The sequence below is a fragment of the Protomyctophum bolini genome, assembly GCF_963924005.1.
Source record: "Protomyctophum bolini genome assembly, chromosome: 19".
NCBI lineage: Eukaryota > Metazoa > Chordata > Actinopteri > Myctophiformes > Myctophidae > Protomyctophum > Protomyctophum bolini.
In genome coordinates, this window is record NC_137880.1 from 12,145,759 (window position 1) to 12,272,921 (window position 127,163).

At 43.2% G+C, this 127,163-nt stretch overlaps 1 protein-coding gene across 1 annotated transcript; it reads left to right on the forward strand.

The window, feature by feature from the left end:
• Positions 1-14,172: 14,172 nt before the first annotated feature.
• On the forward strand, positions 14,173-72,094 carry syndig1l (synapse differentiation inducing 1-like; the record flags this gene model as incomplete). Its single annotated transcript, XM_080790386.1, has 3 exons — positions 14,173-14,691; positions 59,622-59,759; positions 71,936-72,094. 3 exons carry the CDS (start codon positions 14,173-14,175, stop codon positions 72,092-72,094), a joined length of 816 nt encoding a protein of 271 aa, XP_080646512.1.
• Positions 72,095-127,163: the final 55,069 nt, after the last annotated feature.

Here is a 127,163-nt window from a genome sequence, read left to right on the forward strand (position 1 = left end):
GGAGCTGTTAAAAGCACATTTAGATAGCAGGTAACGATGTGGGGATTCAGAACTTGGCAGCATGGCTGCTGCTTTTTGAAGTCCTTTCATTTCACTTATGCCACACAGGCCAGACTGTTGTCATGGTTCACATTAACCCCAGTGAGAATGTCCTCAAACCTCCACAGAGTATAATGACCCTCATTTAACAGTAGAGATAAAAGCCTGACGAGAGAATGTCGTTTTCATTAAAGGAGTTACGACTCATTAATCAGACACACAACACCTTGCTTCCTGTTGAGTCCTGTTCTTTCGAAAGCACTGATGGTGGTTTGATAGATTTCATCATAGCTTATAGCATCCATAATGCATGTGACAGATTTACATTTCTGTTTATTTGCTACTGCGTGTGAGTGTGCAGTCGAGTGTGCCATCAGTACCTACTGATGTGTGTGTGTGTGTGTGTGTGTGTGTGTGTGTGTGTGTGTGTGTGTGTGTGTGTGTGTGTGTGTGTGTGTGTGTGTGTGTGTGTGTGTGTGTGTGCGTGTGTGCCTGCGTGCATGTTATCGTCCAACCAAGTCAATTACCTTGCATGTCTAAACACACTTGATCAATAGTATTGATTCAGACAGCCAATCCTTATTCCTGTGGTCCCCAGAACAATGATCACAGCCACATGAACAGTGCAAATAAGAAATAGGCCTATATAGCAAAGATGTCTGTTTTGTTTTCATGCTATTTTCAGATTGTCAGATATCGTAATCTGCTAATGGTGCTACCGTGGAGCGCTGATTCCATTTGACAGGTACATTTTCAGACTAGAGGACCTTCAAGACATGCAGTAATAAATTGCCTTGCCTTCACTTTTCATCCGCCCACATGGCAGTAATAGGATTTTTGCATCGTCATCCCAAATTCTGGCAGTGATGTCCCATCACTGATGCCCCCCCCCCCCCCCACGATGATATAACAAGTCCCTTCAATCTTCGACATCTAACTGAGTTCTGATTGAACACCAGAAAGTGGTTGTAAAGTCTGCAGATTCCTCTGCAAGGAGAACACCCCAGAGGCATGCGAGTCTGTCTGAGGACAATCTGATTTGTCAGTGAAAGTTAACAGCAATTTATTGTGCCACTGCACAATAAATGTTTTTTTTGTATGTGTGTGTGTGTGCACTCGTGTGTGTGTGTGTGTGTGTGTGTGTGTGTGTGTGTGTGTGCGTTCGCCTCTGAAGCAATACTGTTTTGAGGTATGGTGGTGCATGGAGTTACTTGTGTTTATTCTATTGTATTTTCTTTTTATTATAGGCTATAGTTGTGGAAACAAAATGATAACCTAGGTTACAACAACAACTGTGGTCGTTTTAGTAACAGCAGTACAGTATATACAGTTGCAACTTGCAGCAGTAGCAGCAGTATTATGGAGTATAGTATTAGGAGTACGGTAGTATACCAGTAGCAGTGATGTAGTTAGGGGTGCATAATTATGAAATTATGACCAATATCTGATCTCCGATTATTTGCAGGGTTATATCTGCCGATTCTGACCATTCCGATTATACAGAGGACCACAATGCAGGAATCAAGCCTATAGCATAGCCCATAGTGGCTTGGTCCAAAAAGCCTGTTAATAAACACGCTGGGCAAGACCTGCATGCTGTAGAGCGCATTGCTGGAATTTGGCAGGAGTAGCAGGATTTCGGTGGATGTCCTGCTCAGGGAAATGACGTTGACGCTTTACAAATCTGTTTACATTCTCTGTGAATGAAAGTGTTGTAGTTGGCTGAAAAATAACATATCCAGGGGAAATACATCTGACGGATGTTCCGGCCCGACATTTCCGGCTATGCACTGCAGCACTCTCTGCTTTACATTGTGACTATAGGCTTTTCTCTTCGCAGATGAGTATGGCTAGGACTGCGGATAAAGTTCATACAATATTCAATCACTCAATCAACAAATATACTCTTTTTTCAAGTGTCAGTTTTCACTACTGAATGAGATGAGTACACAAATGTAAAGTTAATTTTTACTTAAGATTTTACGTTGTATTTGATTTGGCTTTTGTTGTAGACTAGAGGTACTAAACACTTTACAAATTCCTGCCTTAAGTTCAAACATTAGAAATTAGTATGTGGGACTGGGGACCGGGCCGGGACTAGGTTAGCAACGTATTACTTAAGTTGCTATTAAATGTCTTGATGTCATATTCGACCATGGGCCTATTATTGCCTCCTTTCGTTAGTAAACAACAGAAGGCTGGACAACAATTAGGGGACTATATAGGGCATACAGTGTAATGATTACACTGATACCTGCCCGTCACAACGTGGGATATAGGGTCTCAATTTGTGAGACAGCTGAAAGGTCTTGGAAATGAGGGCCTGTCCCATGCAAAGGGTCACCCTAGTAGTAGTAGTACAACATAGTAGTAATTATAGTTGCAGTATATCAGCCATGTAGGACTATAGTGGAGTATAGTAGGCTATAGTAGACCTAGTAGGCCTAGTAGTAGTAGTAGTAGGCCTAGTATAGAGCGCCGCAGTCCCTCCCCCTTTCAGAAAAACGAGTGGCCCAGGAAATGAAAACCCCATGCATTCTACCATCGGCACTTCTAATATAATTTATTTAAAGACGGTTACGCCGTTAGCAGTGGTATAGCCTACTGCACGGCTAGGGATATCCATGGATATGCACGGCTTGGGATATCCGTGGATATGCACGGCTTGGGATATCCGTGGATATGCACGGCTTGGGATATCCGTGGATATGCACGGCACGGCTTGTACGTGCTGTGTTGTGTTGTGTTGTGTTGTGGTGTGTGTGTGTGTGTGTGTGTGTGTGTGAGACGCAACTTAATTGGCCTGTTGTAGCCTGATTTGAAAACTGTCAAGTGGCATTTCTTCCTCAGCCTATAGTGGGAATATAGCATGCATGGCTTGGGAATATGCACGGTTTATATGGATATGCACGGCCATGTGTCTTCCTTCTCGTTCTCAGAATGCATTTCTTTCATGTGGATTCCAAGGGACGTAACTGATCTGACAGTGCCTGTTCCTCTCCGACGCTGATGTGCATCACTTCAATGTCCACAACTTCAGTTATGATATTTAGCGTGGTGACTTCTCCTTGCACCAGCCATCCAAATACACTTTCCAGTGCAACTAGGCAACAGCTATATAGTTATAACTGTAGGCCACTAGGCCTAACTTGTCAAACGTTGCATATAGTTTATACACATACTGTACCGCCCGGTCTATACAGCAGGTATCCAAAAGAAAGCCTTTAACCCAATTCCCAAACAACACTGCACTTATAGTTTTTGATCTACCCCGGATTATAGGCCTAAAGCTTGTATTATTTATTTCTTTATATAATTATATAAAAACGACTAAATAAATGCTTTTATGCTGCCCCATATGACATGCTATAGGCCTATTGCATAACACCGCGCACCTCATCCAATTAATGCTGGCCAACTAACTGCGGCTTTACGACGAATATTGGGCCAATTAAATTACCCTGCATTAATACACTCACATTACGCCAAATTAAAATCGCCGTTTTGTCACCATGCATGCATGCGTCATTGCGTCTGCATGCCCTGAGCTTACGGGAGCCACCGGCACCGACAGTCCGAGACGCATGGTGACCTCGATCGCAGCCTCGCCGCTTGCTATATGTTTTTTGCGCTCCAATGTCTTGCCGTTACATGTTTTTACCATGAGCCTTAAAACGTATATATGATAATGATATAGGAGTGTAATGTACACGAAAAGGAATAGGCTATCTGCCAGTGCCAGATGCCTCTCATTTTCTAACTATACACAAACTATACGCAGACCAGACAGGGAGGAGGGCGCACGTGTTATCCTCATCCATCATCTCTCTTTCTCTCCACTCCACTCTCCACACATAACAGTCTGCTTCTCCAACCTCCGCACGCTGGGATCGGTGCTCTAGAGGAGGCGCCTTATTAACTTTACAAATCCATAACGGCAAGCCGACAACGGCTTTATAACAAAAAGTCTATACTTTTATAGTAACAGACGAGATTCATGTGACGTAAATGTCTAATAGAAGGGGAAGATAGAAGACACTTGAATCCGCATTTGACGCGCGGATCGGAGACCTGGAGAGACATATCGTAGGACTTGGATGGAGTCAGAACTGTAGCCTCGATCCATCGGATCCACGGGAGAAAAAGTCTCCAATAAATGATGTGTCTCCATTCAAGGGCGAGACCATCATCCGCGCCACAGCCATGCACGGACACACACGAGCAATAAGTCGCGCGTCTGCCAAACATTTGGACTGACTGAGCGGAATTAAAAGGTAAGATAACATGGGCACCATTTATCTATGTACATAATGGCGTTACTTTGAGTCAGACTGTGTTTTAGTATTTTTGCTTTAAGTCGCCTGGCTGGAACATCGCGCGTTCTGCGTGTCCTGTCATTTTGGCGTGTGGTGGGCTCCTGAAGGGGCGCATTTGTTGTGCTGTTATTCTTTGATATGAATCGATCGGAATTGATCGGATATATCAGTTTAAATTGTGCGTGTATAGAAGATTAGGCTACCTCATATATAGAGCTATAGCTACTGATGTGTAGGCGTTGATAAAATAACTCCGTGCGGTCCTGCTGTAAACTGTTAACAATTAAGTGATGCAGCGTAGGAAGCCATAGGCTACATTCCCCTATTCCTGTCGTTTCTCTACTAAACTGTGGAGTTTTGAAGTTGTTATTTGGTCGTGGAGTCGGTGGAGACACATATTAGTTCTGTTGTGACGTTGTGAATCAGGACCGGCAGCCTATAGGGCTCAGTCACAGAGGAGAACCACTCCGTTTAACGAGTCCTGTTGGATTTGTCTTTTATTTTTCTTCCACTCGTTCTTTTCATACTGGGGCTTTCCAATTCCAGGAATCAGGTATAGCTTTGTTAAATGAAACCTTTCTGCCTCTTTGATGTGAAAACGGACAATTGTATCGTGCATGATCAAATCAAAACGTGCGCAGAAGATTGGAAACGTACAGTATAACGTCCTATATGGCTCTCTACCCCCGCCGCCGCCACACCTGATTGTCACCATATCTTTTACAACTCCTTTATCTGACCCCCATGTGCAGACAGACAGCCCACAGGGGTTAGCCTATAGCCTGCGTGGGGGGTTGGGGCCCAGGGGGCGTGTAGTGTGTCTCATTGTAAATCAGTTTAAATGTTTCCTACTGTATTTACTTTAAGCTGTGGTAACAGTCAGACATGTGGTCCAACAAAGCTTATTTTAGCAGCCTACTTCAACCAATTCAATGCAGTTTCTGCAAAGGTTAAATTACTAAAATAATTGTGGGTATATCATATATAATAATAATAATAATAATAATACTTCTGATTAATTTAATATAAAGGACCCCAATGGAAACAAGTCATGGGCCTTCTTGGGTTTAAAAAAGCAGACCTTGTATTGACCTGTAAAGGCCTATTTTCCTGTGCTTTTTTTGCAAATGGTTAATAAAGTATATTCAATCAATCAATCAATCGGCTAATAAGTGCCCCTTGCATTGAGGATGAAATGTCCACCGGCTAAAAATGGTCAAACATGTCCTTTGACATAATGCTATTCAAAAAGTGCTTTAGAAAAACAGTATAACTTCCAGACCAAATGGCAAATGACAAAAACACATTTGTAGGATCATCTTTCAAACATGTCAGAAGAAATGCGGTTTCACATGACAGAATGAGAGAGAGAAGAAGAAGGATCACGTCGAGGCCTCAATGGACGTCCATCATCTTGCAAAGGCTGTGTTTTTTTAACTAACAAAAACAAGCAAACGGTGGCATTACTGCAGTACATCACCTTAACGAGGGGAGGGCTCAATCAATAACAGCCAATGAAGGCCCACCTCTTGGAAAACAACCCCCCTCCATTGTAACATGGGCGACAGACAGACAGACAGACACACGTGAATGGACCCTGTCGACATCACCCCCCCTTCAATTATTCACGGGCTGAGGATGGAGATCTCAGCGGAGCATTAACGCATCAAGGAGATGTGTAAATCATCTGGAGGAGACCAGAAACACACAGGCTGGAGTCGACATATGAGAGAGAGAGAGAGAAAGAGAGACGGGGGGGGGGGGGGGGGAATACTGCGTGAATACTTATGCAAATATATAATATATATAAATCACATAAGCCATATATCATGCTGTCGGGCAGAAACCTCTTATCTCCTTTCTCTAACTTTTTGTGTTTTTTGGTAAATTGACGCCCTATACTTGATCATACTATACGGCACACGTAAAAAGCATCAAAGGTAGCAGATCCACAAGCTCGAAGTGTGGCACGAAGCAACATGTTTTGAGCTTGTAGATCTGCTGCTTTTGCTACTTTTGAACCCCTCTATACCAACATATTCACAGGAACTATAGCTGATCTACAAGCTTGATGCGTGCCTTGTGACCTTGGAGGTCTGCTATTTTCACAGAATGTTCGCCCCCCCGAATAGCGACGCTATAGGGATTGTGTGGTTATATACAGTATATACTTTGTGTACCGGGGTCCCCCAGGGGTCTATCCTCGGCCCCCCTCCTTTTTCCCCCTCATACATCGAATCTCTTCACCAAAGAAAGCCCAACCACTAACTCGATGCCTTGTTGTGTGCTTGTAGAGCTGCTATTTTTTGCTGAATATTCCAACGGCACGCCCAGATTAGGGACACTTTAGGGTTCAAGTGGTAAATGTTTTATCAGCTCTGTGACGAGAGATCACACTAACGGGGTGGGACGTTTCTCACGACCAGAGAAACGCAGAGAGTCCCTCTCAGTTCAAGTGGATTATGACACATTTTTTCCGTGATGATAACGTCTCCACGCTGGCAAAAGGATCCGCCAGCGTGGCCCTAAAAACCCATTAGTCACGTCATCCGCTCAGGCACTTCATCTTCGCTTTGGTCTTGTGTGCTCAGGTTCACGCGGGGGAGATCTGCCTTTGAGATTTGCCGTGCAGCTTTAGTGCGACGAGCTGATAATCTTCGCACTTGTATAAGCTCCTTTCGAACGCATAATATAATGATAATCTGTAACTACTTTGGCATAAAGGTATTAACCTTGATATGCAGATTAACCTCGCACGGGGGAAAATCCTGTGTTAATTCAACTCTGGGGGAGTGTAAAAAAAAAAAGGACACTTTCGGGATTCATTTCTACTCAGGAGTTTGCTGTCACCACTTTAGCATTGTGAGTGCAGAATGATAAACCACTAAAACCCTATTCTAACCCTATTGTAGATCGGGTATATTTTGACAGAATGTCTGCCTATAGGCCTAATAGGGAGGGACACCACGGCTTGTGTGGTTAAAATGTTGACTTCACCAAGGGACCAGCCGCACGATTCAACATGGATCCATGACAGTCAGATGAGGCAAAGTAATGCAACGTTATGAGGCAAGGTAAAAAATGAACCGGTCCGCTATACGGCAGACAAAAACACAGACTCCAGAAATAGCAGACCACAGACGAGGAAGTAATGAGCTCCAAAACACAGCAGCAGGTGTCACGGCTGGCATTGTGCGGCTCCCCCGTCGGAGTCCCGACTATACAGGGCCGACACAACTTTGTGAACATGGCCGGCAGTCGCATAACACACATTGGTATTCCGTGGCGTGACACATCGCCAGCCCCCCTCATCCCACTTATACGATGCCAGTTCACTCAGGATGCAAGGTCAAGGGTCGCGGCGACTGATTGGCAACGAGGCTGACGCAGGGAAACGGAGTGTGTGCTGACTGGAGTCTAATGGGCTTAAGACAGACAGACAGACAGACACACACGCTTGCAGCCCATCCCACGGACACATGTCATGTGATGACAACCTCACTCCCACACCTGGTTGTTCGCCCATCTATTCTCCTCGTGTCAGACATGCCCGCGATCTCTGTTACACAACAACACGGCAGCGCTGTGCACAGGGGTGCACTCACGCTCTCTCTCTGTCTCTCTCTGTCTCTCTCTCTCTGAATTGTTCTGCTGGCCACAGCATTTCTCTTCTCTTCCTCTTAGCTATGCCTCCCGGATTTTTGTTTGTTCGGGCTCCATGTGTCCCTGCAAGGCTAGACACAGAAAAACATATTAGGATGATCTATCTCTCTCTCTCTCTCTCTCTCTCGCCTCTGCATGCACATATGCACACGTTGGCATGTGCCTGCGTGAGCACACAGAGGACACACCGTGTTTTCTCCCGTGGCACTCATTCCCGATGACTGTTTAGTGTCCTACTGTATATAGCTCATTATGCATGACATATACGGTTAAGATATTCACACCGGAACTTCCATTCCCCTGCAACAACAACACAGAGCCCTATTGGTGAGCACGGCAACAAAACAAAACAATTAGGCTGCATCTCTCTGTGCAACAGGATGGGAACAGAGCCGCTTGTGTCGACGCCAAGAGAGGAGAGGAGAGGAGACATAGTAAAGTGCCTGGATGGGTTTCAGAGGTATTTGGACAGCGGTTCTCACACACAAAGCGAAGCGTTGCACCTAAAAAATAATGAAAATGTGTGCAAATCTTTAAATATACTATTTCTTTTAAATGCAAAACTTTAACTCAAATCTTTGCTTCTGGAGGTCCCTGGAACAAAATATTATATAATTTGGGGTTTCCTTGACATGAAAAGGGTTGAGGGTTTTTTTGACACTCAGACCTTCATTGAGAAATCTGTGATTTTCTGAATGGGCCCTCTCAGATTGTTTCCTAATATGACGTCAGCATCAGGGAACCATATGAATAGTCCTCCCCCTTCAACTCATTTGGTATGCACTATGCATGGTTCGACTAAGGACTCATTAGTATTATGTGGATGGACTTTATTTATTTATGGTCGACGTGACGTTCCACTGACCAAAAATAATATATAATCACTTTTTGCCTTCAGCTCGGGACAGGGGTCAGGGGACAGTGGGACACGGTAGTAAAGAAATATGGTGTGTTGACAAGCGCTATGGTCAGTTATGGTTTCCACCAAGCACATCGCTCAATAGATACAATGTATAATATAGGCTGTATACACTATACAGGGACCTCGGTTGATATGGCATGCATCTTTATATCAGATTTAAGGTGGTGAGGATAAAATAAAATTCACCTTGTCCCTCCCGAGCTGCATGTCGTTTTCACAGATCCATTAAAGGGATCCTGGTGCTCATGTCAGACAGCCTACTAGCTATCGTACAAATATACACATTATATATTATATAGCCTATATTATATTACGTTATATAGCGTGATCTGTAGCAGGGGTCACCGGTGGTGGAGGGTTGGATTATGACGGCCTGGAAAACCGCGGGTCCAATTGGGTACCTAAAATGAGCAAATGTGCTCACTGCTTACATGTTGCGTGATCCCGGTGACGAGACGTTCAGCTTGGGACAATTGACGAGTTTAACAAGATTTGATTGTATCATCATCAGTCACCAACCATGCACCACTGCTGCTGACCGATAAGCTATAAAAATCAATCCATTTACAGTAGGTGCTGATTGTGCGTTTGGGCTACTATAGTGCTGTACGAATGAAATGCAGCATAAAACAATCAATGCAGGTTACTTTACTTCAACATATGTCGCTATACAGACAGCGACACCTCCACTATTACAGTGATAATTTTACATCGGGAGGAACTGTAAAGACCCCGGTAGTCCCAATATATTTTACATAATTCATGCTGGAGCGCTATGGCCGCTGGATGAACGACACCAAACTACAGCCAAAGCCATTCCGGGGCTCCAGAACATCAGCGCTGATCAGCTGCAGAGCTCTTGCGAGATTCTATATTACCGTCAATCATTGCTGTATTGGCATCGTGAGGAACTTCCCCTTAGCCCAAGTATCAACTTCAAACATGAAACAAACTTGTTTCGCTCCAGTTGAAACTATACAGTAAGCCTGGCTCTCTCGCCAGTCCCCACCTCCTCCCTTGTCGTTCAATGCCCCCGTACCTCCCTCCCTCCACTGAGACTGAGGTGGGCGGGAAGAAGCGGTGAGGAGGGAAGGGTGGAGCTGGCATTTTTGGTATTGCAGCTGAAATGCCTTGGAAGAGCATCCTGAGAGAAGATGAAAATGAATTATCTGAGTGGTTGTTTAGGCTTCAGTGTGTATAAAAAGGCATAATTTATATAATACATTCGATTTTAAATTCATGGTGGAGCCCCTTTAAGAAAACTGTACACTGTGGCAGTCTAGAAGGCACACTGTCCTGCAAGTGGCCGTTGACAGGCTGACCGTGTCATCGCCGGGTGAAGAATAGCGATGGCTTCATTAGTGTTCATCTACAGTATATGTCAAAGCTGATGTGCAGCTTGAAGTGTTGCTTTGACGCCTTGGGGAATAGAATAGAATTAATTTGACCTTTAGAGAGCAATCTTTCTATAAGAAAGTGACCGATTCGTCAAGGAGGACATTGAAAGGTTGTTCAAACAAATTAAGATGGATATGTTGGACATTCTTGGACATTTTTGAATTTTGGAAATATTTGAAATGTTTAGATTTTGAAAATGTTTTACATTTTTTTAATTTGATAATTCATTAAAAAAATGCCTATGCCTACAATGGCATACCCAATAGGGATGCCAAAACTAGGTACAGTGGACATTTGGATGTTTGTGTACAAGGCTATCTTGGGTCTAGTAGTCTAATGTGGTCACCGTAAATTACGTAATGAGGAGAGAGTCAAATTGTTCCAGGTGTAACAGGCTGTAACCACCTTCCAGTTTTATCTCCACCTCACGAGGAGATGAAGCCTGGCAAAGAACTGCTGTCGAAAGTGTCCCACCCAGTGCTTCTCAAACCTTTTCATGTCCAGAACCCCCAGAATGATATGTATTTGGACCACCACCTGAAAAGGTTTTGGCCCAGGGAACCCGAAGAAGAGAATATTTGTCTTAGAAAAAAATGAAAAATTAAGTTTTCCAAAATATTCACATTCTCTTTCAAAAATAGCAGATGTACAATCTTGCAGTGCAAGTTTGAGAACCAATGGTCTAACCAGAACAGACCTGTTGTCCAGAACTTCCTGTATGCTTCCTGTAACCTGTTATTATATCTCCAGCAGTAGTTCTCTGACTAATCATAATGCAATATTTATAATCTCATCTTCTTTTCTTTCTTCTTCTTTGCTAACCAAAGAGTAAGCTGAAGTTGCTTTTAGCTATGCTGCATCATCATTTCCGAATACTCTGCAAAAGCAAATGTTGAGTGGATGATTTCACAACTCAGACTGAAGTGAGTGTTGTCCTCGGAATGCACCCGTTCACCCGTTTGCACCTCGGCTCAGAGTCCGCACGTATAATCGTATATACGAGGATGCTCGTGCACCTTTAATGAATCATTAGGAAGTCCGGGCCTTCGGCATGCCGAGACATGGAGAAGGTCCTGGTAGAACTCAACTGACCTTTTCCGCTGCCCGCGGTGGTCCGGTCGAGCCCCGCTGTGCTGGAGGAGCTGCTGTTTTATGCATGAGGGTATAGAGAGAGAGAGGATGGATTGTGCAAGCAGCAGCAGCGAGACAAGGAGCCTAGACCAGAAAAAGCAACAGGGGGAAAACAAAAGAATACATGTATACGGATTGAGGCTGCATGGCGCCGCTGACTGACTGCTGCAGGCAAAAAGCAGCCATGAGAGAGAGCCTACCGTATGGAGAACGTGTAGGACTACAGCCTATCAGCATGCAGCGATGTACTGTATGCGTGGGAACGAGAGATTAAAAAGAAGAGATGGAAGAATGCTCTCGGAGGAGTAAGAGAGTGAGCGAGGGAGAGAGATGATGATGATGATGACGGTGATGATGATGACGATGACGATGATGGTGATGGTGTTGACGAATCCTTGCAGAACGGCCATACGTTGCACGTCCTCGCTCGATCAATCTCCAAGTTCCGCCACGGCCCGCCAGGGGAATCTCTCCATCTCTCAGAACGAAATTACATAAGCAACACGGACACTACATGGATCTCAATGAGTTCCACCATGATTCATGCGTGTACCAGCAGCGCCGACGTCTGACGGATGAGGATCATTTATGTGAATATGTACATGACCAGGATACAGAGTATAGAAAGAGGTCTTCCCCTTCCAGACTAACCCATCTGGCATCGTAACCACATGAACCCGAGCATCCCTATAATAGCCTATACTGGTTATTTTGGGAGGCTTCCACAGATAAACAGAGGCGTTGTGAGCACGTGGGAAATTGGGGAGTCAAATGAAAGAATCAACCAAAAAGGTTAAATGAGATGATCCACTTCACATGCCATATAGGAACTCGTCGTCATCCACATCCACGGTCACGCTGCCAATCTGCGCTGTGGATTATCACGTCGCCCTGCATGCCGTCAGCAATAAACTCCCTCTCCACGCTTCTCAAAATATTACAGTAAGCCCACGAACAGACAACTGGGCTGGGACCCCCAAGAAATAATCAGCTTAGTTGTTTGTGATTAATTGGGGATTTATAAATCTGTTAGTGGGTGGCAACGCATTGCAAGAGGCAGCTGGGGCAATGCTGTGTCGCAAGGCAGAGTGGGAAAAACATGGCCATGTGAGTCACACATGGGCGACTATAGATAAAAGTTCCATTATCACCATAATGGTAATTGTCACAGTGAAATGAAGTGTAGCTGAGTGAAATTGAGTCGCGCCTTGGGGCCTATATGCAGGCAGAGAGGAGGATGCAGAGTTCATCTTCCATGATGATAAAACAACTTGACATCAACGCCACACCCCACTAAACACAGCTTCCGAGACTCACCTGTGTCGCACACGTATACTGTGCACAGAGAACATTTTAGGGGGTTGGGACCCCTACGGGGTCCTTAGAGTTACTACAGGGATGCCGTCAAGTGTGATATGATACATATATACATTTTGTATATTTTTTAGTAGTGCAGCCATAGGTTGCATCCACTCCAATGCCCAGCTTTGTCCGTCCCTGGATGTGTCCATGTGTCCCTATGTATGTTTAGGGTATCAACAGGGGGCGCTGTTGCAACACTCACTTCAGACAGGTCTGATATTTACATAACCCTGCTCTAGAACCTATAGCAGGCCTATTCTGAGGAGAACTTTAGCCAAAAAATATTATAATATTTTCGGCAAAAGAGCTTTGGTGTAGAGGGAAAAAAAGAGCAGACCAAGTACAGAGTGAAAGGTCAAGTATACTAGTATTGACTTTGAATCAACATGAATCAATCAAAGTTGCACCCTGTGGTGTAAATGTGTTTGACTAGGGTTTGAACAATACAAGTATGAATATAAAGTGCCGAACAGATCTCCTTCCCTCAGTCTCTTGTGCAAATACAATCTATGTTATACACTGGCGTTTTGACCATGCTATAGGCTGAAGGGTATCTTGGTGTCTTTTTTCTGACACCATGAAGACACACAAATCATTTCAGTCGATGCTACTCCACGCTTGCAGCTCCCCTTCACCTCTATGAATATTATAATTTTACCATCACTTTCGGTGTCTTTCCTGATTGAACTGCAGAGTTCAGTGTTCAATGGGGCTTTTCAAGTATCTGATGTGTCGTGTTGCTACACTGGTGTGCGTGCGTGCGTGCGCGCGTGCCGATTTCATTGCTGTCGGGCAGAAACCTCTTATCTCCATAGTTTAACTTTCTTCATAAATGAATGCCCAACGTCTTCATACTAGTGTCACACAAAAGTAGCAAAAGGTGCTGATCTCCTAGCTCAAAACGTATGTGTGACGCATTTTGAGCTAGTATAGTCTGCAAATGTTTTGCCATGTTTGGATTTTAATTCTGGAAGGTAACAGTTTTGGGCACGTGAGGTTTCTATCCGACAGAGACGATAGGTTCACGGGCACAAATGTGAATCACTTCACGCGGAACAGTTGTCGCTACTCAACTCGTGATCTGAGATGAGTTAATTGTTTGGCAAAATGTCAACTCCTGAAGCATCTCAAATCAATCAACCTCCTCTGCTCTCTCTCTCTCTCTCTCTCTGCAGGTGTCGGGTGTGACAGTCACCGTTAACGCCCCAGCGAGCTAGCCTTTACATCGGGGCGCTTCATTCTGTGTCACCGCCTCGCTCCCTTCCCTCCATCAACCCCCACCGTCCCAACACCACCACCCCTCCCCCCCCCCCCCACCCCCACCCCCCACGCCACGCCACCATGGAGAACCTCAGCGAGCTGCAGAACCCCCTGCTGGACAAGAACAGCAAGCACTCCGTCAACGGCTACGGCGGCGACTTCCCCGGCAAGCAGCAGTACCAGCAGAACATCATCAACTACTTCGTCGGGGGCGGCGTGGGTGGAGGGGGGGGCGGCGGCGGGGGAGGAGGAGGAGGAGGAGGGGGCGGGGTCAACGCCAACGCCAACGGCAAGACGACGAAGTCGCAGCAGGTGCTGGACGCCACCTCGCTGCACCTGGCGGTGGAGGCCTTCTACAAGCCCAACTTCATCCTGTACAAGGAGGACAGCAAGGACGGCGGCGGCAGCGGCGCCAAGGAATACAAAAGCGGCGGCGAGTGCTGCGAGACCACCTTCACGGAGGGGAAGAAGGGCGGCGGCGAGAAGGAGGGGAAGGAGGAGGAGGCCCCCGCCGACAAGCTGCTGCTGGACGACCTGGACCACGTGAAGATCCAGACCGTCTCCTACGAGGTGGAGGAGGAGGAGTACGTGGAGTACGAGGTAAGGAGAGGGAGAGAGACGCGTGCACGTGCGTGCACACATGCACGTGCGTGCACACATGCACGTGCGTGCACACATGCACGTGCGTGCACACATGCACGTGCGTGCACACATGCACGTGCGTGCACACATGCACGCACGCTAGGGCATTAACCAAACGTGATCTTCTATAGGCGACTCGATTACCACCTTAATCGGTTTATAGTCGATTATTCGGCGGTAAAATATGATATTTTTTCCATCCAATCAAGTATTAAAACACTGTGTCTCACACTGAAATTCACATCAGCTGTTACAAGTCAAGTCAAAGTTGCAAGTCCACAATGACTCACGGATGGACGTGTTGTGAGCTTGTAGATCTGCGATGTTTGATGCGCAAGTCCTTTCTACGGCGCAGGATAGCATGTTACGTTGTTCACAATGTTTAGTTGGAGACTGGAGCGGGGAGGGGAGGACAGCGTTGGTTGAAATGAACGATGCAATGTTTTTCATTCAATTCATACAACCCTAAATGTCCAACAAGTAGTTATACAACCACAGTTCATTTGTTCTTTATAATGGTTGTGATTAGCTCTGGTCCATAGCTTTAGAAGGAGCTACAAGCTAGGAGGTTATGATTACATACTAGGCTTGCTAGCTAGCAGGCTATGAATCAGATGATCAACTTCACTCCATCGCGACTATTATAACTATGATGATCGCGCGGCATACTGTAGCTGTTTGTTTTGCCTGCACTTTTGTTGGATAAGCATACAGAAAGATGAATAAGAAAAAGAAACATGAAATCACGGCAAGAGCTACTGTAGTGTGACTGTCACCAAACTGTGGATAATATTGGGCAGAGTGAGGAGGGACTCCTGCTATACTTTACTGTACCGGACGGCACGTCTCCAATCTAACAAACTACAGTAATAAACTCACCAATAGTAAAAGTATTTACACACTGTAGTTGTACCCATTGAGCGTATGAGCCTATGAGGCATGCTTTTTCCAAAGAAAATGTGTCTTGAATGCTGCCAGTGCCGCCACCCACCAGTGCCAGTGCTTAATTTCTAACTCAATGGATGCCAGAGCTCAACTCAGCTTTCTTTTTTATTTGGTGGTAATTCCACCCCAGAGTGACAGCCAGACAGTAGGTATACCAAACACTTTTTCACAAATCAGACTGCACAGGCTAGCCACAGACTGTACAGTCACATAGAGTGAGACTACAGCGAGTCACCATGACATGGTGACTCGCGTGGCTCAGCCTGTATACCACACACAACAACAACAACCAGGTGCGTCAACACCATTCACTGTGAGTCGCAACACCTGCACTCTCACATATAAGTGATTTCACCCCCCCGCCCCCCACATAAACACACACACTTTGACCACCCGATAGCTCCGTTTGGAACAAGTAACAACAACCGGCATTCACAGCACAGGACACTGCAAGGCTGCAAGTTGACACTTTATTCACCTGATTGCTGCTGCCCGTATAGTTCAGTCTGAAGCCTTTTCTTTTTTCATATCCTGAACGGATAAAGTCGCTTCATGATGACTGATATATTCCGTGTGTTGTTGTCTTAAAAATAAACTCTCCCGTCCGAACCTGAACCGATTACAATGAAGCAAAAATACTTTGAAAGGGGGGCGTTTCTGCGTTGTGGGAATAATACCTTCTACAGTCAGCCGTCAACAGGCACGTTTCCAAGAACCTATAGTTGCGCCCGCCCTGCGCAAAGAACGTAGCTGTACGTTCTTTGAACCAAGCTCCGGCTGAAATGAAGCACTGGTGACGGCAGAACCCGCGTACAGTAGGCTTGTATATCAGCCAGGGATGGATTAGTACTTAAGTTGGAGAACTAGCAACAAAACAACAGAGCTCACAGCTGCATGTCTGCTGTAGAAAAGCAAAAAGATATATATATATATAAAAAATATTAATATTAAAAATAATATTAGCGATTACTCGATTTTTTATTTACAGTGTCGACTACCGTTTTGCTAGTCGAAAAATTGAATAATCGAATTTAATGTTAATGCCCTAACGCACACGCACACACACACACACACACACACACACACACACACACACACACACACACACACACACACACACACACAGGGAAGGAGACAGACAGAGAGACAAATACAGAGAGAGAGAGAGAGAGAGAGAGAGAGAGAGAGAGAGAGAGAGGAAAAGCAATAGACTGAGAGAGTCTGACAGAAAGAGAGACAGTCATGCATGTTTTTCTATGGCCAATGGCCATGCTGAGGCATCAGACTTCATAATGGGAGTGACAGACAGTCCCTCCAGACTACAAATCCCACATAATCGACTGCCCTTGACCTGAATCCTGAACTCTGGTGGGAAACCAGCGGTAGATCAGAGCCAATCAGCCGTGTTTGCGCGACCTATGGGACCGCATCACTCAGCCAATCAGCCGTGTCTGCGTTACCTATGGGACGGCATCACTCGCCACGTGTGACATTGCCAGTGAAGCACGGAGGGGACTGGATGCGAGGAAGGAAGTGTGGCTGCAGCTTGTGACCGATGGCCTGCGTTAAAGGACATATTTGGACACTCTCGGAGTCCACTGGAATCCACCCGAGCGCCCGTGATAAATACAGTATACTGTTGAAATGGTTACTTGTAGATCGGCTATAATTTGTGTGTATTATTTTACGACACGACCAGTAACGCTAGAGTTTGAGTGGTTCGCACTTATTTTCCATATTGTGTCCTATAACAGGAGTGTGTCTTGACCATTCACACCTACAGTATGGTTGAACCATATGGAGCCTGGCAATCTCCAGACACCGAGCAGATTCATGTATTTTTACCATCATGAGCCACCTTGAGGTCACCATGCTGACCGCAAAGTATCAAGGCCGTTATGAATTCTGTTGCTGAATTGCCTTCTCGGTTTCATCAACAAATGTGTGTGGCTTGGCTTCAACATGACATAAACCATGTTTATAATGTGGCTGCAGTGCTTTGTTTGTTTGTTTGTTTGTTTACGGCATGCAAAATACAGCACCTGCAGCCTCTCGTGTCTAGCATAATGCGTCTTAGCTCTGTGTGGAATATATCATGATTTATCGGTTGAAATTGGATGGTGTCGGCTTGTGGTACCTGAAGATAAATAACGATATATCTAAATATGTCACTTTGAAAATCATTCAAACTCATCTTTCTAACTCAAGTGAACGGCAGAGTCCACGCCGCAACTATAACGAAGACGGTGACTGATAGAAACACTTCCAGGTGAGGATGGCCCTTAACTCCACTAACTAGGAATAAAAAACACATCATTGTGTCGCTCAATGGCACAGTGGGTCTGAGACTATATACACAGACGTGAGGAAAACATTTTTTTTTACTACAGACTCCCTGAATAATCCACAGCCTCACAGCAGCACCTGTTTGCTATCCGAGATAAAGTAAAGCAGATATCCAGTATTTTTTCAAATCATGCTGGAAGTGTTCAAAAGATTAAGTGGCTGGCTTACCATGCAGCTCTTAGTTTTTCCACAGACGTGGAATGGGAGGAAAAAGCCCCTGCAGCTAGTTTGAGAGCGTCAGAAAGGATGACCTCCACAGGGGGACTCATTACTGCAGCCCTGCAGCCACAGACTAGCCTCGGGCACCGCAGGCCTTTTGTTTTCCAAAGAAAAAAGGGGGAAAAAAGCCTGGGCAAACAAGCCATGAAATCTGGTCTAGGAGTGGGAGTGAACTAGCCTGGCTCCAGCCCTGAATCGCTAGCCGCGCATGAAAAACAATAATGTTCTGGTGATTCCAGTCTGGTGACTCTGCTACGGCGGTGTCAGTTTGAATCAAATATATGAAGGTAATGGGTTTTTTAGGGTGGATTTAAAGCTTTCAATGGCAGAGTTGGACGTGTGTAATGTGCAATGGAAGGTTTCTCCAGTGTGGGGGCAAGAACAGAGCATGACCTGAGAAGATGACTTAAAGGGACACTTCACCTTTTGCAAAGAAATAATATGATAATGACGTTTAGAAGATCTAGAACACTTTCCTGGGGGTCTTTATGTGTGTAATATGTGGTTTTAGATATTTTAGATTTTAGCAGTGAGCCCAGTGTCTATGATGTCATGAACACTGGGATCACTGCCTTCCTGGACAACAATTCCCATAATGCTTTGGTCTACTGCTCCTCCTTGTGTATAGGGGGAGGGCTGTCTTACTGAGACATTAGGGACTTTAAGCAACGATTGTTTTCATGACATATGGTATTAGTGTTATTTCTTCATTCAGAGCATACCAACACATTACACAGCATAAGAGAGGTGATGGAGCAATCGGTGTAAATGTATGACAGCTATAATTTCAATAAACATGGTTATGACATGGCGTTGTAGACACTACATGCAGGGCCGGCCCTGACTAAAATACTGCCCCAGGCTAGATATTTCCTGATGGAATGGACAAGTCAACATTAGACACAGACTAAAGCTTCTATATTGTTATCCATTAAAAACAGGTCTTTTTTTTAAATAATACAAATGTAATATGTACTGAACAGATTATAAATTGGTGGTAGTATTAAATAGGAGAGTGTTCCACAAAATGGTTCTCTATTGTGATCCTCTCTCAATTCTAAAAAAATAATATCGGTATCATAGCATATCATTTTAATCACTGTAAAAAATATATATAATAATTAAACCAACCACCAAATGAACCCTTACAGGACTAATTTAAATTAAAAGTTACTAACTTTGAGTGTACAATTTGTTGAGATTGAAATTGAAACAATGGGCTGGCTTTGCTTACTGGCTAAAAGTAAACAAAACCATTTGCCCTCAGGGGGACAAATAAAGTTGGGCTCTTGGGAAATTATCAAATTAATTTATTTGACATTATATGCCCATATATTTACTCATTCTCAACTAAATAAGATAGCTACTAGCTGCAAGTCTGACAAGTGACAATGACAACACAACATGCAGTAGCAGCTAGCTTGTTGCTACTTGTTTAGCTCAAATAACTAGACAGTTTATTCATGATTCACTGTTTAGTAATCACATTCATACCTTCATTCATACATTCATACCATTTTTTTCTTTCTTCCCTGATGACCAGAGGGTTGGTTTGGCCTCTTGGACATCACAACACCAACAAAAAAAACACCACGACGAGTGGACAACACAGTACTTTATTTGTTTGTTTTCCCCATCAGTGCACCATGCCGTTTGCCTGTAGGTTAGGCTGGGGGCGGGGGAGGGGGCATTCCACCGGCCACACCCCCCACCCCTGGCTGGCTGGATTTAGTAGCAGGGGTGGGGGGGCAGGCAGCAGAGCAGAACAGCCACAGCAACAGCGTCAGCTCAGCTGTTTTGCTGCGCGCAGCGCTTGAAAGCGAAAGTATCTGTGACTGGGCTCTGCTGCCCCCGTCCCCTCCTGATGCCCCAGGCTATTGCCTGACTTGCCTGATGGGAGGGCCGGCCCTGACTACATGTAAGTGTAGGTTCTGCCGTAGTAGAAAGGGCTGCGACAGAGAGCAGGTTTATGTATCGAGCACTGATTCATTTCCGGTTGCCGGAGCCGACAGCCGTCGTTGCTTAACGTCGCTAACATGTAGTCCAGGAAGTAAGTGAGCCCAGTGTCCATAACATCATAGACACTGGGCTCACTGCTAAAATCTAAAATATCTAAAACCACATGTTACAACCCCAGGAAAGTGTTCTAAATCTTCTAAACGTCATTAATATGTTTTTCTTTCTTTTTTTGCACAAAGGTTAAAGTGTCCCTTTAAGCGTGAAATATGGAGATACAAGGTTTCTGCCCAGCAGCAACAATATGTTGATGCAATATAACGTACACAGCTGTGGTTGTATTGAGACATTTATACATCCTGTAGGTTTTCTCTTGAGGAGGCAGCAAGGCCATAGCTATGTGGTAAAAACTAAATTAACAGTGAGGACTGCACACATGCAAAGATCTCACACATCCTTGGAGATGCACACATGCCCCGCAGCGCTTCAAATTGTACAAATTGTCCACGTGGCGCTAAAATGTTGCTGATTTAATAGGTGGTTGAAAGTCAATTCAACAAACAGAAGTGATTTGCTCATTTCTCTGAAGTATTGTTTGCCTGAGTATACAGTCACTTTGGGAGTTCAATGCGAGGGAAATATCAATATTCATTAGGGCTGCATTCAGTCTGTCTCCGTGAAGATTGCTGCTTAGGCAGCCATTATCATGATTTCCGGTGTGTACCGTGTGTATTAAAATGTGTGTTTTTAAGCAAATCTCAGAGCTTTTCTGCATACTGTAGCTGCGGCTGCAGTTTCTGTGAGAGCGACTAGGAGGGGGATGGGAGGTTGGAAGTCTATCCTGCAAGGCAATTAAATTTGGCTTCCGATGTTAAGGAAGTGTTGGGAAATATGTAGAGTTGAGAGTTGTTATACCATACATCTCAGATTCAACTGGCCAGCTTCTCGCACAGCTCTGGGCATGTGGGATATCATTAGCAAGAGTCCTGCAATGTGTGCGATGAAATATTCTTAAACACACACCTTATAATTAATTATAAGGTTACACTGGCTATAGTTTGGAGAGGAAATTGTGAACAATATGTCATTGGATATAATAGAGATACAGTACTGAATGAACAGAAAGATTAATCTATTTTTGTATACAACTTGACTGTAAGACCTAGCTCTTTGACAAGGAAACCCCATCTAGGTATTATTTTCTTTTGTGTTCATTGTTCATTGATTCCATAGTAATCTGTAACGGTCTGTTTTAATAGATTACGCTTCAACGTACAGCAGAATCAAAATTAGGCCGATCTACAAGCCCCACAATGCATTATAGGTCTTGTGGATCGGCTACAGTGTGTTCGTCCTTAACAGGCTAGGACGGAGAGTGGCGGTTCGCTCAGCGAAGGTTAGGTATGAAGGCATGGTGGGATTGGACATGTTTTAATCCAGCCTATTGTGGCCAGACATCAAAGTTCAACTGCTGAGTCCTTTGAAGCGGCAGAAAGGACCCGCGAGACTGCAGCGTCTGTCTCTATTGCTCAAATGAAGGACAAGACAACCTTCTTTCATTGTGACGGGAAAAAAAAGAAGCAACTGGCACTGAAAACGTTTGTGATAGCGAGAGTAGGACAATGATCTTGGTTCAAGGAGACCGAACAAAGCAATGCTAGTGGCCGTGTCCACAGTAAGCTTTTGGAGAGCGACAGAGCACGCTGGTTATCGTGCACAGAGTGCTACACGTTCCATTTTGATTTGATTTGTAGACCTTATTAATCCCCACAGGGGGAAATCAAGTTTCAGCTTCAGCCAAGTGATGGCTGCTCAGATGGACATGAAGACTGGCCCCGGGGCTGAGCAGTTAGTGGCTAAGTGTCTTTGCTCAGGGACACTTTGACACATTATTACTGGGTGGGCCGGGGGGGCAAACCGATGGCCTTCTGATTACTGGCCTCAGTAACCACTAAGTTACATAAGTGCACTGAGTGACACACTCGTATGTGTCGCGATAGCTCAGTCGGTACAGCACTCCTCTTTAGACTACAAGGTCATGGGTTCGATCCGGGGTGCCGCCAACTCATGGCATAGGTAACTAAGTTGTGCGCTAACGCTAAGCACTGGGAGCTGATGGTAGGTGCAGTACTACACAAAAAGTCACATTGATGAGCAGTGCTCATGAAAATAAATAGATGCCAAGAGCACTGAAATGCGATGCACAACACTCCGATTTTACCCTAGAACTCAATTTTCAACCTTCATAATAAATTGTTCCTCACATATGCTCATAATAATAATGGTACAATTTTATCGTTACCCCACCTGTGTCTCAGAGGCGGGCAGGTGGACAGTTCAGAATATCATCGATTGAGAATTTAAGCTAATAGAAATGGCAGGATTTCTATTCCTGGAAAGCATGCAATAATGCCATTATTTTTATGTTAATTTAAACATGTATTAATATTGAAATCACCTGCCTAATGATGATGTCACTGCCCTGTAGGCGGGTTTCTGAAGTGTCCACAGCCCTCCTATAAAACATAGATTGATTTAAAAAATAAATAAATAACAATCTGGGTATGAAGATATAGGACAACTTCAACATGGGTGAAGTTGTCCTGTAATAGCTTGCAAGGGTTTAGCGATCCACTGCTTATGATGCTGCATTAATCTAAACATTTGCTGCAATATATTTCTAGTTGGCTTGGTTAACATTCGTCATAATTATTCTTGAGAATATGAGACATGAATAAATAGAGATATGCAGCAGGAGAAAGATGATGCTTTCTCTCTCACCTTTGGCTGTGACACAGCGAGGCGAGGTCGCCCTCTGGCCGCGGACCGAAGTAAGAGACAAACAAACACCCCCATTGGACCGTGACGGTCGGAACAGCAGGAAAGTGAGATGTCTTCAGAGGAACTGGGCATGTGGGAGGAAATGAGAGAACAAGCATAGAGGGAGTGAGTGAGAGAACAAGATGTGCTGCTGTCAACAAAAGGCCTTTTTTTGATGTCCAATGAATGCAGCTGTCATTTAAAATGACTAATGTCAGTGTTTCATAGCTTGATAGCGGAGAATTGTCAGAAATGTAATGAGTACAGGGTACAGTCAAACAGAAATGTAATCAGTACAGGGTACAGTCAAACAGAAACGTAATGAGTACAGCGTACAGTCAAACACACGTCCAATGAGTTCACCGGAAAAAAAATCAAATCATCATAAAAAAGGATAAAGATAAAGGATTTGTATTTTTTGAGGGAGGGATCATACTTCCTAACATTACATCATCACAGAATATTATAACACTGGTCTGAGGACAGTACAGTTAAGTCAATGGACACAACATGGTCAGGTGGTGGTCACATTGCAGTGAATTGACTGGACACTAAATTCCTTTCTGGGCCAGTCTCTTGGGCTCTGATTATCTCCTGGGTTCCGGTGCTCCGATTATCTAGAGCAGACTTTCGCAATACCATTTAGGCTATTTGTGTCCTCCACAGTCAGCCCAAAATCAATAGTGAGGCAGCATCTAATCTGCGAGGAGAGAAAAAAAAGAATGTGACATTAGATTTGGCTTTTCCCGAGTTGCTTATTATACCTCTGTGGAGAATGGAAATGTGTTGCATCCTCCACAGTCCACACCTCTGCCAGCTTGGTAAGCAAACTGTGAGGGTCTAAAAGGGGAACGAGGACTCTCTTGTTTGTGTATACCTGTTGCTATGGTATACTGTCCTGGATTTCCGGGGACAAGTCAACACAGAAATGGGGTGAATTGCTCATGGAAAGGTCCACTTATCGTTGCAAGAATAAAGTGAACCAGTGACAGAAAACACTTCACAGCATGTTGCAACCTAAAGTACTGTGCATGGGTGGGTGGGGCAAAAAAGTATGCTAATGCCTGATGAGATGAAATATTATAAATGCATACAATAATAGTCTGGTGTTCAACCAAACCTCATCTGCCTACACTATGCCTTAAAGCACATAGAACTGTAATGCACTGTGGAATCCTAGGATGGCAAGGCAGGAGCTCTCTTATAATATAAACATGATTACAGGGATGATGGAGATGGCCATTATTATCTTCTCTCCCTGTGTGTTGTTGTTTTCGGGCACAAGGAGCCTTGCAAATGCAACGTTGTATGACACGCTCTCTGTTGCATACACAATACTGGGAATTGTGTGCAAGAGATTAGAACATGATCTGTGGGTGGGACACATGGTTGGCTCTGAGTCAGTTGGCTAAGCCAAAGACACATTTTGGATCGTATTGCCTCATGTAAAATGTCTGAACAGAATACCAGACACGTGGTCCTAATTACACGTAGGTAATGTTCCAAAAAATAGCCGCCGTAGAAAGTAGCTGACTGTAGGGGAGTGACTGTAATAATAACAATAATGCACCACGTCTTCAATGCAATAATCTTTGTATGTAGAGGAAAACACACAATCAGACAGATTTATGTCCATGTGAGAGCTGAAGTCATATAGCCCTCTCTGGTAGCTCTACTCAAATCCCAAAGGCCATTTCACACCGCCAGCGCAGCAACGCTGAGAGACTGATTGGTTGATATCTTTATTGAGCATGACATAAAACAGTCACACATAACATAACATCTTACCCATCATAATCAAAAGGATAACGCAAAAAAAAGCAGACAGCTTGTTTCCATTGCGGCCGTGAAGTGCCGGGGTGGGAAAAGGTACTCACACAAGCTTTATTAACGGCTCATAACTAAAGCGTCGTGGTTACAAAGTGTATGTTTCTGGTGGTGAATTAAAATAAGATGGCTGCTCACTTTACATAGACGTTTTTAATTCCAGGGTTCACGGCATGTGAGCGTTTGGTCTTCAAAATAAGAGCTTGCCCTGAAAAGACGTGGCAACGGGAGAAATAAATTGGTCAGTCAATTCAGACAGACATCTACAAAGTATTTACTGACAATTGGAAATACTCCAGTAAAGGAAAAATACCTACTGAGTACATTTACATGTATTACTTTACACCACTGGGTAGTACCATAGAGTATAAAGAAGGATAGAGACTGAACCGGCGCGATAGCCACCCCCCCACTATTCATGTTAGTGGAAGTTGCTCAGTGGCGTTTTGAAGCACCCGGAAGAACCGTCTACTTCCGCATTTGGTGGTCAAATGCGGAAGTGCAACCGAGAGCTCAATGTTAAAGCCCAGCTGCACGGGGTTTGCCTGCAGTCCCTCCTCTTACCACCAGGGCCGAGTGCCTCAATGTTGGAGAGCCTCACTGGGGCCTTGGGTAGTACTGGTAGGTACATACACAATAATAGGGGCGGCTGTTCTGACGCCATTCGCAGCCAGTGGGTTTTAGCCTCGACACTACTACCAATTATCACATGAATAATTAATTAATTCCTTACAGATTCCATTTCCTGAAGGATATAGTAACAGTATACATTCGGTATACTGTAACAATCTGCCAGCTTCCAACTTTTTTAGGTCAACTTTCTAGTTAGTAAACTGAAACTTTCCCCATTATCTATTCTCCTTGAGCTTCCCCATGGAGCTACTGTATATAGAATACATTCTCTGTCTGGGTCTATATGCATACATACTGGATTCATTCAATCATTAGCTGTTAAAGGGATAGTTCACCCCCCAAAAATCAGTTTTTCTTTCCTATTGATTACTTACCCCAAGGAAGCCAATAATTTGATGACCAGCAGTGGTTCCATAGGATGCTGGTCATCAAATTATTGGCTTAGGAATGTGACAACAAAACAAAAACATATCCATGAATTCAAGTCTCCAAGGGGTCGATGGAAAAATGTGTTTTTTTGAGTGATCTATATCCGATTATCCGTTATTTTATTTTCACACAAGAAGCGAAACAATGCCTGGTCCATGGGGTCACAGTGCTCTCTTCATGTGAATAGGGTGATATCTACAGTATGATGGATATGAAAGTGAAATATTTATAGAAATGTATAATACATGTGTGAAACACAATGGTAGTACTTATTATACGGCCTACTGGCAGCATGCATGCATACAAAGTTTGGCGCTTGCGGGTCCAGCATTTTGCAAGATTAGCTCCACGCACGCACGCATGCACGCACGCACACACACTGCAAGTTCACCACATTAAACTCTGGCAGCAGATGGCCGAGCACAAACGTGACAGTTTCACGGGACCACGCCCCACTGGTCGCCACGCCTGTCACCTCCCTACCTGCCCGCTCGCCTCTCATTGAAGATGAATTACTAGACGCGTCAGTCGCTGCCCGTGGGAGAATACTTTGAGTCTTATAGTCTGAAGACGGTGTCAGTTCTCCCTCGCATACATATCCTGATGTATACCGCAGGCACGTTGTGTGCCGAAACGTTGTGTGCCGCAACGTTCCTGCACGCAGCACGCCCGTGGCGTTTCCAATTCCTCTATGCGTGACCTATCGGAAGAGAAGAGTGGGACCGTTCCCACTGACTGCATCTGTCACTTTCCATTTTCAGCAGCGGGCGTGTTGCTGTCCTGCACCTGCCTCCCGCTTCCTAGGGGGGCCTCTGTGCTTCTAGCTCGATGAACAGTCCAGACAATCTCATCTTTCCCCATCAGCCGCCGTCTTATCAATGCTACAGCAGGCGGCGGAGGGCTTCCGAGCGACCCTGGCAGCTTCGAACAGCAGCCGAACGAGCCAGATCACAGCTCCGTATAGACAAAATCTATTGCATTCCTCTAACCAAGAGCACATGGTTCACAACTCTTTACTTCACTAGTACGAATAGAAAAAATAACCTGTATCTGCAAGCTCACAACACATCGCAATACGTCGCGAGCTTGTACATCTGTCATTGTTGGAAATGTTCTGAAAACTCTTGTGTGTGCGCCGTGCGGACTTACAATTAAAACATTTAGACCTTAACTTTACATTCCTCTTAATCGCTCAAGCCCTATGCGTCATTGTACGAAAAATTGCTAAAATAGCCAATTTGCAAGAGTGTGTTGTGTTGTGAACTGGTACGGTAGATTATCGAAGCCGTTTTGCCCATAATGACATTCCCGACATAGAGATACCAGGTTGAAAGTGGTTTATGAATGTTCCTGATAAATATATAATACTGTAATGATCAATACATAATACTGTAATGTAAGACTGTTCAGTTTCTGATCCAAAGCAGACGTCATGACAATGGCTTTCTAGAGAAATACTCTTTCATTTTTAATGCTATATCCAACGGTGTCTCCAAACAGACTCAAACCACAGAAGGGAGGGGGTGCTCCGCATAATTACTCCTACGAAAAGGCCACGCATAAAATAAATATTAAACTGAACATAACCCAGTGGCATTAATGACAACAAACACACTACACATAGCAAATAACTTATTAAAACAATAGCAAAGTGTGTGCCCCCAAAGGCATGCTGAGAAATTCAAATCACACCCCAGGAAGCTAGAATAATAATAACTTAATTTACATACAGTAGCACTTGTCAAAAGCATGAATGAAAAATTGCATCACGCAACTGAAATAAAAGATAAGACATGTAATAAGAAAGAAGTGCAAAATTAATGAAGGTGTCAATTTGCATGAAACACTTTCATGTTCAAAGTTTAAAGCGGAGAGATGGGTATGTGTACACACACACGCGCACACGCACACGTACACAGCTAGCCTCTTGCATTGCCATGCCATAATAAAAGCGCAGACAACATCGTCAGACATCAACCATACATGTAGGCACATTTTAAAATAATAGCCTATATATTAAAGGAAGGTGGAATTTAAAGACTTGTCTTGTATGCTAGTAAGGGTTAAGAACTATTATATTGTTGCCGTCAGGCTGAGACACAAGCTCGAAATGTGGTGCAAAGTGACACGTTTTGAACTTTTGAATTAGAATCCTGGAAAGTAACCAGTTTTGGACATAATATATTATGAGGTTTCCACCCGACAGAGACGGTATGAGCTCGGTACACTACGCCGTGGTTTAGCTTAGCGCTGGGCGATATCACCTCAAATCAACACCACTATCATTCCACATGATGGTCGCTGTGGGGCAGAAACTAGCTATATCTTTTTTATATATATTAATTTTATATATAAGTCAGTGCTATTGAACACCCTTTACGTCTGTGTGTGGGTTTGAACCCATGAAAAGTATGAATAAAACTCTTGTGGAGTTAGGTGGTTTGCCGGCCATTGATTAGAATGACAAAGTCAGACGAAATAAAGAAAACTAAATATCTCTAGTCAAAATCCTAACTCCACTTTGGATTTGAGTAAAGTGATGATAATATAAGGAGACATTTAAGTATCTGACAAGGTATTAAAGTCACTATACCGACGTTGTTGAGGAAGTGTTGGGTTGTTATAAAAGTTATAAAACCCCCCTTTTTTATTTCCTGAAAAGTCTGCTATACATGATCTGATAAAATGTCACATTGAAATGCTGTATACTACACTGATATACATGATATGTTTCCACCATCAAGGAATATAATCTACATAATTGAGTTAATGGAAACAAACAGAATAGCATAACACATTATGAATTGAATATTTTAATGTATTGCCTATAGCTCTTTGAATATTTATCCGACTTTGAATACATTTATTAAATTATTAAATTGACTGTCGTGAATGAGTGCTATGGCATATTGGATACCATAGGATACCAGCAAACCAATGGAAATCTGTCCGGTATAATTAGTTGGCATCAAAGAATTGTGTTCCGTTTTCAGATTGCAGCAGAAAATGCAGAGTGAGTGTGTGGTCTTGACTTGTGGAGAGGTCAGGGGTTATTCCACAGCTTGGGAGCCTTGAAAGAGAAGAGTATAGGATGCTTGGAGCTCATGTGCAGCTCATGAATACTCATCAGTTGCTTTGGTAAAAACTAATAGAGGTAGCTTACTGTATGAATTATGGAGCTGGAACGGTGTGTGTTTTTCGTATATCATAGCCAGGGGTTGTAGTGGGCATTGGACGCTTTTTTAATAAGCATTTAAAATGCTGCAACGACTGCCCCCACAAGTGCACGGTGAGTTGAGAATTGCGTTCAATTCCCTCCTAAGATCATGTCGGCATTTCTGTCATTCGTTCACTTGTTAATGTGGTCTAGTGGCCTGAGAGACCGCTTTCACATGTAAAGCGAATGACAGAAATGCGGAGCGTGGATTTTACGAAGGACCAATAGCCTAGACCAGAGTCATTGGCCACTGGAGATCGTTGTCGTCACCCAGTCTACACTTAATGAGCTCAGGCCTTTTTCTGAATTGCACAAACGTCATTCCGTGACAGGGAATTGAGCCTGATTAATCTGATTGTCACCCTGACCCACACTTTAGTTACTGGTCGCCTCACAATTACACTTAAGTGCACTGTATGGGGCACCTCTAAACATGTGGGGGCTTGGTCGAGAAACCACTTTGCTCAGCTGGAGAGAGGAGAACGAGACGTGCAACCGACTCTCGCGGGGATAGGTTTTCTTTTAACCACTGATAGGTGATATGCTGTTGAATAATAATAAGCAATGGCAATGCTATTCCGGGCTGTATTACACATACACACCGATACTGTATGTCGTTTGAAAGGTACATTTGAAATATATGCATCTTGTTATATGAATTGGAAATGCATTTTCTTCTCTTTTTTTAATGTTATGAAGACATTTTCAGCATTTGGCCAAGTTGATGATCCCCTTCACAACCCAAGTGCCTTTATAGTGGCTGTAGGCCTTGTAGCCACAAGGGACAATGGCTGAAGCATTCTTTTGTGCTACACGACGGTAACATTTTTCACTGCTGTACAGAAAATGCACCAGGGAGAGCTCACAGTGACATTTGGTATTTTAGTGGTGGTACTAACAAAATTACATTTTCCACTTAACCCTCCGGTTTCTCAAAAAATGCCAGCTGCAGGTAAACCACTGGTGAGGAGTAAAACACGTTCAGTTGAGTGTACTCAATAACAAATCTCACAAAATGTGAAATGTCTGCCATGTAGTCTGAATAAGCCCGCTGCTTTTTTTCCGTTCGACCAAATATCCTTTTCTTGCAACACACTGCAATGCATTGTACGCTTGTAGATTGGCTAAATGTTTGCCTCGGAATAGATATGCTAAGGTTCATGTGGTAAATCACTTTCAATGTGGTAAATAACGTTTTGACCATTAATTTACGAACAAACACGAGGAAAAATACATATGAACATGAAAGGGGTCTGCCAAACAGCGAAGATTTTGGTCGTGGACTTGTGGTCTTAATTGATTGAGCTTCTGCGTGTGCGTGCATGCAATCCGTGCATGCCTGCCTGCGTAACTGTGTGCCTGCATGCGTGCCTGCGTGCGGTTTCTACTCCCTCATGTTGTGACTGACTGACAGCGTGGCTGAGTTCTTGTTGTCCTAGTCTAGTCTTCTTTGTCTTGTCCTAGGTTTTTCTTCTGTCTCACTCTTTTGTCTTTCGTACAGACCGCACATCAGGCCATTGTAATCACTAGATGGGAGACACTGTAAATCCTGAACCTATGAGAATAACATCTGTATGTCAAAAAAAAACTATCATCCACAGCAAACTACACAGCTCTGCCGACACTGATACAGCAACATTAAGCACACAAAGGTCACCACAACACTTTCTCACACATTGGCATCAGTTATTGCCGCTCTGTCATTTTCACACCCTAATGCTTCATTATAAGACTACAACAACTAAAATGCACGCAACAGAGCTCGGCCAATAATCCAATCCAACCTCCACTGATCGAATGCCACCGTGGACATGCACTGGCTACGCCATCCCCCCCCCCCCATCTCTCTCTGCATATTGTTGTGACGTTAGCGTTAGAGTAAGGTTTAGGCAACTTTGTGAGGACAGGGCTATAGGATTAGAGTTAGATTTACTGGTTTAGGGATAGGTTTGTCAACATACAAGGTCGCCATGGCGTCCTGTCATGTCAAAACTTGACTTTCAGGGCTACTGACAGCTTCAAAATGTGATGGCAGCATGTCAGCTCATCATCGGTGATGATAAAGGCACTGTAATGTAAAAGGATGGAGGACAAGCCAATGCACAGACGCCGTGTCTCTTGAAGGCACCGTTCCTCTTCAGTTGTAACGGAGCATTGCTTTGGTTCAGACAGAACACTGAAGTCTGCATCTGTCCCCTTTCGATACTAATCGTATAGAGCTCGCTGCAAACTCTCTCCATCGCCACCAACCTCGTGCTGCTGCTGCTGTTTGCACACATTTGATGTGCAGACTATTTCTTGAATTATGCCTGGTTTTGGGCTACGGTTCCATAATCATATTCATAGGATGATGACATGTTTTGTTTTTTATTGCGCTCCCTGTAGAATCTATTACATGCTGCTTGAGTCGAGTATCCTCAGAGCTGAGCCTTTTGCCGCTGGGCTTGTGAACCGCGTAACCGTTTGTTTCAATAAATGGTCTTAAATCCTTCGACACGACCGTCTCTGATTTAATCAAAGGTTAGACAGCATTATAGGGCACTCACCTATAGCTTTGTAGGACGTAGGTCTAGACAGAGGATCTGCGTTGATACCGCCTCTGTTGGGGCAGCTATATAGCCCAGTGGGTATAGAGGCCGCCTGCGAATCTGAAGGTCACTGATTCGCACCGTGGTCCGTCCCTGAGCAAGACACCTAACTACTTATGTAGCAGCTCCTCAAGAGCTCAGCATGAGTAGCCATCAGCTGGGGGAAGCTGAAACTGAGATTCCCCTGTAACACACACACACACACACACAAACACACACACACACACACACACACACACACACACACACACACACACACACACACACACACAATTAGGAATTAGGAACACGCAGCACTATTAATACAGCGCCTAGGGCACAGTTAGAGGTTAAATTCAGTTTGTTGCCATAACCACTTGAAGTGAAGTTTAGTGAAATCTAGAGCATGCAACCGCTGAGCCAGAAGACTGTCTCTGTTCATTTTGCACAGATAAGTGTTTATAAACCATGCATACAATCTATGCAAAAGTTAGGGATTCAATATGTTCTTACTTGGATGTGTTCTTACTATATGAACAAAATCCATAACTACTTTGGACCAGGCCACACATGATCATGTTAAGAAAAACCTCAGTTAGGACCACATTTGTTTAGTAAAATGATATCAGTGTTAAACTTAATGTATACGTATGTTTAACACTGTAACAGTTGGTGTAAGGCACTGGCTATTGGCTGCATACTATCAATTAGTTTTCTTGTCTGCCCAGCAGCCTGCAGCATGGGTAGCTAGTGCTGCCCATGGTGCTGAAGTATGTTCTGGCTGTATGGGTGACTGACTGGTGCTGTCCATGGTGCTGAGTTCTTTTCAGGCAGCATCAGGCTGCACGAGGGGGTTGTGCTGTCCATGGTTCTGAAGTATGGCAGGCAGTGTGGTTGGATGTTGCTGTCCATGGTGCTGACCTGTGGTGCTTCATGTTGAGAGCATGGGCCTGTTGACACTCAACCCTGCATCAGTTATTTTGGCCTGCTTCGGTACAAGGATTAAACCAAGATGTTGCATTGTGGTCCACAATGACACGGACACAGTGTCTGGGATTGGTGCTCTGCCATCTTGGCAGTAACACACTGGAAGCTTGTCCAGTTTCTCCTGTGTCCTTTGTCCACTGGGCCTGTAGAAAATCGATGTCTTTGCCGATGTCTAATAGTTCACTGCTTTGTCAGTTATGTGAGTTCATCTGAATACCCACATATGAGTGTTTCTAAACATTTAATTGTCCCCATAATAGCAGTGCTCTGCCATCCACTTTTAATATTCAAATTATGAGTGTTACATTTTAACATTTGACTTGAAATGTGCTTTCAGAACATTTGAACCATACTGCTGCATATTATGTACTATTTTCCCTTTGGACTAGCCATGTTCATTTGAATACTTTGTCAACAGCATGGGCCTTAATGGCATCCAGTTATAACTGTTCATGCTTGGCCGAATACATGTATCTCGGAAATTATGTTTTGATTTCCTGTCACCAAAATGTGTCTTGGGTACAGAAGAAACACTCAAGCAAATGTAAAACTGTGACATGGCTGACTGGGAGCCAGAGCAGGACAAATAAATCTACCTGCCCATCAGTCAAAGCAATATAACACGGAAAATTAGCACTTAATGGATTTCTGCCTGCATAAAACTTGATCCAAGGGACACAGTTTCTATTTGTCTGCCATCTGTTACCCCCCCCCCTAGTGTATACAATTTGCATTTATCAGTATTTCACGTTTAGATTTTAATTTGGGCACGTGCTACTTCTGCCAAAGCACAGCAATGTTTCAAAGAACCGGGCCTTTGGGACCATACCACCTTCTCTGGAACATATACCGGGTGAAAAATAAAAACCATTGAGGCGATCAGGGGGCAAAATCAATAGAGAGTTCGGTTTTAAAATAAATGTATTACCAACTGCCCTCGGCCTCACCTCCGCAGGATTTGTGATCCAAGAAGGTTTGATTGGATGGGCTATCCGTTCCCACTAAATCACATGACATGACCCTCGTGCCTTCACTGAAACTAAAAGCTCCGCTCCGCTGCACACACATTGCACGTTCTGCCGAGTGATGGTGGAAAAAGTACCCACAGTTTTTACTTAAGTAAAAGTATCAATAGGGCAATGTTGAAATACTCTGTTACAAGTACAAGTCAGGAATTCAGGATTTACTTGATGGAAAGTACACAAATATTTGCATCACAATATACGTATTGTACCAAGAGTAGTCGTTATTGTGCAGAGTGTCCCATTTCACAAGTTTCCAAATGTATAAAAGTCTTTAATTTAATCATTGTAGTTGAGTAAAAGTACAGTATTTGCCTCTAAAATGTAGTGGAGTAGAAGTAAAAGTACCGACAATTGGAAATACTCAAGTAAGGTACAAATGCCTCAAAATTGTACAAATTAGGCATTTAGCAGACACTCTTAATCCAGAGCCATTTACAGTAAGCAAGAACAACGCATGGTCAGGGACGATGGGAGGATTTGATTCAGGAGAAACATCTCATGGAGAAACTGATACAAAAAATGGAGGACAAATAGTCCAGCGTGGTATTGTTGTGAAATCTGTCAGGGGGTATTCCATTTCTCATTTAGTAGTAAATGACAAACCAATCTCTCGGATCGTTTGGATTTGGCGTTCGGCAAACGTTTCCCGACATTTCAAAGCACACTCCGCCGTACATGTGCTCATGGTGTTTGTTTTATCCCTGCTGCTTCGTCTGATGCATTGGAACTTTAACCAATGATGAAATGCCTTTACTTTACTTCTTAATACGGTTGCCTGAACAAAACGTATTATATTTATATCGAGTGGTTCTTTTTCATGTCAAGGACCCTCAAAACTGTATGTATTCTTTAAGGGATATTTTGTTCCGGGGACGTCCCGAAGAAATGATTTGAGTTCAAAAATATTGCTTAAAAATATAGCCTATAAATATTCAAAGATCTTCCAAACATTGCAGAAGCACAAAGGGACGCACTATGAGGTTTTATATCTGCTATTTTTTTAATAGCCAAAGTATAAAATTACGCAGATGCTCTCCCTTTTTTAATGGGTAGTTTAGATGTACCCATCCTGACACACCTTTCAAAATAGACATTACTGAATTTAAAAAAAAGTGCTGAGCCTTTCAACATTGTTTTAAAATAATGAAACTATTTCACTGTATGTGGCCCCAAGCTCTTGTGTTAAGTAACGGATGTGTGACAAATTCTGCATATGCCGTAAGTGGAGGAAAATAAATTATGTACCAGTTGTTTTCCATACCAGAAAATATCGACTGTAGATTTAGTCGACTAAAACTAGACCAACGCTAAAACATTTCAGATGACTAAAATATGACTAAAATATTCCTTTCAAAAGCCTACGACTAAACTAAATCTAAATTTGCCGTCAAAATCAACACTGTCCACCACTGAGCCCTTCCATCAATATTAGCTGGTCACGGATGACCACTGTGTAAGTGATGTTCCCCAATTGACTGTGGAAAATCCATGGTAAATAATTGCCTGTCCTCTGCTCTTTTATCTGAACCTGGAGCACGATCTCGGTCATTTGAGACGGATTACACTAATTAGTTGCGGCTTCGACTAGACAGAACTATTTTTTTATCCTCAAAGAAGCTGGGCAAATGTGTGATTTAAGGCAACCCATGCAGGGTCGATCAGGTTCAGATTTGAAGACTGTCAAAGTCTCGAAATAAATCACCATCCGTTTAGGACTGCAGTTTAAACAAAACAAATACTTAATATTAATATTTAAAGTGTGTTCCTCAGTGCTACACGCTCATTCTGTTTTCCAATGACAGCCGTCAGCAGTTCACAGACTGGAAGCATGTTATTAATTAGTTGTGCATGTGTGTTGGTTCTCACATGGGACACACGCACGCCGCTTTCTCTAGACTACAGCAATCTAACGCAGTGGTTCCCAAAGTGGGGCCGGGGACCCCTAGGGGTCCTTGAGGGAGTTCCAAGGAGCCCCCAGCTAAATTATAATTAGGAACCAAATAGACCCTTATGGGTCTGTAACTCAGAGAGTGTACAAATGGTTCCATTTGTACACTGTCAGAGTTAAATTAACATTGATTTTATAATATACATTGGGGGTCCCAGAGATAGAAATACCACTGTAGCCTGTTGCATATCAAACTGGGGGTGCTTGAAATGTAAATGGTTGAAAATCACTGCTAGAGATGTCAAAATCTTCTCTTATGGGGGTCCTCTTATGGGGCTAATAAGTGTCATTTTGGGGGTCCGTGACATGAAAAACGCAGACGTGTGCCACGAGCCACGGAACCGCGGGTGAAATCAATGCACCGACTGGGCCGTTAGTCCTCCATCTTTGTGGAATGTTTCCCACTGCCTTGCGGGTGCCTATTTGTCTCTCCATCAGCTACACAATTTAGAGTGAAGTTGAGCTACACAAACAGTGCAACTTTGATGCAGTGGTGGAAAAAGTGCTAAGAGTATCCAATACCGTAATGTAGAACTACTCCGTTACAAGTAAGCTTGCCACACGGCTGGAGGTTCAATATGCATTCCTCACTTTTAGCACAACAAACTAATTAAACACTGCAGAAATTAATTGTTTCCCTGGGTTGTGCATTGGCCATGGTAATCATGTTGACTACTGTTAACTGGCACTGTTATAGAAATATTTTTATACGGTTCTCATAACTGTAATTGATTGTTTGTGGTGGTAATTTGCTTTAATGAAAGGGGACAGGCTTCACTGGCCAATGTATTCCTCTTGCACGGCCAAACTTAAACCACTTAAATGGCAGCGTCTCATTTCCAGGCGAAGAAACAGGATTCTTTATTTGAACCAGTCGACGACTCAAAATGGTTGCAATGTTTGGGAATGCATTTAAAGCTGATGCACCCGTTTGTTTCGTGCTGATATGGAAGTTATGACATGATAAAAGAGAACCAAAGCGACAGTAGTGTATACTAGGCTCTGTAACTCTCTGGTGGCAGAGAAACGTTCCTCATGCCACATCATATAATAACTGTAACTCTCTGGTGGCAGAGAGACGTTCCTCATGCCACATCATATAATAACTGAAAGAGGAACAAAGCACCGGCAAAGTATATCGGCTTACTGCCAGACAGCTTCATTGATCGCGGGCTTGGCACCAGCTTACGATTATTAAAAGTAAATAATGAGAAAGGCGCTTTCCAATCATCTCCATCTTCTTATTGTAGTTGGACAAAACAGTTACTTTTCAAGACATGGGAAATATACCCTGTGTTCTCTAACCAATTTGGTTATTTTAGCTGTGGTTAACACTTTTCATCTGTACATCCATATACTAATATTGATGGGATCTCCATATATGGGGTTAATTGCGACAGCAGGTCGCATTTACTATGATATGTTCCCTGATTTACTATCATCCCTGATGATGTCATAGTGATGTCACGACTCACGAGACCCGTCATAGTGCTGTCACGAGACCTGGGCACAATATACGGAGGCTTTCCCCGTGTATGGGGATTGTGAGTGACGTGACAAAAAACGCCAGGTTTCATAGTTAACTGCGACCTTCGCTCGCAAAAACTAATAAAAATACACTAAAACAAACAAAACTAAACCGATTATCATTTCTAATTATAAAAACAAATAAAAATGAGCAAACTCAAAACCACAAACTAAAATGAAAATCCCAAAACTATTATAACCTTAAGCCATATTGCAGAGATTAAACTGGAAGTTTAGTTCCATTCCTTCCATTAGACGGGCAATTATACTGCGCACACTGCTGGGGTCCTGATATCACCTGGCCTCTGGGGTTCCCGCTCCACTTCCCTTTAGATGTGTATCTCGGCCCCTGGCAGAGGAGTGATTGAGACGTTTAACCCATTCTGACCTGAGATCAGATTCATACGAGGTTTCCACTGGACACACACTGGTCTGATTAACCCATTCTGACCTGAGATCAGATTCTAAAAATTGTCAGTCGTTCTTCGATTTTTCAAAAATAGCAGACCTACAAGCTCGTATCGCGCCACTCGGTGGCGCGATATGAGCTTGTAGATCTGCTATTTTTCAATAGGTAAAGCATAACATGATGCTAACACCAAAATGGGTGCCAGGTCAGAATGGGTTAATGTCATAAAGCGCCATGCCTGTGGGCTCGTCAGCGGCCCCTCTCCTCTCTGTCCGTCTCTATTAGTGGCTGACGGCTCCTCAATGGCTATATGCACGTGTTCATATTCAGTAGGCCTATTAAACGGCCCGCAGACCTTAGGGTAATCAATTACCCGCTCCATTATTGATGTGAGGCGTTTCAGCCTAATGCTACTAGAATTTCAATCGGGGGGGGAGTCTGGAGACGTGCATCTGTCGGCAGACAGGAGCTGTGCGTACAGACGGAACCCCAGGTGTCTGGAACGCTGCCACTCAACTGCGTATACAGATGTGAACCGCATCACTTGTTCCGCTCGCAACTACTGTATAGATGTTTTTGGTGTGCCGGGTTGGCTTTGACATGTGCTGTCCTAATAACAGCAGAACCACTTAAGCTGTTTGTTGTACGGCGAAGAGAGTAGCCAATTTCTACAAGTAGTTTGCCTGTTTTCGCTTATGATGACATTAAAAAAAACATGGATTTTCAAACTTTTTGTTGGTCATGGACCTCAAAATGGACTTTCTTTAGGAAATGGACCCCGCATGAATCTACTCATTAATACCCCCCTCTCATTAATGGGTCAGTGAAAAATAGCAAAACTACAGTATGTCACAATGCGACGTGTTGTTAGCTTGGACATTGGCTATATGTGGGCAAAGAGATTTGGTATAGAAGGGACGAAATACGTCCACATAGAGCTGCAACTCAGGTCTGTTTTACTGAGAATGGAGGGTTTAAGTGGTCGTCAAAATGTGGTCGAGGTGAGAAGCAGGGCAGCCGGGCAGAGGAAGCCAATTCCACTTTTATTGTCAGGGTTTACCTGTGACTTACACATCTTGCATTTGAAGCAAATGGCCTAAGAGATGAGATCATTGGAGAAACGTGCATAGTCGGCATAACACTGTAACACAAATGAAAACCATTTCAGTTTTATGGTGTCCTAATAATAATGACGAGCCGTTTCCCATGTTCCCCCAGGGTAGTATTTGGTTTGAATAGCGGTGTGAATGGTAAATGTAGTGTGACATGTTTCCTAATCAAGCCATTACGGAATTACACGGTTCCAAAGCCACCTGCAGCACGGCTGCCTGCAACAATAATAATTCCACATTGGGGTATATTGGGGTTTTGAGCAAGGGACCCCAAGAAGAATGAAACAAAGAAACTTTGACTTAGCTGCCACATGATGTCAAACACAAAAGCCAGACATTGGAGGGGCTAGCACCCCTCAAAACTCAAACTTGTGTGAAGTGACCGGCACCTTTATACTGTGGCATCATCCACTTACATCATAGTAAAACGTTACGTAAAAAGTCCATAGACTTGGCTGGCACATGACGTCACGGTTGGGTTCGGCACACACAAAGCCATGTGTTGGTACAGCCACTCAAATATTGTAGCTTAAAATACTTAAATAATTAGTCACTGAAATAATTATTTGAGAGAGAATCAGCACGTAACTGAAATGTCTATTATTGTAATGCAAATAAGCAAAATTGCCTAAAGCCTCTGAGAGAATGAAACAAACAGAACTAGTAATACATAATTGATGAAAAATAACCGGAATGTAGTCAAATAATTAGAAAGATATTACTTTGGAGAAAAAAAGGGGGCGGGAGGAGTAGGATGAAGGCTCTACGTCCTCCCGGTGGGGGCTCCTCACTGGCAGGTGAGACAGTAGGATACAACAGCACTGACAACACAGAAATGTGTGTGGGGAGGAATCAATTACATTGGGGAGAAAAAAGGGGGTCAAATTAAATTGGGGTGGGCTTGGTGTGCGTGCTATTAGCCTGTCGCTTGTGTGTCCCCCTGTAGTGCGTGCATGTGCACATCTTGTTACAGTACTTGCACAGTACTTCAGTAAATGTACTTAGTTACTTTCCACCACTGTGCGTAGGTGACAGTATAAACAGAGGACAGAGCAGACACTGTGCACTTACTGGTTCCAGAGAATAGTTTATTCAGAGCAACGTTTCGGTCGTGAGACCTAGCTTCCTCAGGCTACTCTAAATTTTAATTGCTAATAGCGTGTTGCATTAAAACTACTCATAAAAGTGCAACTTATCCAAAAACGTTAATGTATACTCATTACTATACAGCCACCTCTGCTATACTCCGGTACGAACCGTGCCGCGTTGAGGCCTTGTCAAAATGTGATGTGTCCCATCGTCTTGATGGAGGGTCCCTCGGAGCCTCTTGAGAGTGCAACGGTTCTCATAAGCTCTGCCCTGCCGCGCCACACCACTGTATAAATCAAACGGCCTCATTAACAGCTCAATAAACCTTGTGTTTTATGCCCGTCCTTTTCCATTACCGCGCGCTCTGCCGCGGCGCTTGATAAATTACACGCCCTTAAGATGGAACCCCTGTGACCTTCGGGGGCCACGGGGCCACGCGGCCTGGCATAACTTAATACCACCACCCGGAGACCGTGCACTGGGATACGGGCTGCGGCTGTAGCAGGGTTGAATTCTACACCCGAGGCCGATTATACAAATGCCTTCTGAGCTATTTCGTAATTCAAAATGATTCATTTGAGATTGTTTATTTTTTATTTTTTAATAGCTAAAAGTCACGCACCGAAAATGTCCAAACTACAAACTCACAAGTTGTGAGCGATATATGCAATTTAATCATGAAGTATGAATTTCAGTTAAAGCACAAGTGATATTCTACGGTTAAAATAAGTGGGTTTGTTTGTTGCTGAAAAAAGCTGTAGGCCTATATTCATATTCCGAATTCCTTCCAAGAGAGTGGTTGTTCAGTAACAAGGTCTCCCGCGGTTTCTGCAACTCTTTAGTAAACATTCCTTTTTAGATTGGTTGCCAAATAATCTCTCTCCATGTCAGGAAAGAGTACACATTCATCTGCTTCAATTTTACAGTGTTAAAGATCTCTTACAATTTCACTTGTTTATCTTGTGTCCCATACACAACTTCCCTCTCCTGTTGGATGAAATTGCTATTCTGACCTGAATATGCATGTTCCGCTTACTAAAGAGCTAGAGAGACATGCAGGGCGAGGTCCATGCTATCAGAATAGATATTTAACACTCACTATAACCAAAACTAAAATGGGGTCTCAACAGGGGATCCGGGATCCCTACAGGGGGGTCCTCAGAGTTACAACAGGGGGTGTCTCCAAATAATCATTGCAGGAGCGACCTGTCGTTTGCCGGGCAAGGATTTAGATGTTTCCCAATCGTTGAACTTGCATCCCTATTCTGTGGCTATTATTGCGATGAGAGGCATTGAGAGCTTGTAGATCAGCAATTGTTTTTGCTAAAAATAAAATATGTTGTCTAATAAAGGGAAAAAGGAGCAGACCAAGCACATCCATCGAGTTTACTAAGGATTGAGGGTATTAGTGGTTTAAACGTATGGAAATACATGAATCTAAGTCAACAAACAATGATGAACAAGTTTATAGCCATTTATGAAATCTATGAAAACGTTTAATCTGCAACACAATTGTATACAAACAAATACAGAGGGGGTCCTATAACTGCTTCATCTCTCTCTCTCACCAAAGGGGTCCTTGGTCTGAAAAACATTGAAGACCCCTGCTGTATAAGACTAGAGGGGTTTACGTGGTTATGGCATCATACCTCTTCTTACACAGAAGGGCTGGTAGTTGATAGTGGATATGTGGCCCCTGTCGTTGAAATGTAATTAGCGGTGTGAGGACCAGTGAGAGTCCACGCCGCAGGTCTCAGAGGTCTGTGACCCGTGCCTCTACTTGTCTGTCCCTGTGGAACCGGCAGCTCGCTGGGGGGGATACAAGTTGACATATTTATGCATGACGTCGGGTATTCTCGGGTGAACGTCGTCTGGGCTGGAAGTGCTGTTAAAGTATGTGCGTTTTGTTGCTTTGTGATTTCCCTCTTGCACTCCTCTTATGTATTATTTAATTTATTCAGCAAAGTAATTCAATGCTGTTGGGTTGTGAAGTACTTTCCGTTTTCCTTTGTGCTGAAACCTCCCACACTCTGTACCGACAACAGACTGTGTGTACAATTTAGACACACTTATTCAGAGCGACTTGGAGTATGCAGAACAGAATAAATGCCATAAACCCTAGAGACCAAACATGGTAAATAGTTGTGTAAGTTGGGTGCAAAGAAAAACTATTTAGTGCTACTTGAGTGTAACAATAGGTGATGCCAGGTAAACATCAAACCTATAGCAGTGGATTGAGTCCTCATCAAACCTATAGCAGTGGATTGAGTCCTCCGTCCTGGCTTGGGGGGGGGGGTCATTGCACAGCTGGGAGCGAGGGTGGAGCGAGTACTATAGACGAATAACAGTTTTAAGTCCAAATTTTATTCTGACCACTCCACGAAAAGGCCTAATTGTCCTGACCCCTTATCCATTATGTATACATTATGGATAATTAGTGTGGACTTAAACTGTTACTCGTCTATAGTACTCAGGGTGTTTTAGGGCAGGGAGGGAAAGACTGAAGCATTTTGCTTCATGGCAGCCCCTGGGTGTTGGGGCTTAAAATATGGCATGAAGTAAGGTAGAATTTAAGGCAGTGGTTCTCTGAGTGTGGTTTGGGGACTAAGCTAAATTATTGAAAGCTAAGAACCAAATGAACTGCGTTCAGACCTGAAATATATAGTCACCTCGGTTGGTCCCGTTTGTACTGTGGCAGGTCGCGCCTCGCCCGTTCGCACAATTCTCGTCTTTGCATTGACTTTGTATGTAATCGCGCCGCTCTAACCAACCAAGTCTGAACGCACCTTTACAGGTCCATTTGGTTCCATTTGTATACACTCTCAGAGTTATGGGGGTTCGTGGCCATGCAAGGTGTAGTACTAAATTGTTTGAGAACCAGTGCTTTAGGGAATGGAGGCAGACGACATACTGTACTGTAGCTCTAGTATCAAAAGCATTATGAGGTAACCATGGGGACATGCTTCTGTAGCCAATGTATTTTGCTTCATGTCAGCCTCTAGGGCTTGGTGTTTTTTCAACGAAAAAGTTGTCGATTACACGGTCACACACTACGAGGCCACACTGCGTGCATATCATGACCCCTGCTCTGTGGTCCTCCACCAGCTGAGCATCAGGGTGATCCTTACACTGAACCTTGGCAGAAGCCAGATCACCTTGTTGATGGCCGACGCTTCTCGACTCCATGTCACTCTCTTAGTAATATCAAAATAAACTACAGTCTTTCTGTATCTCTCTGAGCCTTACTGAATATTGGCCAAACATTTAGCCTTTTTGTATGGTGATCCCGGATGTGATGTCACTATACACCTACATATATGGAGCTGACCTATTTCTTTGCGCCTGATGCCATGTCGACAGACACATTGTGGTTAGACAACACACTCCGCATTTGGTGCATTGGGAACTCCTGATATGGTTATAGCATCATGTTGAAATGAGCGTGATGTCAGAGGTCAGCCGGCCGGCCGGCAATGTTAATATAGCATAAGGTTGGAAAGGCGTGTTCCTTAAACTTACAGTCATTTAATTTACCTTTCAAGATTTTGCTGTGTGTACTGCTATTTGCAGCACAAAAAGAAAAAGAAAAACAACAACCAAACACCACCAATAAGCGGGCGAACCTGTAGCCAGAGACTGGCATGGAGCAAAGTCCATCATTCATGCTCCATCCCCTGCCTACAATTTATCTGAACATGATTACTTGCAATACATCAAAGGGAAGCAAACCAGAGCAGCCACAGTCGCAGGTCTATAGCGGCCATTGTGTGACATAAAATGAAGGACTGAGAATAAAGCGGTAAAAGGAGATCTAAGATCTAAGGCCTGATTTATGCTTAGTCCTATAAATTGGTCAGGTCAGCTAAAAGCTCAGAACGTGTCACAACGCAACACTTTGTGAGGTTTTACGTCTGCTATTTTAGGTGCACGATAGTCAGTGCCGGCCCGCCGTATACGCAAACTAAGCGCAGGCTTTGGGCCCGGGAGGTGCTACAGCCTCCCCACCCGATATTCTTTACTAACACACAGGCTAGGAAGGTCGGGCGGGGACAAACTAGAGACATGAGTAAAGTTCACTTTGAGCTGCATTCAACACATCCACTTCAATTTCCACGGCCTTACTGTTACTGTTTTTGGGAGTACTAGATTATTTTGTATAATACAGAGATATTCACATTTAAGTAATGCCTGGTAAATAATAAAAAATTGGCCTTCAACTGTTGGTCAGTGAACCCCCGCCCCCCCACTTTGGGACACCTTGCGACAATCACACAACGCACAACAAAGTATAAATCCGGCATGAGGGTGAGCAGAGTTGGAAGACAACATGGAGGCTCATTTCCTCCCTGCGGTGTGAAGCAATTCGGCGACAAATAAACACCCAGGCCTCTTCCTGGTTACGCTGTCACGGCGGAGCGTTGAAGCCATCCATTATCGGTGCCGGCGCGTTAGCCGTCAGCCCCCAGCACCCCCGTGTTGACAGGAAGCGTGGCGCGTGGCGAGCCATATCTGAATACATTCACCTAGTTCATCCACTCAGGAGAGGAACCCCATTTATTACTTGGATGGATGGTGTTCCAATCCCAATTTTGTCTGCTCGTTTTTTCTGGTTCATCACTTTCCATGTTCACTTAATTGTTTATCCTGTAGGACTTCTCTCTCCTGATTGGATGAAAATGGTACCTGAACAGGTTTTTTTGTTCACTAAATCGCTGGGGAGAGACGGGGCGAGCCCTGTTATTGTTAAACATTCTATAGCAATGATCTCTATCAGAAAGGAGAGCTATATTGGGCACTTATTTCAACAACAACAAAATAAATCACATCGAGTACGATAAATCAGCTGTGAGAGCCTCTCGATGATCCGCGATGATCCGCTTTACAAACTCAAACTGCCACCTTTGTGGGCTCGCTGCTTTTCAACAAGAGTATTGGTCTGGAATCATTCTGCGTCGGATGGATTCCGGCGACAACCGTGTAATCATAGCAGAATAAATCACACCGTCCGGGAAACGGCTTTGCTGAAGGGGTCAGGGGCCGAGCATGGCTTTTCTCTTTTCATCAGCTCCGCATCTCCTCTGAGGTCACCGATAACAACCTCGCTGCTGATCCAGTCATCTCCTCTGAGGTCACCGATAACGACCTCGCTGCTGATCCAGTCCACCTCGCGGGCCTCCGGCGTGGCCGGTTGTCTGTCTGTCAGCGCGCTGTCCGTATGCTGCGGCGAGGCTTGAGGTTAATTCTCTGCAGTGCGGTATAGACCACTGTTTCCCCAAACACTGGGTGGGGAACCATGTTTTTTTTTGTTTCCTACATTTTGTTTTGAATTATTATTATTTCAAAACATTTTCAAAAAACATTCCCCACCCTAAAAAAGCAGAAAACAAATTCAATGTTATATTTCCCATACACTGCTCCTGCTTTGACGTATAGCAAATGTCTGCTTGCTTTTTAGTCTACTAGCAATATCCGTTGCTTAGTTTTTATTTATTAGTCCTTATTGGTCGCGTTACTAAACGTTCCTGTTCTCCCTTTGAGCTTCTTCGGTAGTGGATACTGTATTTATGAGCATTGTTTGTCTGTCATGTTTTTTGTTGTTACTGACAGAGCTGTGTTACTTATTTTGCCTCTTGTCTTGACCAGTTCACACTTGTAAAAGAGACTTCAGTCTCGATGTGGTTTTTACTGGTTAAATAAAGGTTAAATTAAATAATAATAATGCATATCAAACTGGGGGTGTAAATACACTCTATAGGCGGCTGGTTTCCCTGCTTCCTGGTAAATGCAGGCGCGATGCTAAGCAGGCATGGAGGATGCCTTTTCAAACAGCTCCAGAATGCATTGCAGATATTATCATGAAAGCTCTGAGGCGCAGCAGAGCCGGCTGTGCAGAGAATGCGGTGTGTGTGTGTGTGTGTGTGTGTGCGTGTGTGTAGCTGGAGTCTTTGCTTAAGGCCATGGGAAGTGGAGTCAGACTGACATTATTATGTGGAGTGTGCAGCTGTATCGTGATGATTGCATGTCGGGTATTATCATTATGTTTTGACTCAGTGTGACGGCAGCGTTATAGAACGACTGGAGTTGGCCAACGGTATACCGTTAAGAATGTACAAAGCTGAAGGGGTGTGTGTGTGTGTGTGTGTGTGTGTGTGTGTGTGTGTGAGTGTGTGTGTGTGTGTGTGTGTGTGTGGGGGGGGGGGGGTCACGATTACACGATTAATTGTCTCACACTAATAATTGCGATTAACAATGTCATTGTGTTTTGGGCATTGAACATTGGAATAGGATTTTTTTGTAATGCATTGGGCAGATATGACAAAAGAAATACATTACTGACATTCATTAATCTTATACTATAAAACAAAATAGCGGAAAAAGCTAATCTACAAGTGTGACATGTTGTGAGCTTGTAGATCGGCTATTATATTCAGTGTAAAAGTCTGTTATTACAACACCATCAAGGTAGTATGGTCTAAAATCCTATGATATTTAGTCGACTAAAACTAGACTAACATTAAACATTTCAGATGACTAAAATACGACAAAAACAAAATTGCATTTTATTCCAAAGACAAGTCACTACGACAATCTATATATTTTTAATTTGCTGTCCAAATCAACACTGCATGTCACAATTACAGAACAAACTAGCGCTGCATGGAAACAGACTTCCTATTGGTTCACCAACCAATGAGCCGCCTCCCCTTCTCCTCCCCTCCCCAGTAGAACGCAGCGGAGAACACTGACGCCACCCAACTTGGAGCGACGCCCCTCTGCGCTGTTATTGGTTTATTGAATTACACGGTTCACTCCCACTCCTATGCCATACTTTTCCTTTGAAAACGAAACGTCAGCGGAGCCTGAGGCTAGAGTACTATTAGTCCACCACTGGTTATCATGCAGGAAGGCACGATTACCAGATTGGTCAGTTACACCTCAAAGTCCAGAATCCACGCCTCAGGGCTTTACAAAAACACAGTTACGTGTGCAAATAATGTGCTTTAAGTGAGGCACTGGCACTGGCAGTTTGACAAAACTGTAAATGTGGGTACAGAAGGGGGGGGGGCTTACTAATTGCTCTCTTCCTCAGATTAGCGGCTGGTTGCAGTGCAGAGTATTATAGCTTTTAAGTATGGCTTAAGTAGCTGAATGTATATCACCACTGTCGGACGAAAACCAAGTATGTGCAAAACCATACTGTTACTTTGGACAAAATGGGGGGGTGTACTTAAAGGTTTCATTTATTTTTCTTTTTTCTTAGGTTTTATGACGTCAATTACACCAAAAAACATGCAGTAAAGGCTGTCGGGATCGGGAGTCGAACCCTCGGCACACTGCCAGATTGGATTACCAGCCAAGGTGCCTGGACCGTTAAGCCACGTTTTAAATTAAATCTGCAAAGTGACTAGAAAATGAAGCTTTTCAAACAAAAAGCACAATATTTGCCTGAGTCGATTTAGTGAAATTAGAGTAATGTATTAATGGCTAATTAAAGGTGTGGCTGGATTTAATTGTTTTATGTGCCACTGAGAAATAATAAAAATAAATTCAATCTGCAAAGCGACTAGAAAATGAAGCTTTTCAAACAAAAGTGGATTGAGTGGATTTAGTGGAATATATAAAGCATGATACTTTTTCAAATAACGTTTTACTTGCGTATACAGTAGCCTACGGGAGTAAATGTACTTAGTTACTTTCCGCCAGTGTAAAACATCATGGCCGACAGTGCTCCTGTAACCCGGCCTGGCGCGTGAAGAGTGCTGCGTGAAGCATGAAATGACTCCACAAGGCTCCGGGGTACGCGTGGCACGCTGGTGATTGTGCGTGCGTTTCATTTGCAAGCGGTTCACGTCTGAAATGCAACACTGTCTTTGTTTTTTTCTCTCTCTCTCTCTCTTTCCTACCATCTGTTGTTTATTGATATGTGAGAATTAGCATATCTCAGAACCAACGGGGTTGTCACAAACAGCTCACATCGCACATGGCCACGCAGCCTTTCTGTTGGTACAGGATATATACACAATCCTTTACTTTTCAACAATAATGGTGGTGCCTACAAGGCATGTGACTCGGGATTACAGGGAGAGACAGAATGTTTACACACTTTGTGTACTGAATGTATAGTATACTGTACTAAAGTACAGTTAAAAAGATTCACTTTTTATACAAGTTAAATTTAGATATAGGCTATAGTATTTAATTTTTTTTCCTATACATTGTCGATGTCGGTTAGAAATCGTTTATATCCAAAACAGTTGTACTTTTCAGACAGATAATGGCAAAAAGTGTTCCAATGGATCTAATGTAGTTTTTATTTTGCCAGAAACCATTTCATCACTTTCAACCTAGCGACCATATTTTGGGCATGTCATTATGGACAAAACGTTCAATAGTCTTCCTCAAAAATGTGAAAGTAGCAGATCTACAAGCTCTCACAGTAATGAATTGCAGATATCTTTGCATGGCTCATTTATGAAAAAAACCTAAAAGATGAAATATGGAGATTACAAGCTCTCTGTCTTCCATCGGTGCTGTACGTGTCTGTGCATCTTTTCATATGGGTGGAATTGTATCGTTAACAGCATGACTGGTGCAGGAGTACACTCAATTAGACAATTAGACTACAATCAGACAATTAAGACAGACAGGTGGTACACAGGTGGTACACATTCAGACAATGTGTACCACCACCATCCCTCTACCTCTTCTGCCTGTATCATTAACTAATCGTTATATTGTAATGGAGATATTCATCGTGGAGTTGTATTTTCCTACAGTATTAATAACTATACCACCCATTCACCAGCTTCAGCCGCACTGCTCCATGTGGAGAAAGACAGCAGCCATGCCTGCCAGGAGAGGGATGACTGGCAGGAATACAAACACACACGTAGCTCGACAGCTTGTCTATAATGGATCGATACATTTTAGGTGAGAAACATGCCACGCAGTTTCTCAATCTTCCTACACCTACTAGTTTAAAACTTTGTTGTCACTTGTCAGTATTCAGTACTTTCCTTCTGAGAGTGTACGGATAGAATCAAATGGACACAACATTGAGAAACAGTGCATTACGGTGAATTGACCGGACACAACATGGTCAGGTGGTAACTTGTAACGTAACGGTTGTAACATTGACTGGACACAACATGGTCAGGTGGTTGTAACGCAACGGTGAATTGACTGGACACAACATGGTCAGGCTAGCTAATACGTCCTTGTGCTTTCTGGGCCATGTGTCTCCCAAGGGGAGCACAGGTCTATTTGTGTGGCTCTGATTGTCTTAGAGCAGACACAATAACATTGTAGCTATTCTTGTCCTTCACATAAAGCCCACTAAAACTAGAAAATTGTCAAAGTCTTCCAATGAATGTTTGATAAAGAATGACTTAAAATAGTCTCATGGGCATGAAAAAGCTACATTTCGTGGTTTCTTTCTTGTCCATGTTTGACAGCTGACTTGAGGGACAAAAACACTTTTTTGGTACTTTGATTCTCGCCGCGTATACTGCAGGATTTTGATGTATTACTATTCTGTCTGAAATCAATAATTAAGTTCTCATAGTTTTGAATGTAAAAAGTCAAGAAAGTTATCGTCACAGGAAAAAACTTTCCCAGAGTAACCGTCCTCTAGAGAAGTCCTGCAGTCTCCGTGTAAATAATAAAGAGCAGAGAGGGGACGGGTCACACTGCATTTGGACCATGGCCAAGTAAACCAAACGCATCCAGACAACAGCCTGGCCAGACTGGCTGGGAGTCTCCTATCAAGCCAGGTCACCTTGCCAGTAACACAGCATGATCTGCATGACATTTTGACGTGCCGCAGAGACAAGGAGAATTGTTTTGGTCTCCTCGCAATCACAAACATGCCGTTCACTTTAAATAAAAAAAGAATACTATCACTTTTGTAACATTTGATTGTTCTTGTCAACATTATAGGGCATTCAAAAAATTAAATAAGCCATAAAATATGGGCTACAAATACATGACAAAAGTAAATGACAAATAATATAAACAAAAGTTTTTCATATGTTTTTGTCTATTTTATTTGAAAGTGAAATATATAAGTTGCAAAAGGAATGCCAATGTGCAAATTTTCCATGCTCACCTTTTTATAGTCTCTACTATTCTATGTTTTGAATAGGGCTTGCAAACCTCGCACCTTTCGTATGCAAATTTGGGGGGTGCGGCCATTTTGATTGTGATGAGTCACTACTATACCTGGCCAACGGATAGGCATACAGTGGTGAAGAAAGTGTTTTTTTTAACTTAAAGTAAAAGTACCAATACTGCAATTTAGAACCACTCCGTTACAAGTAAAAGTACGGAATTTAAAATGTACTTGAGTAAAAGTACAAAAGTATCGGCATCAAAATGTACTAAAAGTAAAAGTACTCATATTGCAGGGCCAGCAGACCTTTAACCGATATTGATAACATCCTGCTTCTCAAGACGGATAACTGATAATAAATGATAAAGATATGGCTATTTGTAAATGTATATTAATCTGTGTAGACTTGAAGGTAACAAATACTATAGTAGTGGGCAAAGATGGATTTAAATACAGTATATCATTATTCATTATCATGACTATTAAAACAAAACCCAGAATAGTTCTGACTGAATGAACATATTATTTATTTTTTCAAGTCCTATGACACTGTTTTCCCCCCAAGCAGAACTAAAAGCCTATGTCACAAGAAAAATATAGTATAGCCTACCCTAATAATACTAGGGACTTTCTGAGAAGGGCACTTCTCATTGAGGTTTTTACACACTAAAAACATTTAGTGTTCATTTAACTCTGACTCAGAGTTAAATTAACTACTGAGGTTACTGAGAGTGTACGGGACTATACGGAGAGGTGCGCGAACGCGATGTATCGTGATGATTGTGATGTCAATCACAGATGAAGAGACTCTCCCAATCAAATCTCTGCTTTGAAATTGTTTTTACGACATAATGACTTAAATTATGACTCTCAGTCACTCGCTGTCCCAGTCAGACAGAATATAGAAGCAGAAAGCACAAGAGTGACAACTGACAAGTGATCATCAGGCAAACTGCAAACATGGGTTCTCTCTGCAGTAAATAACTAGCGTTTACATGTTGCAGGCTAGTTTGCTGGTAGCCACCATAGAGTATTAAAAGGATAGAGACTGATCTGGCGCGAAGCTCCGCCCCCTCCACTATTCATGTCAGTGGAAGTTGCTCAGTGGCGTTTTCTATTTCCGCCTTTTTGGGCGCATTTCCGCATTGGACCACCAACTTTTGGTGGTCCAATGCGGAAGCGCCTGCAGTCCTTCCTCTTACCACTAGAGCCCAGCGCTTCAACGTTGGAGTGCCTCACTGGCCCCTTGGTAGCCATATAGCCGAGCTTGACTCTCATTGACTGTCGCCGTCGGTCGGAGATATTAAATAATTAAATGACCGAGGTGGTGGTTTGACAGACAGATGGAGCAGCAGGGAGGAAACGGGTCGCCCACGGCTCATAACGTGTGAGATATGAGAGAGAGAGAGAGAGAGAGAGAGAGAGAGTCGACACTAAGAGATGAACACAGTGAGATGAATGCGCCGGTGAAACGTTAGTCCATTATCTATTTTAGCCCCTTTATTCTGACCTTGTTTATGGTGAGAAGCCTACTTGACACAACAAGTACTCAAGTAGGCTTAATAAATCCCATTTTGGCGAACTGAAAGAGCTCTAGCACTGTGCACTAAACACTCAAACACCAACTTTATACACTTGATGCAGATCTAATATGTAGGGCTTGTAGGCCATCACAATCAAAATGACGCCGGTAGGCGTGACAGCCTATACCGTGACTTCAGCCTTGCAGTTGTCCAGTATTCTAACAGGGAAGAATACTGGACAACAGTTTCTGACATGGCGGGGTGAGTTGTCTGTACTTTCCACTGGGGCAAGTTGGGCGAGTTGGTAAAGGGAAAAGACGGACAGCTCACCCCGAAAGTCCGGACAACTCACCCCGGTGAGTTGTCTTCACTTTCTGACATTGCGGGGTGAGTTGTCTGTTCTTTCCATGGTACCCATTACAGTAATTCAATTTAGGTTCTAACTATTGGTTCCTACAGACGTGCGCAGTCACGTGCTAATTACTTATTTATTTAAGAGTAAAATCCGGTGAAACACTGTTGTAAGTAAGGAGTAGGGGCAGAGTGTCTCTCTCTCTCTCATTCACTCTCTATGCAGCATTGAGGGGGACGTGGGGGGTGGGGGGATCGTTTGGGGATAATGTTTGCGCTTCAAAGGCAGAGTCTCACGGCTGTACAAAGTTGCTCATTAAGACTGCACTCCCAGATGCTCAATGTGTGGTATGGGGACCTCAAGGGGTCTTTGAGGAAGTTCCAGGCAGTCCACAGCAAAATATGGAACATTTTTACCACTTTAATCCCATTTTATACTTTATTGGCAATGAAAATTGCCAATCTACAAGCTCACAACGCATCCCATTACTGCCCATTTTGAGCTTGTAGATCGATTTTGATAAATCTTCAAAATAAATCCTAGCAGAAAATAATTTGTAAATTATTATTATTAGTAGTAAATATTCAGTAAAGTATTCTTGTGAAATATTCAGTAAAGTATATAAAAGAGCTCAAAGGGTACATATTCAGTCAACTATAAAAAAAAAAAAGAGCTCAGACACTCTTTGCGCAAACAGCCAAACACTCAACTCTCACCCCGAGACAACTCACCCCGAAAGTGAAGACAGCTCACCCCCGAAAGTGAAGACATCTCACAGCGGTGAGATGTCTGGTGAGTTGTCCGGACTTTCGGGGTGAGATGTCTGGACAACTCACTTGGAGATGCAAAAAGGGTGAGTTGTCTTGTTACCCCCTATTACAGTACGGTGCATCGACTGACAAAGTATGAAAAACTGTATTCTTCTGGCCGTGTCATAAATAGCAGATCTACAAGCTCACCAGGCAAGGTGTTGTTTGTGAGCTTGTATAGGGATTTAGAGGTTTAACATTCATGTGGTCGTGATTTGGACAAACTTATTGATCTAACATGCCCATAATAATGAGTACATTATGCTGCCTTTTGTAGAGAAAGATGATTCCTTGTAAGCAATTTAAAATGTACCCTAACAACAAACCATGGGTGGAAATGGTAAATGGTGCATTTATATAGCGCCTTTATCCAAGGCGCTTTACATAGATTGTGCATTACGTACATTCACCCATTCACACACACATTCATACACCGATTGCGGCAGAAGCAATGCAAGGTACCAACCAGCACATCGGGAGGCATTTGGGGTTCAGTGTCTCGACATGTAGACAGGAGCCACAGTCGCCCCGTGAACAAGTCCAGCATACAGAAAAATAAACTCATTATTAAACAGCAGCCTGATTTGCATATACTGTAGCAGCTATCAAGGAGATGAATGCAGATATTTGTAAAAGAAAAACAGAACTATAACATCTGAACTAGATAAGATGTTGCGAACCACATTGACAGCATGCCAACTATAGCAGTCCTCCAGAATCCTAAAAAAAAGCAGTCATGTCACCTCGTATGGCTTCAATTCAGATGGCGAGTTTGCTAATGGACTTAGTTGTTTTCATTCATTTGATACTTTTGATTTATTCATGAATTGAGAAAACATTCACAGCGTTGACATACGGCAGGGCAGACCAAAAGGATGATAAAAAGGCCTAACTCTCATTAGAGTCCATAAGAGTGGACCTGACATCTGTGGTTGTTTACTTGTGCTTTAAATAAAGCACAATTAAACGTTGGTCAGAGGTTTAGGCTGTGTATACTTAGCTTTTAATGATGCATCTCCAAATTTTGAGGAGTGAGGTATCTTCAATAGCTGTTACATTGACTCACAGTGAAGCCAGTTTCAGAGTCACTATTAGCACACAAATGAAAGCAAACATAGCCAATTATTTCATTATAAATTTAGCAAATCTTCTTCCCAATTCAACTACTAGTGTATACTCAACACAAAGTTCCCATTTAAATTTCTTAAAAAAAAAACATGAGTGGTTTTGCAGTAGGAATTTTACATTGGCAGAATCTGCTTCGTGTAAGCTCGTTTGTGTGCTGAAAGAGTGACTTTGATACCTGTTTCACAGAGCAATGTAAGTCACGGATCATCAATTTTTAATCTACGGAGCGACTATTGAAGTTGTCTCGCCAATATTTGGAGTTTCATCATAGCAAGGTGGAAAGGTCACAGCCCAAAACTCTACCAAAGTTTCATTGCACTCTTTTTGACATTACTTTAACTTTTTTTAATTATTATTATTACATAATTTTTATCCCACAATTTTGTAACCCATTTTTTCACACATGCAGTGTCAATTATCTAATTTAATCCTGTGCTCTACAGGACCTTCTAGCTGTGAGGCGACGGCATTGTACCGACTGCCCCACCGTGCCCCCAAGTCTTTACAGACCCACCATGTATACATACTGTCTACACAATGCATCACAACAGATGCATCGATTAGGTGTAGAGGAGGAGGGGGACCAAGCACAGAGCTGACCCCGATCAAGTATTAGTTTACTACAGTAATTAGTAGAGCTTTAAGTTAACGACCGGCCGCTCATTTTGGCAACATTATATATTAACCAAGCCGACAGACAGATTGGCGGGCGGACGGACGCATGGACAGACAGACGTGTCCAAAAAGAGGCCCCAGCATTTGTTTTGTTTGAGGAAAGTGTCCTATTTCCTCAGTCGCACTGAGAAAACTGTTGCGCCTTTCTTCGTCCTTTTTTTCAAACTTGACTAAGGTATAGCGGTGGTCTATTTCCACAGTCACCAAGATGACCTTTGACCACCATGATGCTTTTGTTGAAACGATTTAACCTTTTGTGCCTGCCTGCGTGCGTGCGTGCGTGAGTGCATCTGTATATATAAAGAAAAAAACTCTGAACCGACTGGTTAAACGTTCTAGTAGTCGACTGGTGAGTCACCGCTTAACCCATCCTCCCCGTACACCTCACAGCTACAGTGTTATATATAGCATACTTAACCCATCCTCCCTGTACACCTATACAGCTACAGTGTTATATATAGCATACTTAACCCATCCTCCCCGTACACCTCACAGCTACAGTGTTATATAGTGTCATGTATAACCAGCATCCACACGTCTACAGCTACAGTGTTATATAGTGTGGTGTATAACCAGCATCCACACCTCTACAGACAGCTACAGTGTTATATAGTGTGGTGTGTAACCAGCATCCACCCCTCTACAGACAGCTACAGTGTTATATATAATGTGGTGTGTAACCAGCATCCACCCCTCTACAGACAGCTACAGTGTTATATAGTGTGGTGTATAACCAGCATCCACACCTCTACAGACAGCTACAGTGTTATATAGTGTGGTGTATAACCAGCATCCACCCCTCTACAGACAGCTACAGTGTTATATAGTGTGGTGTATAACCAGCATCCACCCCTCTACAGACAGCTACAGTGTTATATAGTGTGGTGTGTAACCAGCATCCACCCCTCTGCAGCACTCCTTCTGGACCTGTTTTAGTCCCAAGGTGCAGAACAAAGCGGTACAGAATTAGCTTGGCTCCAGCAGAGTGAGACATCACTCACACCACATGACATGAACGGGACTTGCACAAGATGGCAAAGCAATGATTGTCATTCGTCCGTTCATTCGTTTGTTCATTCAGTTTATAACCATACGAACCCTATACAGTATATAGCGTCCATATTATGGATAGTTGAAGCCTTTTGTGAACTTGTAGAACAGCTATTTTCGGCCAATAGATCTGGGGCATATACGGAATAATGGAGGGGGGGCCTAGATTGGACCCCTGGGGGACTCCAGTCAAAGCATATAGCTAGGATTTAAGTGCTTAAGTCTTGTTATTTGAGCACTTGGGGAGGTCGCGTGAACGCATGGGTGTTGGCAGACTACTGGGCGAGCGCTGGCGCTTTAGCATCGGAGGTCAGATGAACATATGGAATTTATTCTGTACTGACCATATGTGACTAAATTTGACTGAGGGACTGCCATTGCATTTTTTTGAAGTTTCGTTTTTTCATGTCATATGAAAGCAAGAATCATAGCTTCGAATAGAGATATTGGTTGTTCAGTTTGACCCACCAGTTTTGGAGATATGGCTTATAGAGTAATGTCTTGCATCGAGTTGAGAAAACGAGTTGAGAAAACAGGCTTGAAAGGTTCACTTCTGTGGTCTCTAACATTACACCTAGCTACATGTTTAAGCATTTATTTCATATCAGCTCTGACAGATATTTCAGACATAGTATGGGAAGAGTCTCCTCTGGTGAAAAGCTGGAATTTGCGCGATGGCAGTCTCAGTCAAATCTGGTCACATATATGGAGTGTGTCTTGAGTGTACAGGGTTTGATGAGATCGGATCAACATATGGAATGTCAGAAAAGGTCAGCTCCATATATGGAGATCTAAGGGCGGCAGCGGTGGCAGTGTCTTGAGTGTACGGGTTTGATGAGGTCAGATGAGGTCAGATCAACATCACAGTAAATAGCCGATCTACTGTGGGCTTGTAGATTTGCAATTTATTTTCTGCAAAAGTTTCCCCCAGAATATGCTGGGGCTTAAGCGATTAAGTTCTCTATTAAAAGTCTGCACTAAACGATGTTGAAATTAATTATCTGGATACTGAAGCCGTGTCATTATTTGGTTGCACTGCAGAGGAATAAGATTAATCTTATACTTGCGAGCCGCGTAAAGGCCACACTAAACAAAATACTGTCACGGCAAATTATGTTTTCACTTTCTGAGTTCTATTCTATTTTCCACGCCATGTTTATTAATGCGCCGTCACATTACACAAACAGAATGAAAACAGTCAAGCTGATCACTGTGGGACATGGTTGTTGCCTAACGCAAATTAGGTCTTTCGTATTCCATTAACACTAACAAAATCATAACAATGTTGCTATTTTGTTCATGGACTAAAACTTAGCTAAAGTTGATGAAGAGTGCTAATCTGTCATGAGCATTCTAAAATCATAATTGCAGTGCAATTTACCACCTCGTCATGATCCTCTCCGAAAAGAAAGTGATTTTGTTGTCAATCAGTTTAATGTTTTTTTTTTTTAATGTAACGCTATTTTGCCGTCATGCTCCATATAAGTAGGCAACAACAAGTCTCTCATGCCCAATTATCTTTGAACTGTTTTGCTATGTGTGATAGCGATGAGATCAAACAACCAAATGGCTCAAAGTAAAGCAAAAATACTTTAGCTAACGTAATGGGGTCATTAGCTTTTCTCATGGGAATCTCCCAGGAACCTCCCGCGGGGTATCTGCCTGCACGCCTCAAAGTCTCTCCACACGCAGTGGCTCTCAAAGTGGCGTCCGGAGACCCCCAGAAGTCCTTGATGGGGGTTCCAGGGGGTCCCCAGCAAGTTAAAATAGCGTCAAATTCATTTCAACCTTCTTCTATATAATATGTCCGCTATTTGTCTAAAATAGCAGATCTGCTATCCCCCCCCCCCATTTTCCCATATAATGTTGCCAACATTTTCAAATGGGGGTCGGTGGCCAAATACATACATTAATTTGGGTGTCCTTTGCATGAAAAGGTTTGAGAATCACTGCGCCACGGCTGCTCGAGGATGAAGCGGTCATGCTTGGGCCTGGTCAGTTGATCTGGTCATGCTTTGGGCCTGGTCAGTTGATCTCGTCATGCTTTGGGCCTGGTCAGTTGATCTGGTCATGCTTTGGGCCTGGTCAGTGGATCTCGTCATGCTTTGGGCCTGGTCAGTGGATCTAGTCATGCTTTGGGCCTGGTCAGTGGATCTCGTCATGCTTTGGGCCTGGTCAGTGGATCTCGTCATGCTTTGGGCCTGGTCAGTTGATCTCGTCATGCTTTGGGCCTGGTCAGTTGATCTCGTCATGCTTTGGGCCTGGTCAGTGGATCTCGTCATGCTTTGGGCCTGGTCAGTTGATCTCGTCATGCTTTGGGCCTGGTCAGTTGATCTCGTCATGCTTTGGGCCTGGTCAGTGGATCTCGTCATGCTTTGGGCCTGGTCAGTGGATCTCGTCATGCTTTGGGCCTGGTCAGTTGATCTCGTCATGCTTTGGGCCTGGTCAGTGGATCTCAGAACTCGCTGAGTTAGAAGCCTTTAAAGCGCTGACATAATGAAAGTGCGACCGCTCTCGTGGCTCTATACATGCATTAGATATACAGTATGCACTCCAATCACCAAGCAAAGTTTGGAAATGATCCTCGTAGCAAAATCTCGTGCCAGACACACTTGTAGGGAAGGACTGAGAGCCGCCTCGTCTCATGTTTCAAGTTTAAAGTCTGCTGGCTGGCAGCAGGCCGGTAATCCTCTGTATCTGCGCTCGTGAAAAACAAAAGCACGGGTATGAATCTAAAGTCCTCATAAATGTCTAAGGAGTGAAATCCATCATGGAAAGTGTGTTGCCGACAATAAACAGCTGGCATAATTCGCTCCTCCAAGTTATCCCACCTTCCAAAGTGATGTGCCACGAGACAGCTATCGTACAGACGGGGGAGCTTCACGTCGAACAGCAGCAAGATTTAACTATCTTGGCAGCATTTCAGCTGGTGCTGGCTGCCCTTAAATGAAAGTAGAGCATAAACTTTTAGACATTACATTCAAACTAAAGATAAAGACTACCTAAAACATACCCGTCTGTCTCTTTTATCGTCTTTCACTTATGTAATAACTTGCCTTAGCTTGTTATACCCGGCCTTTTTTGTTTTCCTTGACTTTTGCAGTTGTTCATTATTAACCAAGTTCTGTTTTAAAATGAGTAGAGCTTATGATTAGTCCATATGAGTTGTATTTATATATTTTCTTATAAATAAATTATAATTGGCACAGTGTCTATCCACTACTAGACTGAAAGTGAGCAGCAAAGAAGCGTTTGGATCAATGTTTCAACGCGCGCGCGCACGCACACACACACACACACACACACACACACACACACACACACACACACACACACACACACACACACACACACACACACACACACACACACACAATAGGCTATTTGAAAATAGCTGATGCAAACATTTTTTAATCTGTGAAAGTATATAATAGGGCTCATGTTTGTTTTTTTTTGTTTTTTTTGGCATTAGTAAATAAAATTTTGCAGAGGGACAATAGTGTAAACATGAACTTGAATGTGAACATAGGTGTGATTCTGACTTGCCCATTGGTGCGCCTTGGGCAGAAAACGTTGGAAAACCACTGGCCTAGATAAGAGCATCATTTCACCTTGCATTTGACTCATCAGAGGCTGCAGGACAAATCCCCCAGCAGGCAAGAACAGGCCAGAAGTCATTCAGTACACTGTATAGTGTTGCTTTTTGTGTTTTATAAATGAACGCCCTAATTGACCATACTGCAGCGTCACACACATGCATCAAAGGTAAAGCAGCTCCACAAGCTCGAAACGTGGCAGGAAGAGATGCGTTTTGCGCGTGTAGATCTGCAATTTTTGCTACTTTTCAATAATGTAACAGTTTTGGACATAATGAGGTTTCTACCTGACAGAGACAATATTATATAGCAGAGCATGAGCATGTATAACAGACCATTGTTTACCAATGTTTTACCAATATTTAGTTCTTCTAAAAGTTTCTTTTTGAGAAGATTCAAAGAACTTCATGATAGACAAAACACAATAACTGAGCTGAACTCCATTTCATCTAACCACTCAAATATTCTCCAAAATAGCTTATCTACAGTACAAGCTCTCAACGCGAGACAATGTGATGCATTGTGTATAGGCTTATGTGCAGCAGCTGAAAATACTCTGAACTGTATAGTGTTGCTGTTGTCTTGCAGACGGACTGCTCCAGCGACAGTGAGAGTGAAGATAACTTTATAGTGGTACCACCCAGGGACCACCTGGGGCTGGCCATCTTCTCCATGCTGTGCTGCTTCTGGCCTCTGGGGATAGCAGCCTTCTACTTCTCACAGGGGGTAAGTGCACACATGCACGCACAGACACAAGCACGTGCATGCGCGCACGCACACACACCACAGAATCAACACAACTACACAGGTCTGGCCTTACAGAAAAGGACAATCCCTCAAGAGCATGCCCACGCATAGGAGGATGCCCACACTAGCACCAAACATGCACGCACGCACGCACACACACACACACACACACGCAAAACATCAGGCGCATCATATATAAAAAGCACTTAGCTTTGACTCTTTTAACATCCACTCAGGGCCACTTATTTACCGTGCACACCGTCCATAACTCAAGGCCAATTTCTAATAGCAGCTTGACACTCTGCCAGCAGCTTGAAAGCCTCCTATAAGGAGCGCTTGTAAATCACAGTCCAGGCCTTTATCTTCATGCCATCCCATCTTAGAGGCGGTTGGAAAACTGATGAGGGGGTGGAGGGGGTAGAAGGTGAACATCACTGAGTCAGAACGATATATCGGCCGGACCGTTCTTTGTTTTAGGACATCGGTATATCTGCAAATGTGCAGCCAACGCCTCCCGAGTTTTAACCACTTTCAACCAGGCTTGCACCACTAATTTGTCATAAAAACTGAGAATTAAAAAAGAAACTCTCCCAAAAATTTAGAGAAAAGAAAATCTAATCTGATCAACAAGCTTTTGAGCTTGTACTGTGGGTGGGTTAAATTTGAATCTTCAAGATCACACAAGCTCCCAATGCATCACGATCGATGTGACCATTGTGAGTTTTGTAGATCTGCTATTTTCTATGCGTATCATAATAACCGTATATACGATGGAGTACACACACACTATGCCTGAACCTGGGCGTGGGGGCGGGGCGATAGCATCAGCTGGGAAAACCCATGATGCGCTTGCCATCGCCCATCGGCACGACCCTAATCAACAGCATCTAAATTGCCTTGCTAGGAGGAAGCACACACACACACACACACACACACACGCACGCGCACACAGACAGTGATAAACCTCCAGATGGGAGGCGGAGGGGCAGGTGGAGTCTGAAGGTTTTCCCGGATTGACTGGCATCCAGATGGGAAAGTATTTTTCATGTGGTTACGCTTGAAGAATTCAAGCAAGGCTCACGGCCTGGACGTTAGACTTCATCACATTCTGCACTGACAGCAAAGCGCACAGGCCTCGGCACAGCTCCGGACAGGGAATAGGCTTCGACACAGCGTGGTAATGGTAGGCTACTCAATAGCGCTCAGTGTCATAACAAAGTTAAAGTCCCTAGCTGTCCGCATGCCTATAGTATAGTGTGGTTTAAATCCTCTGCAAAAAAACATTTCTCGGTTCTATAAATGCCCATGGCAATTATTTTATATCCACCCCAAAAGGAGCTTTTACGGTTCCTTTCCTTTGCTCCGTTTTTGCCCTCATTCAGGGGTCATCAATATGTGTCCGTGAGTCCGTGAGAGTGTTCGAATGGAACCAAATGGTCCATTTGGTTCCATTTTGAACACTCTCAGAGTTACAGACATGTTATGGTCATGGAGGGCTATATTCATGTGTTTCTGTTTCATGTGTTTTTGTCCACTCATTGTGTATGTCTGTGGCAAAAATGCAATATGTATACGTTTTATCCTCCGGAATGTGGGTTATCCACAGAGAATAGGGGTGTCACTACATGGTGTTTGTGATATGAAATGTAAGCCTACCCTAATCACAGTAAACATCACGTCTTCAGTCATTCTCAAGTTACTGTATAGTCACTTCAGTTCAAGACTGGAGTAGATTGTGATGAAATCCTATGTATTGAATCGAGAATCATTTGGAATAGAGAATCGTTTTGAATCTGGAAAAAAAATACTTTTGAGTTTTAAAGAAATCGTTTTTGAATTGAGAATCGATTTTCAATCGAATCGTGACCCCAAGAATCCGAATGGAATCGTGGGACACCCAAAGATTCACAGCCCTAACAGAGAACCACCACCAAATACACCACGACCAGGCCGTGACCAAAACAACAAGCCAGTTACTACCTTGCTGACAGTAGCCACGATGGAGACGAGTGCTTGTTTTGTATCACTGACACAGAATGTCCCCTGCATCCTCATTCATTTCTGCTCTGATGGATGTTTGCTGTGTGAGTTTCATCGCACCTTATCCGAGTTGCGTTACTTATATAACACTCTAATGCTTTGGAGATATACAGAGCTCAATAACTACCAGGATTTGATTGGGTAAGCTTCAAAAATACATTACCCAAAGAAAATAAACATTAACCACATTACCCCTCGTGTCCCTATTTATCCTAAATGTTTTCTTTTTAGATTGTACAGTAGATGATGCGGTTTTAGCCTATTTGTCTTCCTATAGGAAATATAGAACTTAAGTGGTTAAGTTTCTATATGGTGGCACCTAAAAACGTACAGTTGTATGCTTCCCTGAGTGTTGTTGACAGGAAGGGGAAAAGAACGGTGTCAGAATTCTTTACATTTACAGTTCAGTCTATTCCCCCGCTATAAAACTCCTCATTTGCAGGCCATATGATACAAACGGCCACATTGTGTTGTGGAAGCCTCCCATGGGCGCATGCTTCACTGCACACATGTCTTCACCTGTCTGACAGCAGCAGCAGCGCCGCGGCCCTATGCTATATAGATCGTCTCCTAGACACTTCACAAGCTCCTCAAAGGCCAGTCATATACACTGGAAGTGCAATATGAGAAACTATTGAACCGCGGCAGCGATGCTGAGCTCCTCTCTCACAGTGACAGCGCTTCCTCGGCCGCTGAAGTGGCCCGGTTGAACCCTGCTGCTTTCAATCAATGTACAACAGCAGCACAGTATCTTATTGTGAAGCCTGTCGATCGATGCAGAGGACGGTAAAGGCAGGCATACTTAATGGACACACTGAATCCTCTCTCTCTCTCTCTCTCTCTCTGCAGCTGCAGTAAGTGAATGTCAATCAGTCAGTTGTATTTTGTTCAAAGTATAGTCAAAGTATGCAGAATGTCCCCTATATTCACAGGTTTTTTGCTTCAAGCGTTTTCAAAATGTGTCAAACGGTTTGCCTCTATGGTAACTAAAGCTGTCAGATAAGTGTTGAGAAATGGAAGTACTCAAGTAAAGGTGCCTCAAAGTTGTACTTAACCCATTCTGACCTGAGATCAGATTCATACAAGGTTTCCACTGGGCACACACTGGTCTGATTAACCCATTCTGACCTGAGATCAGATTCTAAAAAATGTCAGTCGTTCTTCGATTTTTCAAAAATAGCAGACCTACAAGCTCGTACCGAGTGGCGCGCTATGAGCTTGTAGATCTGCTATTTTTCAATAGCTAAAGCATAACATGATGCTAACACCAAAATGGGTTCCCGTTCAGAATGGGTTAAAGGAACATTCAGTGATTTGGGGGTGATTCGGAAAAAAACCCCGGTCCACCCTGGTAACGAGATGTGCACATGCACACGCTCTACAGTGGGGGGACGCGCAACAGGCCAACAGCACACACACCAAGGCCCGCCTCCGCTTGATCATCATTGGAGCAAGGCCCCTCTCTATCCTGATTGGATAGCCAAAAATGAAACCTATGAGCTTTTTTTTTTACCCCAGGGGTGAACTGGGGACAGAGAGGAACTCCTTATGTGGTCAGCACACTCTAGGGAGGATTATCACTAAAAAATAAAAATAAAAGTGATATTTGAATTAAGTGAAATCACTGAATATACCTTTAAGTACACACAGTTCTTGAGTAAATGCACTTACTGTACTCCCAACCCACCACCATCACGTACCACCACTGCAATCAGGCACACAGCCCCAGCATTTCTGTCTTACCACCAATCAATTCAATATGTTCCACCTGAGAGTACAATGTAATGCACTGTGAATGTGCACACGTAGGCAACGCTACAACTGCTGTGAATAATATTATGGTGCAGATGGAACAGCACACACAAAAGGTCCTCAATAGCAGATGTTCAACATTCAAGAATGCATACACAGTAGCTGCATTAACAACAGTAACAAAGAAATCATAAATAAATAAAATAGCAAGGTATGCTTTGCACATTAGTCAAAGAAAGCACAGTTTGAGGTGATGTTTTACGTGTGTGTGTGTGTGTGTGTGTGTGTGTGTGTGTGTGTGTGTGTGTGTGTGTGTGTGTGTGTGTGTGTGTGTGTGTGCGTGCGTGCATGCGTGAGATCCGCTGCACACGCAGGAAAATACTTTAGTGCCAGACAGTGTAGCTGACCGGGATCACCCAGGGCTCTATACTTGTGGCCGAGCTTCACAATATCTTTCTTGGAGGATGAAGTCTATCAAAGTGGCTAAAGCGTTTAGCCCTCTTATCAGCGGGCAAGCTGAGGAGAGATGAAGGCAGTCAGTGAATTATCTTGTCAGGAGCTAATTTGATTCTTCCTGGGTAATTATGTGGAAGTGATGGTTTAGTGTATATGGATGGGTGGTCAGCTCTCCTGCCTGTCTCACCTCCCACAGAGCAGGGAACGGGCCGAAGTTGTCAGGTTAAGATGTAGCTGCCTAATTTCATTGGACCTGGTCCACTACTCCACTCGGCTTCATTTTGTCACCTAGGCCAAATTCACTAAAAGCAGTGCCAAGAAGACGTGAACGCTTAATAATCCTGACTTTTGAGAGGAACACATGTAGGGTTATTCATTTAACCTGCAGCACTCACCAATTAACCAGATTGCGTGGCTCAGTACACCAGGGTTCGATTTGAAAAGATGGGGGGGGGATTTTCTTAACCAATGGAAACCTATAGTCTACTTTTGTTGTAGCACAAATAGTGAATATTGTCTATCTACGAGCTTAAGCTCTGAGCTTGCAGAGCGACTATTTATTCTATAAAAGAAAAACTGAACATTTTTGAAAAATCATGGAAAGTTGCCAAGTGAACTGAACTGCATAATGTTTTCCCTCAATTAAATTGCTCCGTTATCAAATAGATATGAAACACATCAGACAGTCTACATTTCCCAGAAGGAAATGTATATTAAATTCAGTCTGATCAGAAGCGGGGATAAAACATATCCCCGCCTGCTATAAAAAATAAAGCACACCATGTGCTTTCCTGAACTGAGATGGAAATATGAGACTATTCGACGGGCACAATCTCTGCAACTGTTGCAGTGTGGCAAGGACAACACAGAGATATAATGGCGGAACAGCTTTGACGTTTTGATGGCCCTGGACATTTTTACAAACAAACAGCTTAGTGCAGGTAATGGAGTCTGTGGCTAATAGATCAATAGAGCTGTCCTATATATTGGACAGCGACGAGGAAGCCCACAGAGAGATAGAGAGGACGATAGAGAGAGAGACGGACAGAAAAAAAGAAAGAAAGAGAGATGAGAAATATTGACAGCAAGAGAGAGAAATAGAGAGTAATTGACAGACAGAAAGAAAACCGAGATAGAAAGAGACAGACAGACAGACAGACGGAAGTACAAAAAATATATACTGTAGGACACAGCTATAAGCTTACAGAAACGCATACACGCACGCACATGCACACCAACAAGTGGGCTACAGTGGCTAATGTCCTCCACTTCCTGGTTGCCCCATAGAGTTATAAAGGATAGAGGGTGGACAGCCCTGCACCTTGCTATTCATTTCAATTTTCAATGGGTTGCCCATGGCTCTCTTCTTCTATATGTTTTGCGCATTTGACTGGCACTGATCCCGCCTAGTGTAACGGGAGGGAATGCATCCACAGACCTAACACATACAGTAGATACAGTATGCACGCATGCAAGAATGCACGTACACACACACACACACACACACACACACACACACACACACACACACACACACACACACACACACACACACACACACACACACACACACACACACACACACACACACACACACTAACATTTCTTATATCAAGGGCTTCCATCTTCCATTGTACACACACACACACACGTTTCTTATGTCAAGGGCTTCCATCTTCCATTGTACACACACACACACACGTTTCTTATATCAAGGGCTTCCATCTTCCATTGTACACACACACACACACGTTTCTTATGTCAAGGGCTTCCATCTAACATTGTACACACACACGTATACGTTTCTTATGTCAAGGGCTTCCATCTTTCATTGCGCACACACACGCACACACACACGTACGTCAAGGGCTTCCATCTTCCATTGTGCCAAATCTCTTTGAAGTCAATTTTCAAACACAAAGGCTTCTGTGAAAAGTTTTCTGCTTAGAGTTTAAAGATTCACCACGCGGCCGCCCTCAAATGCAACAGATAAGGACGTGAATACCATCGATGTCTGAGGCAGAGAATGAGCAGGGAGCCTTTAGATTAATAGGAGAATGGAGAAATGGCTTTCAATAATCGGCGGTAATAGGCTGAGGGTTTTTGTTTGGAAGGCGCTGATAAATGTTTCACCTCGCGCCTGGTGGAGATCAGCCGATCCTCCATGAAGAGCGTGCATGGACCACTGGTTCTCACAGTGTGGTCTGGGGACCCCCTAAGGCTATATGTCAAACTCAAGGCCCGGGGGCCAAATCAGGCCCGTGAATTAATTATCTTTGGCCCGCGGGATGATATTGAATTAGTATTAGAACTGGCCCTCTGGTATATTGCACAGACCATTATAATACCCACAAGTCCCACAATGCACTGCGAATGCATTGTCACGTATCGAGGGCCCGCAAGCGCAAGCATGCGTCTTCTCTTCACTATTGATCAGCAGTGAAAGTATATCACTTGTGCATGGTCAACTTTCAGCTACCCCTCTCCCCAAAAATGTCCCGTGTGTTGAAACACAGTCCGGCACTCGACTTGTACCAATTTCTTTATATTGGCCCACTGTGTATTTGAGTTCGACATCCCTCCCTAAGGGGGGTTTCTGGCAACTGATCTAAACCAAGACTCACAGTATTGTGAAAGCCAAATGTATTTTAGTTTCACAGATGGGGTTAAGAGTAGGGGGAAAGGGAAATCATAACAAAGGTAAGTATTGAATCATATACAGTATAGTTCATCCCTATAGTCCGGGGGTTTCTGTGTTTCCTCAATCTTCCTTCATGTGTCCAGTATTTCCCTTTAAATTCAGAGAAATACACTGTCAATATAATGATTCACCAGAAACAGATATGTGGGTATTAGTGGAAATTGCTTGCCACCGAGGACTGAGTCAGAGTGAGTGAGTGTTTGTAGTGCGGCCGCATCTAGCCAGTCAGCACATGTAGGCCTATACGTAAAGAGTCTAGAGTTAAATTAACTAATCAAGTAATTAACACTGAAGATTTGACAGATTGGTGTCTAATGCATGCGGGGGTGCGTGAAATGAAAGTGTTTGAGAAACACTGGCGTGGATTTGATGTTTTATGTTATCGTTATGCTGACGAAGTCCGCCCTGTGTAGTCGTCGTAGCAGGATGTGAGTCATCACCGAGGAGGATGGAGCTGAACGGACACACCACGGTCTGTGTGCGTGTGGGCGTGTGGGAGTGGGTCGATGACTGCATGTCCATGTATGCGTCATTTACGTCGTGTGTGTGTGTGTGTGTGTGTGTGTGTGTGTGTGTGTGTGTGTGTGTGTGTGTGTGTGTGTGTGTGTGTGTGTGTGTGCGTGCCTGTGTACACCTGTGTTATTCTGTGTGTATGGATGTATGGATGGATGGACGGATGGGATAGAGCAGCATTGAGAGAGATCTATTTGGGGTTTGTTGGGTTGTGTTTTGCCAGTGTGTTGAGCACATATCATTTAGTTGAAATGAGCCTCCGTCCTGCTGAGGTGCGGAAGTCTAATTGCTGCTACCAGGACGACACATTTCAATCATTTTGTCAAGGTTGGCAAGATAAAGCCTCCAGCCATTTATTGCCATTCAGGGGCATTCAAAGAGAGGAAGCACACGCACGCGCGTGCGTGTGCACGCATGCACACGCACACGCGCACACGCACACACCAACAAAAGAAAAGTAGAAAACACAAACAACAATCCCAAGACGTGACTATCTATTATGTCCTTACATCAGCATTAATTGCATTCAGCCCTTGCAATTACCACCGGTCTGCAGGAGACCGGTGATGGGCTTTGACTTAATTACCGCGTGGAATCGTTGCAATGGAACGATTAATCAATTAATTGCAGGATGCTTAACAAAGAAGTTAAATAACACCCGTTTGAGCCTGAAGAGCTTTCAACCTGACTCGGTTGTCCTGCATGTGATACGGAGGCCAATTAAACCCCAAAGTCACATTAACACGTTAAAACCGCGAAAGAATCCATGTCGTTTTAGATTTTAACCACTTTAACCACACTTGGTGCCGCCCTATTTTAGATAAAATCGTGCTTTAAATTATGTGTAGGCCTGTATTCAAACACTTTTAGCTGAAATCTTTGCCTGCATGCGGGCAGCCCTGGAACTAAATATACTGGGATAGGAGTCAATACAGATCATTTTGGGGGTCCTTGACATGAAAGTTTTAGAACCACTGACACAGAAAGTTCATTTTCTTTTTTGAAAACTGTCGATTCTAAAAAATGTGTTCTAAATCCTCATGTCTTAATGGGTTATGGTTTCTTCATAGTTCTCACCAGAAGTCCTTGCCGCCGGGCCATCATAATATTGTGAATGTAAAAGGAATGTGTGCTCTCCCCCGGAGCTCTCCTGGAACGCCATAACAGTGTTTGTTTAATGATTACTTTATTGATGCGTCAGTCACACCTGGGAGGCGAAATACACTGAATGTAATAAACTGTCTGTGTTTACTTATTCACTCCCATCCTTCGGTGCATTTTACAACGCTTAGGGGGCGTGTAATTGACTGCACTCACGAACAAATTATAAACAACATAAGAAAGATGCACATCTGATGCACATCTTGCATTTTAATATTATTTGTTGCCGTGTGTGTGTGTGTGTGTGTGTGTGTGTGTGTGTGTGTGTGTGTGTGTGTGTGTGCCCGTGCGTGTGCATGTGTGTGTGTGTGTGTGTGTGTGTGTGTGTGTGTGTGTGTGTGTGTGTGTGTGTGTGTGTGTGTGTGTGTGTGATTGGCCTGACCTCAATGACCTCCGTGTGAGAACTGGAGTATCCCTGAGCTGGGTTTCGACCTGACTCGGAAACTGTAGCAATTTCTGAGGACATTATTGTTTGATCTCAGATTCTCAGTAAGGGCTACTGTTATTGATAGCCTACAGAACATCATATATCACCAGTCAATGCACAGAGGTACCTTGTAATGTTACAACAGCAAAAACAACAACACTGGACTGGTTTAAAACTACAAGGAACGCTAGCTTTGCCTTTCCGATGCAGATCACACGGTATCTCATATTCAAGAAGTATGTAGTATATCGTCACCTTTAACCAGACTACAGGTCCTTCCAACCAGTCTCAATCTTTTTCTGTGATACCCGAACACGTTTCCTCCTCATTGTCTGCACCATGACCACACTCCAATTACAGAAACACTGTCACATATTCTTAATGGCTAAAACAACAATGGATAAACAAACAGCATTATAATTGGGAGGCAATTAGAAAGCAGAGATGCCGGTAGAATGTTTTCCAGCCGTGAATGACCCTAACACAGACATCACTTTAATGTGACCTCTGACCCCATGACATGGAAGAGAGCCAGACACTGCAGCTATATGGTGATTATGGTCGTGTTCAGCCACCGGATCCCACCAATCCCAAGAGAGCATCCCAAGAGGGCGTCCTATAGGTGGGGATTCCACAGGGACCTTCCGTCTTACTTTAGGCTATAGGGGATTCACATGGAGCCTTCCAGCGATAGGTCTGTAACTCTGAGTTGTTTTTTATTTTATTTTTTAGCACCACCGGTATAGAAAAGCTGGTGTGCATGTCCAAAAGATACCAGAAAGTTGTCTTTATAAAACAGCTCTGTTTGTGCACAAATTGTACATTTAGTCAGACCTTTGACCACTTAAAACCTAGATACTTCATTGACCAGAGGATCCCCCAGGGACCTATACTTTGTCCCCTCTTTATTTCCTCCTCTATTCTAAATCTCTTGGCTAAAAATCTATATACATACATGCTCACAACGAGCCTATGTGAGCCTATTGGTCTGACATTCACAGAATAGGGACCCTAGGTTTTTTTTACCACAGGAAATCAAAGTACAGATTCCCTTTTTTCCCCATGTGAGTCGCATACTGTGTGCTTGAAATTATGAATATAAATTTAATTCAAGTGCATCAAGGTCTCTGGTGTTCACTGAAGGTACCATAGATATTCAATATGTATCGTAAAACACATCAAATATGAAGGTGGAGTGGCCGCTAACGGCTATTTGATGTACGTTATTAGACACTGACAAAACTAGATGTGGAAGTCACATGGCCTCTGAAATTGATCATACATAATATTAATATATTATATTAGACTTATAGTGAATCACCAGCGGTATTATAACACCTGGACTTTTCATTATTCAGTACATATAGTATATGTATAAGGAAAGTGTGTGGAATTCACAAAGGTAAGCACATTATGGAACCCGTATACTGGAGCCTTTTGCTAATGTATTTTTTATAACTAGACCTGTCAAAAGTGTACTCTATGCATTGCTAGTTTGCTGAGGAGCTGTGAAACACACTACACTCTGAGCAGGGTGCTGCTGAGTGCGATAAAATGTTGCCTTTGTAGAACCTGACTGAGAGAGATTGGTTTTGACCAATATTTTTGGTCAAAAAAAGTGCAACGTTTTCTAAACAATTACAAATACTACTTCTGGGAACATTTAAAGACCAGTTTGATCGATACCCTGTTTGTTGCTAAACATGGAGGCTTTCTCTGTGCTTCCGCAAGAAAAAATATGCATCATCGCGACCTGCATGCGCCGTTTCTGAAATGCAATGGGAGGGCTTCGCCTTGTGACCTCAGCTACAGAATGAGCGTACGGACTGAGGGAACATATCGGGGATAATATACACAGTTACAGCACACAAACAACTACAGAGGATTATATAGGTGTGCTTAGTGTAATTTATATACATGTAAGCCCAGCTTTGCTGGGTCTGCAGCTTGCCATGCGTTTAAATCAAAGTCCTTTACAACTTTGCAACACTGAGACAGCTCTATCTCTCTGGTTGTGTCTGTGCATGCCGTATAGCCCTCAGCCCAGATACGGCATGCTGCTATAAATAGGAGAAGGCACAATTAGACAATTGGAAAACCTGGCGATCGATGGCACTGCTCTCTGACTCACTTCCCTCGGCTCCACCTCCAGCTGAGTGAGTGTACAAAACAAATGGCAATAAATAAACAGCTTTTACTGCATCTGAGGAAAAACATGAATGAGGACGGACAGACAGACAGACAGACAGACAGACAGACAGACAGACAGACAGACAGACAGACAGACAGACAGACAGACAGACAGACAGACAGACAGACAGACAGACAGACAGACAGACAGACAGACAGACAGGCGTTATGACAAGTAAGCAGAAAGTATAGGAATAGTAGAATAGGATCAGCAGTTCTTTATGATAAAAGTTTCTGACAGTGTGCGGTCCCTTTTCTTTATTATTTAAAGATAACCCTTTTATCATAATGTAGGAAAGGAAAGAATGGAATGTAGACTCGAGTCGTGAGTCGTGACCCATAAAAATTGGTCCGTGACCCGCAAATGGGTCCCGACTTTAATGCACTGTTTGGGAAACAGTGAATCTGCGCAGACTGCAGAGTGATTGCCGAGTAGGATAAGTTGTCCTCTTTGTGGCTGTGAATTCTTCCCAACGCTGAGAGGACATCCCACCCTCCCGTCTCCACGGTGTCTCAAAGGGCCAACACTTATCACATCCAAACAGTTCTCACCGGAAAATTAATGACACATCATGAATGTATCCTCCGCCGCGCGGTGCGGCGCAATAAACTGGTCCTATACAACAGCTCCGATACAGGCCTGACCTCCTCTATATATCGCTGACATTTCCGCGGCGACAGCCATTTTTCACTCTAACAATGCCACGATGAGCCCCCTTCTTCAATTCCATTGTGTCCCTCCGCAAGTGGTCCCTTCCTCCCAGTCCAATCCCCTTTCTGCACACCACAGGGGGAAATAATAAATAGCCTCTGTAATTATCTTTCCTCCGGAAAATGGGTCGCTTTTTCCCTCTATAACACACTCACTCACTTTCTCTCTCTCTCTCTCTCTCTCTCTCTCTCTCTCTTTTCCAGACGAGTAAGGCAGTGAGTAAGGGTGACTTCCCGCTGGCTAACATCGCATCCCGGCGGGCTCTCTTCCTCGCGGCTCTCTCCATCACCATAGGAACGGGGGTGTACGTGGGGGTGGTGGTAGCCCTCATCGCCTACCTCTCAAAACCAGGACACATATAGCGGCAGCCAGCCGGCTCCACCTGCCTCCCAGTCCGCCCGGGATACCGAGAGACAAACAGACCTCTGGGGACCGCAGCTCTCCACCTTCTACTGCTACTACTACGACTACTACTCCTGCTGCTGTAGGGCAACTGGATTTTGTACGTTCCTCCTCCAATCCCCCCTGCTCTCCTCTCTCTCTCTCTCTCCCCCATCCCTCTAGCCCCCCTGTCAACCGAGATTAGCTACAGTGACTGGAGAAAGGTCATGTAGGAAGAGGGAGAGGGAGGGGGGAGGGGTGCATAGGATTGGGGGGGTGGGGGGTGCAACTTTTAAAGATGGTGGGTGGGGGACAGTTGGTACCTGAGCGACGGAGCCATTTCAGTTTGGCTGCCAGTTGGCATCTGACTGCTCCAAACACAGCCGGTCAGAATAAAGAGCCGTTTTGTCTGAACCCCCCGTTGCATCTCGGGGGTGTTTTTAGCACCCGACGTGACGGCAGAGACTTTTGTGTCGGCAAGGCAGAGAATAAAATGTGGCAGCCAATTAGTGGAACTTAAGCAAAATCTTAAAGGGACGACACAGCACTAGAGGACCGGCCTCAGAGGATTTGGAGCATTCAGCCTCTGCCGCCATCGTTGGCACCACAGACTCTCTGAAAAAAAGAAACTGGAAGCCTTCTCTAAGTCACAATCCCTCATGTCAATTTGCCCTCGTTTGCTTTCCTTTCGAATGTCCAGAGAGTTTACAAAGCCCATGTCCCTCTTTATGAACGCCACAAACACAGAGCGAACAGATGGCCTTACATGCGACACGACATGGCCAACGCTCTCCCATCAGAACTTTTCACTTTTGAAACTATGAAACGTGGAATTCCCATGACACTCCCTGTCGAGGGAGTGTTTTCCAGGAGCATATTCTTGGTAAACAAACAAATCTGGGAACCCATCGCCAAAAAAGAAAAAACAGCACCTCGGTTGTTTCCTTTGAATTTGCCTCTGGGGGAGGGCCCCAATAGAATGTTGGCCATTTGGTCCGCCCTTAGCCCTCCTCTTCCTGTGGGGCGCCTATGTTTTCATTCCCACTATCAACAATGTATACACGTTCTGAATGGCCCTGCTGACAGATTCTGTAGCACAGCTCGGACTCTGTTCTTGAGAGATCAACAAACTATTGATAATGAACGCATCATTAGATAGAAGGATTTAGGGGAAAATAAAGATTGTCAAAAGACACCAGCAGGTATCAGGCCTCGTCAAAGAAGTGTTACAGACTTATCGCCTTGCTGTGGGTCGAAAGAGATAACAACGGAGAACCCTGTATTTTAGAGGGTGCCACTGTCAAAAACTTCGTTCCTGAACTCTAACAATGTCTAATCATGTGCAACAGAGCTAGGCCGCCTCCGTCCATGTGATCAAGTCTTTGTTTTCATGTTCATGTGTGTTCAATTCAATTCAATTCAATTCAATTCTCTCGAGACAGACTGTTGTCTCACACAATTTTCAAATGCTTCCACCCAAAAGGTCTGTACTTTGAAAGTGATGGAAAAAAATGTGACAGCACTTCACCTATTTTGCAGTCGTGTAGAGAGCTAAGATTAGATTTCGTGTATGGGGGGAGGGGGCTTGGAGTGGGGGGGGGGGGGGGGAGGGGTATATGGGGGGCCTAATAATACACTGGTCATTGAAGTGCGCTATATGTTAATTATATTTTAACATAATATTTTTGTGAATGGAAATGGCCAATGGGTTACAGACTGTAGCATTTGAAGAGGTGTGTTGTGTCAGGGTTGCCTGGCTTGAGAGACTATGTGTGTTCTGTTCCCTGTTGTCTATAGACCTCTGTAACCTTGTTTAAAGGGGTGTATAATTGGCTCTGGAATCAGGGGACAGAAGATGCTCAGATGACAATTATTGGCGAAAGAAAAATGACTCATTTTGATCTCACTCAAATGTGTCCAAAAAAAGTTTCTATGTCGTCTGGCAGCTCAGTGTGAAACTGGTTAGTTTTGACTAGAACAGATGGACAGGGTCACTTCCAATTTGGAGCGAGACAAAAGAAGCTGTAACAGAATATGAAAGAATTACAAATCTGTTATAATGATAAGCTGATGACAGTGTCCCTGCTGCGGGACGCTGTCTAGGACTCAGATCACAGAGATGCTGTCAGATGGAGGCAGGCCTGGACAGCAAGAACAGCCTGGGTAACACTTATGCCAAATTTATACTGTGTATAGTGTCGCTTGGTGTCGCTTGCCAAAAAAAGAGCTGGTCTGCAAGCTGATGCGACGCAATGTCTACTACTTGTAGATCAGCTCTTGCTGGCAAACGGCACCATCGTACAACTGCATTTTCAGCTTCAGAACTCTAGCTTTGAGGGCGGTAATGTTTATCAGCAGTGCAAGCGGACGAGTGACACTAATGGACTACTAAAAGGTGGATGATAATCAAAAGGAATGACCCAACATAATTGTATTGCATTTCCTTTTAAACTATCGGTTTTTGTGTCCGACCAGTATAAGTGGCTCTCCAAATAATGTTTACTGCCATCAAACCAGATGCCACAGAGTGTACAAAATGACTCGTTTTTGCTGTGTGGTGGTTCGTCCAGCCCTCCAGGGGACTGGAGGAAAGTTTACTGGCAAAAGTTACAGTTTGCTGGTAAGCAGTTCTTCTTTGCATGCCAGTATCTATTCCAACAGTACTAAAGCATGATTGGCATCCTCCTTCCAGAGCTAATTTGCCTGTGAGATCATTAAATTACAGAATCAATTATAAATGAACAAACTGTCCAATGACAGACTTTTACCCTCATTTCCTCAATTCAACTTCCAGCAAAGGGAGCGTCTCAAATTGTTAAGCACCGACACACCGCATTTATGTTTCCCTTCTCACCAGTGGAATTATTTCTCCACTTTAGGGACTAAAATGGTGTGCCAGACTCCCTGTCTTGAAGGGCTTGTTTATCTACTGTACTATTCCATAGGATGTGTGTTATTTTGTACTGTCGGAGGTGTTGTGTGTATTCCTGTCTTCTGCCAAACACCCACCAGTGTTAGTGTATGCAGCAAAGCCCAAAAGAGGCAATATTCCACACTTAGTTGCACCCGAAACAGGTCCCGCCTTAGTCATACCTGACATTTATATGGTGCTCAATTAGCTCTCCGTAATTACTTCCTTTCTCTGACAGAATCCGAGCACTTTTCGAACGCAGTCCTAAAAATAGCACAACCAGATGAATTTCACCAGAATGCCACTCGGTTGCCGTCAAACCCCAGAGAATAAACAACCCATTTGCAGATCCCTTAGTGCTGTGAGACCATTGAGAATAAACGTGAACGACAGTTCCACCATGATGATGATGAAGAGTGATAATGAAGAGTTGCCCACATTCTCCAGAAGGGTGTTGGGGGGAGGGGAATCATCAGAGCACTTTGTTTCGAATAAACATTGCAGCTACAGACACTCAGCAGCAGCTGTGGGATGGGTAAACACCCACCCGACGCTGTTATGACTACAGATGCCATCAAACTCATGGCGTTGTGGGCTGATTCCCATTTCCACACGTTTTGTGGGACCTCTGCTTCCCCACAGACGATTACTTCTGTTAGTTTGATTGATGGAACGCTTACTTTTAAGTACGTGCTTTTAAGAACACATTAGTATTCAGTACCAATTATAATTTACAAAATATATCACTACATGTGAAAATAACTGTCCACTACTGCTGGTAGGCACCTGGTGTTTATTAGGTTTATTTACCAGGTGTCTATTTAGCAGCTGGTAGATTCCTTATCAACACGGACTCTCTTCGATCCATGTCCAATGTTTTGACAGTGGCAACTCCTGTCACAGCATCACTGGCACAGTACTGAAGGACAGTGAATGTTTGTTGTATCCACAGTCCACAGAGTGTAAAATCGGTTTTCATTGCTGCTGCTGCTGCTGATAATGGGAAAAACAAATGCTTTGTGTTACATAGCGTGTCATTCAGATGTTTTTATATGCCGTTTTGGGGGAATCTGGTATTACAAGTTGTGTGGTTTTCAATGCAGTTATAAGCTACGTTAGTACCGTAACATCAGTGTCACGGAGGAGTCCCCCAATACCTGTGGGACAAGTGGTATCTTTGTGGCGTGCTCTCCAGCCAAATTAAAAGTAAAAACGTTTTAATTTGGTTCCATGGTTTTTCGATTTTCACCCTAACTCGTGTGCAAGACAATATGTACATAGTGAAAATAATGACATGGTCAAAGATGTAATGAAAAATAAAGGAATAACTTTCTTTCTTTAAAGCAAAGCACTTCTCCCTCTGTGATTCACATAACATGGTCGCCGTGCAGGGGTTCGAAAAACCTTTCCAGGACAAGGAAGTGAGTCACTGTCTCACCATATCATGTCAGCATGTCTCCAGCACAACACATGCACACACACACACGCACTACAATGACAAATGATAAATGTCCAAACAAATAGCCATATCCTATGGTTAATCATCCCCTATATTGTGAAATGTTTAAAAAAAAGAGAGATAGCAGATAGTGAAAATAACTGATCGCCAAGCTCACAATGCCTCACATTGTTTGTGTGAGCTTCTAGATCTGCAAGTTTTGCTCTATTTTCTATCAAAAAACAAAAACAAATGGATTCTAGCCAACAAGAAGTGATACAAGGAACGGCAAGTGCTCCAGGGGTTGGAGTCTGCCGAGCCGAGGCTTCAGCCTCCCAGCTAGCGGGCGATGCTCAACACTAGACACAGCAGTAGATTGAATTAATAAGCATGTAAGATCAAAGCGCCGCTGTCAAGTCTTCCGGTGTTCTGTGGGTTTACTTGAACAAACAAGACAGCAGGAACATAATTATTTAAACATGTCCTCGTGAAGCGAAAAAACACCAAAAGTCAGAATATGGAAATAGGAGGTTTCTCCGGCAGCAACGATATATCAACCCTGTCAAGAGTGTGGAGCTATACTGCGCCTGCCCACCTCAGCAGACAGAACCCAAAGATTGCAAGGCAGAGAGACATATAGGATTAGTTGGGTTAGACTTCCTGAGGAAAGAATGAAATGAGATCTTGCTTGCCTTGCATTTCTGAAAGTGTTGCTCTGTTGTAGAATGCAGTGTTTTTTCCTCTCAGGCCGACTTTGAGCTGTATTGCAGATTTCACTCCTGGGTTACCCATTGCTCACAAACCCCCCCCCCCCCCCCCCCGTTTAGAGAAAGACATTTACTTTACAACACAGACTGCCATTGGAGCTGCACAAGCCTCCATTTGGAATGCTCACAGGCAGATTATAAACACAAGCATATATTGTAAGCACTGTGCTGTTGTGCGACAATTAGTTAGGCTAATTATAGCACAGAGACCGCGTGTCCCTCTTTCATTGGGCTGTGTTATTTTTGTTCTTTTCATTTAGCTAAACATTCCGTACAGTAGCCTATGTTTGTTTGTTTGATTATTGTTCTCTGCTTTAAATGAAGACTCCGCAACATGTTCTTGCAGAAGGAAGACGGAATACAGAGGTGCTGTTTGATGGCTGAATCAAATCATTTCTTATTTTATTTTTTGCAGACAAATTGTTCTCCAAAGCTGGCAGATGGAATATGGAGCTAAATAATTAGACGCTGAGATCCCAATGCCAGCTTTTTGGGTCCTAGACCTGATGTTATGACTGACATTTTGCAAAACAAAACATATTGTGAGCTTACAGTACAGTACAATTCTCTAAAATGTCGTTAAAAGGGTGAAAAACAAGACACATCGGCTACATAATTGTCAACACTGATGTAATAAATAGAGTCGAATAAGGCCCAGTATATGAGCCAAACCGATACTGCTACATCAGTGGGGCTCTAAAAAGAATGAATATCGCCTCTGATCATTCAAACTCCCCCTAAAAGATGATTCTTTCGGGGAATAGACTGTGCCTTCAGGGCTACGCTGTCAGAATCTCATACTAGCAGTGAAGCACGGCGGAAAATGAAACGGCACAACAAAAGCGAGCCCCTACTCCCACGGATGTTATCATCAGTGATGAATCCTTACAGCTCCAAAATAAGAAACAATGCAAAGCAGTGTTAAAATATGAAATGTACGCGCCTTCCGCCGCCCTAGCGCATGGTGACTGGTGCATGACTTAGCTCTGGCTCCACGTTGGCCTTATAAAAGGGCAATTATGTTAATGTGGAGACTAGTGTATTTATGAAATAGCTCGAGGCACTGGACAAGTTTTGGACAAATAGTCAGCTCAGATAAAGAGTCTCATTACTGTAGCTTTCTGGACTTTTTGCCAAAATATATAGCACAGTGAACAGGTTCTGGTTTGAGCAGACCTCATGAATTGCTAAAAACAATAACAACAAAAGAACGCTGTGGCGTGAGGAGAGAGCAGGCAGACTTTGAGGGGGGAATTGAATGTCCCACCTGATCCAACCCCGTAAGATAAATCACTGTTTCTCAACCAGTGTGTTCCAGGGCACAATTCATTTCATATATTCCTCAGCCTAGTAGGAAAGTCTGTGAAAGATTTCCCGTAAATTGCACACTGCGTTCATGATTTGAGGCTTTTTGTTTAAGACGGGCCAATCCTGCAAACTTTGAAAGCCAATCTTAGCCAATTTGGATGGAATACGAAATAACAGACAAATCAGTCTTGAACACATGACTATAGAGATACAATTTGCGGGATTTTTGGACAGAATCTGGAGTAGTAATATCGAAAAATGTGTTTTACAAAAGCAAGAAGCCAATGTTCTAAGCCACTGTTCTAAATCCTAACAATTGTCTGAAAAACGTCTGTTGCTATAGCTACAATCTAAAATTACATGGATGCTTTCCTGGGTTCTAATGGGTTAAGGACTCACATGACTGTCATCAAGACATTTGCGGGGGACACCCAATCTGCATATAGAAAAGATCACTGCTTTTGACGAGTAAAGGCTGTTGTCGTTCTGATATAGAAGACAGATGCAGAGCGAGGGAGTGAATGGTGAGGACATTAGAATGTAAATTGCACCAAGCTTCTCCACCGTAACTTCCCAGTTTCCACATCGCTATCTCGCAGGCTGCAGTTTCCTTATGCGGTTATTTACACTGATACTATATACCGTTACTGTAAGCCAGGCTCTGGTCTTAAAGAGAGAGTGAATTATGCATGTCTGGCTGTAAAGAAAAAGGAAGAAAAACGTCCAACTCACTGGTGGAAAGTAAGTGTTAAGTACCAGCTTTCACTGTATGTACAGGATGGAAAGCCCTTTTGGTGTTTTACCCCTTCAGGACACCTTTAGGGGTTCTTATTGCTATGTAGGCCTACATTATTAGCAGCATAACATTTTTGTAATTTTTTTATTAATATTTGAACATTTTCAGAATACTTAATAGTTTAGTATTTAGAAGGCATTTGGAAGGCATTAGAATCCTAAATGGGTTAAGTTAAATTTGCTTTACCTGCGTATTTCTATTTTTCAATACTTCTCCATGCTACGTCCGCGAGGCAAATATTGTAGGTTTTCCGTACGTTCATTTGTAGATTTTGATTATCATTACAACACATAGGCTATTGTAGGCTACATTAAGGCCTATGTATGGCTTTTCAGTATTCAAAAATAGCCAAGTCTACAATCTCTCAATGCACATCAGTGGTGCTTTGCGACATGACACGTCATGAGTTTGCATGTACTCTAGGTGTGCTATTTTTGAACTCTGTAAGAATATTTATGCTAGATACTTTTTCACTTTTACGCAAGTAAAATTTTTAATACAGGGCTTTTACATTATAACAGAGTATTTTCTACATTTATACTGAGTACCTCTTCCACCACCGGTGGGTGCACTGATACGTAGCCTACTATAAGCCTGTCTCTGGTGTTAAAGGGAGTGAATTATGCATGTCTGGCTGAAGAAAACACTCCAGTAAATCCAGTATAGATGAAGCTTAACTTCTGCAGGTGCCGAGTCTGGAGCTTATACAGGCGAGCTCCATGCGTGACCCGCGACACAGCGCTCCCTGAGTGTGTATTTACACTGAAACACTTTCAAAGGGGCTTTCATGGCTCTCACACAAACTCACTCTCATTCCATCATGTGCACTTGTTGGGTTTCGTGGAGTGGGGGAGGGCAAGCAGAGGGGCATGTTATGGATTTTAAAGCCATTAAAAAAATGTATTTATCAATTGAAAGAAAAAATAGAAAAAGCGAGTATAGCGAGAGGAGGGGTGTGGGAGCGGGGGCTGGCGGCTGGGGTTGGGCGATGGATGCCATAACGAGATAGAAACGCTTTCAGCTTTCACACAAGCGTTCGTGTCTCTCCACAGCTATTCACAGTCAAGTGTCAGTCAGTCAAACTGCTTGGCGGCTGAAGGGGAACTTGAATAAGGAGGAGTCGCTTTTATAGATAAGAAATAGTAAAAGAAAATAATAAAAGCCATCATCTGTGTTGATAATGGGAGAATTGGGTTATTCTGTTTCTCTACTGAATATTCAGCTAGTGTCTCTGAGTGATTCCGACCCTAGAGATATTTCTATTTTGCCATATAGTACATTATGGATACGTTTTAAATAAATGATTTATCTATTTAAAAGCTCACTCTGGGATAGTTTTGAACATACAAATTAGGCTTAGCCTATATCCACACACATATGTTTATAAATTGGAAATATGCTATTTGGCTTTTCAAATTCAGCATGTGACTGAATGTTATATTCACAAACATTTGTATGTTTATAAAATGGGAAATATGCTATTTGGCTTTTCATGTTCAGCATGTGACTTTGCTACTGTCTATAATCTGTTATCTATATTGACTTTGACTGTAGTCGTTGTTATTGATAGTTAGTAGTGATGGTAACATGCATGTTGTCAACACCCAGGACAAAGGAGTAAAGGACTGTGTTGTGTCTTGATACCTTTGTCTGACTCGCCATGCATGTGAAGGAGCACAGCAACGGGCAAACTACTCCAGACTTGATGATCTCCTGAACATTTCCACGGTAGTGGTGACTGAAGTGGCTCTCTGTGATCATTCATGTGTTTTCTTTGAGAGTAGCCTACTACACATACATCATCACGCAACAGTATATATTACTATATTATATAGTATAAAATTGAGTATACAATTTCAAACGCTATCAACGCCATTGCACCCACTAATTGATGGTGGTCGCCATGCCACAATGGTAATAAATAAATAAATAATAATAGGAGAAAGGAATATCGTTTGCTGCCGTCAACAGCAATTTTAATAAACGGCAACAAACCCTCCTATGTCAGTAATCTTTGACCCGTGGATCCATCAGAGCAAGCAATGAATTTGGCTCAGGAAGAAGAGTGGACACTTGGGAACTGTAAGGTTCCAATTCGATCCAGGGTTCCCCAGAGTTAGTGTCGAAGTGTCTTTGAGCAAGATGCTGAAACCCACATTTCTCCCGATCGATGAGCTGGTTGGTGCCTTGCATGGTTTCCTCTGCCATCAGTGTATGAATGTGTGTGGGTGAATGTAATACACAATAATTTAAGTGCTTTGGAAAAAGGCGCTATATAAATGTGCCACTTACCACTTGGAATGTAGGAGTTGAGGCATTTCATTTTTGTTTGACTCGGTTCCACAGGTAAATATTGTGAAAATAGCAGATCTATAAGCCTTGCAACATGAGGTGTTGTGAGATTGTAGATCGCCTCACAATGTCTTGTATTATTTACACTTTGGCCAATGTTTGACCAGTTTTGGAGCGGTGCCTATCCGCTCCATTACGCAGTAATGTGTGTATGTATGCATGTCTGTCTCTGTGTCTGTATGTTTGTATGAGCACGGAAAGCTGCAATACCTAAAGTGGCCAGTAGAGTACAGCACAGTACGGCACACAGTACACGACTACAGTACGAGCCCTGGCCGTGTTCCTGGGGTCTGGAAGTTCCGGGGACCCCCTTGGAACCCCGCACATTACACTACTACAATACAGTACAGAGCACAGTACAGTACAGTAACTATACTATACTACATAGTTGCACTGCTCAGTTCACACAGGTGTGATTTTTATAGTATAGTTTGTTGATTTTGATGCAGCAATGTTCTTTTTCTTTTCTCCTTCTCTTTTTATTTGAGGTATTAAAAAGGTCTTAAAAGCCTAAAATCACTTCACTGTCATCTGGACATCGTTGCAAGCCGGAGGTTGGTTGATTTCCGGTTAAGTCATCATAAAGTGTCGGCCTCGTCACCAGGTCTGTGACAAAGCCGCTATTTATTTTAAGTTATTAAAAAACAACTAATTAAACGCATAAAACAAATAGCGGGTTTAGCGTATTATGCAGGAGAGACAGTGGAATAAAAGGTGTGAATAGCGGGTTACGCATAGCCAGAGGCTGGATATAATAGGCCTACTGTACACGTGTCCACTTAAAACTAAATTAAAATATCACAGCACAATTTCAACCGATCAACAAAAACATAATGGACATTACATAGAACAGATGGAATTCTCCTCCTGCATGCCTTCATTTTCCACCAAGATACTTTTTCAAACAATGTTTCGAATTTGACCTCAGATCTTCTGTAAACTGTCAACACATCTCTTTTCTCGGGTTGCTTCCCGCAGGCCCTGAAAACTGCAGCATCGAGCCACTAATAAACAACTATATCATGGCCCGTATCACCTCCTGTTTTTTAAGTAAAATAATTGAAAAAAAGCTTTCAACAACTGAACAAGTTCTTGGCACCAAACAATGGCATTGAACAACCCAACATGTTCAACCACACCACAACACTGAGACTGCTAACGTCATCAATGGCATCCACTTATACACAGTGGTATGATTTAGTAATATTATTACTAAATGGGAAACTGTGTTATTAGTTTGAATCATATAATCAATTACTGTAGTTTGAATCATATGACACTTTACACAAATGTCGAGTACTATAGACGAATAACAGTTTAAGTCCACACTAATTATCCATAATGTATAAATGATGGATAAGGGGTCAAGACAACTATAGGCTTTTTCGTGGAAGGGTCAGAATAAAATTTGGACTTAAACTGTTATTAGTCTATAGTACTACAGGACGAAAATGACGTGCAAATTGCAGAGTTTTGCACGCCGCCATTCTGGTACGTATTGGGTTCTACATGCACACTAACAAACTAGGATGATGGAAAACAAACATGTGTTGACTAATTACAGTATGCAGACAACACGCACATTTGCAAAGAATAAAAAAAACTAAAAAAACAGGGTACAATAGTTAATTACAAACACTGAGTAAAATGCATTGAATAACCGACGATTGAACATGCCAGAATTTGCTTCAGTTAAACAAAACTCAAGTCGTTTTTGGAGCCGTGGAAGGCCAATTAGAGCAGTGCTCAGCTTTGATTGGTGATGCCATTAAAAACCACAAAACAAGCCAGATATCTTGCTGTTTGAAGCCAAATGTACAACACAATTAGGCCTACAAAGACAGCCTAATAACAGGTCGTTTTATAATGCTCTTTGCCGATCCATTTAAATAAAGGCCTTTTATACCTGACTGCAACCAGAGTGCCTTGGTCCTCCTTTTGTTCAGCCTAATATCACTTTACAAATGTATAAAGGATTATAGGATTTATGTCTCAGCAAGATTAGGAGAAAACTAACACCATGCATTGAGCTTAAATAGACTTGACTATACTGCCCATAGCTCAGTATTTGTTTTTCATTATTGTTCAATCTCATCTCTTGAGACTAACTATAGCCATCTCATTGTCTCCAGCAGGCCAAAGGCATGGTGGAGCGGAGAGTATATTTTGCACTCTGTCCGTCCGTGTCTGTGTTGTACAGCTAAGCCACAGTTGGCCCGGTCGATGCCAAACTTTGCACACACTCTCCCTGGATGCCAACGACGATCATCTGGCCCAAATCTTCTAGCCTGGATCCTACCTGTTTTCATGTGATTTATGTGAACATTTTCACGCACTTTCCTACTGAGGAATACATTCTAGCCTTTTCACATTGGCCTGTTATAGTGCCACCAACAGGTGGAGTTTTGCAAAACACATTTTTGGAACAAAATGCCAAAAGTCGAATGAATTTGAATGTCCAATTGCCATCAAAAGGCATGAGAAGAAATGGCACCCTTTTCACATTGGCCTATTATAGCGCCACAATGAGGCGACAATAACCTGACCTGGCCTGGTGGAGACGTTGCCTTTACAGTTCTCCCTAAATAAATCAATCAGACTGCTGCAGTTGATTTAAAAGGCTGCTCGTCAAATCCTTACCAACACCAAGAAAGTGCATTACATTATATCACAACTTTTTTTTATCTTTACATTGGCCCCCTATCCGTCAAATACATTCATTTCAACATGCTGCTGGCGTTTAAAGTATTGAATGGTTTAGACTCAGAGCCTAAACACGTCTCTGATCTAATGCGATATCATGAACCATCCAGACCTCTCAGGTCATCTGGGACATGTCTGCTTTCTCTCTCCAGAATACTAAACATGGAGACGCAATGGTGGAAAGTATTCACATTTATTTTACTCACTGTAAGTGAGTATCAATACTGCAATGTAGACATACTTTGTTACAAGGAAATGTCCGGAATAAAAAATGTACGTGTACAATAGTATTAGAATCCAAATGTGCCTTAAGTACCAAGTACTCATTATGGAGAATGTCCCGACACATTGTGAGCTTGTAGATTGGCTACATTCAAATGGCTGAAATGTATATACGGCTGAAGTGGTTGGTTAATGTATGCTTTGTAATAATTGTAATGGAGTAAAAGTACAAGGTGTAGTGAAGTAGCAGTAAAAGTACTGAACAAAATGTATTTACCGGTAGTTACTTTCCACCTGGTGGAGAAGCAACACATTCAGACATATCTGGAACAAACCTCCAGAAATGTCTCCCACAACACTGTTCTATTTAATAAAAGCTAAAGACCTTTCCGTTTGCCAGTGCCATAATACTTTCTTCTGCTCCGTAATTATTTTACTTTATGGTTCCACTTTATTTTTTATTACTTAGCACTTTTTTATTGTATTTAAATGTCCTCTTATAATGTGTTTATTTAGTACTTTCTTAATGCTCTGCGTGTTAACAGCGTAATGCATTAAGCCTTAATGTTTAATGTAAAGCACTTTGAATTGCCTTGTTGTTGAAATCTGTTACACGAATATTGCCTAATAATAAGTCCTTAAGACAGTCTAGCAAACAACCAACATTTCATTCAAACATGGAAGCAATCACATATTGCCAGAGTTACTGTCTGTTTTATCATTTACTATATCTGGAGGGATCTTCATTAATAGTTTGACACATTTAATGGAATGGGAAAACTATTCAGTTGAGCCATGCATTAGCTGTTGCTCCCCTGTGAACTAATCCTACAGTATGTAACAATGTTGCATGTATTATTTATTATATGATAGATGGTCTTTTTCTTTTTTTCAGTAATGACCACAGCGCTAATGAGAGTGAGCTTCATTACAGCTGTGGTGATGCTGCGAGGGAAACGTGCATTAGCACGAACATGAGAACAACAAACCTAATCATCTTAGCATAATAGCTTTGGAGTCTCTGATGCAACTAATTAATTAACTGACTACATGCCTGCATGTAAACATTTCTGTACACAACTCATACACGTGACACGCACACCATCGTACCATACAAGCACATGTTCAGGCCACACACGCATACAACACGCACATGAAAACACACACACACACAGCAACAAATAATATTAAAACACGACATGAAGGCTTACAGATGTGCATCTGTCTTATGTTGTTTCTAATTAGTTCGTCCATCACACGGCCCCTAAGCGCACACACACACACACACACACACACACACACACAAAACTGCCTGCGGAAAAAAGCAGAAGTTCACAGTTGAAGTGATGGCCTTATCTCTTTCACTCTCCATACTGACAATTTGTTGTTGTGTTGATGTTTTCGCTCTGAACTATATATATAAAAAGATGCATTCGCGGCAAGATCTGCAAGAACGAGCACGGCCTAAAGATCCATCAGGGCCAAATGAAATGCTTGGTGCAGGAGAGTGCAACACGGCACACAGGACCCAGTGAGACGACAGAGGAGCCCGGCCGGGAGACACCCCACAGAACTCACATGGCAGCATATTGTGAGCTTGTGGACGTTGCGATTTTTGAAACATGAAGGTGGTTCGGAAGTCTGTCTGTGTGAGTTTCTTAAATATTTATGCAGTGACGTGTTAACAAGAGCTTATGACTAAACAATAGCTACACTGGACGCAATGGAACACGGCTTCCCTTGTTGTCTTTTCCATACACAGAAAAGTAATGGTTTTGGACATGCAACTGCAGGGTTTTCCACAGGCCAGTGACGATGTGTAATTGGGATTTAGATTGCTATGCCGCTCAGTGAGCCATAAAGGCATGGAGGAGAGAGTTAACCCGTTAACACCGGGTTAACTCTCGTTAGATTTGTTTTGCGTTGGCTATTCAAAAATAGCAGATGTACAAGCTTATACAAGCTTGTACATCTGCTATTCTTGAACATTTTGAACAATCTTGAAAGTGTCAGAAGAACTACTGATTTAGACGGAATTTGTGTAAACCTTAATGGGTTAAAGAGGACCGTGGGCCATCTGAGTCGAGATCAGGCGACAACCTACAGCCCCAATTAAAAGCAGCGTTGGCTTTCAGTAGCATGCAGCTCGGCACCAGGGCCCGGGAGAATGTGCATTTTGCACAGGCTTAATATTTAAACTATTTCCATGCATGTACACCCTCCGCTCTATGACAGTACAGGCATCAAACAGGCAGTTGTCTTTGATGCTTCAGTTGATTAGAGAGAGCAGAGCACTAACGAGCACATAACAAGTTTGACACTTTTATGGTCCAATCAATCAACTCAGTGCACAACCAATTTCAAGTCCCCGACTAAAAACACGTCCCTGCAAGGGATGAATGTCAACATGAACAGTGGAAATGTCAACATAATCAGTGGAACAAAACCAAAATACATCCAGAGGGATGTGTCTTTCTGCAAGGAAGCGCGCATGCAGCACAATAATACAGTGCCTGATAGAGGGAAATGAAACTTGTGATTCTCTGCAATAGGCATTTGAAAATACGCTGCGCCAGGTACCCCTGTGAGAGATCTGTCAAGATTTTAAACAGCCAATCTCTAAATGAAATGCAATAAAATGATATGAGCGTAATTTAATATTTCTAAAGCATGAAATATTCCTCTTTTTGCTGCATGGGGACCCCGTGGAACCCCCCATGGACCCCAGAGGGTGCCCTGACCCGACTTTGAGAACAAAGTGTAATAAAGACGCAAGAGGGACCAGTCAGAGAGAGCTGACATTGGAAAGGACAGGTCGGCAGATAAGATCGTTGATCGAGTATAAGGAGAAGTCAATTACGTCGTCAGACTCATTTCACACATGGATGGGGGTGATTTCTATGTGTATACAGTTGTCAAGCGTCTGCTAGGGCCTGAGAGGGCTGAGCCAATTAACTAATTGATAGTGATTCGCATCCGCTCCGTCTATAAAATGCTTTTCCCGATGACTCCTCCATTTTTTTAAAGACCAACTGAAAAGGAAATATAGGTTTTCTGACTTTTTTTCCCCCGCATATCTGTGGTCATAATAGAGAAACAAGTCTACAGCAAAACAAATGGGGAGGGGGGGGGGGGATATATCAAAATGGTCCAATCTTAATTACATCCTGTCAAAGAAATATGTAATGCGTGTCAATGTGTATAAATGTCAATAAAACGATTCAGAAAATAGCAAATTTAGAAAATAACGCAGCTAAACAAACAACTTCATTCAGCACTGCTTTTTTGCAATGTGCGACATATAACATGCAGGAAGCTGAATTCCCACACACCAGACCGGCAACGCGTGACCACCGCGTCCCTCCTCCAGGGAATGACCTCCATTGTAAGCCTATGGTGTGAATTATAGCTTATAATTTCCAATGTTTTATTATGAAACGCAGAAACCTGTGATGTGTAGAATGATGTCACCATACGTACTGTATGGTACAGGTACGTGTACGTGTCGCTGTTTGATGACGCTGCATAGAGTGGGCCTAATGGTGAAAAGAGGTGGCTGAAATGTGCTTGACTTATGCCTTTTATATTAGCTGTACAATATATGTGAAGACATTGAGGGTGGTATAATAAGCTATATCATATAGACAGAGAAGTGATGAAGAGTCTGTGGCAAATTCAGAGGCAGGTGGAGTGCTGGTCAGTAGTGGGATAATTCTTATTATTATTAATACTATATTCCTGACAAGCTGGGATTGTTCTAGACAGAGTAGCCTATACTACTTTATTTTTTATCGTTTTTCGATAAGTAGTTTCTAAGAAAGAGAACATTTGAATCGGTTCCGCATGCTTGCTGTTGCAGACGCGATCAATAGGTGTAGTGGAGTAGTACAAAGAATCATAAAATGAAACTCTCAAGTGAAGTAAAAGTACTCCAAAATTACATATACTTAAAGGACGACTTCAACCATTTTCAACCTATCTTCATATAATTGGTCCTCAATAACCTAAATGATTATGATAACATGGTACAATTGTTGTTTTTTCTCCAACTTGTCTCATTGGAGGACACAGGAAAAAATATATATTGCTGTACAAGATCCATCTCGAACATTCAATGCTGCTACCCGTGTACTATACTGCACATACAAGACGATGGCAGACTCGGCCATGCCCCAAAATACTCATACGGGGAATCGGGGATGTGTATCTCAAAAGAATATTGACTATAAGTACAGGGGGTACTGGACTATACTTTATCCACCACTGCTTTTCAGTGGGACGAGCTGTAGCTTCTCTGCAAGGCCTCCGGCAGTTGGTGTAATAATGAGGCCCACAGTAAATGTACAGCTATAGGCTAAGTGTGGAAGATGTAATATACTCGCTATACGCACAACTCCACTGCTGCTCATTATCTTTAACAATGTACACCTGGATGTGCTGCTAGAACCTTCTCTGCAGCAGCTGGCACTGTTCAGGGATACCCACTGTCCCGTATTTCTTGGTTACAATTTTGAGGTGCTTTACTTGAGTATTTCGGATTTGTGATCACTTATGCTTCTATTATGTTTCAGAGCATTTTTTCTCAAGTAAAAACAGGGTATGTCTTTATTGTGATATTTCTAATAGTGCTATACTTTTACTGAAAGATCAGAGTATTTCTCCCCCAGCAACATTGTTCAGGGCATGCAGCACATGCTCTGAACACCCACACACACCCCACCCCACCTATCCCACAGAGAGTTTTGACAGCACGCAAAGTTTCAGGTGGCCCAGATTATTATCTCAGCATCAGCTGGTGTAGGGGGAGCACCCCCCCCCCCCACACACACACACACACACACACACACACACACACCTCAAGCACAGATCTTCAGTCTGCCTCGAGCCTCAGAGTTCTCTCCCCTGCCTGCATCACCTGGGCGAGTGCGTCAGCAATCTGTGTCAGCAGCAGAGGCAGCGGGGGAGGTCTGGATTCGGCGCTTGCGAGAGATATTCCCAGCAGAAATCAAGGGCCTGATTACAAGTTCGCAGTAATTGCTCCAGCTTTAGAATCTCGCCGATTATAGCATTCCACTGCGGCCGAATTATAGGACGAAAGACGATGAAAAGATGCTGGAGGATGAAGAGATTTGTCCCGTGGAGCAGCACTGCGCGCCCCCCCCACGTCTGGTAAAAACTATTGGAGGTTTGAGTTTTTTAACCACTCTGTAAGCCTAGCATCCCTATTCTGGGGGGAACATTAAACTTGCAGATTGGCTATTTTCGGAGAAGAGATTTTGTGTGGAGGGGAAAAAACTCCCGTCCACACCAGAGCCAACCCACTAGGATATAGATTTATTAATAGATTACAGTAGACACAGCATAGGTTGTCGGGATCGGGACTCATACCCGCTGTCAGGATTGCCAGTGCCTAGACAGCTACACCAGCCGCCCGTGCCAAGCATAGAGGGTTTAAGTGATTATGTGTTCGACTCGCACTTGCTCTGGTGATCCTCAGCAAAAGCCGACGTTTGATGGAACTCTCCATGGCCCGAGGAGAAAGAAGAAAAGTGTGATCATTTTATAATTAAAACAATAATGATAATTCATGAAATACACGTTTGAAGAATGTTGGAACTCGCATTAATTGAAGATGTGACTTTTGTAAATCTTTTGAAATGTCTTATAAATGTATAGGAAACGAAGCACGTGTGACCTGGTGAACGCCACGGAGACCGCTTGGCCTTTGAGCAAAGAAGGGACGAGACAAAAGTGGCTTCAATCATCCAGTGGCAGAGTGACCTTTAGAAGTGTGGATCGGTCACAGAGCTGTCTGGACCCCTGAACGGTGCGATCACTCCTCACAGAGGACCTCAGAGAAGACCTCGGGGGGGTAGGAAGATAGTTGGGGGTAAACAATAGTCGAACAACAAGTAGAGCCGGGCAATATATCAATATTCTGTCGATATCGTGATGTGAGACTGCAGACTAGATACTCCCTGGGATTTTGGATATCGTAACATCGTAATGAGTCAAGTGACTTTTCCTGTTTTGTTTTTTTTACGTAATATGGATTTTATCCTTAATCAAACCAGACAATCAGTATAGTTGTTGGCCAATAACAAACCTGGAGAAACCTGTCACTAACCCAATGACAGGCTGCCAATAAAGACCTATAGCCTACCTATAGTCTGATTATCACTGTCTGCAATCTCTGTGCGGAACATTTCCAAGGAGCGGACAAAAAAAATACCATTGCTGATAAACCTGCCCTACATTTGCATACTGGACCCTGATTGGTGCCCCACAACTTCGTGGGCAGCGAAATCTAATCACAACTGAGCGGGGCCACACCAAACTGATTTTCTTTCTTTCTTTTTTGCACTGGCAGATTAGTTTAGTTTGTGGTCTAATAAAGACCGTGGGTTGGTTCTGCAGAGCGATAAATAAAAATCACACCCGTGTGAAGTGAGGGGCGCTCTTATATCATCGTACCATATCACCTAAAATAGATAGATAGCCTATTTGCTCAGACACTATGGCGTAAAATTGTCCATTCATTATCAATAGGAATTTAATGTTTTTGCACACACACCAAAAGCTGGGTATAGGGCACCCCTCAATTTTTTTTTTTAATTCACTAAAATTTAAATGGCGTAAGCGTTGTGAGCTTGTAAGCTTTTTTGAAAATAGATTTGATACAAATTTAAAATCAGTTTGAGTAACTGTTGAAAGTAACACTCCTGAAAGAGAGAGAGGGGAGAGTGTGAAGAAGAGAGAGTAGAGAGATCAAGGCCTCCTGACAGCCAGGGGGTTGATTTACGTTCCCGCTGACTCTCGCAATGTTGTCTCGGGCCCTCCGTTGACAGTCAATTATCCTGGAGTGAGACGGCCCTCAACCCGCGGCCAGCCAGCCACCCGGCTGCATGTTACGAAGGCTGAGCATCCCCGTTGGCACGGCCCAACATCACCCTGCTGGTGCCATGGCCACAAATCAAAGACGTGCTCGCCCAGGCTAACTTCCTTTCTCCGTGAAGGTATACCCCGAGAACAAATGACCCGTCCATGCACGGGAATATGTGAGTGAATGATACTCCTTTCATCCAGGCTGGTGGCCATGTTTTAGCCAATTCATTATACTAGATCGGTGCCCGTTGCATGGACACTGGCCTACTTGGAATGATGCAAGTTGTAAATGCATGCCCCACCCAGTTGTTACTTGTGCGAGCAGAGCGCAAGTACTGTTTACAGCTGCGTATGTCGGTGGTTCCCTCGGCCAATCAGGGATTGTGTATTTTTGGTGGCGTTGGCAGCTCGTCAGAGTGCATTTCTAGTTATGTCTGTGTCCCTTTTATGCCCATATATGGAGTTCTTTGTCGGGCATGCCCAAATATGGAGTCTATGCATTGTGATGTCAGAATGGGCCAGCTCCATATATGGAGATCTAGGGGTGATCAGGTGTGATCAATTGGCTAATTTGGGCCCTGTCCAGAGCCTGGGCAGACATACAACATCATTGTGATGTCAGAACAGGCCAGCTCCACGTACAGAGACATGGTGCACTTATACGTAGATAGATTTTTTATACAATTAAAAAAGCAGATCTTCAAGTTGGTAGATTGTAATTCAGCTATTTTCATGCAAAAAACAATGTATAAAATAGGGCTTAACCCTGCAGTACAAGCCCCGCTGTCCTAGTGGACTCCTATTGTGCCGTATGTCACTGTGTAGTAACTCAGTGTCATACATTGTTGGAATATGGAGATACAAGGTTCCCACGCCGACAGTGATAAAGAATACCCGGGAGGAGAGGGGGGGGGGGGGGGGGGAATGATTATAATCATTATTAAATACAGTTATTATTAAAATGTTTAAAGTGGATGGCATTGTCCACACTGTAAGTACGACGACAACAGTGGTGAACGATACCGATACAGTCATAGTGCCGGGTGTGGACGGCTCCTTAACTGCTCTGGAAATCAGTGGTCTTGTCTGTGTGTGAGGGAGAGGCTGATTGCAGCGTCAAGATGATTGCACTTGATTACAGTGAGAAGAGGCATAACGATGACGACAAGGAGACAGGTCTTCAATCTGCAAATGTCAGGTCAGCCACTGGTGAAGCAAGGTCACCCATTTACAACATTCATTTTACGATTGCTTGGCTATACTGTATTTGCGAAGAAATGCTATTTGTGAAGAAATATTACTGTTACATTGGGCAACGTTCCGCTTGTTACTGTTATTTTTCCAAGTCTTCTTTTTAGGGGGGTTCAAAATGGTCAGAGCTCTAGTGTACAGATGCAACCAAATGGACCTGTATACGGGTCAGTGCTATTGAGCGTGTGAAGTGAGGGGCACTCTTATCATCATACGTCATACTCATCATACATCATCTCATTCTGGCCAATCACAATTTGCGCTTGCGAGTTTGCATTTCATTAGGGCACATAGAACATCCTTGTGGATCTGTTGATGGGAGACGGGACCTTGCGTTAAAGAAGCCATAACAACCATTGAAGGGAGACCTCGGGCCAACTAGGTCTGCCTCAAGGCCCATAAAAAACACCAACTAAAATGACGCACGCACGCACGCACATATATTACACGTTTGTTTCTGTCTGTGTCCAGGACGGGACAGGGACAGAAATTCACAATTTATAATGCCTTCACTGGCCCACTAAGATTTTATTACAATTTCCATCCCTTGTGCTCATCACATAAACTGTGGTCACAATAGGTTCAGCATCAATGAATGAACCGACTCTCTAATGCGTAATTTCACACGCAGGGCTCCGCTCTTCCACAGCTGATAATCAAGCTTGTTGTCACAGCCTGCCTATCAAATGCAAAGAACTCAAATGGCCCATGAAAAGGTCAAGTGAATGGGCCCTCCCCAAATCAGCTTTACTCCCATCAATGTGCGTGCACTGTCTCTTGGCATTATCTTATAGATATTTCATCTTATGCAGCCATGTTTCCCTCGTCTTTCTTCATGCAAAGTAATTTGAGTCAGAGTTTTGCCAGTTCATGCTCAATGGCAAGTGCAAGTAGTACTGCCAGTCACTGTTAAAGTCAAAATATCCTCACCAGCTGGCCAGGCACTAATATAGCCTCAGTGTAGCCATGGGCACTAGCTACCTCTTGGCTATAGTAGCATTATCTAGGAGCAGCTTTCTGAGCTGAATGACATAAATTGGACGTTACATTTATATTTGGGATTATATTGAATCCATTGCCAGTTCTCTCCATTTTCTTCTCTGGCATCCCAATTCTCTCTCTCTCTCTCTCTCTCTCTCTCTCTCTCTCGCCTCCGCGCACCTACGCACCCTGTCCAATCATCGAAGAAGAGAATGCATGCGTTCAATGTTAATGTTTTCCTCCAGTGGTTTCAGAGCGGTTTAAGAGCCGTTGACTGACGGGGGAAACACTTCTAATTGGCTGCCGTTTGTTGTTCTTGACCTTATCTGCGTATTGCTTTCATGGATAACATGGAGCTAATTAATCAAGCTGCAGTGGGAGGCCTGGGAATTCATGCCTTCCTACTTTCTCCATCTATAAATGCATAAATGCATGGCTCTGTGTGTACGTACGTCTCTGTAATCCACGTAACTGGCCTATTCTATTCCGATATCACAATGATGTTCTGACATCTGGATAGACTCCATAATTGGGCATGCCTGACGAAGAACTCCATATATGGGCATAAAAGGGACAGAGACATAACTGCTTTAAAAAGGAGCTGTGAACGTTGAATATGGGATGATAGTGTTATTGTTTCCTCATGCAAGAAAGAAAGAAAGAAAAAATTCTGTGTTACAATAATTGCTTTGATAATATCAGGGAATGCCTTGGGGATAATGGAAACTGCCTGAGCTTTGTTTAATAATAATGTATGATGGAAGACATTGATATAATTGCAGTGTCTCTTATCTGTTGGAGTGAAAGCATTGTCATTAATAAATTCACATTGCATTTCCAGAAATTAAAGATGCAAATAAATATTAACAAGCCCACCAGATGCTGAACTGGCTTCGTTGAATAACGTTTGAATGTACATACAATACATGTCTTTTCATGTTTGTTTTTTTGTAAATGAATGCCCTACTTTGTTGTACAAGAGTGACATGCAAGAACACATAGTTAAAATAGCTGATCTACACGCTGTAATACAGTATATGCTTCACAATGCTTCACAAAATGAATTAACAACAGTTATACTGTATCTCCGTTGAAGTCAAAGGATAGATTGTGTTTGACATGTTGGACTGATATCAGGCCAATAAGTTTAAGGACCCCCAATTAGAACATTAGGCATAACTTCTCAGGGACCCCTTGGGGTTCCCGGACCAACATAATCAGATGCATACAGTATACTGTTCATACATGCACATACACTATATTGTGTCCTGTTTCTGTAGTGTCTACAGTACTATGGGTTTGTGTTTTTTTGGCCTCATGGCCTCTATAATGCATACAATATAGAAATAAATGTGTGCCGGTGCAGATATTCAACTAGAATGTGGCTGTTTTTCAACATGTCATCTATTCTGAACGTCAATCTATCCATTCCATAATACGCCTCTGGCATGCTGTAACAATCCAGTGTTCCAGTCCATTAACATCAATCAATTGTCGTTTCAATTATTGTTGCGTTGTCTCCTGTATCGTTTTTTTCATATGGACCTGTTAAGAGTATGAAATACGGATTGATTGATTGATTGATTGATTGATTGATTGAATCATATCAGGATACCGTCACAAGGAATGAATATTCATCATACAATTGCTTCATGTAAACAATAATTAAAACACTGATGCATATTTTAGTAATATCTGAGTTCAGCCGTGCTGTAACTATACTAACAACCAGGACGGTGCGACAAGCGGGTTTGTGTGCATCTAATTTCTAATCTAATGTCAATGTCAAAACAATATCTGTAGGTCAACAGCGGAGAGGACACGCAGCTAATGAGGTACAGAGCATTTATGCAAATGTGTAACTAGTCAAAGAAATAGCCACACACTGTGCGTGCCTCGACTGTTAATATGGACCCACTGTACCCACACTCCCGAAGGATTGTTTCTGTACACTTGTATATATACATGCATGAACTTATTTACATTTACTTAAAATGTTTTACCGGTATATAAATGTTAATAGCATGTAAATCCATCAGTCCAAGTGCAGCAGGCCGAGCAAGGATACCAAATCCTTTGGTTTTTGGTACTTTATTTCTAATCCCTATACTACTTTTACTACTTATTTACTCATACATGTTGTGTGTTTTCACCTCTGTCCGTGTGTCTGTCTGTGACAGTGTTGATTTTGTCGACTAAAACTATGGCAAAAAAATGTGTCGACTAATGAAAACTAAAACAAAACTAAATAAAAACTAAGCTATGATAACCAAAACTAAGACTGAGTATATCAGAATTTCATGAATAAAATAAAAAATAGACTAAAATGTTAGGGAGGGACTAGTGGAGAAGAGATCCAGTAAACCTAAAAGACAAGTCATATTATGTTTGGTTGTGCTCGGGTGTTGCGCTCTGAAAATAGCACATCTACAAGCACACAACGCGTCGCGCTGTAGATCCGCTTGTTCTTGTATATCAGTGTAAAGTGTAAAATCTGCCATTATACGACGAAAAAATGAAAAACTAAAACATTTCAGATGACTAAAGCCAACATTGAACATAGAGTTAAGAATATATCTGTGGAACGGAGTACAAGTGTAGAGTGTACTGACTAAGACATTTACCCATGAATTCATATTCCATAGATTTGCTGCGTCAGTGCATTTGGACGAAAATCAATGAGTGGATGTGGTAAAAATGTCCAGTGACTAACAACAACAAAAATGAGATAATTGTCTTTGGTGCCAAATGGAAGGCTGAAAGTTAGTGCACCACTTTAATCCCCGTCTTTGAAGGCTAAAGGCCAAACCAGAAATCTTGGTGTTATTATGGATTCATACCAACATTTTAATAGCTACATCAAGTCTTCCCTCAGTCCCTCCAAAAAACAAACAAAAAACGAAAAGCTACAGCTCTTTCAGCAGGCAGCTGGATGCTTGAGTTTTTAATTATAACTATTAAAGCTGAACAACATGTTTAGCTTTCAGCACTGGCTGCCAGTGAGTCATTGGATAATATTCAAAAAAATATTGCCGATTGTCTCTAAATCGCTAAATGTTTCATGGCTGAAATGCATCATAAAAAGGTCAGGTCACACCCATTTGTGATTTTCTTTAAGGCATAATGGTGAATATTGGTGGTTTTGATGGAGTATTTGGAGTATTTGAATTAAATTGTTCTTGACTGCTGTAATTGGTACTGTACATGTCTTGTCTATGATTTCTATCATGTTGCCATGTTTGGCAATCGTTTTATGAAAGCAATAACTCACTCCAGCACATGCTATATTGCCAACTGGGTTGTGATGTGACACTATTGTGACAGTATGTGTTATTGAATACACACACACACACACACGACTATAAATTTATGTACAGTGTCAGTTGGTCAAGCAGTAGCTACAGCATGTGTTATTAAACAGATACCGTATGTTGTACATTCAATGTAGTAGCTGTCAACAGTGAGTAGAAGCAAGTCGGTTGCGTCTGTAGTGAACACATCCCCGTAGTGCAGTGCATGTGTGCAAGTGTATCAGAGTGAAGCAACAGTGGTGTTTATAGTGTGTTTTGTTCAGACAAACAAAGACAACCTACAGTAAATCAATGAGTGTGCCCAGTGAGCCTTTATCTAGTGATTCTAGGCTGACTGCCTGCTGTACAAAGGAGGAGTGTATCAGGACAACATGAATCTACTTCCCTGTTTTCTCCTCACCCACAACTAATCTCTGGTCTTTTCACGATTCAACACATTAAAGGACAATATATAGGCTCATTTTCCTGCTTATATTGACTCCAAGTGACTTGCCATCGAGGTCTACTTTGCAGAAATGCCCCTGTAGTCCTGTTTCCCATGTAGCATCCCACCTAGCATAGAGCAGAGCCCAGAAGCAACATTTCTCCAAAGGAACTGCCAGAAACAGTCACTGAACGTCTTGGGTCATTGGATCCCAAAATTACAGCAGTAAAACAGCTTGAATCACATTAGCATACACATTATACAACACAAGCAGCAGCAGCAAAAAAAATGGTTCCTACCTTGAGCTGTCTTCTACTTCATTAGTTTTGTAAGTTATGGCCAGGGTCAAACTTTAGAAGACGTGGATAGAGAGATAGAGCTGGATAGTAGTTCATCCCTGGATGAGCCCGCAGCGGCATCTCAAGTCATGTCGATTGTCCATACAGTATATGGCTAGCTCACCAGCACTTTCCTCTCCTGCTGGGAGCTCCCGGTGTCAATGGGCAGTGAGTGACGAGCTCCCGGTGTCAATGGGCAGTGAGTGACCAACGAGACACAGCCGGGAGGGCTGCCATCTTCTCATGTACCCTTGGTAGCCCGACATACAGATATGCTTGTTGGTAACATGTTCATCCTGGTTGGTATTTACTGGTGAAGCACAGTGTCCAGGGACTTGAGAAGGCATTCACAGCTGTATAGGAGAATGGACTCTACAAGACTGGGAAAAAGCTGGAGGGAATACCACACACTGTCCGTGACATTAAGATCGCTCCATGCAAGCGAACGTGTCCCCCTGGCCTACAACACCCGTGCCAGGATGTCAAACTCCCCACTGCTATTGTATACCTTCTTCTTTCATGTATCATCATCAGATGCCTAGCTCGATGGCGTGCAGCCACGCCCTCGTCTCAGGTCCCACATCAAAGAGGCCGGTCCCTGTGTCCATGCATGGCTCCTAGGGTCTGGAGTAGGTTGGGGGAAGAAAGGAAGAACGGAAGAAAAGAAAGAATATACTTAGTATACAGTAGGCTACATTAGCCCTAGAATGGCTGTGATATATACATTTCATGTATTCCAAACACACAGCCATCGATCGCTCCTGTCCCCGCTCGGGTATAGCAGACTGATCATGGCGGTATTAAACATTGTGGTGCTGTGTGTGTCCTCACTCGATAATTAATTCCAGATATTTTCCTCTAGTTTCATAATGCATTTGAAAGTTCTGGCATAAATGTGTTTAGAAGAATATCTCCACTTTTCTACAAGCATCCATGGACAACATTCTCTGCCTGTGGCGGGACCCAAAATGACTGCTGGATACTGTATGAAATTACCCTGCACTCGTTACTATGCACCTGTCAGTTGTGTGCCCCATACCATATGTTTTTCTTCCCAAGCATAAACTATTGTTCCAAAACAAAGTTTTCATATGTTCAGTCCAGCGGTCATTTCGGTCCTGTATAGATGGCAGAGAATGTTGTCTGTGTGATGCTCGTAGAAGAATCATGGATATCTTTTACTAAACACACATTTCCTGCCAGAACGTTCAAATGGAGAGGACAATATCCAAGTCACAGCAATTAATTATTGAGTGGGTGGCATACACAGCACACACTGCGAGTCTGCGTCACACATTTAAATGATTCTTCTACCCGGACGGGGTGGGCATACACGCAGAAGTGATAACACCACAGTATACGTATACTGTATGCTGTCACAATATACACAGTATCCCAGAGCCATGCAGGTAACATGATACATTGCAAGACAGTCAATGGGGCCGCGAAAAGGTTTGTTTGATTTTGGATGACAGATATTTTAATCACAGAGCTACTCAATCAAGGGCCAAGGCCATCAAGTACTCAATATACATATCATTTGCAATTGTATTTTTAATTGCTTCAAAAAACCAATATATTGACACTCAACAAACTGTACATTGTAAAGGGAGATATGTGTGAGCAGTGAGCACACCCTTAGAACATTCATCAGAATATTTTACATATAGTATTGTTACATTTTATGACTGTAATAAATAACTAATAATTACTGCCATAACAGTAGAGCTGCGCTTACAAAATAAAACTATAATTCCTCAATTGAGCAGAGTATACAGTAGACATATGTACATGATATCATTAATTTAGGCAATAAATGTTTATAGGACCCATGCACACAGCACCTTCTTTCAAGCACCTTCTTTGTCGCGCACACACACACACACACACACACACACACACACACACAGTCTTTCAACTGTCACAGATCGATATGACTGAGCACAATAACAACATTGATAACTCTAGTACTCTACTCAACTTCCATGAGGTGGAACGTTACATTACCATATTGTTTAATTCACTCTTTTACCAAACACAAGTGGAGCTTGTACTGCAGACAAGCCTCTCTGTCTGTTTACAGCAGCTGTGGGGAAAGGGGGCGGGGCAACAGAGGGTTTTAAAGAGCCTGCTTAGGGAGTGTCTACCAATAACCTGCATTCAGTGTGAAGAGGGTTAGTATCTGACAATCACAATAACACATTGTTTTGGAAATTCAAGGTACAAGAGAGACACATGCGTAAAGCCAACGTTCCGGACAGCATAGCAGCCTTCTTCAGGGTATTTCTATCACAGAATGACAAATCGGTTAATGCCGTTTTGTCAGGGAAGGTTTTTCCCTTCACTATCTGGGGGTTGTGGGTGCCAGGAATGTGATGCCCCAGCTTGGTGCCCAGGCCTGCGGCCCCTAACGCTGTGCATTCATTTAAGCCAGGCTTGACCTTTCTTAATAAAAATAACCTAATATGCATGCATTCCTGAACTGTCACATTCCTGAACTGTCGCCTTAATGTGACATCTTGTTGAGAGTTATGTAATTTAGATCAAATCACTGGTGCACAGACATGGATTGCTTAAAGCTGTTGCATCCATGTATCCATGTTTGCGATTAGCAGTATGCTTTGGTTTCACATGCACACAACCCTACGGTGAACTGGCAGTGGGCGGCTGGATGCTTCGTGCCACAGAGCCTTGTTTTCCAGGTGCCTGTGACACGTTGTTGCTGCCCTTCAGGGAGATCTTCCAATTTGTTGAAAAGTCTCAGAGAAAGATGCAACTTGTGAACCGAGACGACTTGACTGTGAATGAGAGGGAATACTGTGGCGCGTGCGTGCGTGCGTGCGTGCAGAGAGAGAGAGAGACAGAGAGAGAATTGAATGTCAATGAATCAATGGCCATTTACTGTACGTATTAGCCTATATTTTGTGTTGTAACATAACTATTCATTAAAAACGTATAGCCTAGTGTAAACTATAAATAGTGTAGAAAAATTATATAACATATGGTAATTATATTGATTTGAAGTCATATCGTCCAGCCCTAATACATCACTATTACATGTATTATTAGGGCATGCCTCCTGGCAGAGAGTTTGTCAAAGTAGGGTCTAGGCCAGGTCTGAACACTAGTGGTCCAAATGGACAATTACAGGTCTGTAACTCAGAGAGTGTACAAATGGAACCATATGGACCCTTGCAGGTCCATATGGTCCCATTTGTACACTCTGTGTTAAATGAACACTGAGGGTTTTAGTGTCGATTGGAAACTGATGATCCGCCATGGGAATTAGCCGAAAGAAAAAGAATAAAGAAGAACGGGGACCCAGAGATTAAAAAAACTAAACATTTGATCAAATGGGAGTCTGTGGCCTAATAATGCATATCAAACTGGGGGTCCTTGAAGTTTAAAACGTCAATACTCTAACCGAGCGCAACTTTGCAGTTGTGTGTTATTATGGAGTGCAGAGGGAAGCGTGGGCAGCCCTTGTGTCTTCCTGGCTTCAACTCAGCCGTGGATTTAAACAGCCCAGAGGGGTCAACAAGCTCTCCATCCACAGCTAGATCCCTCTGCAGGCGCGCACACCATGAGCTGGGAAGAGAAATGACCCATGGCACACTGCCATACTAATCTCTGCTAGAGTCCAAGTATAGACACTCCTGGGCAAATGCTACAAAGTTGCTCTATAAAATGTGTACTTGCGTTGCAGACTTGCAGTACTGGAGTACTTGCTTTGAAAAATGCTGCAATCAATCAATCAATCAATGACATCAGATGATGAATTCAAATGTCCCTGTATAGGTGAAATCATGTCCATGCAAAGAAAAGGTTGAGTGCTTGCGTGTGTGCAGTGCACGTGCATGCGCGTATATGCACATGCATATCAAAGTCCAAGTCGTCGTGTCCAAGTCTATTTTTCCCTTCGTAGAAATGTAGTGGAATCAAAAGTAGAATATTTCTCACGCCCTTTGAAGTGTGGTGGAGTGAAAGTGTCCAAACATGCAAACACTACAAGTACAAATATAAAAAAGTACAAAACAATATGATATATTAATATTAAAAATACATTTACTTATATACAGTACAGTAGTCAATGAAATGCACTTTTTGTACTGTCCACCACTGTGCTTCACACACACACACACACACACACACACACACACACACACACACACACACACACACACGTGTCAGTATCCGTATCCTCTTCCTTTAAGGCTTTCAAAGGTTACAACTATAAATAGGCTAAATAATAATAATAATACATATTTTACCATGTTTATATAAAGGTTAAAATAGGCCTGTCACCATTTCTACATACCGGTACTCGCCTGGTTGTAATTAGATGAGCTAATCACAATTCTTTTAGCATAATTGTTTATTCATGTGGTTAAAAAACAGCGGGATGAAATGAACAGAAATGTCATATTTCCATAATTATCGTGGCCATTGTTCACGTTCTTCTAACCCATTTTGGGCGGGAAGCGGGAACCCCTTTTGGTGTTAGCATTATGTTTTGCTTTAGCTATTTAAAAATAGCAGATCTACAAGCTCATAGCGCGCTACGAGCTTGTAGGTCTGCTATTTTTTTTAAATCGACGACTGACATAGAAACATAGCTTTTTCAGAAAACTGTCAGGATTTAGAAGACAATTTTAGAATCTGATCTCATGTCAAAATGGGTTAAAGGAGCACGTCACCCATTATCAACCTTATCTTCATATCATTGGTCCTCCTCACTTATGTATACTGCAAGATGGCACAATGTGCGTCTACTCACTCTGTGTCACATTGGTAGACAGTTCAGTAGTGTTGTTGAGTCCACCTGAAGCGAGACCACGTCAAGACTGAGACCAGATTGTTATTTTTTACATGTCTCTCAGGTACAGAAAACACTACGAGAGCAGGCAGGCTCGTCAGCTGTGCTCCGTTACTTGTCAAGATAGCTGTCTATAAGCACAGCTCTCTTGTAATGTTAATGTTAGTTACTGTACATCACAGCACATTCCCTTTTTAGAGTGCCTGTGGAGCTAACATCTGCAAACGTCTGTATTCTATATATATCTTTTTTTATATCTTTTTTTTATCCCACGATTTTGCAACCCATTTTTTCACCCAGTGTCAATTATCTAATGTAATCCTAGGCGCTACACTTCCTCTGCCAACCTGGGGTGGCAGTGGACTGACCTCATGCTTCCTTCTATGCATGAGTAGTCCACGCCGCTTCTTTTCACCCGACAGGCAGGAGTTTCCCCAGCCGGACGTAGCGCGTGGAAGGAACACGTTATTCCGACCAGTTCCATTCTCCTCCATCAGGCGCCCTGGTAGTTTAGAGACCAGGATTACTGCATGTTTTTTGTGAGGGTACCTACCCTAGGGGACACGGGGAGAACATGCAAACTCCACACAGAAAGTTTCTATATATCTTCTACACCAAATGTTTGCCTATTCTATATATCTTAATAGGCAAACATAGACAAACAGGGAAAAAGGCACCGACCAGGTATAGACCCCACACGCCCCCAATCAACTGAAGTATGCTTTAAGTGGTTAAAATGGTCAACTGGACTACTGCAGTGAATCCCAGACCTCTGGGATTTGATGACGCTTTAAAATGGGTCAGTTCTAATCTTAAAAGGTACACACAGCAGATGGCGGTTGTTAATGGTTTATTGTCCAAGCCAAAGTTTGTGGACTGTGGTGTCCCACAGGGGAGTGTACTGGGGTCACGCTTTTGCCTTCCATACATCAATGACCTAAATTCAGCTTGCTAACATTACCTCTTCTTGTATGCTAGGATGATACTGCCTTGCTCATCTGAGTCATCTCGGACATGAGTGTGTTTAGAGAAAAAGTACTATAGTGACTTTCATGAGAAGAGTTTGACAAAACGGCAAAAGTTTGATGTGACGGGGATCCCCTTCATGTTCGTCTCGGTCACTTCCACATGCCAGTACCGGTCTCATACATATTTCATGACAATTCAGACAACCTCTCTCTCTCTCTCTCTCTTCTCTCTCATCCTTATTCCGAGCATATACTTTGAAAGCCCCTGGGACGATTAGGGGAGACACACCGACACCAAAATGTAATTATAATGTCGTTAAATTGTAATTAAAAATGAGGCCATCATAAGCCCAGTGGGGCCGTCAGCGTAGCCGGCTCAGCATTCTACAAGGCCTGGCATTGCATTCACTCAGGGACCAGTTGATACCACTGTCATAATCGGGACAGAGGTAAATTGCTTGGATGAACTCATTAGAGGGGAGGGTTAAGCGAGTCTAATTTATGCTCTGTCGCACGGAGCATAAAATAGCAGACCTACAAGCCCTCGACTTGGCTTGTATAAGTCATCTATTTTCGACACGAGACATGTATACCTATACTGTAACTGTAGTGTATGTTTAAAAGCATTCAATCATTGAATCAAACGTGTGGCTCAAACATGGATCTCGGACATCGTGTGGCCATGTTCCTGGACTTGTGACTCCCCTTTTGTGCAAGGTTCAGGCCCGATCAAAAATGTAAATTTATTTAAAAACAAGAAATGATGACAGTCATAATTGTCAGGTGAAAGAAGTGCTGTCTCCATTGTGTTCTTGTCTCCGTTGACTTGCGGTGAAAAGCAAAACATAAACAACCAGCAATGTGTTGTTTCTGATCTCTCGCAGTTTCTGAACGTGTCTGTTCAGAGTCAGACACAAGGATGCTGGCAGACCCCGTGTAGCTCCATAAGTATCACCTGTCCCTGCAGATCCGCTTTCGTCCTGATCCAGGTTGTTTTCTTCCCTCTGCTCCAGGTGGGGCTCAGAGCATCCCGACCAGCTGGCCAACATGGCTAGCTGGCTCTCTGTGACAAGACAGCGATCCAGCTCAGGAGAATACAGGGCCCGTCTGCCAAGCGCCGATACAACACACGGCAGCGCTATATGCACGCAGGCTTTGCATGTACAATAGACCCAGATGGAGTGTTCCACAGCCCGTTAAGTCACAAACCTAGATAGATCACCTCTCCGCTGAAAATGTGGACACGGCCAAGAATGTCTTCTCCACAGAGAGCAAGAGGGCTTCTTCTCCGCCTCACTCTCGCTCTCACTATAGAGCTCTCAGCTGCAGGCTTATAGTCCCGAGCTTCATCCTGGCAACGCGGGTGGAACCCCGCAGAGGGCAGGCTTTGTCTTGACTGGAGGCATATGAGAGATAAAAGACCTCCGGGAATGTGGTGGTACACAGTACGTTGGTCTCTGCTGGTGAAGTGAACAATACACAATGGAGGGGAATGCTGAGCTTGTGTGCGGTCGTTAAATGTGGCTCCCGTTCCTGATGAGAAACAACTAATTCCTTCAGCCTCATTCTATGAAGCTGAAGGAATTCTGTTTTGAGACATACTTTCTGTCGAGAGAGATGTTTGTGGATTGTGGGTTATAGAGAATTGTCCGTCTTAAGGGTACGTTCACACTAGCTGCCCATTAAAAAAGAAAAGGCACTACATTAAATACTATGAGAAATGACCAAAAGAAGGTGCTGATCAGAGCGCTTGGTACAGTAGCTGTTCCTGAATATAATCTGAGTGCTGTACATAAAGTACATACTTTGTTGACTATGTATACTTTACTTGAGTTGAGTATTTGTTTACTTTTTTGGAAGCTTATGGGCTGAGGGAACATGGGCATGTCCCCGCTTTGATTGTATTGCATTCAAAGACAATGTTGTAAAGGTATAGATACTCCAGAGACCCAAACTTACAAAAATACATTATCATGATCACCATTCATCAATCATTGTGTTTTTTGCATCATTCCTGGCATGATGTGGACATTTTAGGGGAATCTGACAGCTACAATTCTGTCAGATAACTCACAACCGATATTTATTACAGAAGTGTGGATATATTTATATTTTATGTAGGCTCTAAAATAATTCTCCCTGCTCAGCACAATTAGACAGCCACCATTAACCATTAAGAGCAGGGAGATAGATATACAATAGCAACCCCCCCCTCTATGGGGAACAGAACTAATACAGAGCTCTGGTGGTGCTGGATTGGTGGTGGGAGCAAACAGTGCATAACAACAAACCAGGGACACATAATTATGCAGAAGGAATGCGGAATGAATACAGACTTGTAAATAACATGCTCAATTGGCCATATGGAGTCTTGCTATAACACTGTATGCATCCACTGGTAAAGTGCATGCGTGTAGCCTCGAGTGCATTCTTCCTGAACTAATCTCACAAACTACAGTACGTATCATTCAACACATGATTGGCCGAAACTGAACACACACTCACACAAGTGAACTATATTGCAATTGGAGACTGGTGAGACATGCAATACATACAGGTACAGGTAGCAACTAGAGTTTCCAAACTGTGTGCATAGGGTTAGTCCGACTACCAATGGTAAATGGTGCATTTATATAGCGCCTGTATCCATAGATTGTGCATTACATTCACCCATTCATACGCACATTCATACACCGACTGTTGCCTCCCACAATTTTCAAATGCACCCTGTCATACATTTTGGAGAACTTGTTGAGCGTCAAGCGATAAAGCGTTTCGTCTTTACAGTCACACAAATGTATCCTAATATTTAAAAGAATCGTCAAAGCATATATAGCTTGCTGCTTAGCAGAAATGGAACATATATTTTCGTGAACGGAAATGGGTGACAGCTTCCTGCCTCAGATTTCGTGAGGTGTCGTTGGTGTAGGATTTGGAAATTGTGGAATGGTTGTCTGGCTCTGCGAGACAAGGCAACAACTAAGGAAGACGGGAAATACTAGTAACATAAATGCACAATAAAGGTACCTATAGACAAGCACCTAGGCAGGGCCTATAGGCATGTTTGTTCATCGTTTACTCATTTGGACTTTGCTAACATTCTTTCAGTGCTAAATTTCTTCTTCTAATGCGTCCTCCCTCAAGCCTCCTCTCCTCCCATGCACCTCCTTGAAAAACAACTTGTTAGACATGGACTTTATATAGCTCGTCTCCCTGTGCAACAGAACAGCCTCAGCCACAATGATTTCCCTTGGTTGGTGTGGGAGGTTGACTGCCAACCAGCCAATGCACGTATAGAATTAGAGCCCAACCGATACCAGGTTATTGGGTTTGCAATGTTTAGCAAAAATCTTAATTTTTATCCCCCAGTATCAATTATCTAATGTAATCCTGGGCGCTATAGACTTCCTCTGCCAACCTGGGGTGGCAGCGGACTGACCTCATGCTTCCTTCTATGCATGAGGAGTCCAAACAGCTTCTGTTCACCTGACAGGTTGGATGTAGCATACAAGTATAGTCATGTATTCAAACCATCAGCATAGAATAAAAAATGAACACAAGAAGACGCAGGAGGGGCCAAATCCGCTCCTGGCTCCCTATATCGCAGAGGCAGCTAACCGACCAGAACCACATGGCGTTGGTTGGCGTCGCTATGAGGGTCGCCGAACCAGCAACAGAACCGACATAGGGGCCGAGGGTGACGAGCGAGGACGTACATGTCCTCAACAAATACAAAACACTATATATGTACAAAGGAGGAAAAGGAAAAACGGCGGCAGTGAATGCAGACACCTCCTTTCAATGGGGATTTATATTTGCCTGCCCTTATGTTGTGGTCTCCTGATAGATGTTTGCTCAGGTCCATTTCGAAAGAAACCATGTGGTTCACATCTTTTAGTTAATGGATGGTGTCAGGGCATTCCACATTTTGGTCGCAGAGTTGAAGAATGAGGATCCTCATTCACAGGATTCCATTTCTGGTAATAATTTTGCAAACATGTAACAGTATAGCAGAAACATTTTCACCTGTTCAATGTGTACATGCATGGCTACATGGCCTTTATGTTCACGGATGGTTAGTTCTGGCCACTAGCTGTTAAACAAACCGGCCGTAATGACATCGGACTCTGGGGTACAGACTGGGCTCCAAGTACACCCAGCGGGAAATTAGCAGCACTTGCACCACTACACACACGCTTCACTCCACCTGCTCCCATGAGCGCACACACGCACGCACGTGCGCATGCACGCACAAACACACTTTAGTTTCTTTATTTGGGTTTTCGATTACATTCAAAATGCAATGCATAATCATGATCACAGCTGGACAGAGGCAGACTACCAGGTATCAGGTATGGATAAAGGTGACAGTGTCTTTTCCAAATATAATGACTGACAATAATGGCAGACACTAGACAGAAAACAATATACAATTTTTAGGCCTTTCTTTAGGCCAGTACGACAATTTGTAGTCCTCTCTCACACATCTTATTGACATGACCGAAGGTGTCAAATTTCAAAGCAGCACTGCAATTATACCCACATGCAGAGATGCTATGTGCAAGTGGTTGGCATTTCATTGTTGCACTGCCTAAAGCAAGTATCTGCACACACACACACGTTACTTGTGAGGCTATCATCTTGTGAGCTTGCAGATCTGTTATTTCAATCACTCGGTGAGCTCCCATTGCGAATCACCTCGCTCTTATTACTTACCGCAAATAACCATGGTCAGTTATTTTCGGTGTGTGACACTGGCCTGGCATGCAACAAATTCAGTCTTAAATCAGGCTTAACTTCCTCATGGAAAAACGTGCACATCCATGAACTCACACAGGGATGCGTGGCCAATGAAGCATGCCAACATACAGACAGACTGACTTTGTCATGAAAATGGTCTGCTAACCGACACAGCCACAGTAAGATATACACAATCGTATACACAACTCACTGCACACAGGATTATATCCACGTCCACCATTTCTCTCTCTCTCTCTCTCTCTCTCTCTCTCTCTCTCTCACACACATCTTCTAAAGTGCCTGCAGGCACAATTTCCAGCGTTCCACAATAGCTTCCGGAGAGAGAGAGACTTATAAACATGACAGAAGCTATAAGCCTGATGATGTGTACTCGATTGTACACCGGTGCCGCATGGAAAACACTGCCGATCCACAAGCCTGCGACGCGCTGCGGACGCACACTGCTGTGAGCTTGCACATCGGCCATTTTGGGGCACGTGTCTGTGCGGCGCTGTACGACGGAGCATAAATGGAGCATAACTCAGGTAAACAGCCCGGGGTGCCCAGTGCATTAGAGGGGGATTAAACAGGTCGCAGGGCTGCATCGCCCCGGCAGCATCAATACTGACTCGGCTGGCTGACAGCAGAGGCGTGTGCAGCTTCTCCTAAGCCTGGCAGGGATCGCTGCAACTCTGAACCCTGGTGTTGCCAGGAAAACAAGCCCCAAAAAGGAGCGACTACTGTAGGTTGCGTGATCACACAGCACACACAGCTAAATTATATATATATAATATCAAAATCAGCTGAACCACTTTTTGCTTTACGTACATTGTGCATTACATTCATACACAGATGGCGGAGGAAACCATGCAAGGCACCAACCTGCACATTGGGGTTCAGCGTCTTGCTCAAGGACACTGTGACACTACCTCTGGAGCCCGGGATCAAACTGGGAACGTCACGGTTCCCCTCCGGCAACTCTACCCCTGAGCCACTGCCACATTTTAAAAACATACGTTAAATCTTGTATGGCAGACCCGGGTACAATTGGTTTTCAAATCTGCACTCAAATAATAATTTGGGGGTTTGTGTCAAACAACATTATAGACATACTAGACAGCAAGCCCACATAAGCAACAACACTTTCAAACCCCTTCCAAAAAAAAAAAAGCCACTTTACAGAAAACAAGGCCAAAGTCACTTACAATAAGCGGAAAAGGCAACCAACCCCCACCCACACACACCTCCCGGCACAGAGAAGTGTGGCTCCACTACGGCTGCCAGGAGGAGGGGGGGGGGGGGGGGTTGGAGGCTTAGCACCACCCTCCAACAACTGATCAAATTTAGCAGGGAGAAGGGAGATAGACCTTTATTGATTGCCGACTGCCGTGAGGAAATTCAGGTGTCGTAGCAACAGCTACTGCAGTAAGCCTGAAGCACTGGATAGGAACAGATAAGAGAAGAGAAGAGAAGAGAAGAGAAGAGAGAACACAGAGCCCGCCAGAAATGAGGAACACGGAGGGTTAAATTAGTACCCTAGCCCGCCAAACATGAGACGCTCTACTGTTTGCTAACGCAACAACACAAAGTGGGACAGTGGCCGCGGCCATTTTGCAGTTATACTCGCCGTCGAGTATTTCCACCACCGACCGAGACAACAACAACCGGTCAAGACACACTGACCACACACAGCAGTTTGTCACTGTAACATGCGATTACCGATATTTGGCTCTTCTAAGTAAGTGTTACACGCGATAAAACCCTGGCAGTACGCTATTAATTAATGACGGCGGATTTCAATATACAGCGAATCAACAATGCAAGTACAATATGTACAAGAATCATCCTTAACAGGCATCCGTCATAGGCATCCCAGTAGTCCATGTGCAAATAGAGCCCTTATCAGACCATGTCACACTGACATCATACAGGCATGCATGCGCACTGCGCAGGCAGGTTGCAAATAAATAAAGATGTAGGCCTAATAATGGAAAATAACTTACATGAAAAATGTACTCATGTGTAAAAATGCTTTCCTTTAACCTTTTTGGCTGCAGTATTTGTACCAGTGCGGAGGAAGAAGGGTTACAGTAGAACATGTGACCTCTCTTTAAATACTCAATACTATAGGCCTAAAGGGTCTACCCCCATGGTTCATTTCATGTGTATGTGCATTCCCTAACCAGTTGTTTTCAAAAACCCACCACACGATGGCTGTGACGGACTGAGATGAGTGGAGGGAGTGCTCGCCGGCCAGCAAGGCCATTGGCTGTTCGCAAACTAACTCACTGAGCCTATGGCTCGCAAGCCTTGTACGTGGGAGGTTGAGTGAACTAAAACGAGTGGCCCTTAAAGTAACTCAATAGGTCTCAATAGGTTCATATAGGTTCCATGACCCTAGAGGTGAAAAGGACCTTACATCATGCTTTTAAACGTGCCTATACTAGGCTGGGGGAAGAAGATTTGATGCTCAATGTTATAGTAAACAAATAATTGGTCCATGTGCCAGAGTCAAGCAGGAGAACAGCCTGTTGGCTGGTTGCATAGTACTTCAATACAAATGAGTTAACAAAGGAAGCGGCGAGGAAGGAGCGTTTGATCGCCCAAGACGCCTGCGGTTGAAGACCGTGGGGCAATTAGGAAAGCAGACGGCATTTCTCCCCCGGTTTGGGTTTGGGGACAAAAGTATCGACGCCCCGGGCGCTCACTGTGCCTTTTGTCTGGCTTTCTGATAGGGCCGTGTGTACGTGTTACCATGGGGACCCGCAGAGATTAACTGCACTCTCTCTATTTGCTCTGTGTAGTTCTTCTCCGTCAGAGAATGCTTCCTGAATGCTAAACAGCACGTCTCAAGGCTCTTCAGAGCTACGGCGGGTGATTGAGCCCCCTTGAGCGATGTGGGATTCATCCATCAAAACCTGGGATCAATTTACCTCCCGTCCACCCCCCCACGCACGCACTCACACCCAGCCATGCAGCCACCCGACCCACCTCATCCGAGGGGCCAACGCAGACTTCATTTCACATTGGTAGTGAGACTTACTATATGCGTGGGGTTTCCAATCATTTGGAAAGAAAACTGGATGAAATGAACGGAATGTCATTATTTCCATGTTGTTTTCCACACTTAACCTGGGGGAAAAAATAAAGTAGCCTATAATGTAAATATCCTGTGCGCTTGTTCATTGTATAATTAAAGTTAAATGTTCGATACACAAACATCTGCAATTTTACTAGGGGACAAATGCAAGCCGTGTGTGTGTGCGTGCGTAGCCTACAGATCAGTGGTTCTCACACCTTTCAGCACAAGACCCAAAAGATACATCTGGTGTCTCTCCGGGACCCAAAACATACACGAATGAATTACGTAACCACTTATGCCCTATCTAAGAAACAGTGACAGATAGCAGTTCTACTGTATAAGCTCACGACACGTTGTGATCTATCACCATTTTCACAATTTCAACATTTGTACATTTCTGAAATGATACATATATATTTAAAAAAGGTGTACGAATGTTTAGTCACGATCGATAAAAAATGGGCACTTGGGAAGCACTGTTATAGAGACATGCAGAACTCTCTCCTCGCGAAGTGAGGTCTACTCTCCGCTGGAGCAGGAAATAGATAAAGCGGGTGCGTCGTCGACTGTGAACGGCACCCAATACACCAGCAGCCATTTATCTGACGTCCACATGAGATCTCCGTGGTTGGGGTTTGGGGAACAGATGATCACTCCCTACGCTCTCGCTCACTTACTATCACCGGAGATGCACTGACAGCCATAATATCCTTGAACGCAGTGGCACTTCATTATACGACATATGGACTAGGATAATAATCTGGTTGCAAAAGTGATGACTGTAATCTTTTAGACTGTATGTGCAATCTTTAGCTTTCTAGAGATAAATACGTCTCTTGAAATAACAATAATGCCATGAGATGACAGAAAGTGCCCTCTAGAGACACTAGACAGCCTTAATGTTCCTGTCAGCTACTGATATTCACATAACACTGCTACACTATAGTTAGACCCACTTGTTTATGTTATGTGAGAAAAGCAATGCCTGACCGACGCCGGATTCTTCCGCCTGATGCCGATCACGATTTCGGAGAGTCCTCCGACCTAGACCATGTTGTCGGAAGAGCAACCTAATGGCCTGTTTGGCCACAATCGTGAAACGGTCTATAATACTCTGCTTTTCATGTTCTCATTAATTATAACTTTATCAATAGATACCTGCAAGGCAGAGTTTCACAGCTTAACTGCAGGGAGGGAGTTATTTCAGGGTGTCCATGACAAGCAGGTGTAGTACATCTTGATCCAACATAGAAACAGCGGTGAGCTTCTAGGCCATTTTTAGACTCAACTGACAGCAGTTCAGGCTGGAATGTGGCCCTGGGTTGGGGAGAACATGCTCTGGGGAGCTGTAGCCTCGCTGCACAGTGTAGTGATGTGGAAACTGCTCAACTTTCCACTGGGTCGGGCTCAGCCGGCATAAAGCAGCGGACCAACCCTGGCCCTTTGGACATCTGGTGCCAATGGTTTTCTATTCTCCAGGATACTCTACTTACTTAGGCCTTTAAATTCTCTGAGGAACGTAAGGCCATTGATGAAACAGCTTAAAATCAATTTACAATTTAGGCATTTAGCAGACGCTAAAGTCCAGAGTGATTTACAGTAAGCAAGAACACCAAGGTAATCAAAGTGGGGTCCATTACTAAGGGATTCCAGGGGGTCCCAAGCTAAATTATTGAACAGACTTTTACAGGTCAGGTCACTCAGGTCAGTGTACAAATGTGTACACTGAAATGTGTAAGCCATAGCAAACTGGGGGTGCTTGGGAGAACGAAAGGAAAAAAGAAAATCAATAAAAACATTTGGGAACCACTGTTCTATCCTACCAGGGCCACTGGTACATCTGGTTTGAAATTTGAATATATCCTACCAGGCAGTTGATTGCATTCACCTGTTTTCCTTGTGATTATATATTACCGTATGTGGACTTGGTTATGCCTAAAACACCAATGGGAGAATATACCAGGGACACGACTGCAGTGGGCTTTGGGGTCAAAAACAACACTATTACGCCGGTGTCTTCCCCGTTCTACCTCGTCTTTGCCTTTTCTTTTCTTTACTATTTTGAAAAAAAATTTGAAATAGTTCAAATAGCCGATCTACTGTACAAGCTCACAACGTGTCGATGTAGATCCGCTATTTGAAGTATTTAAAGGAATAAAAAATAAGGCATAGACGTTTAGCAATTTGTTCTATAAAAAAGGTCTAGCGGTCATTAAACAGAGGAAACGTAGCCTTGAGATGCAGTTAAAAGTTGTGTAAGTGATATTTGTGAGTTAAAATAAGGGTTAAATAGCACTATATTCCAAAAGTGATCTGTGATATAGCAGGTTTGTTCAATGGCATGGTTCTGCCAGTCTTGCCAGATCTTTACTAGAAAATGCATTTTCAGGTCAGAATTGGATGAATAATTCATCCAATAAGGATAGGAGATAAACAAGTGAAATTAGAAGAACAACAAACAAATAAAAAGCACACCAAATTGGAACTGGAACACTCAAAATTTTAACGGGAAATGTTATTTTATGTTCAGAGCTGGAGAGGAGATGCTACTGAACACACACACTACTCTGTATACACTACTCTATATAGTAATGTTTACTATAAAAAAATAGAACTTTAAAGTGTTTTGACACGACGATTGGTGAAAGAACAAGGGTTTAACCTGAACCCAGCATCCCTATTCCAGGGGAAGATTTGTCAACAATTAGCTGATCTACAAGCGTCGCGTTGGGAGCTTGTAGATTGGCAAGAGGTTTGGTGTAATGGGGGGGGAAAGAGCGGGCCGAGAACATAGTGTAGTACTAGTAAGTATAGATGGTTTAAGTGCTTACATCTTCAAACAGGTGTGGTTTGGTGACATGTTGTGTCATTTCACAACAAGCAGAATGAGACACACAATTGAAGAAGTATTATTTGAATTAAATTGTTCTTGACTGCTGTAATTGGTACATGTCTGCATGTACCAATTACGTGTACGTGTCGTCTATGATTTCTATCATGTTGCCATGTTTGGCAATCGTTTTATGACAGCAATAACTCACTCCAGCACATGCTATATTGCCAACTGGGTTGTTGTGATGTGACACTATTGTGACAGTATGTGTTATTGAATACACACACACACACACACACACACACACACACACACACACACACACACGCATATGTACTTGAATCATACTTACAAATAGCACTGGCATGTGCAACTAATAAAGAAAAGGCATGTAGAAAGTGAATTGCTAACAGCAATTACATTTTATGTGCAATATAGTGAGCCACCTTTAACTCTAAAAGTTGTACTTTTGCTCCACTACATTTATTCGAAAACTTTAGTTACTAGTTACTTTGATAATTATTGCAAAACATACAGTAGTAACCACTTCAGCCCTATATATACATGTTTCGGCCATTTGAAAATAGCCAATCTACAAGCTCACAATGTGACACAATGAGATGCATCGTGAGCTTACACTGTTGTTGAGGTCCCTCAACATGCGAACATACATCAATTTGGGTCTGATTGGATGTGGCATTGATGATATATGGCGTGAAAGCAATTGCTTTCATAAAAACGGTACTGTCAAGACTGTCGAGACCCTGAAGATTGTCACATCTTGTCTCAAACGGGGAGAAGAATCAGTATGACAAAGAACTGTTTCACTACTACTTCCTCAATAATTACATATAAAGCTCCCTTAGAATACTGCCCATTAGTGTCCAATAATCTGCTCATCGGCTACTTGGAATACTGCCCAATAACCTGGTCATCGGCTACACTATATGATTTGAAAAAGTTACATGTCTGCCACTATATGTTCATGCAGGGCAAGCAGCTACAGTATATGCATGAACCTCTGCCGTGGCTGATGGTTGACAATAAATTGTCTTTGTGTCTTCTGTTGCTACTACGGAGCCTCATTAGCACAAATAACCCACAGCCCGGCCGCCTATACCGTGGCTCACCAAACAGCACTAGAGGAGCTGCGTCTGGTAACATAGTACTCCCAGCGGCAAAAACAAAATAGTCTAGGTCAATAGTGAGAGCATAAAACACTGTTTCTTCAGTAAGAGCGTTTTCTAGTAACTTCCATTTTCACTTTTTCATCCTGCACCCTGTATGACAGTGGTTTTCAACCCTTTTCACATCAAGGTCAATTATTCTGTTTGAACCACATACCACCATTTGATGAGATTTAGCCTCTCGGACCCATATTTTGTTATCGTTGGATAAAAATGTGTCCACAATTCCATGCTGCATGTATTGATGTGGTGCCATAGAAGAGATAACAGGCAAACATTTCTTGTAAATAAATGCAGATGGTTACCAATCATTTACAGTAGCACCACCAGTTGAAAACCACTGCTGTATGAGTTCACTCTCCGTAAAGGATGACATATCCTTGCCTGAGCATTTATTTTTCGTTTCCTAAAGAGCCGGGGGGACAGGGAGACCCCCGTTACTGAACTCTATAGCAATGATGGCTATCAGCATATAGAGCTATTTATTCCATTCCGAGCATAATTAATTCCATGACACATTGTGTGTGCCTCAAGGCACACTGGTGTGCAGTGGCGTGTCTCGAGGCAAGGCCAAATGTGTCACACGGTTTGAAAAACCACCTGGGATAGAAAACCAGAAAGTACTCGTCGAGGATTGGGACCCACTGACCCCGAGACGAAGATGGAACAGCTTTCGTCTACCGGTATTTTAAATCGTGAGACATAAAGTTCATAGGATCCCGTTAGCCTGTGCATAACAACACACACACGTGGGCCGGATGTGCGGTTGTAAGCCAAATCCAAGGTTGGTTTGCCATTAAAACGAAGATCTCTTCACAGAAGATGTCATTCATGTGTTCCATAGAGTTCATAGACAGTTCAGTCCTGTACGGAAGGAACGCAGTGTTTCCCACTGTTGATGCTCCCATCAAAAGCAGTCTTTCTATGCTCCTTGTTGACATTTTGAAGAAAGTCACTGTCCCTGATCCAGATATCGCTTTGAAGCTCGAACATTCAGAGGACGGAAAAGTGACTCATCTCCCACTTTGCCAGCAAAATTAATTAGTGCTTTTCCCCGTCTCATACTGCTTTGTTCTGTCTCTTTAGTCGTTGTGGATATGTTGATGATGATTCAGAAGGTCTTCCAAACAAATCTCTGTGAATGTGATTATGATGAAAGGGGAGGCAATTCATTTGTGCGATACGATATGAGCAACAAACCGAAACGTTAATTATCCATGGTATACAACTATACATACAACAATCAGAGACTAACCCTTCTTGATGCATTTGAAGGACATTGATGGAGAAGTTCATGCAGGTGGGTTGAGTGTGACCTGTGTGTATACTGTACTACGTACTGTTTGACATTCATCACCAGTCAGCAGTGGACGGAACAAAGAAAAAGCCTTCAGCTCCACAGGGATCCTGTTTCATGTGTGAATGTGTGTGCTTGTGAAGTGCAAGACTTTGATATCTGTATTGACAATGAAAACATATATGTAACAGCAATGGTGTAGTATTTTACTTAAGTACCATTTAGACCTGAATTTAAAAAAGATCTTCTAAATCCTCCAGTTTTCTGAAATAAATATTTTCACGATTAAAAAAATAATAGCAGACCTACAAGCTCGTAGCGCGCCACTCGGTGGCGCGCTATGAGCTTGTAGATCTGCTATTTTTAAATAGCTAAATTATAACACAATGTTTAAAACACCAAAATGGGTTACTCCACTACCTTTATTTGAAAACTTTAGCTACTTTTTGATTATTATTGCAAAACATATATATTAGTTAAGCCCTATATACATTTTGGCCATTTGAAAATAGCCATCTAAGCTGTGGCCTTAGATAGAGTAGATCTGCTGTTTTCAAAAGATTGTTATACAAAGGGCTTAAGACAAGTGATGTATGTACCCAAACAGCAACACACCCAACACTGCACGGCTTATCATTAATACACCCACCATGTGTGAAGGGAATCGGAAAAACAGTTCTCGAGAGGGACTGACAGACAGACATGATATAGCATGTATAGATATAGACAGAACTAAATGTGAAAACACTGGATCCAGTGAATGCTACTGTATGTCTAAAGACCTGATTTAGTTGTAAAACACTTTGCTCTGGAGTCTAGAGATAGGTATAGAGCAAGAAACTGCCAGGATTTTCATGGATGAGCTAAAAAGAAAAGAGGTGTCTTTACCTCTTTACCTCCTCCCGACAAGTTATTTGGTTAAAAATATATACCGACTCATCCACAGCCTTATATGCACTTATATTCGGTATATCACATTTCACATCGCTCTGTCTGTTTCATATCTATCACTTGGATTTAGGGGGAATCTGAATCTGAAATGTCTCCATGTTTCAGTCGCCTTGGGGGTCTCAGGCAGCAGATAAGTGAATAGTACTACTGACACACTGGTGAGAAGAGATTATTAAAAAGGAATAAACCCTCTGAGAGACAGAGGGGGGAAAAGACAGAAGGACCGATGTCAGACAGCCAAGACAGATCTGCTGTATAATGCCATGCACTTCCACTTGCGCGTGACGGATCGATCAGGACATCCATCAAGCCTTGAAAAGAGTGACGGACAGCTCTATTTTTGACTGATCTGACCACTTGTCGCGAATAACTCTCGAACAAACCGGTTTATTAGCTGCATGACAGGAGGCTTTATTAAAAAAGACACAGAGCAATGTGGTCGATAGGATCTAGACAAATGAGACCTGGGCCAGCACAGGTCGAGCCAAGAACCATTCAGTCCCCAAGTGGGCCGGTTCAGAGGAAGTCAGCGCCCCCCGGGGAACGTTCTGGTCATCTGCTGCATATGACATTCTGCCACGTTTGTTTTCACACTGCAAAGGACCTCAATGTGATAAACTGGCACAGACTGAAGCGCTCACCTCCCTGGGGAAATGTCACTTAATGTCACAGTAAATGAAAACAAAGCATCTCTATTTCTCTCTCTCTCTCTCCTTTTATTGCGAAACAGGACTGAATTTATCTTGATTTTCTCTTTGTTTTACTCTAATGGACTGCATATAATGCTATAGTGCCGTGGTCTGAAGATAGCAGATCTATAAAGCTCCAACGTGCCAATCCGCTTGTAGATCACCTATTTACACCCCAGAACATTGTGGTACGATAAAAATATAAATTAGGCTTAAACTAACTTAAATTAAACTTCAGTATTCTCAGCAGCTCTGCACTCTGCGAGACCACCGCTGCTTTAGTAAACAAACTTTTAATCTGCATGGAGCTTTGGAGCGTGGGGTTTTTCAACGTTATAATTTCAAAGAGGTAATTGTGCCCATTTTGCCAGAATGACAGCTGGCGGTCTCGCTGTGCTGGAAGCTAAACTGTGAACTAAACGATACTAAATAGATGCTGGTACAGACCCACTCCCTCGAAAATGGTGTTTTTTTGTTTGGTTAATGTCTTTTTGAAGCTTAACCATGACAATCCTGCTCGTTTCTTGCTCTCTGCATATCTCCAAAGCATTAATATAGAGTTTTGCTACTAAAATCTGGTCTTCAGAGTAGCGTTCACTGAAAACGGCCGGGCATACGTTAGTCCGACATACCAATAGTCCGACATACGTGGCCGGTTAAGGCTCACCTGTGGCTCAGACATACGTGGCCGGTTAAAACTCACCCGTGGCTCCCCGACATGCCTTGCCGATTAAGATACTTGTGGCAGGTTAAGAAGACTCACGCGTGGCTTCTGCACATGTCGGACTATCGCATTTTCGCATTGCATGTCGCCCCGCTTCGGATCTTGTGCAAACACCATGAATATTCATTCATTCATATTTGAACTCTACATTTACATTAAATGATTTGATAGATGTTGCATGTTCTAGTGCAGATATGTAGGGCCAGCAGCTCAGTATTACATTTTATCTTTACTGTATTCGTATTCATCATGGTTTGGATCTGTGGTTTCTGTTTCGTTTACAATTCTGTTGCTATGACAGCTGACTTTCCCTCCAGCAATCAATACAGGTTTATCTCATCTTTTAATACAGGAGAACATGCATGTGAAAGCCCTTCGGTAGCAGGGGGTTGGGCCTTGTGCATTCTAATAGTGTAAAAATACTGGACCATGTCAACTAACTAATTCATATGTACAGTACAGTAGATATCTTAGAATGCAATTAACCACTGAAGCTTTTTCTTATGATGTCGTTGTGCAAAGATTGAGAAAATAGTCGATCTACAAGCTCACAACAGGTCACATCGCGACATGTTGTTAGCCAGTAGTTTGGCTTTTTACACAATAAGGACATACATTACAGCGGCGCCAGGTTAAAGCAAAAGAGGGAGTACTTCACACACACACAGGGTATGCATGGGGTGCGCGCACACACACACACACACACACACACACACCTTCGAAAGGTGTTCATTTCACATTTCACACTCAGCAGGTGTCATGAACATTGACCTCACCTGTGATTCACAATATTGCCATTGCCTGTCTGCGTTAAACAGAACCATAGCTCCTCAAGGAGTGCTGGGGGTCGAGGACAAATGCCATATGGGGCACTCCAATGTGTGAAGGCTTCGAGTCCCCACAAAACCCATTCCCAAAACGCCGGTGTAAAGCTTCAACCGCCCTTCCTTTGGAGTCAGAAGACAGATGATGATGACGAGGAAGAGGCTAATGGCCCTATTTTCCATTATCCATGACATAAACTTCTCTGCCATTGTTCAACTAGCCGATCTACATCGACACGTTGTGAGCATGTATTTGAACTATTCAAAAATAGATAAAAAATAAATTAAAAAAAGGCAAGGTATGGAAGTTTAGGGATAAGGGCTAAGGCGGTGACATTAATAGGGCCATTAATCTCCGGACGCTCTCAGAGAGCGTTCAGAACAAACAGAGGAACAAATATGACAACGGACGACATGCAGGGACTCCCACGGGCCTTTCCTGTGAAATATGACCGAGTGGATTGCTAGTGACAAGGCCATAATTCAGCCTGACGAGAGAGACAGTCCTCGCACTTCCTGCTCACGCACAACAACAACCCACCAGGCTCGCAGCGCGCGGCACGCCCAGACCTGTCAAAACTAGCCAGCACTTCTGTCAATCTATTATCGTCCCTCGTTAGAACCACAAACCACAAACTAATTCATTGCAAGCATTAGTTTTGCACGAAAAACACTCGTTGGGCTAAAAACGGCCATAGCCATTTGCCCAAATGTGCCCAAATGTGATGACCTCATCACATTTGTGAAGACGGCTATGGCCGTTTTTAGCCCAAGGAGTGTTTTTCGTGCAAAACTAATGCTTACAATGAATTCAGAATCATTAAAACCCCCTAGTTTGACATGTCACATGCTTAAAGCATAGTTCAAATGTGAGATTTTGCCTTATATAGGTTTTCAATGGTACCTAACGTTCAAGCCCTGAATTTACCATGATGTTATTTGGATGACCCTAAGGATCATAAGAAACCTTGAACGATTACTATTGGTCACGCCCCTTCTTAGCTTAGATTGACTGGCCTAAGAGGCAGCCACACCACACAGATATAGGAAGTAAAAAGGAGAAGGCGGTTAAGGTGAGCACTTAAATTTCTTTCTTGGCACCAAAGACAATTGTCTCAGTTTTCTTTGTTACGTTGAAGGAAAATTTGGTACACATCCAGTTATTGATTAATTAAATGCACCGATGCAGCAAGTCTGTATGACTAATAGTCAATTAAAGAGAGCAAAGTAATGAGTATGAGCCCCATCCCCATAATTATGGTAAGCATAATGGTAGATGTACTGACGGTTTTGTGAAAACAAAACCTGATAACTTCGCTCCATATTCTCAGACTGAATGAGTTGTGTTGTTGTTTATACTGTGACAGTTTAAATGCTTGTTGTGGCCATGCAACGTGTGGTTAGGTTGTTTGTTTGCAATTGGGCGGAAAATTGAAAAGCTTAATAACTACAATGAATAGACAACACAATTTGTGAGTGTGACAGCATCGAAAGAAAGATAATAATACTTCAGAAGTCCTTATGCTTAAATCTATTTAGTTTTCCATTATTACGACGCAGATAATAAAAATAAAACAAAACAATGGCATTTGATTTTATAACAACGTTTCACCGTATTCTCCCACAGGCCATTAGCTAATCTAATTTGATTTGGAAAACATTAATGAGCTCTTAGTGTCTGGGTAAGTATTATTTCGCTCAGGGAGAAAGTGTAGGGAATTTGCCAGCGCGCAGTGCTCTTTGAAGGATAAAGCTCTCTTGGGTCTCTTAAAATTCAGCGCCCGAGGCTGGAGGTGAAAAACACTCCACCAGCCGTCCAGGGTCTTTGTAGCTCTAAGACTCTTAATTGTTAGTGGCCTGAAGTGCTGCGGTTGAAACCTGTGATGCTGGAGCTGTTTAACGACTGAAGGAAGCGAAATTCAAGACAGTCCACATAGTCACCGCAGGTATTCTCCAACTGCTTATCCGTGGTGGATACCGGACAGCAACAAGGTGTATCGTCTCTGTCGGGTGGAAACCTCATGTCCAAAACCATTACTTTTCGGGGTTAAAATTCAACAACAAAAAAAGCAAAACGTGTCGCTTCGCACGGCATGATGTGCGAAGTGGAGGGATGCAGGGGAAATGTTTTTCCATGGCCTCTAGGGAGTGCGCATACAAAGTTGCACAGATCGATGCAGTTATAGGTAAAAACAGGAATTGCCCTGTTATAGGCCCTGTTATAGTAGCATGTCGTCCTCGGCCTAGTGGAAATGTGCGTGTATAATTTCACGGAAATTGCACTGTGTTTGTGATTTTTTTGTTCGAAATGGACCAATCATGCAAGCTTTGGAAGCCAATCTTAGCCAATCAGGATGGAAGATGGGAAATATAGTGCAGATCCGTGTTAATCACATGACTATGGAGACAGTGTATACCGAATTGTGAGATGTATGGATAAAATGTGTACGAGTAATCGACAGAAATGAGTTTTGCCTAAATCGGCCTCATGGTGGCGCTATAACAGGCCATTGAGGAATATTTGGGGCAGAGGCAGAGATTCGGAAGGACGGACGGACACACACACACGAACAGAGTGCCTTCGGCCTGGTGGAGACAATCAAGAAGCGGCCTGCACACTGTCACTGTGTGTGTGTGTGTGTGTGTGTGTGTGTGTGTGTGTGTGTGTGTGGTGTGTGTGGTGTGTGTGGTGTGTGTGCGCGCGTATTAAGAACGGGCACATAAAAGTCCTAGCCGGCCATTGCAATAGCGCCCATTAACAGTGTTTTCTGGGATTTAATAAGAAGGTCATTATTACCACTGTCTGGACTGGAACCCTAATCTTCCCGGCCTCACGCGCTGACTGTCTGTACTGGCTTGGGCTGAAATAAAAAATCTGGCAATTAGCTCTTATCTTGTCGCCCGTCACACAATAGCTTCCACCGAAATGAGTTCACGGTTCACGGTCGCCGTGTTTTTAATCACAGCCCAGAACATTAGCCATCAGGGGAGCTTGAGGCAGCGCTATACTGCTCACAATGCAGCTCATCTGGTCATTACGGGGGTTCAAGCGATGGGGTCGGGCTCGCTAATAAGGCTGTGTTATTAACACAATCGAAACAGGGCATTAGCATGCAGGGTGTGATATGTTTTAGCTGCCCAGGCTGAGGGGCTTTTCCTTCAGACTTCAGTCCTATATCTAGCCTTCAGGCCGGCAGCCTCCAGAATCAGATACCCAGGAGAGATCACAGCAACACCAGACCCCGCATACATGTTAGGAAGTGCCAGTTCTTGGCATTGGTGGGGAAAGTACTACTCACATTTTGTAAAAGTAGCAATACCGCAATGTAGAAGTATACTGTAAAAAAGTCTGGAACACAAAATGTACTTGTGTAAAAGCATAAAAGTATTGGCATCAAGATGTACTTAAAGTGGGACATTATGCAGAATGTCCCATATTTCACACATTTTCAAATATATAAAATGTGAAAACATCTTTTGAAAATAGCAGATCGACAATAGGGGGCTGTTAGGATTCAGAAGACATTTTGTAGAATTGGCCTTAATGGGTTTTGTTCAGACAAAAAAAAGGTACCGGTACTTAAATCAATGACTGTGTATTTATCTATAGGCTCAGGCTGCCTCCACCCCACTGTCTACAACTGTACAATGGAAAAGTATCCTGACACCCACAACAGGGTTTAGCCTCAGCCGGCCTTCAACAGTGGGAACATCTGCATACTATGAACAGAAAGTGAATTGTATACATACTAACAAAGGCCCGGCGTGCTCTGCTCAACTAAAAAGCTGGGTGCAGATTCAAAGCAATAACTAACTAAACATTAAAAGGACAACCGCATTCTGTGCAGTCACAGCAGGGCAACTAGACATACCACTAGTCCTACAGTAATGAATCCGACACCGACATCCGACATTTTAGAACGCGGCCAAACAGATTACCTCGGGGGTTCGTGGCACGAACTACTTCATTTAGAAGGCATCTGTACAATCGGCTTCATCAAACCATTTTGGGCGGGAACCCGTTTTGGTGTTAGCATTACGTTATGCTTTAGCTATTTAAACAATAGCAGATCTACAAGCTCATAGGTCTGCTATTTTTGAAAAATCGAAGAACGACTGACATAGAAACATGGATTTTTCAGAAAACCGTCACTATGTAGAAGACATTTTTAGATCTGATCTCAGGTCAGAATGGGTTAACACAACAGGCATCTGTCGTGCTGTTGTAGTGTACATCTCTGTATAGTTCATGTGCAAGTACGGGCGGCGGGCGCCAGAGTCAAGCGGGAGTCAGTAGGCCTAATCCCAGAGAACAGAACAGAATGAAAGGGGGGGGCTGTGGGCGGCACAAGAGGCCAGATGTCTGACCCATTCATCCTGCTTTGTGGGGAATAACTGTGACTCCCACACGGAACCGTGCAGACCTCCGTTGGGGTCCGTCCAACCACAGTTGGACAGATGGTGGCCGGAACAACAAACAGAGGATTACACGTCTATAAAACATGGATTAAACGTGGCTGGCTTTATTATTTGTTTGACCTTTAAACCCTGATGATAATAGCCTGTTGACATGCGGTCCGGTGCACGGGCGGCAGTGATAATACACTCGGTGCGGCCACCAGACCACTTTATCTGTCAATCTGTCTTTCTCCTCCTTGATCTCTCACTTTCGCTCTCACTCTCTCTCCCCCAGCTCTCCCCTGCTTGCTCGGTTTTTCTCTACGCTTTCCTTCTGGCTTTGTTTCCATGCATTCATCAGGGAGAAAATAAAAAGGCAAGATGCATTGCTAGACGATGGAAGATGTGATAACTTATTGATTCAGTTCATTGAGTTGGTGTCAATAGTACCAAGATCTCTGTTCAGTGCACATCAAGAGTTAGATGTTTGCTCCTTAAGGGTGATGGGAGTTTTCACTTTTCACACGGTGGAAAAAGAATAAGTAAATCGCACAGGCACGCAACACATCAGTCTATGACTGCACTGCATGTCTCTGTGTGTGTGTGTGTGTGTGTGTGTGTGTGTGTGTGTGTGTGTGTGTGTGTGTGTGTGTGTCTCTTGCACACACCTCAAGGGACCGATAGACTTCCAATTTGGTGTGGTGCGTTACTGCGTTTATCTCAGAGGACCCAGAGGGAATGAGAATCCAGTCAGGCTGCCAGCTGTCCAGAAAGGAAAATCCCATCAAGATGGCTGAGTCCCACCACTCTAAACACTGGTATTGGCCCCCACAATAAATAATGGATATTGGTTTCCTCCACAGTGATATCTCTGAGTCAAAAGACTCAATACAAGAAAGCCTATGGCTTATTTCCATTGGGGTCCGTCACATTCAATTCATTGCTGATGTCGGACATTTGGAAACACATACCACCACAGACAGCTACAAGAAATGTACACACATGCGCGCGTGCACACACACACACACACACACACTTCCATTTTCTATTATTAGTTATTTCCATTTACTATTATTGCGACCACAGGTCACATTTACTATGAAAACATGAATTTCCCGTCAGTCAGTCCGTCCGTCCAACCCCACGCCTCCATATCTGGTCATGCCTCGTGACATCACGTGACATCATCAGGGATGGAGAGATCCCTGATGTCATCAATATTAAGCCCATATATGGGAATGCCCATAATGGAGATCCCTGATGTCATCAATATTGGCCAGCAACTCTATATCTGACCTCAAACCTCAAACCCTTAGATCTCTATATATGGAGCTGACCTGTGCTGACTGACATTCCATATGTTGATCCTTCCCCATCCATTCTTCCTCTTCGATGTCTCCCTTTTGACTGATACCTGTCCATTCAAACTCTAGACGGGCCCGCCCCAAAGTTATTAGTGCAACCGGCGAAAACAGTTTTCAACAGGCCCGAATTCTGAACAGGTTCTCAACAGGCCCGAAAGTTAAGGCCTGGCCCTACCTGGGCCCTCATCAAACCGTGTACACTCAAGACACTTCCCGGGTGTCTACCTCTGTGTACACGTATACTAGGCTGTGTATGTCGTGACAGGATATAATAGTGCGGCTGTATGTACTGTATATGATGTATTGAACATGGTGGACCATATTGTAAACAATTAGCCCCTCCTCCCACTCTTGCTGATTAGACGCACGTGAGGGCCAATGAATTCTGCCCTCAGAACACATTCCAAGGCATATAAGTCACATCTGCCACTTGAACCCTAGCAGATCTACAGGCATTGTGAGCTTGTAGATTGACTATTTTCGGTAAAGAGGTTTGGTGTAGAGGGGGTAAAAAGAGCAATGGTCAAGTTTACAGTATGAAGTGGTAAAATGTCGGAACATTTGGTTCCATTTGTACACTATCAGATACGTGGGGCGTCTGTGGCCCAACACATACCAAACCAAACTGTTGAAAAAAGTTTAAGAACCACTGCACACTATACGTTTATCTAGTTTATGTAGCTTGTTCATTGTTTACAGAATAACAGGCAGCTGCATTGACTTCCACATTTGACTTTTTATTGTCGACTTTATCAGCCTGACACAAATGTGTTTCTTTCTCCTCAAAGCACGTGTCAAGTTGTGCATTGGGATGCACAGCATAGCCTACATTGTAGTGGGCTGAAGGCAGTGCTTTATTATGTATCGCACTGTGCCTTTAGTGCCTGCCTGCGGACCTTGAAGGCGTGAGTGGAATGCTGCTCTGTGCAGGATGCGGGGAGAAAACCATTGTTTTTCTCTCTGCAGTTTCAGCTGTTTCTCTAACTTTCTGTTTATTTGCTACATCTCATATTATACAGGTATACAATAGTAAGAGACTTATGGGCTTTTTGGCACCTAGACATTGCAGCAACAAGACAAGATAGCAAAACAAAAAGCAATAGTAATAACCAGTAAGACGCCCTGAGGGCGAGAAGCGACCTCGCCCTTTGCGGCAGACTGCCGCTGGGCGAGTGCTGGCGCTTTGGGAGATCAGATGAATTATGGAATTAATTCTGTACTGGCCATATAAGTCTGTCTTGAATGTACAGGGTTTGATGAGGTCAGATCAACATATGGAATGTCAACAGGTCGGCTCCATATGGAGATCTAAGGGTGGCAGTATTTATTTATTCTGCATTTAAGCCACAGGCCTTTACTAACATTTCGATATACTTACATACTGCTAAATGTTCAATGTAATTAAGTACCCCAATACTGATATACAGTGATATTTAGATCAACTAAATCATATTATAATGCAGGTTGATGTAATGACTATTATTTATTCA